General features: G+C 42.1%; 2 protein-coding genes and 1 pseudogene across 7 annotated transcripts; 1 reads left to right on the top strand and 2 right to left on the bottom strand.

The window, feature by feature from the left end:
• Nucleotides 1-24,625: 24,625 nt before the first annotated feature.
• Nucleotides 24,626-98,869, bottom strand: NXPE3 (neurexophilin and PC-esterase domain family member 3). 6 transcript variants are annotated; one of them, XM_070406115.1, is made up of 9 exons: nt 98,786-98,853; nt 98,256-98,322; nt 89,031-89,197; nt 70,230-70,365; nt 69,090-69,378; nt 43,382-44,130; nt 38,866-38,939; nt 28,783-28,989; nt 24,626-26,410 (listed from the first exon to the last, which is right to left on the bottom strand). In XM_070406115.1, the coding sequence occupies exons 5-9, from the start codon at nt 69,180-69,182 to the stop codon at nt 25,860-25,862; spliced, it is 1,674 nt and encodes a 557-aa protein (XP_070262216.1). In that variant the 5' UTR covers nt 69,183-69,378; nt 70,230-70,365; nt 89,031-89,197; nt 98,256-98,322; nt 98,786-98,853; the 3' UTR covers nt 24,626-25,859. The 6 variants fall into 6 exon arrangements, with proteins under 6 accessions (XP_070262216.1, XP_070262217.1, XP_070262219.1 ...); XM_070406116.1 differs by lacking the exon at nt 70,230-70,365; XM_070406118.1 differs by lacking the exons at nt 70,230-70,365; nt 89,031-89,197.
• On the top strand, nt 71,491-72,119 carry LOC139003812 (sterile alpha motif domain-containing protein 12 pseudogene; annotated as a pseudogene).
• Nucleotides 98,870-114,249: 15,380 nt separating the features above from the next.
• Nucleotides 114,250-136,639, bottom strand: CEP97 (centrosomal protein 97). The gene is made up of 11 exons (XM_070406114.1): nt 136,553-136,639; nt 134,135-134,277; nt 133,322-133,480; nt 131,983-132,084; nt 130,331-130,444; nt 129,611-129,777; nt 123,479-123,643; nt 121,779-121,903; nt 120,398-121,166; nt 116,788-116,863; nt 114,250-115,383 (listed from the first exon to the last, which is right to left on the bottom strand). Exons 1-11 carry the CDS (start codon nt 136,593-136,595, stop codon nt 114,679-114,681), a joined length of 2,568 nt encoding a protein of 855 aa, XP_070262215.1. The 5' UTR covers nt 136,596-136,639; the 3' UTR covers nt 114,250-114,678.
• Between the last annotated feature and the right edge of the window lie 7,540 nt (nt 136,640-144,179).

Genomic DNA, 144,179 nt, shown 5'->3' with positions numbered 1-144,179 from the left:
CACCTTCTAAAACCACACTCAAAAACTCAAAATGGATTAAAGACTTAAATGTAAGACTTGAAACCATAAATATCCTAAAAGAAAACATAGGCAGTAAAATCTCAGACATTTCTCATAGTGATATTTTTTCTGATATGTCTCCTCAGACAAGGCAAAGAAAAAAAATAAACAAATGGGACTACATCAAACAAAAACGTTTTTTGAAACCATCAACAAAATAAAAAGGCAACCCAGTGAGGGGGAGAATATACTGGTATTCACCAATGATACATCTGATAAGGGGATAATATTCAAAATTTATAAAAACCTTATGGAACACAACACACACACACACACACACACAACTTAAAAATGGGCACTGGACCTAAATGGACATTTCTCCAAAGAAGACATACAGTAGAACGCCAATAGACATATTAAAAGATGCTCAATGTCACTGATCATCAGAGAAATGCAAATTAAAACCTCACACCTGTCAGAATGGGTATATCAAGAAATCATCAAGTAACAAGTGTTGGCAAGGAGGTGGAGAAAAGGTAACACTCCTGCACTGTTGGTGGGAATGCAGACTGGTGCAGCCACTATGGAAAACAGTATGGAGTTTCCTAAAAATACTAAAAATGGAACTGCCTTCTGACTTAGTAATTCCACTTCTGGGAATATATCTGAAAAAACCTAAAACTCTAATGTGAAAGAATATCTACACCTCTATGTTCATTGCAGTGTTATGTACAATAGCCAAGATTTGGAAGCAGCCCAAGTGCCCATCAATAGATGAGCAGATAAAAAAAGCTGTGGTACATTTACACAATTGAATATTACTCAGCTGTACAATGAAAAAGAAAAAAAGATGGAAATCTTACCTTTTGAGCAGAATGGATGGACCTGGAGAGTTATGTTAAGTGAAATAAGCCAGTCAGAGAAAGGCAAGTACCATATGATTTCACTTATATGTGGAATCTAATGAACAAAATAAACAAACATTCAAAATAGAATCAGACTAGTAGATACAGAGACCAGACTGATGGTTGCGATAGAGGAAGGGGGTGAGGAGGACTTGGTGAAAAAGGTGAAGTGATTAAGTCAGCGGTTCTCAACCTGTGGGTCGCTATCCCTTTGGGGGTCGAACGACCCTTTCACAGAGGTCACCTAAGACCATCGGAAAACACATATATAATTACATATTGTTTTTGTGATTAATCACTATGCTTTAATTATGTTCAATTTGTAACAATAAAAATACATCCTGCATATCAGATATTTACATTACGATTCATAACAGTAGCAAAATTACAGTTATGAAGTAGCAATGAAAATAATTTTATGGTTGGGGGTCACCACAACATGAGGAACTGTATTAAAGGGTCCTGGCATTAGGAAGGTTGAGAACCACTGGATTAAGTAAAAAGCAAACAAACAAAAACAATTTATAAACACAGAAAACAGCATGGTGATTACCAGAGGTAAAAGGGGGGAGGGACAGGTAGAAGAGGTTAAAGGGGGAATAAATGGTGACAGAAGGAGATTTTTGACTTTGGGTGGTGAACACACAATACAATACACAGATGATGTATTATAGAATTATATACTTGAAACCTATATAATTTTATTAACCAATGCCATCCCAATACATTCAATGAAAATTTAAAAAATAAAATAAAAAGAAGCCCTGGCCGGTGTGGCTCAGTTGGTTGGAGCATTGTTCCATACACCAAAAGGTGGTGCATTCAATTCCCAGTCAGAATATATATCTGGATTGTGGGTTCGATTCCACACATGGGAAGCAACCAACCAATGTTTCTCTTTCTCTCTCTCTCTCTCTCTCTCCTCTCTAAAATCAATATTTTATAAAAAGAAAAATGTGTATAACTCAATTAACTAATATTTTCCAAGAGAACAATGCAATGCAAGATGTTCAAAAAATCGCACATTCTTTTCAAGGTACAAGAGAAACCAATGGATATTAATATATGAGCGTAAAAGCAGGTCATTGATATGATTTCAGATTCCATATTGCATTTATCCTTAAGGAACAACCACTGATTTTAACATAATACTAAAGAAAAATATCCACAATTATCTGAAAAGAATATTAAAACAACATTTCTTCCCTTTCCAACTACACATCTGTATAAGGCTAAATTTTCTTCATACACATCAAACAAAACAACATATAGCGACAAATTAAATGTAGAAAGAGATATAAAAATGTGTCTTCCATAAAGTCAGACATTAAGAGATTTGCAAAAATGTAAAATAATACTTTTCTTCTCAACAAATGTGCTTTTTTTTTCCAATTTAGAGAGTATAGTTTTAAAAATAAACTAGTAAAGATTTTTTAAAATTATTGATAGAATGTAGACAATATCAAATCATTTAAACTAATAATTCCAGATTGGACTAATAATTGTTGAACACCTGGTTCTGGGACTTTCCTTTCCCCTTCATCTCAACTCAAACTGTCTGAGACAGGCCTTCATCTCTCACCTGAGCCAAATGATTGCCCACCCGGCCTTGCCCACCTAAAACCATCCTCCAGACTATCATCAGCATGCCCAAGAATTCTCTATTTAGGGATCCTTCGATGGCTCCCTACCGTATTTAGCATCGAGTTCAATCTTAGAATGGCAGCTGACCAAGCCCTGCCTTTCCCACAGGCCTCATCTTCCTCATTGCCTTCAGTGATACCAAACTGAATATAGTTCCCAAAGCTCTGGGACTTCGCTACTGTCTCTGCATTGAATGTGCTTCCCTTCCTGACCTGGTCAACTCATGTTCATCATCGCGAGAACTTGGCTTAACACCCAACACCCCTGAAGCCTACCCTGACCCTCACATCTCCCCACCTTCACTCGCACCCCCAATTTGGCTTAAGGGCCCCTCTTCTGTGTCTCCATGCAGACTTCTAGCATGGCTCTTATCTGTGTTGAAATTATCCACTTGAGTGTCTCTACTACACTATAATCTCCCAGGATCTGTATCCCTGGTAAGTAGCCAAGTACTTGCTACTTAATGCCTATTTAATTGAATGATGGAAACAAATGTAAATGCTTCCAAACTTAGTTTATGTGCCCTACCACACAGAACAGACACTTTGGCCCCTTGAATTAGAATCCCTTCATTCTCAGCACCTGGATTGCTCACCCAACTTTTTTCATATCTCTTATAAAGATTAAAAAATCAGCTATCTTTTGCCCAGGATTATTTGGTTACTATCATGTAAATAATGTAAAATGTTTTCAAGAGCTTTGAAAACAGATATTATGTAATATATTCATTTGTTAGATGCTTTCCCTCCCTGAAAAATAGTAATTTTTTTTTTATCTCTGTAGCAATGTAAAACACTTTTTGAACTCTCAAGAAACATTTAATCTTCTGAGATTTTTTTAGTGCAGAGAAACAAAGGAGACCATATATTTTCAAATTCATTTATTCTTCAATTTGTTAGTAACTTCTAAATGACAGGTATTTTCTAAGCCCTGGGTCACAGCAAAATACCACAGAAACAAAACGCCCTGTCTTCATGGAGCTTATATCCAGAAGTATGAACATTCTGGTCATTTACGCAGATACTATTACTATGACTGAAACACATCTGGTCAGTACTATCAGGAATAATATACTTCCCAAGAATACCTACAGCATCTGGCCTCCCAGGCTCTGGCACAGGCATCTGTATCTAGTAAGAGTCATAACCTACTTCCTTACAAATGCATACACATTATTTTCTATGTGTTAGAATAGAAAGACCAAAAAGTTGTCTTTGGAAATAATTTCCTAGGTCCTGTTTGCAGCAAATTATTAACATCTGAGGAAATTTCTCAAAGCAGGTAAGTAGACCTGACTAGTAGCCTACTCATCATACTGATGAATGAACAAAGGGTTTCCACATCTTGGAATATTTCCCTCAGTGTGGACAGAATAAACTTGAAACACTTCTAAGTACGGTATGTGCCGTATGTACAACCTTACAGATCATGGACTGATTGCGTCAAGGCAAAGGTAATGCTGGAGCTTTCTCTTGCTGAAAGTATCTATAAAGAGGTGCCCTGTGCCTTAGCCAGTTTGGCTCAGTGGATACAGTGTCGGCCTGTGGACCCAAGGGTCCCGGGTTTGATTCTGAGTCAAGGGTATGCACCTCGGTTGCAGGTTCCTCCCTGGCCCGGGTCCTGGGCCCTGTGCAGGAGGCAACCAATCGATGTGTTTCTCTCACATTGATATTTCTCTTGGTCTTTCCCTCTCTCTTCCACTCTCTCTAAAAATCAAAGGGAAAATATACTCAGGTGAGGATTTAAAAAAAAGAGGTGCCATGTACCACTTTGTCCCATAATATTTTCTGAATCCCAATGATGTGCCGGGGGAGGCGCCCACTAGGTAAAGTACTCCCACCGCTTTCCAGTAGGCCCACAAGGCCTGTCTGCTGATGGGTGGGCAGAAGAGGTTCTGTGTACAAGGCAGGGTCACACAGCCGAACATCCCAAATCATATGACATGATGGAGTAACGTTCGATGTTGGTCTGAAGGGCTGCCTAGTGTACCCTGCTCTCTGACAAAACATCCACGTGAAAGTAGTCACTTTCCTAAAATTCACCCTTAAATCGTTCTGAGCTCCCAGAGGTGCTCCCTGGTTTCTGTGTAATGATAAACTTTATCAGTAGAAGACACAGAGAGTAATATGAATGATGTAGGTGAGCTTCATCCAAAAGGGCAGAGCGTTACAAGTTCCGTGGCTGCTTCTGCTTCCTCTGCCTTGTTGACAATGCAGAGGTTTCATTTCCATATACATGAATGAAACCGGCATCATAAACACTGACTGTGGGGATAGCATCAGCTCTTGCCTCCTTTAGAGGACACTAACATCTGAACTGCGTGAAACAGAATGGTGAAGAAAGAAAAGTATCTTCCCCCAACTCCCTTTTTCCTCCCTTTCCTCTACTCCATTCTCTTTTTTGTCACTTTCCCACACAAATCTGCAGATTCCAGACAGTTAAACACAGTCCAAAATGACTCTTCCCTACATAGCCTTCGACAAAAAACTCGCATCCTCTGGGAAGTTAGCTCAGCTTTCAGGAGAAAACTCTGATGAGCTGATTCACATTGTAACGTAGATAAATAACTTCATTACCTTCCATGGGAATATTAGCTTTTTAAGGAAAATAAATTTTTGAAGGCAATAACTCAAGCTCAAAGGACTGAATGTCTCATAGTTGAATTTGGGGATGTGAAGTAATTAAGCAAAGAAGATTTTTGACAGAAAGACCCTTCACTCTTCCTTTGGGTTGGACGTTGGTACATGCATCATTTAGGTATTGATTAAACGTGCTTTTTTTTTTCTAAAAGAAAAAGTTAAGTTTGAAAGGTGGGTTAATTTGAGCAAAACACCTTTTTAACATGGAAATAAGATACTATACTTATAAATGCTCAGTACATAGTTGCTTAATAAACATGATGATTGAGAACAAAAACAAACAACATGATGATTGGACTGACTCATACACTGACTTATCTTTTTTAAAACTTCCAGATTCATAATCTCCTTTCCCCTTCCCCCTTAAATACAGATAACTTATTTTGTCAAATTAGATTAGGGACAAGAATATAATTTCATGCCTTACATGAAGTCATGAATGCATTTTATCAAGAAGGATTTTGCTTCTAAAACTTTTAATTCAGACTTCTAAACTTGAGCTTTGGGGGCTTTGGGTTTTTTGGAGGGAAGGGAAGGTACTTTTTCACATATTCTATGGAGATTTATTTTGAATTTCTATAAACAAGGACAGTAGCATGTGCGAGAGAGAAAGAGCTGAGGAGAAATGAGCTCAGATCGTGTGCAGAACAGACACCCAAAATAATAAAATATGATAGACCCACAATATAACAATATTTTGATATACTGATAAGCTTAATAATAACTACTACTATCCACCATGTACTGAATACTATGTCAGGTACTTTATGTATACTTTATTTCTAATGTAACTGATGGCTGAAAGAATGGTCAAAGATTAAGGTGAAATACACAATTATGAAATATTGCCAACTACAACCAACATTAGCAGACAAAATACAACAAACATGTATATCTATAAAAAGAATTCTGTAATTGAATGGATAATTTAACATTGGAATTAATGAGGAACTGAACTCTCATTTACTAAAAGACTGTAAATTTCACACACTAATGACAATTACTGGTTGAAACAATCACCTCTCCTCCCTCAAAATTGCTTTTGCTTACATTTGCTGAATACTTTAGGCCAGGAGTTGGCTTGCATACCAAATTTGGCCTACTGCATAACCTGTCACCTAAGACTGGTTTTTACATTTTTAAATAGTTATATTTTTAAATGATTATTTAAGTGCCTACATAATATCCTCCATCTTGTCTTAGTCCACAAAACCTACAATGTATTTGGCCGATTACAGAAAAAGTTTGCCAACCCCTGCTTCAAGCAAAAGGCCCTGTGGTGTCACATCTTTGAAGCCTGCAAACTCAGCTCTAGCACTTTCCAGCTATGTGACCTGGGCAAGTCCCCTAACCTCTGAGCCTCAGTTTACTCACATATGAACTGTGATACTAGAATCTAAATCAAGTTGCTAAAATCATATGAGATAATGTACAAGGTACATAAAGTATTTGACATATCTTAGATGCGAAATGTTAGTTCTCTGCCCATTTCCATAAGTTATGATGACCACTGAGTAAATCTCCACCCTCTTTGTATATGTGAGTGGCTGGGAGAAGCAGGGAAGGATGGGTTACATATTGGACAAAAAACCTATCTAGTCGTGAGACAGAATAGTTAGAAGAGAGGAAAATTCCTTGGCAGGTAGAATGGGGAAACTGAGACAGATGGCTGAACAAACTCACCAAGCAGTTTACAGCCAGATAATAAATCGCAAGGTCTTATCTTCCCTAACCAAGGACACTTAGGAGCAAATGGTTTATACTCTCCAGATGGTGCTGGGAGAGACCCACGTCAGTGACATTCTTTGAAGGTTAAGCTGACCAGAGAATGTCCTTGAACCCTCTATCTGTTCATTTTGATGAGTCAGCATATTAAAGGACACACCTGGAAAGCTGATGGATATTCTATTGAGATTTTCCTTGGAGACCTCCCCTAAAATTCCTGGCTTTATAAAAAAGATAAACACTCTCAAGATAAAGGAAGCCAGAGCTCTCTCCTTGGAGCAGGCCCATGCCCCACCTTCTCCCAGGGGTGTACTTTTGCTCTCTTTCTCCTAAACTCTAAGGGTCCTCACAGACTTGCAGCCATGGGAGCAGCAGTTACTGGCAGCTCATCCAGGGCTAACCCCCTGAACCTGTCTCCCAAGCCCCCTTTTCTCTGACTTTCCAGTGAGCCGAAGCAGCCCCTCCTTGGCCCACTCCTGTCACTGTGACTTTTACTTCTCAGTGAGTCCACACAACCCCACTGAGTCTAGCTCACTTCTTTCCTGTAACTTTTCTACGGCGTCAAAGCAGCCCCACTGAGGCTCTCTCCTGTTGCTTCTTCTACCCTAAATCCTTCCTTGTTTCACTAACTGCAGCTTTAATAAACATACTCTCAAAATCACCTGACTCGTGTGGTGAAATCTTTCCTGCAGGAAGTCAAGAACCCACAAACTACCGGCCAGCCTGAGGCACACCTACTCTGGGCATGGTCCCCTTCCGGGGATAGTCATACCTTGCTGTCTGCCTAGCATTTTTCTCTCAGAGCACTTTCACATTTGTGCAAACTGGTTAGGAAGGAGCTCAATGCATTTTTTTAAAAATCATAATTGAAGAATTTGTAAGTCAGAAAACATTATCCTCCAATATAATAAAAAGCTAATATACAAATGGTCATCACACCCTCAGGCCATCACACCTTAATGGCTCAGACACTCAATACGGGGGAGAGAGGAATGGGGACCAGCCAGGCACAAATGAGCTCGCGAGAAAGGAATGGGAACCAGCCAGGCTGCAGCCCAGGAAAGGGACAAGCTGCCCGCCCCAGGGTCCCGGGTGCCAGCGGCTGCATCTGCGCCTGCAGTCTGGGAGAGGGACAAGCCGCCCGCCCTGCAATCCCAGGCGCCAGCGGCTGGAGCTGCGGCCCGGAAAAGGGACAAGCCGCCCACCCCACAGTCCTGGGCACTAGTGCCTGCAGCTGGAGCCTGGGTGAAGCCGCCTGCCCACGGTGCCCTGAGGCTGCAGCCAACCTGGGTGAAGGCAGCCTGGGTCCTGGGTGCCTGTGGCAGGCCAGAGGGAAGCCTGGGTCCCAGGTGCCTGTAACTGGCCTGAGGAGGGAATCCTGGTCCCGGGTGCCGGGTGAGGCAGAGGCAGTTAGGGGCAATCAGGCCAGCAGGGGAGCAGTTAGGAGCCATCAGACAGGCAGGCAGGCGAGCGGTTAGGAGCCAGTGGTCCCAGATTGCAAGAGGCAGTCAGACATCCCCCGAGGGGTCCTGGATTGGAGAGGGTGCAGGCTGGGCTGAGGGACTTCCCCCAGGCCCCTGTGCATGAATTTCGTGCACCAGGCCTCTCTCTAGTAATGAACTAATCCTAAAGATGCACTAAATTGGACATAAGGTTCAGTAACCAGGTTTTCCTGTTAGCAACCTTCCATTTTTCTCTATTTCCAACAAGCATGCTCAGATTTCACCTCTTAACCTCATGCTGGGTTTTACAGACTTGCCCTGTTCCCCTGCAGGGTCCTCTTCCCATCAGCCTGCATCATCCTCTATAGTTTTAAAGTCCCCAGAGTTCTAGCAAACTGTCTGGAGGACCAAAAGAGAAGACAGATAGAAACAAAGGCATCTTTTAGTTTCAGGTGTTCTGTTCACTTGCGCCCTCAGGATCTGTGACCAGTGATTCTCAACCCTTTTCTTTTCCAGGCACAGCTGAGAGGTCTGACACACGTCATCAGTAAGGTGCTCTCTGGCTAGTACAACCTTCATGGTGTTGTGTGGCCCTTGAAAACACTTCCCCAGTGATTTCAATAATCTTTTAAGGAGGAACTCCCCACCTGTTGGAGAATTATTGCTTTTAATTACTTTACCCAGTAATTCTAGTACCATTTATCCACTCAGGCTATCTGAGAAAGAGAGGCTAGATTTCATAAGGTCTTTTCCTGTGAGAAATAGAAACAGATTCAGATTTACCTTTGATTATGATTCCTTAGAATAAAGAGAAAGGGGTGGATTTGCTTTAAATGCCTACCTTATCTATACCTGATTTTATGAGACACCATACAAGAGCCAGCAGTCTTCTTGGAGAAAATTACAGAGAAAGGGGACAGACATGTTTGTATGGACTATTGGACCTAAACAGATACAATGAGATGGGAATCTTTAAAGACGGGTATTGTGAGTAACATGACAGGAATCAAGGACTTTGAAAATAACCTTCTATAAAAATTACCAAAAAAAAATTATATGCAAACAGATAATCTGATAAGAGTAACCAGACTGTTGAAATGCCTGGCTTTTTAAAGAAAGTCACACCTACTTTCTCATAAAGAAATGCTGTTGCAGAGAAGGGACTAGGGTGATCTTGATTTCAGGAAAGCACAATTTAAGGGAAAACAAAACTAAGTTTTTAGGTTGTATGTTTCAAGATTCTCAAGTATGTGTCTGTGTGTTCACTTATCTAAAGGTATTTGTTAAAGAACAACATTCGATTTTAAGAAAAGATAAAAAGGCAATATCCAGCAATCATAAATTAAGTTCTATTGATCATAAAAATTAAACTAACCATAGATTCATTCAACAAAGATTGATTGAGCAGCTACAATGTTCTGCACTCTCTCCCAGGTATTGGGTATACAGTACTGAACAAAAAGGCAGGCTGTGTTGTTGTGAAGCTTACATTCTACTAGGAAAGATAGACAATAATCAAATAGCTATGATGTAATTTCAAGTGGTGATAATGTGCTATGAAAAAACAACAACAACAAAGCAAGGCAAAGGGAGAGAGCCCGGGATGCTATTTTAGCTAGAGAGGTCCTGGAAAACCTCCATACTGTCTTCCAAATTTATGTGACAGCAATGCCTTTTGAGCCCAGAGAATTCCTGCTTCCTGTCTTATTTGAACTCTGAGCAAGCTTTCCTAGTCCCACAGGTCCAACCCCGACCCGTATAGCGACTCCTGATTCCGATCTCCTGCTCTGACCTTGTCTCTGAGTTCTAATTCCATGGTGCCAAGAGGATAACCTACAGGTTGAAAACCAAACTTGCCATATTCTCCCTTTGTTCCTCTACCCCCACCAACACACTATCTTCATTTTCTAAAAATTTCTAGAGGACTTAAAGATTTGACTCTTCCTGCTCCTTTACTCCACTGTAGAAAAGTCCTAACAGTTCCTTCTCCAAAATGCTTCCCACCTCCCTCATAGCCCTCATTTCTACTACCATCACAAGAGCAGCTAGCTGGAAGTTTCAGAGAGCCATGACATTCGTTTTTTCTCCCGCTTGACCATAACTGGACCTTCCGACCTCCCACATGAAAGTTAAATTCCTATGTCTGCTTTTCACATCCTCTAAAATATGTCTGCATCAACTCTCACTGTTATCTACTGAACTGCGACCCTCCCACAAAATTCATAAATTAAAACCCTAACTCCCAGTACCTCAGGATGTGTCTGTATTTGGAGACAGGGCCTGTACAGAGGTAATTAAAGTAAAACGAGGCCATTGGGATGTGCTGTAATGCAATCTGACTGGAGTCCTTAGAAGAGAGTCATCAGAGATGCACATGCAGAGAAAAGGCCGTATGTGGACATGGGAGAAGGCAGCTATCTGCAAGCCAAGGAGGCTTCAGGAGAAACCAACCCTGCTGGCACTTTGATCTTGGACTTCCAGCCTCCAGAACTGTGAGGAAATAAACTTCTGTTACTTAAGCCACCCACTCTGTGCTGTTGTGTTATGGCAGCCCTACCAAATGAATGCCCTATCAGATCATACCTCTACCTCCTACTCAACATGAAGTACTCATGAATTCTGGAAAATAGCACACTAATTCTTGTTCCAAACATTTATCCAAGATGGAATTATTGCCTGTAATATATATATATATATATATATATATATATATATATATATATATATAGTCTTCATCTCTTATATAAAAGCATAGGGCTTTGAAGTCAAACAAACCCAGCTCCATTCACTTAATAGCCATGTGACTTTAATTAACTTCTCTAAGAGTGTTTTCTCACCCATAAAATGGGTGCATAAACTCATTCAGTGAGAATGTGGGTTAAGCCCTGCCAGCGTGGCTCAGTGGTTGAGCACTGACCTATGAACCAGGAGGTCATGGTTCAGTCACAGCTCAATCCCAGTCAGGGCACATGCCCGGATTGTGGGCTCAATCCCCAGTGTAGGGTGTGCAGGAGGCAGCCGATCAATGATTCTCTCTCATCATTGATGTTTCTATCTCTCTCTCTTTCTCTCTCCAAAATCAATTTATATATATATATAATAGAATGTGGGTTAAATGATATTCCTAGAACAACACCTGGTATACTGTATACACTCAATGATGGTAGTTAAAATAATTATCTATGTATCAAAGTGCCCTTTGATATTTGATTGCTAAGCATTCTAGCCTCTTTGGACCACCAGCCCAACTTGAAGAGAAGGTAGAGGAAGGGGAGTGTCATGTTGATGCCACTTGAGAATGCTGGGGTTAAGGTAATAAGCCATGGGAATCCATTCAGGGTTTTTGAACTAAGTAAAGGCATGATCAAAACCTTGCTTTAGGAAGGAAAGTGGTGGCTGTGCGTAGGTGATCTGCAGTAGCTAAGATGACAGGTCATGAGGACTGAACTAGAGCAGGGTCTTATGGAAATATAAAGGAGGGAAGTGTTTAGAGAAATGTTACAAATATACCCTGTATAATCTATAGGATTGGCAACAGACTGAACACAGAAAGAGAGGAGTGTAACTCCAAGGCCTTCAGATCCATAGAGTGGTAACACCATGGGCAGAAATATAAAAGCCAGCTGAAGAAGAGGGGGAGGCACTGTGATGGATTTTAACCTTCACATTCCATTCGCAGGGCTGCTCCTGCCTCTGCACGGCACCCCCTTATCTGCAGTCTGACCAGGGCAGCCTCTGCTAAAACTTCAAGAAGGCATTTCAACTAATTCACATTGAGACACAAACAGTGACCTTTCCCAAAGGCTTGCAATTGAAGAGAGGCCCCCCAGAATGAACCACCATGAAATCTGGATAACTGACAAACAGGTGGAGAGAGCCTGTCCTTTAATATTATCCCCGCACATTCCCCCTCCTGTCTGCTGCCAACATTTCGTCTGGCTAGAATCTGGCACCATCCCCAGATTTTAACATTAATGCTGTGTTAAGAACCTCTTCCCATCCTAACGCTGGGTGCTGTTCCACACCACAGATAAACAAACAAAACCCGTTTCCACTGGCTGTTTAAAATATATGAAACGTCAGCGGAGGACAGCAGGGCTGAGAAGGTCCATGAAATAGCAGCAAGTGCCATCCTTCAGAAGTCCCCGTTCCTCTCTGATGACACTAGAGCTGCCAAGGGTAAATGCAGCCCTGCCTCCCACCCCCAATTAAACCCACCTCCTTTACCCTTGACAGAGGTATAACACAGGAAGGTCTTACAGTCTTCAGAACAGTTTTTCACAGAGTAGAACATAAATAATTCTTTCATCCTCTTCCCCCTTCTTGGCTATCTCGGTTACTTGTTCAACCAAAACTCCCATAGTGACCAGGTGCTTACACTGCAGAGGTGAGGAAGAAGTGGAGGAAAGGAAGAGAAGGGTGACCATCTGAACTCAGACAGCTCTATGCAAGGTGTTCGAGGCTCTTCATTCACATCCGTGGGCCACCTGTGTGGCTCTGACCCTTTTAAACCTCCCGCAAGCCTCTCTAGGTTTCTTTTAACTGTGGGACTGCAGGGCAAGCGGTCCACATTTTCAAAAGGAGCTGATCCATATATTCTAAGTTCATTACCTCAGTGATTCTCAGAGGACTTATTCCCAGCCATGCACTTGTTTGAAAGTGTGCACACGGTAGTATGTGGACACACACGGGGGAGTGTCTCCGGGAGGTTAACCTGTTTTAACAGTCACGGTGCTGAATCATTCAGCAGACTGTTTACTCTAACTTCAGGTCACTTTCTGTCATATTTTCATGGCGTGCACACTTTTTCACGGCAATCTGTCAAACACTCTACAAAAAATGACTTAATAAGTCATGGTGCAGCTGCCCTAGAAAATGGTATGGAAGTTCCTCAAAATATTAAACATAGAATTACTATCTGATCCAGCAATTCCACTTCCAGGCGTACACCTGAAAGAACTGGAAGCAGGGACTCAAACAGATACTGTACACCCATGTCAACAGCAGCACTATTCGTAATAGCCAGAAGGTGAAAGCAGCCCAAGTGTCCATAGAGGGATTAGAGGATAAACAAAATGGGTGTGTACATAGACAATGGGGTATCATTCAGCCTTAAAAAAGGAAGAAATTTCTGTCACATGCATCTGCATGGATGGACCCTGAGGATACTATGCGAGTGGAATAAACCCGTCACAAAAGGACAAATATTGTATGATTCCACGGGTATGAAGTACCTAGAGTCATCAAATTCATAAAGATAGAAAGTAGAAGGTGGTTGCCCAGGGCAGGGAGAGGGAGCAGTGGGGGATGGCTGTTTCATGGGTATGGAGTTTCAGTTTGAGAAGATGAAAAACATCTGGGGATGACTAGCAGTGGCAGCTGCGCAGCATTGTGAGTGTACTTCATGCCACTGAACTGTACACTTAAAAATGGTGAAGATGACACATTTATGCATATTTTATCACAATTTCTTAAAATATTCAACACATAGGAGAAAATGTTTCTGAAAAAAAAAATACATGAAAAAAATCACCCCTCCTTTGGAAGCAAGTATTTTAAAAATCCATAACAACAATGGAGGCATAAAGCAAAACACTAAGACACACAGGCCAGGGGAGAAGCTTTTCGGCCTCAGTCGGGTAAGTTATGTGTAGAGCACTTACAGCTGTGTCTCAACCTGGCTCTCATCCCTCCCCCGAAGGAGACTTTCGGACATTTTGTTTTCCCAATTGCACCCTGATGAAATTTTAAAAAGACAGATACCCTCTATATCAGTGGTTCTCAACCTTCCTAATGCCGCGACCCTTTAATACAGTTCCTCATGTTGTGGTGACCCCCAGTTTCATTGTTACAAATTGAACATAATTACAGCATAGTGATTAATCACAAAAACAATAAGTAATTATGTATGTTTTCCGATAGTCTTAGGCGACTTCGTTCGACCCCCAAAGGGGTCTTGACCCACAGGTTGAGAACCGCTGCTATATATGTTAATGTACTGTAGTCCTTCAGGCAGCCAGGCAGCCGCAAACCATTGTAATATCTAAGATATTTCCAACTAAGAACCAATTTTGCCCTCAGGGACAATAGCACCCTCTTGGACAAGGCATGATTTACAGGATTATCCACTCCGGTGCCACGACAAATAGTAATTTCGACTGAAATAATCAGAGGACTGGGGATGCTCACATACTAATCAATGGTAAAATGTGTCCAAAAGTCTTATACCAATATTAAAAATACCTACACAATGCTAAACATCTAAGCAAAAAGTGAGAACTTTATTTTTAATGTCTTCAAATATCTGGAAATAGCCATTGTGTGAATATAACATCTACGTGATTAACAACATTTTTGAAGTATTTGGTGTCGTGTATCATAGCATCACCATTGCTGTTTAAAATAATCATAACAATTATTTTCCTATATCAGCGATTTTGAAACATTTTCTTTTTTTGTTAATCCTTACCCAAGGGTATTTTTCCATTCATTTTTAGAGATAGTGGAAAGGAGGGGGAGGGACAGAGAGAGAGAAACATCTATGTGAGAGAGACACACTGATTGGTTGCCTCCTGCATGCTCCCCAACCAGGGCTGGGGATCCAGCCTGCAAGTGAGGTACATGCCCTTGACCAGAATCAAACCCAGGACCCTTCAGTCCACAAGCTGACACTCTATCCACTGAGCCAAATCAGCTATGGCAATTTTCAACCTTTTTCATCTCATGGAAACTGATTACTAAAATTCTAGTAATTTTTTTTGCCGATCTGACCAAAAAAAGGTATAATTTTGATTCATCCACACGGGATGACTATTGCTGTGTTGGCTGCTGTCTTTTTTTTTTTTTTTTTAATTTGACAATCTAAGGGAAAAGAGGTCAGTGCCCTGACTAAAATAGTCAGGTATTGCATGTTTTAAAATTTTTTGTTGCCCTACCAGTGTGGTTCAGTGGTTAGAGTGGTGGCCCATGCAACAAACCATCTCAGGTTTGGTTCTCTCTATCTATCTATCTATCTCTCTATCTCTATCTTTATCTCTCCTTCTTTCTCCAGACCTTCAACTCTCTCTAAAAAAAAAATCAATGGAGCCCTAACTGGTTTGGCTCAGTGGATAGAGCATCAGCCTGGGGACTGAAGGGTCCCAAGTTTAATTCTGGTCAAAGGCACATGCCCGGGTTGCAGGTTTGATCCCCAGTAGGGGGCATACAGGAGACAGCCAATCAATGATTCTCTCTCATCATTAAAGATTCTATCTCTCTCTCCCTCTCTGAAGTCAATAAAAGTATATATTTTTAAAAATCAATGGATAAAAATATCCTTGGGTGAGGATTAATAAAAACTTTTTGCAATACACCAGTTGAAAATCACAACCCTACAAGGTCAAATGACATGCAGATTTCATAGAAAAATTACATAATTTTTCTTACTAACTAGAACTTAAGGAGCCTTATAATTTTGCAACTCTAAGGGTGGACTTTAGGTCAACAACATCAGCATCACGTGGGAATCTGCTAACAGTGCAGAATGACAAGCTCCACCCCAGACCTACTGAAACATCTGTAGTTCAACAAGATCTGCAGGTAATTCTGATGCACATTTAAGTTTGAGAAGCACAGCCTTAAAAAACAAATATCTAAGTTATTCCTTAACTCTTCAGAGAATTTTATTTTTTAATCATCCAAGTAGATGTATTACTCCACTAATGGGCCTATGGAAAAGGCAAACTAGAAAAGAATCGTATAAAATAAAAACATTTTTTTAAAAAAAACACCAGATATAAAACACACAAATTTCTATCGGGATGGGGGGAACTGCCTCTGAAAGAAGTTAATTCATATAATTAACTCACTCTGCAATAGCAGGGATGATAGAACAGTGAATGGTTTGCCAAGTGCCCAGAGCTTTTCTCTTCAGAAGCAGCAACAGGGGCCCTTCACCAAGGCGAGACTAGGAATGCTCTTCCAAGCCTTAGCCTTCTGCACAGAAGGAAATGTCCTGAGAGGAGCAAGGTGAACAAGCAGCAGGGTTCCCCTTTACTTATAATCCCAGCTATTGTGTCCAAAACTGGCTTAATAAGACACTGCCACTCCCCAAACATTTGCCCAACCACTCCCATCAATTCCACCATATAGCCTCCCTTTTTGAGGAATGAAAATTTTCCTGTAGTCTTCTTAAATATAAAGGGTTATGTGGGTATCACCTACAACTTCATGGATTAAATCTGAACAGGTGTCAGTGGTAACCAGGTGTGAGCTAGGGAAAGCGAGAGACCCTAGGACAAGCATGTCAAACTCACAGGCCACATGCCTTGTTTAAGCTGCCTGGAGTTTGACATGCTTGCCCTAGGGAGTTCAGAGCCCTGGCTAAAGGCTGACCTCTCCTCATTGTACCTCTGCTGACATACCAGTGGCCTGGTGGTGAGAACACTGGCTGTGGCGACAATCCCTCTCATTCAAATTCAAGCTCTGTCACTTCCTATCTGGGGGACCTTGAACCAACTGACCAATCCCTCTAAGCCTCCAATCCTCACCTGTAAAAGAAGGCTAATTATGTCTACTTTAGATACTATTACGAGGGCTAAATGAGATCTTGCTGGTCAACTCCCAAAATAAGTGTTTAATAAATGTAAATTCCCCATGCACTAACTTCCCCAAGGAGCATAAAATATTTTCATCCACTAAGTCTGGAAGGAAACTGTTTTACCTCACAGATGGTCCCAAATTAAAGGAACAGGAAGTGCTTTCATCAGAAACCACACATGCTAGCTTTAATGGCACCTTCACAAAAACTGTAGGGGTCATGAGGCTCTCTGAGTCCTTTCAAGATTACATAACCCTGAAACTGTCAGTCAGCAGAGAGCTGAATTCCCCTCTAAGATGTATTTTTCATGTGTCCTCTCATGGAAAGTAGTGGAAATTCAAATTGGTTTAAAAGATACTAAATCACACACAAAAAAAATCTTAGTTCACAAGAAATCACAGTAAAATGCCTATAAGTGATTGAGAAGCTCTAAGAATCACAGAAATTTTAGTAACCAACCCACTGCCCATTTTGACATGACTATATCAGCCAAGGCCCAGGTAACATCTGGAAATATCCTCCTTACCCTTGAGAGTTCAGCATTAGGCCAAGAAAGCCAAAAGGTGACGTTCTGCCTCCTGATCTTCCTGTTAACCTGGGGGGGCGGGGGTGGGGTCAAGAGACAGATAGATCAGTATCAGCTATGAGCCTAAAGGAAATGGTTTTCTCAGGAGCAATTCATTCTAAAATCTTTCCCCTTAGTAGCTCTCTGTTGCTCTTTAACCTCTGAGAGGACTTCTTTTGTGTTCTGAGAGCAGGATGGATGGATTTCAGGACAAAATAGAATGAGACAGGTTTGCCTCCATGTCCTCAGAAAAAGCCTGTATCTGGTCAACTAAATTATGCTGCCCACGGTCATCGCTTCCATGCTGCAAAGGATGCCACCAGATGTCTCACATAATGTGTGCCGTGCTCTGATTTCTTACGCTAACTCACCCCAGACGGACTCTTCTATTGGCCCAGGGCTCCTCGCCTGAACCCTGCCCACCTGTGTCCTTAGTCCACACAACATGTTATATTGGAGAGAGATGGTGGATCCTTCACTGTCCTCTGAAGCCACATAAAAAGATGTCAGTGTTATCAGCATATTTAGATGATCTGTGTGGCCAATCCCCTCCTCTATCGGGGATTATTAAGGGCAGTGAAAAAACTTTGGAAAATGTTCTCTCCTTTTATTGTCTGAAAACGTACCATCTAAGAGAAGAAGAAGAAAAAAATCCACCTGACCAGATAATGTATTTCTTCAGATGCCAGATTTAAATTGGGGGAACATATATTACCAAGAGCTTAAAATTTACATATTAAATGTCATCCTCTTTGGGACACCCCCACCCCACAACAGCCAGCTCACTAATCCATCTCACCTAGAAATGTGCTTTTATGTGCATAAAATCCCTTAACATACTTTATACAGATTTTTAAAAATCTGGGGGCCCACCAAGTCATTAAATTTCAGATCTTCCTCATTCTCAGTGAGGTCTTTAGTTGTCTTTAATATTACAGAAGTAATATAAGAATTAATAACGTGATATAAAACATTTCCATCTAGCTCAGCCGGTGTAGCTCAGTGGTTGAGCATCGACCTTGAACCAGAAGGTCACGATTCAATTCCCGGTTGCGGGCTCGATTCCCAGTATGGGGTGTGCAGGAGGCAGCCAATCAATGATGTCGTCTCATCATTGATGTTTCTATCTCTCCCTCTCCCTTCTTCTCTGAAATCAATAAAAATATTTAAAAAATAAAACATTTCCACCTTCTCGGGTATATTTTCCCATAAAGGAATAGTTTTATGCCTACCCTTGGTGAGAAAGTATATTTCTAAACCCACACTCAACTTGGGAGACTCCTGCCTTGGGGTATCACTGTTCTTTCTCACTGACTAGATAAATAGTTACGTTAGATTTATGCTCCTTTCATCACTCTCCCATCCATCTCCTCCAACAGCATCTCAGTCCTTCCTGAGCCTTCAAGGCAAACAGAAATGACTCATAACCATTACCAAATTACAAACACATCCCAGATTTTCTCTCCCCCCAAAAAACTGCCCCCCCAATATTTTGCCCCAAAACAAAGATGCTTATCCAGATATCAAAAAGTGATTCCAAAGGAAAGACTGAAAATGGAAAAAGGAAAAAAAAAAAAAAAGGCTTAGCATTTAAGATTCTTTTCATACTAAATATCAAATAATAAAAATATACCTTTGAAGAGTCAAGCCATACAAATACGTAAAGGCAAATCAATAGTTTCCAGCTGTAATCAGCGATAATAACCCAAGTACGTGAGAGCATGAGAAAGACGACGTTAGTTTCCTTTTGAGGTTACATGATAAGCAGCAGCAGTTAGGCAGCCCTTTTCTCTAAGAACTGGGCGCCAGACCTCATGGCAAGAGGCCAGTCCCTCTCCTGCTCCCCTTTATAGGGCTCTAGAGCTGGTAGGGGTCCTGTGGGAGGTGGGGGGGCGGGGGCGGAGCCGGGGAAGCGCAGGAACTGTTCTCTGAAATACAGAAAACGGGCAAACCCTCCTCTGAAAGGAGCTGCGTGGGCAAAGAGCGGGGGCGAGGGGGCGGGAGGGGCAGCGAGGGCTGGGTTTGTGGATTTTTTCTGCATATTGGAAATTCCCAGGCCGAGAAGGTACCGGCTCGCGTCCCGGACATTCCCCTCGAGGGCGGGCTCCAAGACCTGGCCTGGAACCACGCAGAGGAATCAGAAACAAATCTATCAAAACATTTTTCTTAGGGACGCCTTTTAAAAATATCTCAACGAATTCACTGTCAGGCATCAGCGTTGCCTCATTAGATTCACCTTATTTCAATTTTTTCTGTATGGCCTCTGAATGTGTGTGGGGGGGGGGGGCGGAGGGGGGGGTGGTGACTTTCTACAAGGCTTTTTAAATATGGCAATCAAAAGTATGGCTATCGTGTGCCTTCACTGACAAATGAAAGGACAAGGAATCTGTGACAAATAACGTAGTGGTCCTGTAACATGAAGATCACCTTATTTGGGGGAGGGGGCGGAGGGGGGCAGCAGAGTGGGTGAATTTAAAAAGAATGAACCACAGCACAATACCGAAAGGATTTCTTCTATGACATTTGGTTTCACTGTGGCTTCTTTTCCTCCTGGGACACCTTCTACTGTAATCTCTGTGCTGCTTTCTCCCCAGCTCCCGTCCCCCACCCCCACCGCCACCCCCAAGTGTCACAATTGAAGGAAATAGCTATTACTGAGAGAGGTACAGGGACATAAACATCCAAAGGAAACAACAAAAACAAGCTCTCCACCCCCCACCCCAATAAAAAACACAGGTGCTCAACATTATCTTTGTGGGTCTTGTTAGATTCAGCTTTATAATTAGACAGGAAATGCCTGGTCCTCCATTAGGAATGGGCATTTAGAGTTATATACCAGCGGGTACTTAAAACTTTAGCCCAACACAAGGTCCTTCTTAAAAGAAGCCTAACTTTCTCTCATTTCATGCAGAATACCTAAAAGCAAAATATAATACACTTAAGTGCACACTTTTTTGAAGTTAAAATGTAAGTGGACTTTGAAGAAAAGGTTAGACTGCAGTTGGTGAGGTGCACCTTGTGCTTCTACCTTCTGTATCCTATAAAGCTCTGTCCTCAGAACCATCTTTTCTTCCACTCCCTGCCCCACTGCCCCAAGATTCGTAGGTGCCCCTAGCACTCAGGGACTGTGTCTCATTTCCAAAGAGAAAAAGAGCAACTTGGAGGTTTTATTTATTGCACCCTGAGGGTCAGGCATTCTAAGTGCACCGAGAAGGTACTGCAGACATAAACACTTGGGAGAATAATGCTTAACACAAGAGAATAAATATAGTGAAAGTGGCATAAGTGACTGTTAAAAAGCTGAATCTACCAAGACCCACAAAGATAAAGTTGAGCACCTGTGTTTTTTATTGGGGGGAGTGTGGAGAGCTTGTATTTGTTGTTTGCTTTGGATGTTTATTTCCCTGTACCTCTCTCAGTAATAGCTATTTCCTTCAATAGGGCCCAGAAGCAGACTAATCTCTGGCATATAACATATGAATATGTAAAGGCTCACCATATGTAGTCTTGTCAAGAACCCAAATGTATCTATCTGAATTTTAACACAGTACCTGAAGCCAGGAACTGTCAGTCAATTGGTTTTTAATAAGAAGATGGCTGTTTAGAATGGTAAAATGAATCATATTGGAACACCAAAGGTCTTTTTTATATATTTGCTAAAGAAAGGTTACTCTTAATAGGGTGACATCTTTAAAATATAATTTGCATAGAAGCGTCTTATGGATTTTCCCTTTCACAAGTAGCACCAAATCAATCATTTGAATTCTAGAATATGAGGAGATCCACTAAATGATAGTCATGCTGTCTGGTTCCAAAATAAAAATCCATAATTTAACTCAATTAAATTGTATATAAACCACTGTTTTAATATTTTATTAGAAGCCTCAATGTCCAATCATAATGGCCAACTTGTATAAATAACATCATTAGCTGAACTTTTGGTAAGACTTTTATAATTAAATTATGAAGATTATTTAACATAGAAAAATATTTGTATGGTAAAAAACCAAAAGTTACATATTTTGTGATTACTGCTATGTGGTTTAAAAAAAAAAAACAACTGTAAGAAAATATACCTGAGTGGGGGAAATGGGGGGGGGGGGGGCAATGGGTGGATGAAAACACATATTCAGTACCTTAATCAATAAAGAATAAAAATTCCAAAAAAAGAAAATATACCAAAATGGTAATGGTCATTGCATTCAGATCATAGAATTATGGATTCTATGTGTAGATTTTCTTCCAGATTTTAAAAATTATGATTGTTGTAATGTACCTCGTGAATCACAGAAGGACGCCTCAAGAAGTCGAATTAAAGAGTCACGTTTATTGCAATCCAGGACTATGAGGGGTCATTCCCAAATCTCATAGCAATAAGATGGTGGCAAAACCAGACTTATATAGGCAAAAATCACAAAAGTATTGATTACATCCCAGGGTTTGGAATGAGGCACCTGGCTCTCAAAAAAGCAGATTACAGAAGCAGAATTGAGCATGTTAATTACAGTTTCGGGTCTCGGGGTCACTGAATTGATAGAAACACATTATCTAGAGCCCTCGAGTCTCCCGACCACTGAGTTGTCAGGACAATTTAGAGTAATTGTGCTGTCCTGGTCTCGGGACCACTGAGTCAGCTGGAACGCACCACCTGTGGCCACTAAAACAATTTAGTGTAATTGTGCTGTCCTGTTTCCAGGTACAGAAGAATGTGCTTCGATAACCAGTAAGATCACAATCAATGGGATAGTCATTCAATCAATAAGGCATTCAATCGAATGGGATGATTTATACAATTCAGAAAATCAAAATAACCTGTCCATTGTTAAACAAAGCAAATAGGTACCATACTGCATGATGAAAACAGTCATGAGATTGTAAAGTATACAGCATAGGGAATATAGCCAGTAATACTGTAATAACTGTATGTGGTATCAGATGGGTACTAGACTTATTGGAATGATCACTTTGTGAATTACATAAATGTCTAATCACTATGTTGTATATCTAAAACTAATATAATATTGTATGTCAACTGTAATTGAAAAACAAAAAATTATTTTAAAAAGAGATGTTTCCCTTTATAATGGAAAATATGTATTTAAAACCAATTATATTATTTGGATGGCATGTTAATATTCACAACCATGTGGTACTGGCCTAAAAAGCTTTTCAGAAGAAATTAAAATATATTTAATTGTTCTGGAAAAGATTTAGATAACATTTCAAATTCTACACTTACGCATTTTTTTTTTAATTTCCACACCAGAGACTAGAGAAGAGGGACTGAGAATACTTCAAGAAACTGTGTCATCAAATCTTTAGGACCTTATATCACTAAATAAAAAATAACAGAAACTGGACAAGATCACAAGAAATCATTTGCACAAGTAGCATCACTCCAAAGCCCTAGGGAGACTGTGTTCTCTCTCTCCTTGAAATTCTCCTAGGGAGATGATGACTTGGCCATCTCTAGCAATCCTTGAGAAAATGCTCAGAACTTCTTTCATGAAAAAGAAAATTTCTCTTTACCAAAGTCCAACAAGTTGTAGTTGAAAAGGGTTATGGACTCTCACATGCCTTAGTTCAAATCCCAAACTCCAGTTCTCATCTCTAAAATGAAGTTAATATCACCCACAAGATTAGATCATGGTCAGAATTGTTATGCGTAAAGCCCCTTAAATAACAGACAAGGAACATTATTTCCTTGTTCTATCTTCCCTCTTTCCTTTGTCAGTGTTTCTCAAAGTGTAGCATACCACCACTACATCGGTATTAACTGGGCACTTGTCACCAAAGTTGATTCCATAATTCCCAGGAGGCATAGCCTCTAATTCTGCATTTTTATCAAGTATTCCATGTGATCCTTAGATATTCTAAAACTTAAATACCATTAAAATTAAGCTATTGTAATATATTTAACTACTTGGTCCTCTTCAAACTCAGAAGATAATTTAAAAGTCTTTTCCCGTAGATATATATTTTATAAACTTGAAGGTGGCCCTCAAGGCTAGGAAAGGAAGATCTTAGACTTTCTGTTTTCAGTGTTAAAAAGTTTATTTGACCCAATCTTCTAAGAGTGTATTTTTCCATGCTTTACGCACCTGCTTCAGCTCTTAACACTCCGCAGTTTCTTCCCATGTCCATTTAGGATAACTAGAACTGAACTATAATCTGTTGTGGCTCAAAAAGAAAAGAGTACTTACTAAATGGCCCCAAATTAACTTAAACTCGGTTAAATTTAGTCAAGTACCATTTATTTTAAGATAGCCAGTAAAAACAGCAGCTTTTGACTTCCAAGCATGAGAGAATTATATGTATATTATGCCCAAATCAAGAAAAACCCGTCATAGGATTCAATATCTAACCTTAATTTCTAATTAATTTTGATTTCTAATTTTGGTATCCAATTGAAAATGATATAGGAGGCAGTTAGACAGGCATGAGCAAAGCAGGTCAGGTATAGAAGGTCACCAGGGCAGAAAGCCCGGGTACCTAGCAATGGGCAAAACTGGGAGGACAAGTATTACATGATGGGATTTTGCCCCCAGAGTTCCCTTTCCTCCCCTGGGATATGGATGGTCATGGGGTGTAGTCCCCCTGACCTTTTCATATTTCTGGTCATGTGGTTCAGACCCTCCCTGATCTCTCCTTCCCTGGCACATGGCTAGTCATGTGGTAGACACGTTAGAGGAGGAACAAGGCAGGGCCAGAGAATAGCCTCATAGGCCTCCCATACAAACCCTTGCACGACTACTTCCTTAAGCATTAGGCCCTCAAGACAATGAGCTTCTGACCTGCATCAAATAATCTTAGGAGCAAAGCCACAGAGACAGAGTTTCTGTCAAACTAGAGATAACATGTAGGCCTCAGTTGTGTTTCAGCTCCAGGCCTAGAAAAGCAGCAAAGCCAGGCAGGGGTGATGCCATGGCTGACGTCAGGACCAGCTGCAATGACTAATGACCCCCTGCACTGGCACCAACCCTGACCTTGAAAGGACACATCTGGAAAGCTGATATATATTCTATTGAGATCCTCCCTTGAGCCCTCCAGATTAAAACCCTTGAGACAAAGGATAATTACCCAAATGTGCCTTGGCAGAAGAAAGGTTCCCGCTCCTCCCCCCTCCCCCCACTCCAAGGCATGCCTGTGCCTTTCCCTACCCCCTTCTTTCCCCAGGTGGGCTCTCTTGGGAGCACACCTGAGCCTTTCCCTCCTTCTCCCACGCATATTTTCTTTGCCTTTTTTTTTTCTCCTAAAATCCAAGGGCCCTTCTTTTACCTCTGTAACTTGTTTACTGAGTCCACATAGGCCAGCTGGCTCACTTCTTCTATGACTCACTTATTCAACCCCTGTTACTTTCTAAATAAATTTTTGCTTGTATTTGAGTTTCTTGGGTCTGATTTCTTTCCTTAGCCACACTCAAGGACCAAAGTCTAACATCTGGTACAAAAATACCAACAACAACAACAACAAAAAAAACACACTTGAAATAGATGGAAATACTTTTCACAACTTTATAATAAACAATAGCACTCTATACATAAAAGTCAATTCTTGAAACCCTCAAATTTCAGAACAGAAAAATTCATTTCTGTTTACAGTCTTCACCTTTACAGTTCCAAAAGTAGTTATTTTAGAGTAAGTATTCATAATGTAAAGTTTAGCTGAATTAAATAAGTAACAATCACTCCATGCAAATATCAACTGAACACAAAGATTTTATGCATACTGTTTTCATAGCTCTCTTTTGATTTTTTTCTAGATAAAAGCAGGACATTGTAAATATTTCACTAAAAATTCTGAGCAAGGACACTGGTCATTTCAAGTAATTCAGAAAAAGTAGATTATCAAGAGAAACTCTGAGACAGGGGAGTCTTCAGTGTGTTACAGGAGCCGCTGGTTATAAGCCTGGTTAGTTCGCCCCGTTGAAGATGGACCAACGGCGCTGCTCGTGCTGATGTGCTCAATCTCTTTTGCCGGATAAGCTACAGACACTCCACTGTCCCTTCCATTTAGATCAGAACATTTTTCACACTTTTTAGCACAGTAATCTCTTCTCCCAGGAGAACCTAGTTGAAACACACTTATTTGCATCTTTGGTTAAAAGGGCAATACAGTGTGTGGATGCTGTTAATGGTTCTCCGTAACTAAGTCAAACCTGGAAAATATCCTATACATAGATATAATGTAACCTGTGTTTTCTAAACTCTTCACAAGTCGTTATATAAAGTCCAGCTCTTAAAATTTTTTTTTACACATCAATGATGGCCATATCTCCACAGGGACATCCATTAACTTTCTGTAATGCAGGTGATGGAAAAGGTCACTGAAAGTGATTCCTTCAGTCCTCTTCACGGCAGGCTAGGTCTCCAAGGGGCACACAAAGGACAAGAACATGTCTAGTTGGTTCTTCACAATAACTTCATCCGGATGTAGCTTATGGGGTAGATAATGGGCTAGGGTCATCTCCCAGGCATCAACGAGATATACTCCAATCCCTGAGAACATCTTCCGAAGGACGGTGTCCAGCTGAAAGTTGTACCAGTCACTGCTGAAAAGGCTCGCCTCAGGCCCCAGCTCTTGGACGTTGGCTGTCCGGATAACTACCACGGTCTTAGGGCTTCGATCCAAGAGCTGGACCACTGCTCGACGGATGTTCCTGAGCCGCCGGATATACACTTCCAAGGGGAAGGTGCTGAAATGAGACCACACAGCGATGGCCACCACGGTGTTCTTCCCTCCCACAATACCATTCAGCTCATTGGCCACATAATGGAGCTCACTACTGAAGACCGTGGTGAAGCGGATGGGTGGACCATGGCAGCGGTACTTGAGCAGGATGTTGTGCTTTTGGTCCACCGCAAGGAAGGGACCCACTTTCTTGGGGCTACCCAAGTTAAACTCCACTAAATCTGAAATGAGGAAAACTCAAATTCATAAAAATGTTCAAACCAAGCATATATTTTTTTATTATTCTTTACTTGGTGTGCTTCAGAACAGTTTTTAAAGTAAAAGTACAACAAAAAGGTACAATACAAATGTAAAGGGAATACCTAGTTCACTGCACTTTGGCATTCTTTAACTCAATGGACCTTGATACTAACATAGTTACTATCATTTAAGTCACTCCATAAACATATTACAAATAATATCAGTGATAGATTCTATGCCTATGTCTATAAGTCAAAAGCAAAATAATCAGTTTACCTCTATTAGGTCAAGAAATCTACCTGTTTGCACTGATTGTTGAATATCTAAAAATCAACTTAACATTTACATGTTATTATTCTAACAGATAAATATTTCTTCCAGAGCAAGGGCTATAATTTCTGCTTTTTAAAGAACACATAATAGTAACCAAATACCTCTTATTGTTATAGGCCAAAGAAAGGAGGTAGTCCACCCTACAGATGGACAATCATGTTAATATCTTAGAGAACTTCTATCTCTGTCATAAGAATAACAAAGACTACAACACAAGTTATGATTCCCTTCTGTTCCTCCCCTGGATCTAAGTTGTGTTTCAAAGTCCAGCTCCTCTAAGATCTTCTGAAGAGCCCAGGAATCACTGGTACCTTGTTACTCCTAAAAAACTATACAACTAACCACTTAATATGCCCCATGAGGAAAGAAGGCCTGTCTCATATTCCTAAATATTCTTATAAGTGCCTTACAGAAAACAGACTAAGTAACTTCTGGCAACTCAATTCAATGAACATTTCCTAAGTACCTATTCAGTGAGCCACTACAGGGCTAGAAGCCAGCAATGCTCAGAAGAATTCATAGGCCTCGCCCTCAAGGAGCTTCCAATCAATCTGAAGTACATCAAACTAAAATCCTATACAGTGGGTCCTTGACTTACGAGTGTCCCGACCGACGAGTTTTTTGAAATACGAGCCGTCACTCAGCCGATTTTTTGTTTTGAGTTGCGAGCTAAAATTCGGGTTACGAGCCAGCTTCAGATACCCCACCGCTGGTTGGCGCAGCGAACGTCACAGTGAACGCCACAACATCAGCTCAGCATCACGTATCTCACTCGTTCACTTTTTGATTTGACATACGAGTAATTTGAGTTACAAGCTCCATCACGGAACGAATTAAACTCATAAGTCAAGGCCCCACTGTATAATAAAAGCCCAATATGCTAAGTGTCCGGTCGTCTGTTCAACCAATCAAAGCACAATATGCTAATTATATGCTAAGGCCGCCTAACTGCTCGCTATGATGTGCACTGACCACCAGGGGGCAGATGCTCTGACCAGTAGGTTAGCTTGCTGCTGGGACTGAGCATGGTCCCTCCCCGGCTGGCCAACCTCCCGCATCCCTCCCCGGCCCCGATTGTGCACCAGTGGGGTCCCTTGGCTTGACCTGTGCCCTCTCGCAATCCAGGACCCCTTGGGGGAAGGCAGAGAGAGCTGGTTTCAGCCCAATCCCTCAAGCCAGGCTGAGGGACCCCACAGGCCAGGCCGAGGGCCTCTAGCTGTACTATATTACTCTTGAGGGTTAAAGGTTTCATTCTACCCACTCTGCAGTCCCAGGCTCCTCTTCTAGATTTTTCTACCTAATTCACTACTATTTAGGATTTAACCCCATTTAAATTGAATACTAGTAAAAACTCAATCTACCATCCTTTCTTTAGATTAAGATCAAGCACCATTACAGAGCTTTATCAGGTGAAAATCTCTGCAAAGGGTATGGTAGAAAATGATCAAGACAATGTGATTACTGATATGAAAGGAAATACCAAACTACATCATTAGAATTAAAAATCAAGCAACACATGGAAGGCCTTGCCCGGTCAACATCAAGCCCTCATGCCATACAAATTACTTCCTTTCTTTAGATTTTTAATTTATGCTTTATTGACTAGAACTCAGCTATGTCTGATTCAATAAAAAAAAAATATCAACAAGCAAAACAAAAACTGGAATTAACTTTTCACTCTTTGGGGTCATATCTATTTCCTCCTTTCCTTCTAAAAAATAAATCTGAAGCCCCTTTGAGAAGCAAATGTCATGTCCAGGGTCACACAGCTAATCAGTGGTATAAACTTCAACAAGAACCCATTACTTCCATCAATTCATCACAACCCCAATATTGATAAAAAAAAAACAACAACAAACTATCACACAGCTTTCCAGGGTTAGGATACCTCTTGAGTCTGACAAGAAATAACTGTTGTTTTTTTACTTGATGTTTTTGTTCAGGTACCCAAGTGAGTCTGCATAAAAGCTGATTTCATGCATGTCTAAAAGAGTTATGAAACAGAAAGCAAAGTACCAACCTGGAACAAAGGTAGTTAGGTATTCAAACCACTGCCTGATTGTTGAGTCACCAAATAAATACACCACTTTCCTTTGCAAGCATTCTGTAACATTGTCAGGGTCATTAAACTGGCGTATCTTAAAATTTCTAGGCTTCCACTGATCTTGGTAATAATGCCCCGAAGGAAAAGTTCCTGAGCCTTGAGATAGTTCTAGGTTGTTAGATTCTGAAAAGAAAAAGAAAAAATTGAGATAGATACTCTGAGATTCTCCTCCAATAAACCATAATGTTCCAAGAAACACAATTATGCCCCAATATTTGTTAGCCTGATACCATATGGGTAACATTTCCTGCCATCACATCTCAAAGAAATCCCAAACTTCCCCCTTATTACAAATTGTTCTCTTTTGTACAGAAATAGGAAGATCTGAAATGGCTGTGAGGGTGTTGGTGTACAGAAGGGGAAAGGGGATTTTTCTTTTTTTGAGCATTCTCTCTGTTATGCATGTTTTTATCAAAGCCAAAAATAAAGGCAGGCAAATACCAAGGAAATGTGTAGATATAAGCATTGTCCAGCATATCCCAGGATAGGAGAAGAGCTTCTCATCCAAATTCCTGTGAGGCAAGTAACAATTTAAATTCACATTCTATGTATGCATAGTAATAGTACACTATTTCTCAGTCCATTCAAAGGAAAGTTTTAACCCATGGGTCCTACAATCAAATATTAATTCAGGAAACCACCGGAGAATCAAGCCAATGACATACAGCCTAAATAATTACTCCCCACAATACGAAAGGTTCAGGAGGTCTCTATGCACAATGAACAATATTAAAAGTACATGAGCAGTGAGTATTTATGATTGCAGCCCAGCTACACATGATGACGCAGTGCCAAGACACCTTTCAGAGGAAGAGTCAACATCCTTCTGCCCTAACATCTCCTTTGAAAAATGCCACTGTGGAAACAACAAGCTTTTCTTGCTTCAAAACAGACAGGAACTATTAATATTTCTTACACGTTTACTTTGCACCAGACACTGTTGTAGGCAACTAAATGTATTATCTCACAAGATGCTCATGGTAGGTCCTATTATTATCCCTACCTTTCAGAACAGTTAAGCAACATGACCTAGGCCACAGAGCAGGCAAGTAGCAAAGCCAGGGACAGATGATCCAAGCAGGTGAGCCCCAAAGCCCATGTTCTTAACCATTGTGCTACATCACCTCTCAAAATGTGATGCTTATAGCCCTGGCTCGGTAGCTCGGCTGCTTGGAGTGCCATCCTAAAAGGTTGCGGGTTCAATTCCCGGTCAGGGCACATATCTAGGTTGAGGGTTCAATCCTCAGTCAGGGCATGTACAGTGTTGATCAACGTCTCTCTCTCTCTCTCTCTCTCTCTCTCTCTCTCTCTCTCAATGTTGATCAACGTTTTTCTCTCTCTCTTACTTTCTCTCTTTTTCTCTCTCTCTAAAATCAATGAAACATATTTCCAGTGAGGATTTTTTTTAAAAAAGAGGATGTTTTTAGATGTCAACCATTTTCATTTTGGCCTTTTCCTGAAGGTGTACACATGTTCATTTCTAACACTTATTCAAATATACAATCTTCAAAAAATTACCAATCATTTTATATCACTTCCTTACACACCCCAAGATTCAAACATTGATCATAATCTAATAATTCTAGTCTCATCTGTTAAACCAAAATTCAAAATCCAAATGCTTACAGGACTCAAAAATTTTAGTCCCCTACTTATGACTATTTTCACTAATTTGATTTCTTGATATTATTCATATTACTAAAAATTATTTTGGTTTATTCACTTCAAGAAAGATGCCCTGTTTGACCGATAGTGCATATTTAATCTTTTTTCTAAGGCATCTGCTAATTTTTTTGAGAGAAGAAAGGAGAGAGATACAGAGATAGAGAGAGAAACATAGATGTGAGAGAGAAACATTAATCAGTTGCCTCCTGCACACCCTCCGACCAGGAAAAGAACCACAACCTGGGTATGTGCCCTGACCAAGACTCAAACCTGCCACCTTTTGGTATACAGGACAATAACCCAACCAACTGAGCCACACTGACCAGGGCAATTTAAATTTTTTAATCCTCACCCAAGGACACATTTCCATTAATTTTAGAGAAAGAGAAACATCAATGTGAGAAACATCCATCAGTTGCCTCCCATAGGTGCCCTACTAGGGACTGAACCTACAACCTAGGTATGTGCCCTGATCGGGAATCAAACCCACAATCTTTTGGTGTACTGGAGGATGCTCCAACCAACTGAGCCACACCTTCTAGGGCTGCATCTGCTAATTTTTTGCAGGTTCAGGGCCTAAATTAAAAAGTAAATAGGTTTTCTAAATGTTTTATTTGGCAAATGTCATTATCAAAAACAAATAACAACAAAAGAATATATTCTACCTCTCATTTAGTTGTTATCAGAATTGAGGGGATCAAAACTGCCAATATGCCTGAGAGGTCTGTGAATCATGTGCTGTGGAAGTTTATGTATCAGAATTGAGTTCTCATTCAGTACAATCCATATCAATACAGACAGTGGCAGAAGGCAGAGTGACCAGATACAGCTTGGACCGGGCTCCATCCAGATGGTTCTGCTCACACAGGAAATCTATAATTTCCTGACCCCTTTGTTGCCCTAAGATCTCTTCAAACTGTGGGACTTTGAATGAATGATAAAGCATAGCAATTGCCAGACCTTGGTAGGTACATGGATATTTATTAAATAAATTAGTGGCCGGGTGCATGAAATTCGTACACATTAAAAGGGGATTAATTAGGAGCTCCAGTGGCACAATCGGTTAGCGCGTGGTACTTATAAAAGGGGATTAATTAGAGGAAATATTTTAATATTGCTATTTGCCCTTCCTCTATAATAGAAGTGTCAGAGATGAAAGAAAATTAGTAAAATGTATATGAAAATCTTCCTCCTATCAGAGTCTGGAGCACACCACAGACCCAACAACAAGTCCCCGCCCACCCACGGCACCTCAAAATCACGTGAGACTCAGACCCAGCCGGCCCCACCCCATTGGGCATGATCCAGACCTGGCTGGCCCCACCCCTTGTCAAGCCCCAACGGGCAGGGGGCACAGCCTCAGGTCCCCAGACCCAGTGCCAGGCAGGGGGTGCAGCCTCAGGTCCTCCAACACAACCTCAGGTCCCCCCACCAAGCACCGGGGTGGGGGGCGCAGCCTGAGGTCCCTCGGCCTGACGCCAGGGTGGGCAGCCTGGCACCAAGGCGGGGGCGTGCCTTGAAGTCCCCCATCAAGCCCTGCTGGGCGGGGCACGGCCTGAGGTCCCCCAGCCCAGGCCGGGGCGGGCGGTGCACCTTGAGGTCCCCCGTCAAGCCCTGCCGGGCAGGGAGGGGGGCGCAGTCTGAGGTCACCCGGCCTGGCACGGAGGTGGGGGACGTAGCCTGAGGCCCTCCGGCCTGGCGCCAGGGCGGTGGCGCGGCCTGAGGTCCCCCAGGCTGGGCCGGGGCAGGGGGTGCGCCTTGAGGTCCCCCATCAAGCCCCACCAGGAAGGGGGCATGGCCTGAGGTCTCCCATCAAGCCCTGCCAGGCGGGGGGCACGGCCTGAGGTCCCCTCCTGTGGGCGCAGCCATGTTACGGAAACCCTGCCTCTGCTGTGGGCACCACCATATTTGTGATGGTATGATGGTCAATTTACATATTCCTGCTTTATTAGATAGGATGAAAGGATGGATGAATGAATGAAGGGACAAAGATGAATCAAGTTGATGGCTAAAGAAGAAGCCCTCTTTATTGAAATACATATTTGGCTTATTCAAAAACAATTTCTCAACATGTACCAAGTGTGGCTTTACCCTACTACCACACCTTACTCAAAGCACACCTTATCTGCAGGTCAAGGCTACACAGGCCAGAAAGCACCAGAGCAGACACCCGGGGCCCATGAAAATATTTAGTAGGATAGGAATTAAAAGTGATTTTGGCTCAGCCGGTGAACAAAGACAGTGGTTTGATTCCCAGTCAGGGCACATGCCCAGGTTTCAGGCTCAATCCCCAGTAGGGGACATGTAGGAGACAGCCGATTGATGTGTGTCTCTCTCATCGTGTTTCTATCTCTCTATCCCTCTCCCTTCCTCTAAAATCAATAAAAACATTTTTTATAAAGTGATTTTGAAGTTATAATTTTTACCAAGGTTAACTCAGTACACTCGGCTATTCTGTGTCAAATACATGTTATAAAGAAAAGTGTATATCACACAGAAAACAATTACCATTTCTATTCAAATGTTAATCATACTATCAGTGTTAAGACAAGCAAAGCAAATCAATTACTAAATCTGATTCTTTAAACTTGCAGCTCTAGATAACAGAATGTATTTTTAAGTGAAATGTATGTACCTACATTGCCCTCTTATGGTCAGCTTGGACAACAACATTTCTTGACTGACAGAATTTTAATAAGCAGTCAAAAGTTATTTATAAAGTCAGCGTTTCTTGGAATTCAAAATGCATTTTCACTTAAGATAACTGAGATATGAAAATCTATTAAATCAATAATATAACCCCTAGTGCACTATACATGTGGGATAAAAATAATTTCAAAATAAAACTGAGTTTACATAGAGGTGGTTGCAAAGGCAGAAATAAAGATCTTTATGCAAAACAGAAGGGATAGTTTTGATTATTCACATGTAAGGTCCCTGCTTCTCTAAATGCCTTGGCTTCTCTCTCAAGACCACAGCTTAAATTTTCCTCAAAGGGTGTCATCCCATGTCCTTCATTACCCATAATGAGGGCCATGTGGGCCACAAATGGGACAAAATGAGAGAGAGAAAAACAGAGAGATAAGTTTCCCTAAGTTATCCAGAAAGAGCCGGAGAGAGATACAGTGCAAATTAAAGATGGGGTATATTTATGTGTACATACATCCCTTAATTTTCTGGCCTGGAATTATCTATAGGAGAAAGAACAGTAAAGGCATGCCACAGGGGAGTGCATGGTTCATAACAGGAAAGAAAGCCAAGACAGAGAAGAAACAGTCAAATAACTCCTTGACAAGGGAACACAATGAGCACAGGAATACTTGGGTGCCATCTCAGGGAGAAAAGGAATTAGGACTGTGTGTCAAGCTGTTTAGGTACAAACAGTCAAGTGCAGGGGATATAGAAGGTCCTAGCTACACAGTAGCCATAATAGCTTGAACTTGAATTTACCTTGAATCCCTCTATAAAACCTTGGGAATTTGTGGGGGGTTTTTCTTTATATTTTAGTCCCCTAAAGGCTAATAAGCATTTTATGGAGGAAAGCTAAAAATACGTATAGGAAGAAATATCTGCAGATACAGAGCATGTTGAAAGGGACCTCAGAGAATAGCTAGTCCAAATATCTTTTAAAGGTGAAAAAAGCAAAGGATGAAAGTCAGAGACCACATAGAGACTGGTAGGAAGGTCAGAGGCATGAAAGGGCTGGCCAGGCTCCCACAGACAATAGCTGAAGTTCCAGAGGGATATCTCACCTGTGGGGGATTCCAATGAGAACTCTGGGGTCTAAACCCCAAGCTTGGCCCCACAGCCCAGAGCACCAGAACTGAGAAAGGTGCCCACAAACATCTGGCTGTGAAAAGCAGCAGGGTTGCTATCTGCCAGGGAGAGACTGCTGAAAACGCAGGCACCCTCTCAAGGACCAATGCACAAAATTTAGTGTACAGCCACTCACCTTGAGCTCAGACAGAGAGAGGGTAAAGTGGACTAGAGCTGTGTGAGCAGAAGCAAGGGTTTGGGGCTCTTGGGTTAGAGCTCAGGAGACAGACACTCCAGTTTCCTGTGCTTACTAGTAGTCATTCCCTCATACTCCAGACCCTTCCAGCCAATAGGGTGGGGAGCGGGCCTAAGCCATCAGTCAGACATCCCCCAAGGGCTCCTGGACTGCAAAAGGGCACAGGCCGGGCTGATAGACTAACCTCCCCGCACACCCCCCTCCTGAGTGCACGAATGTCGTGCACCGGGCCTCTAGTATAATACTAAAGGGAACGATCAAATAAGAGAATATAATCCTGGTAAAACATATATGCATCCAATATAGAAGCACCTAAAATATAAGAACACTTCTGGAGGACTTTAAGGGAGAGATCAACAGCAATACAGTCCTAGTAGAGCAGTGGTTCTCAACCTTGGCTGCACATTAGAATCACCTGGGAATCTTTTTAAAATCTTGATTTCTGGGCATCACCCTCCAAAAATTCTGTTTCTTTGTTATGGGGTGGGGCCACAACATCAGTAACAAACAGAATTTCCAGAGGATGAGGCCCAGAAATCAGGATTTTAAGAAGATTCCCAGGTGATTCTAATGCGCAGCCAAGGTTGAGAACCACTGTAGTAAAGGAATTTAACACCCTGCTGACTTCAATGGAGACATCTTACAAACAAAATTTAACAAGCAACAGTGACTCTAAATGACACACTGGATCAGATGGATTTAATTGACATTTATAGAACATTTCACCCCAAATCTGCAGAATATACATTCTTCTCAAGTGCATATAGGTCATTCTCAGAGACAGACCACATGTTAGGACACCAAAAAAGTCTCTACAAGTTCAAGAAGAATGAAATCATATCAAACATCTTCTCAGATCACAATGGAATAAAATTAGAAATCAACTACAGTAAAAACACTCAAAAACAATGAATGGGTTACCAATGAGATAAAGAAAGAAATAAAAAAACTTCCTGGAAACAAATGAAAATGAACATTCATCACAAAATCTCTAGGACACAGCAAAGGCAGCCCTTAAGAGGGAAGTTAATAGTACTACAGGCCTATCCTAAAAAACAAGAAAAACTAATAAAAAACTATTTAACCCTACAACTTAAAGAATTAGAAGGAGAACACCAAGAAAAGCCCAGAGTAAGTATGAGGGAGAAAATAATAAAGACTCGAGCAGAAGTAAATGGCACAGAGGCTGAAAAAACAATACAAAATACAATGAAACCAAGAGCTGGTTCTTTGAAAAGAACAACAAGATTGATGAACCCTTAGCCAGACTCATCAAGAAACAAAGAGGACTCAAATAAATAAAATTAGAAATGAAAGTGATGAAGTAACCACTGACACCACAGAAATACAAAGGATTGTACGAAAATAAATACTATGAACAACTATATGCCAACAAGACAATGTGGATGAAATGGACAAATTGCTAGAAAATTACAATCTCCCAAAACTGAATCAGGAAGAATCAGAAAACCAGAATAGGCCAATAACAACTGGTGAAAGTGAAACAGGAATAAAAAACTCCCAGCAAACAAAAGCCCTGGTTCACGGATTAGTAAAATTAAAACATCCGTACTACCCAAAGCAATCTATAGATTCAATGAAATCCCTATTAAAATAACAACGGCATATTTCAAGAACTACAACAAACACTCCAAAAATGTATATGGAATCAAAAAAGACCCCAAATAGCTGTAGCAATCTTGAGAAAGAAGAACAAAGTTGGAGGGATCTCAAAAACAGATATCAAGTTATACTACAAAGCCAATGCAATCAAAATAGCCTGGTACTGGCACAAGAACAGGCTTATAGGTTAATGGTACAGAACAGAGAACCCAGAAATTGACCAAACACATTACGCTCAATTAATATTTGACAAAGGAGGCAAGAACATACAATGAAGTAAAGACAGTCTCTTCAATAAATTGTGTTGGCAAAATTGGACAGATACATGCAAAAAAAAATGAAACTAGACCACCAACTTACACCATACACAAAAATAAACTAAAAATGGATAAAAGACTTAAATGTAAGTCATGAAACCATAAAAATCCTAGAACAAACCATAGGCAGCAAAATCTCAGACATCTCTCGTAGCAATATGCTTGGGGATACATCTCCTAGGGCAAAGGAAACTAAGGAGAAAATAAACAAATGCAACTACATCAAAATAAAAAGCTTCTGCACAGCAAAAGAAACCATCAACATAATGAAAAGGGAGCCCCACTGTATGGGAGAACATATCTGGCAAGATACATCTGATAAAGGGTTAATATCCAAATATAAAAGGAACACACACAACTTAACAAAAGGAATCCAATCCAATTTAAAAATGGGCATAGGACCTAAATAGTGTGACACTTCTCCAAAGTGGACATACAGATGGCCAAGAGACTATGAAAAAATGCCCAAAATCACTGATCACCAGAGAGATGCAAATTAAAATGTCAATGAGGTAACATCTCACACCTGTCAGAATGGCTATCATCAACAAATCAACAAATGACAAGTGCTGGTGAGGATGTGGAGTAAAGTGAACCCTAGTACACTGCTGGTGGGAATGCAGACAAGTGTAGCCACTGTGGAAAACAGTATGGAGTTTCCTCAAAAAATTAAATATGGAACTCCCAATTTGACCCAGTGATCCCACTTTTAGTAATATAAGCTAAGAAACCCAGAACACCAATCAGAAAAAATGCACCCCTAGGTTCATAGCAGCACAATTTACAATAGCTAAGATCTGGAAACAGCCCAAGTGCCCATCAGTAGATGAGTGAATAAAAAAAGTTGTGATACATTTACACCATGGAATACTGTACAGCAGTAAAAAAAAGAAGGATCTCTTACCCTTTGAGACAGCATGGAGGGACCTGGACAGTATCATGCTAAGTGAAATAAGCCAGTCAGAAAAAGATATGTATCATATGATCTCACTCATATATGGAATCTAATGAACAAAATAAACTAATGAACAAAATAGATCCAGAAACACAGAAGCATGGAAGAGACTAATCCCAGAGAGAAGGCGGGTGTGGGTGGGTGGGTGGGTGGAAGTCAGGCGCGGGTCCCAGTCGCCCCTCGGTGGCAGTCCGCAGGGTGCCTCCTCACATGGGGCGGGGAGAGGTGGGGCACCTCCTCGTGAGCGATTTCAATCGTGCACTGGGCCTCTAGTACATAAATAACAAAATTTCATAGGGGAAAAGAACCCTTCCAAAATATAGGGTTCATAAGTGAAATAATAAAAGAAGAAACGCTTTTTGTGAACTCTTCTAAGACCAGGACAAAAAAAAATACAAGATGGGCCTGAAATATCTTGTTGTACCTGGGAAGGAAATCATCAAAAAACAAACAAAAAAATGATAAGAGCATGTCAAAAGGACACAGAAGCCAAACCAAAAAAGTTCCCGATTGCCAAAATATTTTGAACAAAAAAATATTGAACTGAATTATAACCCAAAGAGTGAAATAAATAATCATGAGTTTATATTGACAAATCAATGGGAAAGAAGGAAAAATACCAATTAACAAATGTCTTAAGAATGAGATATAGCAATCATTAGAACACCACAGAAATAACTGCCACATGCAAGATCTACTGATGAATCTAAAGTCAGTGGGTGAAAGTGTAGGCAGAAACAGAATGTGTATGTAGTCTTTGCATTAGTTTCCTGTGGCTGCTGTAACAAATTACCACGAATTCAGTGGCTTAAAACACCATAAAGTTATTCTCTTTCAGTTTTGGAGGCCAGATATTCAAAATCAGTTACCACTGGGCCAAAACCAAGGTGTCAGCAGAGTCACGCTCTCTCTGGAAGATGTGGCTATTGAGCATGTGTGACTCAGGAATTAATTTTTTTTTAAAGAACTCATGGACATAGACAAGTGTGGTGAGTGTGTGTTGGGGGGAGGCGGAGGAGGGTATAGAGGGGATAAGTGGAAAAAAATAAAATTAAGTAAAAAATTAAATTTAAAAAGAATTAATTTTAAATTTTTATTTAATTTTAATTAATTTACATTTAAATAGCCACATATGGCTAATACCTACCATAATGGACAGAACAGTTCTAAAGGCTCTTAAGAAGCCAAAGAGAGAGGGGAGTAGGGAAAAGACAACTTTTACATAAGCATGAATAGCAAAAGCCAAGATTATGCACATAAGGTCTGATTTACTTGAATCTAACAGCTCTTTCAGTATTTTCTATTGTGCTCAGAAGTAACCATGTCACATTAAAGGGAGGAAAGGGCTTTGTAACATCAGTGAAACTACAGAGCTTCAACCCACTTAGCAAGAAAAGCAACAAATCATAGAGCTCATTCCATTTTACCTTTTATTCTCCTGGGAACTACAGTCACCCAATCAGGTCCGCTGGAGTTGATTGGCATTTTTATATTGACACCACTTTAAGAGGAATAAAAAGAGTACAGACTTAGATTCAGGAATAGTTATTTTCCAATATGTATCTTTATCTACAAATAAAAAAATGGATATGATTTCATAGAGGCTCATTAAGATGAAATAGTCTCATAAATATTAATCAACACAATCATTAGTAACTAGGTCTCCAGAAATAAACAAGTCTTATAATCTGGGTAGGAATTAAATAGATTAATTTTTCACTGCTTAGCTCTTAACCCAAACTTCCAAAATGACAAATTCTGGTCTGAATTGCTTACTACCCTCAGACTCGGAGAAGGCTCACACTGATGAGAATATCTATGTTGTCACTACTTAGTCCCTAGTTCTCAGGCTGCAAGCCTGTGCAGCAGTTCAGTCACATGCCAGATTCCTTCGGCCTTGCCTAGAACTGAGATGAGTCCTACTGTAGGCTCTTGGCCCAGACATGTGCTCATGCAGTACTTTGTTCATCATTACTATGGCTCTTTAGGGTCTGTTCCCCTTACTAAAACATGAACTCTTTGAAGACACGGATTGTGTCTCCCTAACCTTTTGTTTTCAGTACCTACTAGCACAGGCTCTGGACTAGAGTCTGTGCTTAGAAAATATTTGATGGAGGGCTGTGTGAAAAGTGGGAGAGACCAGAGCCCAAAAGAAAAATATTGAAAACCAGGTGAACTCTTCCAGAAACTGGGTCACAATAATTAGGTTTTTTACACTTAAACCAAAAACAAATTTAAAAAAATAAAATGCTGCCTTGACTGGTTTGGCTCAGTGGATAGAGCATCAGCCTGCGGACCGAAGGATCCAGGTTCAATTCTGGTCAAGGGCATGTACCTCGGTTGTGGGCACATCCCCATTGGGGGGTGTGCAGAAGGTAGCTGATCGATGTTTCTCTCTCGTTGATATTTCTAACTCTCTATCTCTCTCCCTTCCTCTCTATAAAAAAATTAATAAAATATATTTAAAATAAAATAAAATGCTAACTTTCCAAACTCTTGATATGGGAACTTGCAGTAATGATTTTTTGTTTTATCAAAAGTCAATTCAAAAGAGATTTGTTGCTTCAATAATGCCTAAACTTTACTATATGCCAGGCACTCCTAGATGTCAGGTATATAATAGTAAACAAACTCCACAGCACCTCCTCCTTTATGGAAATGACATTTAATGGGGGAGAGAGACAAAATAACAATTAAGGAAGTATAGGGGGCTATATTAGAGAATAACAAAATTTCATAAGTTAAATAATTGACACTTAAGAGAGCATACAACTTTTAAAAGGGCACACATAAACTGCGCTCATGAATTTAGAACTTTAAGGGAAGGAAACAAAGAAAACTTTACCTCTGCAATTTTCCTGTAAAAATGTTTAACTCACTCTAGTCATAGAGAAATAAAGCAGCAAATCCAAATTAAGGGACATTCTACAAAATAGTGAGATAAAAATTCTTAACACTCTAAAAAACAAATAAACTGGAGACCTCTTCTGGATTAAAGGAGATTAAAGAGATAATTAAACACATTGTGTATAAACATTGACTCAATTAGTTAAAATAAAAAAGGTAGCTATGAAGCATATTATTGGGACAACTGCAGAAACTTGGATATGGGCTACATATTAAATAATATCATATCAATGATAAATGTCCAAAGTATGATAACTGTGTTATGGTTATATGTTGGAGAAAGTCCATTTCCTAGAGATGCATACTTATGGGGTTCAGTGCCATGATGTTTTCCACTTACTCTCAAATGGTCTGGGTGGAAAAATTATACACAGACACACACATATACACATACATACAGAGGGAAAGAGATGGATAGCATTTGTGGTAAAACATTAACAATGGTGAATCTAAGTTAAAGATATAAGGGTGCTCATTGTTATTATTCTTGCAGAGTTTTTAAAGATTTGAAGTTTTTTTAATACAAAGTAAAAAAGAAAAGAATTATAAATCATGCTAAAATAAAGGGAAGCTTTGTATGTGATAATTTCATTTTTTCAAAAGATTTTCCCTTGTATTAATAGTATCTTCTAAGCAAAGTATTGTTGTTTTTTTCCAAAACCAATACTTTTTTTTCCTTAAGAGTGAAAAACAAGCATTAGATCACCTTATTTATCCATCATTTAAGAACCCTGAGAACAAGATTAAGCTTCTTAATCCTTTCTGAATTAAGCAACATTATGAGCCACCAAGAAAAGAAGTAAAAATGGGTATCAGTTCACCATATTCAGGCCACAAGTTCCAAACAGTATACACAAGATCTTTCAAGTGATCAATTTCAATCTTTCTCTTTCTCTTTCAGTTAGCCTGGTACAAAGTTTCAGAATTTTAACAGAGTAAACAATGCAAAAAATAAAATTGGTATCAGGACTCTGTCAAATATTCGGCTTCTAAAAACTTATGTCACCTCAAATAGTTTTTCCAGCAAAATCCCAGGTAAGTAGAATTTCTCTTTTTTTAATATATTTTTATTTATTTCAGAGAGGAAGGGAGAGGAAGAGAGATAGGAAGATCAATGATGAGAAAGAATCATTGATCAGCTATCTCCTGCACACCCCCACTGGGGTTTGAGCCCTCAACCCAGGCATATGCCCTTGACCGGAATCGAACCCTGGACTCTTCAGTCCACAGGCTGATGCTCTATCCACTGAGCCAAACCCGCTAGGGCAAGTAGAATTTCTTAATAATGCTACTACAAAGTGCCATTAGCCAGCCTCGTCCAGGATTTGCAAGAAAGGGCAGGGACAGATATTATTTTATCCTTCTAGATTCACAGCTGTTTTTGTGTTTGTTTGTTTGTCTTAGTGGTAGGATTTATGTTAGACATATTTTAAATTTGACACAAATTTCATTCTCTAACCTTTCTCTCACCTGGAATCCAAGTAAACTATTAGCTATGCTTTCTCCTCTGTTAGGCCACTAAGTAGACTGACAACACAACTCATAAATGAGCAGTTTTCATTCATAGACAAAAAGTGCACAGAAATAAAATAATTTGTTCATAGTCATCAATAAATAGCATGCCTGAGATCGAACACAGGATTAAAACTAAAGCTAAAGTCCTTTTGCACTTCTCAAAGCCAGTACAATAAATACATTGAGTAGTGCTCCCTCTGCTGGCCTTCTAAAAGCATAGCATGAGTCCATCAACTGTGGGTAAACTGTTAGGAGCAGAGCAGACTCCAGAAGAAGCTCCTGTTACGGTAGGAAATTTTACCACATTAAGTAATGACTGGACATAAAATATATTTTTCAGGGTGACCAATGTAATCAACAAAAATCTCTTTCTACCAAAGAATGTTTAAAAAGTATATGTTTCATTAAAAATTAAAAAAAAAACATTTTGTTCTTTCAAATAATTGTACTTTTGACTATATAGCTTTTATTAACTTTTTATATCTTAGAAATATTTTTTTTTTCAGCATTACATGGAATGTTGAAGAAAACAGAAAGTTTAATTCATACTAACGTGCATTCCATTTTGCACATTAGTACATATATTGATCATTATGCTAAAAGAGTTTTATACTTACGTTCAAGAAGACAAAACTGTTAAGTTAAAATATATAGTTTGCTGTGGTATTTCCTGGCTTCCCATGCTCATCATTAAATTAACCCAGCAATGATGCTATATTCATAGTCTTCTTCCTATTAATAAATGTTTATATGATTTTAACAACTGGTATTTTAGTCTCTTAAAATTATTTTAGTTTAGCTCTGGCCAGTGGCTCAGTTGGTTGGAGCATCATCCCATACAATGAAAGGCTGCGGGTTCGATTCCTGGTCAGGACACATTTCTAAGTTGCAGGTTCGATCCAGGCAGGGGAGCCTGTGGGAGGCAACTGATCAATGTTTCCCTCTCACATTGATGTTTCTCTCTCTTTCTCTCTCTCCCCCCTTCCTCTCTCTAAAAATTAATTTATAAAGAACACATATCCTTGGGTGAAGATTTTTAAAAAGCTTAAAAAAAGTTATTTTAGAGTTATTTTAGTTTACCAGACAATGAAGCTAAAACATTGGCCTGACTATAAGACCTCTTATCAGCCCTGTTCTTGGATGATTTGTATATGTTCTGTTAATTAATGATCTTGCTTATAGAGCTACAGTTGTGCTACATAGTTCTGAAATGAAACACAGATATGAGGGTAAAAAAATGAAAATTCAAGGGTAAAAGGTCTTTAATTTGAACCGAAATAAACGCTAAGCTTCACTTTTAAAAAAACAATCACAAAGCATAAATCTGTGTTTACTTTCTTATTCACCACCTCTCCTGAACTGGGCCAAGTCTAGAGGATGTAAGTAGCACATAATCAAAACAAGCAAGCCTCCCAAGTGTGACAATGTCTCCTAAGTGGGACACAGACAGTGAAAAAAGACTGTTAGATCCTCTCTCCCCACCCCACCCCCACCCCCACCCCCAGGACAAGACGCATGTACCTCTGGAAGAAAGCACTCTCAGCAGCGGTCAGGAGGCCCTTCTGGTAGCCGCCTTTGAAATGGTTGATTCTGCTGCTGCAAGGAAGCTTCTTTGGTTTGAAGCAGAACCAGGGCTCACCCGTGTACAGGTCTGTAAAGTTACACAGGGGCAGGAGCCGAGGCAGACACACGTTGCACTCAGTAGTTTCAGAAATTCTTCCTGAACGAAAGAGACTCTTGAAATAGACCCTGTCTGGTTTCTCTTCCTGTAGGTGCTGAAGAACTCTGATCCCTTCACTGGGGTGGACCAGAGAGACGGACACTGTAACTTTGCCTGGCCAGAGCAAAGTAAAGAAGACCTTGTAAAAGCCATTCTGGTAGTCCACCACTCTGCCCACAGCCCCTGCCTGCAGCTTCGGGGAGTGGATTCTGGCCTGCAGGTAGTCCCCACCATACTTCTTGGGCTGTCTCTGAAAATCCTGTACGTGAACCAGCACCTCTAGCTGGCTTCCCACCTTGAAGAAGTCTGCAGAGTTCAAGATGACAAAGTAGCTGGAAGAAGGGTCACTGCTCTTCACAAAGGGGACAGGGCCCACGTCAGGGATCTGCCCCTGTAAGGCGGTCAGCAAGGAGTCCTCCTCCGCGCGCTCCTGCCTGGAGAGAGCCTGATGTTCGTAGCCGCAGTAAGGGTTCCGGCTAGTCCCTGTCACCTGAGAGGAAACAAACTGTCCACTGCTGTCAATGAATGTGGCAGTCTCACGGTCCAAATACTGAAAAGAAAAACACAGAAAAATCAGAAACCATCGCTGCAATAAATCTCCTATATTCAACCAAATAAATCTCTACTTCCGTTTAAATTTTAATAAACCTACGTGGGATGACACTTTCAAAAAGCAAAGCTCACTAGTTTTACAAGGCTATGTTATTGTAACATAGTGAAATCAAAAAGGAACAGTCATAGAGGGATCCCCACACTTTTGTGCGATTTTACCTCCAAGAGCTCAATCAGGTTCAAAAGTAAATATTGGAGAAAAAATCCCCCCAGTGCTTCCAATAGACGTGACTAGGTATCATTCTGAAATGTACCAGAGCACTCTGTTCTTAACAAGGCCTGACCTCAAGAGAAACTCTTTTACCAGAGGCTAACCCACTGGGGTTTTATCAGAGCCTAACCAAACCAGGATGAGGGACATACCCAACTCCAGACCATTCTAACCAACTTAAGGCGCGGGGGGAGGGCTAAGAAGCACTTTTAAGTTCACAGTCCAGAGGCACAGGCTCACTAACTGACTGAGACTTAATCACAGGATTCGAAAATGCTTCGCCTCCCCCACACCTTACCACCGCTCCACTAAAAGCCTATTTGTAGGAGTTTCCCCAGTACATCCTGTCCAGCTTTCAATAAAAAATTATGAGATATACTAAAAGGCAAAAAAACACAGATTGGAAAGACACATCAAGCATGAGAAACAGAATCAGATACAGAAGGGATGTTGGAATAATCAGATCAGATACTTAAAGCAACAATGATTCATATGCTAAGGCAAGCATGTCAAACTCACAGCCCGTGGGCCGCATGTCTTGTTTATTTGGCCCGTGTTAGCCTTTGAGTTTGACCTGCTTGTGCTAGGGGCTCTAATGGAAAAATCAGACAACATGCAAAAACAGATGGGCAATGTAAAAAGAAAAATGGAAATTCCAAAAAAGAGTAAAAAAGAAATACTAGACAGAGCAGAGAGGATTTTTAGGGCAGGCAAAATACTCTGTATGACATTATAATGATTGACGCATGTCATTATCAGTTGTCCAAACCCACAGAATGTATAATACCAGGAGTGAACTCTAAGGTAAACAATAGACTTTGGATGATTATAATGTATCAATGTAGGTTCATTCTTGGGAAAAAAAAATGATGATAATAATGGGGGAGGCTATACATGTATGGGGGCAGGGAGCATATGGGAAATATCTGTAATCTCTCTGTTGGGTAAACCCTACCAGTTGGCTTTTCCTTTTTTGTAATACAAGAGCCTAACTTCAACTTTAATTGACCAGGCATTTCAAAGAGGCAGCCACTTCAAAGATGGCTATCTAAACACACACACACACACACACACACACACACACACACACACCTAGATAAAGAGCCAGGCAGCTCTGCCTCTCCCCAGCCCCAGTCTTTGATTTAGATAACTGACTATTTGGGCCACTTCTCTTCCTCTTTCCACACTTTAAATTCTCATTCTTATGTTTTGCATTCACCAATAAAAAGTGCTAGACGCCAGGTCCCCACCCTTAACACCAATAAAAGTAGAACTCCAGGCCCACAGTCCCTCTCTTTCTCTACTCACAGCCTCACCGTATGGGGCCTGACATACAATGTATCCCTCTCTTCTGGGACGTATGAGTAATAAACCTTGTCCTTTTTTTCTAAGTTTCATGATGGTTATTGCTGTGTCCTGCAATCATAAGAACGACCAGGGCCAGTCCAGCCACAACACCGATTATCAAAAACTGAGACTGGCACAAAACACTTCCTCTCTATTTTGTTGCAAGCATAAAACTTCCCCAAGATATAATGTCTTTAAAATAAAAAATTAAAAGAAATGCCAGAGCTCAAAAACACTATAAAGGGCTCAGCTGAGGAAAGAACCTCTGAGCTTGAGGCTATGTCCACAGAAACTTCTAAAACTAAAAAGCAAAGAGGAAAAAAGAATAAAAAATGGGAACACAATATTCAAAAGCTGTAGGACAAATCTCCCACACATATACATTTCAAATTGCTGCATAACCTTTTTAGTACTTAACCCATGAAACAGCTGAGTTAAATTGCAAGAGGGGGGAAAAAAGACAAAAAAAAAAACAAAACAAAAAACAAAACAGTAACAACAAAGCAAAACCAAAAATTACTCTCCTCAACAGCTAATATTACCTGTTACAAAACACTTAAGGCCGGGCTCCCCATCCATGTCAAACCACTTCAAAGTACTTTACAAGATAAAAATAATCCCACACAAGCTAAAATTACTCCCAAAATACAAGAGAATTTTTAACGATCTTCTTGGACTCTGTATTATCTTAACTCTCATTTTCTTCCACAAAACTTGTACTTTTGAAATTCAAAATATAATAATAACTGAACACAATTTTTAATACAGGTCTAATGGAATTCTTTGCAAGGCAATACTTCAAAGTTAATGTTCCCTTTCTATTGCAAATGTTCATCTTTATAAATCACTAGAGGCCTGGTGCACAAATTTGTGCATGGGTGGGGTCCCTCGGCATGGCCGGCAATCGGGGCCGATCAGGGCATCTCACCCAGTCCCGATTGGGGCCGATTGGGGCCAATTAGGGCCGGCTGGCTGGGGGGTAAGGGCCACAGGAGGTTGGCCAGCTACGGGGAGGGGCCACAGGAGGTTCTGATCTGGGCGATCGGGGCTGGCCAGCCAGGGTAAGGGACCGTGGGAGGTTGGCCAGCCGCAGGAGGTTGGCCAGCCGCAGGAGGTTGGCCAGCCGCGGGAGGTTGTCTATGCGAGCGCACTGACCACCAGGGGGAAGTTCCTGCATTGAGCATCTGCCCCCAGGTGGTCAGTGCACATCATAGCAACTGGTCAACCAGTCGTTCTGGTCATTCAGTCGTAATGGTCGCTTAGAGTTTTATGTATATAGATTCTTACCTCTTGGGCTATATCAAAACAGGTGATGGACCAGATTTTACACTTACATGCAGATATTTTCAACTGGAAGGATTTCACTATTTAATGCAAATAGGAATGGAAAAAAAAAAAAGCTAGAGTACCAATACTCATATCAAACAAAATAGACTTTTAAACAAAGGTTGTAAGAGACAAAGGACATTTTTTTTTTTACAAAGGACATTTTATAGTGATAAAGAGATCAATCCAACAAGAGGATATAACCCTTATAAACATTTATGTACCCAACATAGGAGCACCTAAATATATAAATTAAAAATTGGACAATAATACAGTTATTGTAGGGAACTTTAACACCCCATTGCTATCAATAGAGAGATCTTCCAGACAGAAAATAAACAAAGAATGAGTGACCTTAAATTACACATTCGACAAGATAAACTTAATTGATATTTTTAGAGCTTTTTAGCCCAAAGCAACAGATATACATTCTTTCCAAGTGCAGAGGGAACATTTTCCAGGATAGACTACGTATTAGGCCACAAAACAAACATCAATACATTTCAAAAGACTGAAATCTTATCAACCATTTTCCCAACCACAATGGTATAAAACTAGAAATCAATTACAAGAAGAAAACTGAAAACACACAAAGACATGGAGACTAAATAACATTTTACTGGACAATGAATGGGTTAACAATAAGATCAAGGAAGAAATCAAAAGATACCTTGAGACAAATGAAAATAAAAACACAACAATCCAAAATCTATGGGACACAGCTAAGCAATCCTAAGAGAAAAATTTATAGCAATACAAGCCTGCCTCAAAAAAAAAAAAAAAACAAGAAAATTTTCAAATAATAACCTAACCTTACACCTAAAGGGATGAGAAAAAGAACAACAAACAAAGCCCAAAGTGAACAGAAGTAAGGAAATAATAAAAATTAGAGCAGAAATAAACAAAATAGTCTAAAAAAATACAAAAGATCAATGAAACCAAGAGCTGGTCAAACAGATTAAAGCTCTTGGGAATCTCACAGGAGGGGTTACCATCTGAATTAGATGTTTCAGTGACGCCAGAAGGCATGGGCTGGGCATTCTGACACCAACAGCAAAAGGAGCAAATGCCCCTTGGATTTTGGTCCCAACTATACAATGGGGCAGAGATCAGTTACACCTCAGAAAGCAGCCATTTACTTTAAGAACATCACTCCCGATTAAGGGGTGGAGAGAAAAATTATTTACAAGACCCACTTCAGCTGTTGTCCCAGCCTATACCCGCAGAAATGGCATGCATATTTGCAACAGCACAGAGCTCTCTCCACAAGTTCCTTGGGCAATGTGTTACATCCCATTCTAGGATCAATTTTTACAAGACCACTGCAGCCCCTACTGTAGAGCCCCCACAAGAGATGCCCCATGAATGAAAGAAGGTATTGTCCCCATGCCCAAAAAAGCATGGTATTTTAAAAGCATAGCTACCTGCCCTTTTGCAATCTTCCACCTTACACAAGTGGGCAAAGGTCACTGCCAAGGCAGTTAGGAAAATAAATTTGGCAGATGCCAGCATGGGGTTCTCTCCCTACCAATGCTTGGGAACTGTTACACGGGATGTTCCACTGATCACATCCATTAGAAAGCTACGGCCTGATGCCTTAACACCAGAGCTGAAAAGGGGCCACGTCCACTACTATTCAGAGCTCCTTGAGACACTGAACCAAGGGAGGGGACACTTGAATGTGGGTTGGCTGGCAACTTCCCCCAGGTTGGATACAGTATTCTTGCCAGTCAATCAGGTACATGGTCCCCGCTGACCCTGCTGGAATCTGAGCCTAGACGTTGTGTATGACTACAATGGGCTGGCTGGGTTTGCTCCATTGGATGAACCACACCACACACAGGCACATGTGGTGGCTCCCATCCATTACTTGTCAAATAACGCACAAGGTTTTAGATACTCAGTGGACAGAAAAAGAAAACAAATCTTTAAAGGCAGGTGCCCCTCTGACTCCCAAAGAAGGTATCTGGATATGTGGCACACATATATGGCCCTATCTCCCTTATGGATAGACTGGTAACTGCACATTGGGCTTCCCTACCTGACCAAAGAAAATTTATGAGATTTTACCAAAAAAAAAAACTTAGCTGCTTTAAAGTCCCAGGGGACTCACAGTCTGTCTTGGAAGGAGTGGCCTGTTTGCATTGTCTCACCCCAATATACCAGTGTTAGTACAAAGCTAGAAATTCAAGCCTTGCCTAAGTTCACAGCAACTGCCTGAAATGGTTCTAGACAGAGCATTTTCTTGCTGAACCAACCAAGAAACAGGGCAAAGGAAAAATGAGGTTTTGCAAAATAGAATGGCTTTACATATTCTCACTATAGCACAAGCAGGACCTGTGCGTTCATTAAACAAGAATGTACCTATATACTTTCTTATGAATCTAACACTACTGACCTCTTATCCCATAGGAAAAATGCTATGAATAAGGCTGATCAGATTTCCTTGGTGGACTCATTTAGTCGCTGGCTTGCTTCTCTCCCTGGGAGATGGGATTTGGCTGCTCTGGGGATTGTCTTATGCCCAGTAGGCTTACTCTGCTCCTATTGCTGCTTGTATTACTGCTGTGCTTTAAGCATGCAGACCACCTCCTGATATCTGGCCCTAGGGACTCCGCGGAAGACAGGCAGATAAGATTGTGTGGGCCGCAAAGATGTCAGAGGTGGAACGATTGATGTCAATGTGAACAAAACTAACTTCATTTCATTTCATTTTTAGAGTTTCATTCTGAGTCCTTTGACCAACTTCACTGTCCTTAGCGAGCTTCCTCACAATATTGTGTGAGTTTAAGGTGAACAGATATTGACTTCATTCTGATTATCCGAGTTCCTTAAAATGCAGCCATAAATATTTTTGTTAGCAATACCCAGGGTCCACAGTTGACATTTGGCATTGGTTAAAAATTGAATGCCCTGACAATCAAAATAAATATCAAACCAGTAACTGGTACCATGTTTTCAGATTTCAGCAGTTTACAAATGAAATGCTTTGCATTCTAAATAAAAATAAATCCTGAATTTATTTGAAGGTACTTTCCCTAATCAGAACCTGTAACTTGAGCTTTCAGGCAAACATCAAGTCTTCTCTCTAGGTTCACAGAACTGGCCACTTTTTTAAAAACTGAAAAATATTTAACATACAATATTGTGTGAGTTTAAGGTGAACAGATATTGATTTGATCCACTTATATGACGGTTATAAACAATCATCTATCACAAGACCACCAGGGGGTACGTCCCCTGGTGCTACTGCATTCTTTGTCTTGTCAGTCATTAGCACCCAAGTTAGTACTATTTTTAAGTACTGTAACAGGGGTCTGCTAGCAGAGAATATCTGCACAGACTGCTGAGTCATTTATTGTGCTCCAACCCAATATAAATGACCCTATCATAGATCCTGTTATATGGACTCCTCTGCTTCGTTTGTAGGTCTTAAGATACCTCCTCCTTATGGTGGCCATCACACCTTTCCCCACCATTGCACAACCCTTGGCTGCCCACCTCCACCCTGCCTCCCAGGCCATCCAGTGTCCTAGCACAATCCGGTGATAAAGAATTACACAAGGAAAAGCAGCTTCCTGTCCTGGACAAACCAAGTTCCTTGTGCCTGATCCTGTCAACCTGGGTGAGTTCATCAGGGTCATCAGCAGCACTTACAGCCTTCTTCCTGATGGTGAAGACACAGCACGGTGCTCATGTCCACACCAATTTCGGAAGTGTGTGAAGGTGAGAAGGATGAGGATGGAGTCCCATGTGTGGTAAGTGCCTTTCAGGAGACATCTGGAACCAGAATATTGATGTGAGACTAGAAAAAGGAAGCTATTCTACAATTTCTGTAAACCCTTACCAAGAAAATAACATGAGATGTAACGGAGGTTGAACAGTTCATCAAACCACAGATCAGTAGTGTTCCTTCCTAGAGTCTTAGAAAATTGTTTTTGTACATCAAGCAGAAAAACTGAGCTTGAAATGAGCACACACAGCTTTGAGAGACTATCTTATTTAACCTGGGTTATCATGTTTTCATATTTCAGCAGTTTACAAATGAAATGCTTTGCATTCTAAGTGGCCAATAAAAGTAAATTCTGAATTTATTTAAAGGTACTTTCCCCAATCAGAACCTGTAACTTGAGCTTTCAGGCAAACATCAAGTCTTCTCTCTAGGTTCACAGAACCGGCCACTTTTTTAAAAATTGACAAATATTTGACATACAATATTGTGTGAGTTTAAGGTGAACAGATATTGACTTCATGCATTTATATGATGAACCCGTCTGACAGTGGGTGTTTGGCTGGAGCCCAGGAGGCCAGGCTGGGCTGCAGTGACTGCAGAGCTGGCTGGGGACAGGCATATGATGGGAAATGATACAGCTTCCAGAAAGGTTAGACATAGAGGAGAGAATAACCCGGCGGGCAGATGAAAGATGTGGGACCAAGTGAAGAACAGGAACATGTTGAGGCATTGCTTCCAGAGAGTCCACTGAGAAGCAGGGCTGCAGTATGGGGCATGGATGGCCTGGGGTCTCTGAGAAGGCAGGGTAACTCCGGATGTGGGAAAGGCATTTCGTACCATGAGGGATCTGGGCTTCTCCAACCCATCCCCTCAGCTTGACCCTGGCATCCACAGTTGGCATATGGCATTGGTCAAAAATTGAATAAATATCATGATTGTCACACAAATACTAATATGCTACCTTAAAACATTCTCCATGCTGTAGATACAACAGAAAAAGTAGTTAAGCCCCTAACAATGTAACTTCAAAATGTCAAAATGAGGATTTAATTTGTGGTGGAATAATAAAATTATGAGTGAACAATAATTTTTATTTAAAATAATAAAAATATGTGTGAATAAGGTGTCTTGCTAGTTCACACTATCTCCACCCCAGTAGGTAACCCACATTCCATGCAGCTCCCTTTCTGTGTTGTTCTAGAGCGGGAGTGCCCAGGGATGTCACCCCTGCCCGTTTAGGCCTGTCCAAAATCTTCCAGGAGCCCCTGCACCTGCCCATACAAGTTCTCCAGAGCAGCAGTCGCCAACCTTTCGGACCTCAGGGACCACCAGTGGTCCTCGGACCACCAGTTAGCAACCGCTGCTCCAGAGCATGGATCTCACCACTGCTATTGGAGGAGGCCTAACAGGAGGCCTGCTATTGTAATGTCTCCCCCTCCTGCTCCAGGGCACAGTGCCTGTCTTTGGCCTGGAGGAGCTCAGCCAGGGACCCCTCTGTGCTCAGGGCTTGGGTTTCCTTCAGACCTTGCTCCCAGTCCCCTGCCTCATCTAGTGGCATGTCCAGGAAGGCCTGGTCCTTATCAAAGGCCCCCCAGGTGATATGCCACTAGGACATTAGGCTCAAGTTGGTCCCAGGAAGTTGGGCAGCAGGAGTCGTCGACTGCCCTCGGTGGGGGGACGTCCAAGTGGGACACTTTGCTCTTAAGGTTCTTAAGTGCACCGGGTCACAGGACCCCGTGAGTGCTGCTCTGCAGGGGCCCTCAACTGGGTTTTGAGTCTATTGAGAGGTCATATGGAGGTGAGCTGAGGTCCAGGGCACTCTTATTGTTTTAAGTGGCTGCAATCTGTGGGACAAAACACCAAGGAGGAATCCAAGGGGCAGCCCTTGAAGGTTCCCAGGTGAACCTGGGCACATGAAGCTTTGACTGCAGTTCTGTGGTTGCCCTGGACTGGGTTGAGTACACTGAGTTCCTGGAGGTGGGCAGGGATCCAGGATACTCTCATTGTTGGTCAGCGGCTGCCCTTTGTGGAAATGGAAGTCCAAGGAGATCTCGGATTTGGGGTCTGGAAGCAGTCCAAGGTTGAGTCGAGTTGCAGGTGTAGTGCCAAGCTACCCTCTGCTGAGTGTGGTGTAAAGGGCAGGGCATTGGGTTGGAGGTCTCAGGGGCCTCTCCTGTTTGGTAAGGATCCACCGGCACTCCTGTATCCGCCCCCTCCGGCTTAATGGGAGTGCCAGGGTAAATAGCCTAGCCAGGCTGGCCGCAGAACGGGATGAAGCTCAGGCTTGGACCAGAGAGGAGCAGGAAGGTGGGCACCAACACGAAGTTATAGCACAAGGGAGTGAGCAAGTGGTATGCCATCCAGGGAGACACATGACAAGGGGGAGATCGAGGTGACCAGCAGGAGGACCTGCAGCGGGCACGCCATCTCTCTGCTCATTATGGCCTTGGACCTTTACCTGGGGCTTTTATAGCCACGACACCCCGAGTCAGAGGGCCTGCTCCACATCCCCTCACGGCCCCCATGCACAGGTGCCGACAGCTTTCACAGGGACCAGTGCCAGGCTTTGCCTGCTGCAGCACCTGAACCCCTCTCTCTCAATGTAGTCTTTTTTTTTTATTGTCTAAAGTTTTACATATGTCTCCTTTTCCCCTAATTGACCACCTCCCCCCCCAGCCCCCCCCCCCCCCCCCCCCGCCAGCCATTCCCAACCCGGGCAAGCCCCCACCGCCCCAGTGTCTGTGTCCACTGGTTATGCTAATATGCATGCATACATATTTGGTTGCTCTCTAACACCCCCCTCCACTACCATTTGTCTCTGGATCTATTCTTGTTCATCAAAATGTAGTCTTTATTTCACAAGTGGAGCATGGAGTAAGAGGGTCCCAGAGCAAGCAAGGGACAGGCTCTTGGTTATGTGGTGAAGGTCCTTAGTCCAGGGGTTTCCATGGTGATACTACAGGCCCCCTGGATCCTGATGTTACAGCTGCTCCCTTTGCTACTCCATGTCACCATGGAGGTTGAGTGCTGGGTAGACAGGCTGCAGGTGGCCGGGCAAGGACAGAGGAGGGGAGACTCCAAGAGGAAGGGTCATCATATTGAAGGTCCAGGGAGTGGGCTGCCCATCTGAGAAGATGGAAGTGCTGCACCTAGACAGCACCCCATCACCCCTCTTAGGCAGTTGTCTGCCTCCTCCCCATCACTGTGGTCTTCATTGAAGATTTTAGTCCCACTCACTGCTGGTACCACTACATCCCTGTCATCATTTTCAATGACTTTCACATCCACAAATGCACATGTGATGGCCACACCCCCTCAGGTGTCGCCTGGAGACTGGAAGCCACAGGAGGGCGATGGAGCAGAAAGATGGCAACAGGGCCCTCCCTAATCACAGATAATCCAGACTTCTTTACATGAGAGAAAACTGCCCAGTCGTTACTATGCTGGCATTTTGTGCTATGAAGACACAATGACTCAAGGCTGCTTCCCCATTCCATAGCCCCCTGGGGAAGGGATCTACTGGACCTGCATCTCCCCATCAGCTTCTTCAGTGCCAGGCATGGGGTTCCTCGCCTGTCTAGAGTCACAACTTCTAAAGGCTATAGCAACTTTTTCATTCCCCAACTGTCCCACCTCCTTCACTCCACTGGGCCTCGGCACGTGCTCCTCCTCATCCTGGAGTGTTGGCCACCTGGCTAGTCCTACCCATCACTGCACTCCCAGTCATTTCCTTTGGGGTGTCCTCCGGAGCCCCCAGGAGGACTTGCCACTTGCTCACTCCCTTGTATGTGTGGGACTGTCTGATGCATGGCTTCTTTCCTCATGACACTGATCAACCTGAAAGCAAGCAGCCCTGTTCAGATTCCCCTCTGTACATCTCTCCACCCCGGCCTCAGCACAGTCCCAGCACACAGAAGGTGCTCACACCTGCAGAGGCGTGGTCTCATGAGTCTTCACGTTTCTGCTTCTGTGGGGTCAAGACCTCAGTCACAAGGTCCTTGCATAGATTTTCCACCCGGGCCTTTTCTCACTATAATTTCTGGCAGGTGACCACTGCAACCTAGAAACTGGGCATGACGAGAGAGCCAGCTCCTGGGGCTATGGGGAGAACCCCATGAAGAGCACATAAAATGCTCGGCTCCCTGCCTGCCACAGGCCACCTTCTCATCTATCACAGCCCCTAACCAGATACACAAGTACTCCAGATCCCCTTTGCCCAGGTCCTTGCTAGCTTGAGGATATTCTTCCACTTTCCATTCACAGAGGTGGCTGATGAAGGAGGTTCCAGGACAATACACAAGCTAGTACAGTATCCAGCAGTGCTGGAAGCAACCCATTGTCTACATTACCAGGAATGTGTAAACAAGGAAGCCAGAAGGCTGATGGACCTTGAGCTTTGGCAAGGGCCAAAGCTATGCACCAATTGTTTAGTCAAGACAATGGTGGCTCAAGCAATTTCCTGACCTAATAGTCTCAAAGTAAATCTTTACTAATATTTACTGACCTTTAAGATAGTCTGTCTGCTACCGGAATTGCTGGCCTGACTAAGGGCAATATGCGTATCTAAAATTGAATAAAAGGCTGGCAGAGCCTGGGCACCAGTGAAGCCTTTCCTCTTGAGAAAGACTCTCCGCCTGGCCCCCTGTAATTTCAAATTCATATTTCTTGTCTAGTCTCTTCATTTGTGCACGGCCCTTCTCCAGGTCCCGAACCCAAGCCACACAGCAGGAAATAGGGAAATACACAGCAACTGTATCCCACCTTCCTGTCTTCTAGATGGAGATACCCTTCTCTTCCTCAAGAAGACACAGGTTAGATCTTGTGGTGCTGGATCCCCAGGGCAAGTGAAGTTATTAGGGGTGATCAGGGTAGATGATAAGAGCCTGAAGGCCCGTGGGGAGGATAGCCTATAGAGAAAGAAGTTCCTGAATGAGACAAACTGTGGGCACAGTCTGAAGAGATGCAGACCCAGGAACACCAGAGGGGTCTGAGCTCTGCCCCAGCTGGCTTGACCACAGCTAGACAATGGGTAGAGAAGACATCAGGGATTGGTGAGTGGACTGTAGGTGCTACTGGTGAAGTGGACCCTAGGAGAGAGATTGGGGGTCACTGGGTAGCACTGGAGGGGTTCAGGTGAGAGCCCTGGGGTTCAATTGGGACTGGCCGAAAGGCAGAAGCGGCATGGGTGGGGGAATCATGGGCCTTCCTATGCTTGGTCCAGTAAGAACTCCTGCTGATCTTTCAAGGCTCAGTGCAAGTAGCCCTCCTCCCTGATCTCCCAAGCATGTCAGTCCAGCTGGGCCTTGCAGGGCCAAGTCACGGCACTCCCTCCACTACTGCAACTCCCTGGGTATATGAGGAGAGGCATGGTCATCATCTCCATTGTCCATCAAACCTCCATGTGGTGGCACTACCATAACCTACACTTTCCATCAACACTTTTACCTTCCCAACTCCCCATTGGGAAGAGTTTGTCAGGTTTTTCCATTTTTCATCAACCCATTTCACCCTTTAAATCAATCAGGAAGAAGTCACTGCGCAATATTCTCCCAACTCTCATCATCCTCCCAACAACTCTCAGAGAGTTACATCATAATCTCCTTTTTCCATCAAGGTACAGCAAATCATAACTGCATTATACCACAATCTAATTCAACCTGCTAACCACACATAGGGCAGGTATATTATCATCTCAATTATACCTCAACCACTTCTTCCACAGAAGCATATGCAAACTTAACGTACTATCAACTCAATTTACTGTCCAGGTCTGGGCTTGGAGGAGCCACTGTAATCTTCATGAGGAGCCACTGTAATCTTCTCATTTTCCATCAATTCAATTCACTCTCACAATAATCTGTGGGAAACAGATTGTCATAATCTCCATTTTCAGTGAACTGGTTTCACCTTCCTAATCACCCCTGAGGAAGGCAGAGCATAATCTCAATTTAAATCAATACTATCCCTCCTCTCAGAGCATAATTTCCATCTTACATCAATTTTCTTCATTTCCAACTACTAATGGGGAAGGTGCTATCACAGTCTCCATTTCCCGAGCGAGGAAAGCAGGCGCTCAGAAGATGAACTCCTTCACACAGGCACCCAGCTGGTAAGTGGAGGCTGCAGAACAAAAACTTGGCATCGGGCTCTGGCAACCATCCTCTACAGCCTGCTGGTGACATGAGTGTTCCATAGCAACCTTAAAAAATGTATATAGATGTGCTGCCAAAAATGCCTAAAAATATCTGAAAAGGAAATTGGAAATTATCTGAGCAGAACCCAGCAGTTGGGGATGGGAGCAGAAATGGGAAGAAACAATTTTAAAGGCCTCATGGCAAAGTGAGGAGCATGCGGAGGAGGGAGCTTCCCAAGGATTTCATCCGGATGCAGCTTCTGATGGGAGAGGCTCATACTTGGATCCCAGCTCATCTGTTGAAGGTGGTTAGCTATGTCCCCATCCACCCCAGACCCTGAAGTTTACCCAAGGAAGACACCTTCCTCAGGAGCCACACTGCTCAAGGGTGGCCATGTTCTTACAAGACCATTCTTTGAAAATTTTGGCATGATCAGCACTCCCTGCATTATAAGCATCCTTTTTGGTCAAATGGATATTCACTGCTGCACAGAAATCTCAGATATTATCCCACTTAACAGTCTAAGCTAGAAATGGGCAACTGAGGGCTTAAGGGACCCAGGGAAACTTCCTCAACACTCCCAGCAAGTGTTCACAAGCTGCAGACATCATCTCTCCTGAGTCTGTGGATTCACTTCTTTGTCTCATGTCAGGGGGCCCAGTGGCTCTCTGCTTCCTGCTCAGACCTGTAATCACTTTTTGCATGCACTGCTTCCCCCTAGTGCTTTATTGAGGATAAGACCATTCTGGCTCAGTGAGAAAGGCTTCTACCCACCCCACTACCCTCTAACCAGACCAACCTCATTGGCACCCAGAAGCTCTGGAGGCCCCTTCACCCGCTTCCATCTTGATCAAGGTCTGCCCTGCCATCCGCCGACCTCCATAACTTGTTCCTCCACTAGTCAATGCCACTGTGTCACCAACCCCATTTTCCTCGGCCTGTCTGGACCCCCCAATGTATATACTGTGGCAGAAAACAGAATGGGCCATTTTCTGTAAAACACCAAATAACTCCAGGAATCCAACAGTAGATTTAGGGAGACAAAACTCAAGGTAAGCATGATCAAATAGGCTAAGACAATGGGGCAGCTCAGAGAGTATCTGTGGTGGAGTGGGTGAAGGTAGAGCCTAGAGTAAGAAGGTCCTGAGGAATGGCAGGATCTCTGACCAAGAGCCAAGCCAGCTGATCTCTGTGCCCCCTCCCCACCAGCCAAGACTAGCAATGAAGAGGGTCTTCCTTCAAGTGGGCCATGGGAAGCTGGGGCTGGAAAACAGTGAGAATACAACAGCTGGGGACCTGTGGGGCTAACCTACACCATTCCCCACCCCCACACCATGCAAGGAGGAGGAGTTACATCCTTAAGCCAAGAGCAGGTTGACATAGTAAAGAACTTATTATCTATAAAAAGTAATTTTTTGAAAAGAGCTTGGCTGATTGGAGAATGTAGTTGAAGGACAGATTAGTGAGCTGGACAATCACACTGAGAAATATTTCTAGAACCCAATACACAAGGATAAAGAGATAGGTAATAAAAAAGACAAATTTAAGTGGCTCCAGCATCCACACACTAGGCATGATGCATGGTGCTGGGTAGCACAAAGGGGCAGGACCCAAAGGAACAGGATTTTCTGAGATTCCCAAGCCCAGAGAGGCAGGTTGAAAGGATCTGCCAACTGTGCAGGGCTAATTGAAACAGAGCAAAGGGAACAGAAACAAGCTCTCACATGGTGCCAGAAGCCCTCCCTCAAGGAGCTTTGTTAGCTTTTGAAAGGCTCCATCACTCACCTCATTCAGGTCTCTCCTCAGAAAGACCTTCCTGCATAACCCTGACACCTTTCTCTACTGTCTTTCTTTATGGCAGTTGTCACTGCCTGGCATTATATGATTTATTGGTTTGGCTCACTTGTTTGTGCCCCATGGCTTATCATGTTCACAGTCACATGCCTAGCACTACTAGAGCAGTCCCAGCACAAACTAGAAGTCCAATAGATATTTTTTAATAAACAAACAGAGGCTACATATTCATCTAAAAAAGCCATTAGAGACAAAAGCTGCACTACCTACAAATTAGCAACACTGAATATGGCAAAGGAGCAATATTTCCAAGTGCTGAAGGAAAAGATCATGAGCTAGAATTTTATACCCAGCCAAATGATCATTCAAGAGTAACTGGGAGATAAATCTATTTCCTGACATACAAGGATTTCAAAAGTTTATATTCATGGTTTCTACAAGAACTGTTAAAGGATACACTCAGAAGAAGAAAACTGAATCTGGGATGCAAGAAGCAATGGTGAACAAAGGAACTACTAACGTTTACAATTAAGTTTAAGGGCACATTAGTAAGGTACATGAGTTTAATAATAAGGATTTTTTTAAACAATGATTTGTAACTTTAATAATCATGATTTCATTTTAATAATGATAATAGTTTTAAATGACATCAACCTGGATGAGGCATGTGAGCTAAGGTCATTGGGGGCAACCTCTCTTTAGCACAGAAAAAGCTTAACAGCAGTGTATCTTATTTAACATCCCCTACAGTGGCAAGTGCTCATCCTCAGATTTCTACACATGACATAATGCAGACTGGGGGCCTTGGTAATCTCCAGCAGCACAAACGGAGAGCTGTGGAGGAAGGTGGGTGAGCTGAAAAAGCACCAAACCAGGTGTTGGAAATTGATTGTGTCCTCCAATAAGATATGTTGATATGCTAACCTTTAGGATCTCAGAAAGTGACCTTAACTGGAGAGAGAGATCTTGCAGATGTAATTAGTCAAGATGAGGTCATATTATAATAGGTTGAGTCCTAAATCCAATATGAATGGTGGCCTTATAAGAAGAGGAGAGAATGCCTTGGGCTACCAGAAATGGAAGAGGCACATCCTCCCATAGAGCTTCTAGAGGGAGCCCAGCCGTGCAGACACCTTAAAAAGAACTTATACAACTCAGTAATAACAACAAAATCCAATTTAAAAATGAACAGAGCCCCAAGAACTGGCTGATGGAGTAGCTGTAAATCAGGAGATCCATGATGCCTCTAAGTGCTGGACCTAAGTGATGCCTCCCCCAGGGCTGGTCCTAAATGGACACAGACCTCAGGTCCTTCCCTTCATCTCTTTCCCATTACACATTACCACACGACCTAGCTGCTGCCCCCCGGAGCATGAGCACACAGATCCACAGAATTAGACAGTGATGGAGTAAGACCACTGTAAAACATGGGTAACAAATTGAACCCATATACTAATGCTGGATTGTGACAAAGATGAGCCAAAACCTGAAAATAAGATGGTAAACACACTAAACAAGGTAATAGAAATACAACATAAAGCAAAACCAACAATTCATAAAAATAAAGAGATATTAGATATCAAAACTATAATAGTATAAATGACAACTACTATAGATGGATGGAACTGAAGGGTGATTTATGAGGTGGAAGGTGAGATGAGAGAGGTCCACTGAAAACAGAAAAGAGAGGTCAGCAACATGGCAAATAGAAATACAAGTGTTGACATTTGGATGACGACAAGTCTCTCAATGAGAGAAAAAGAGAAAAATAAATATAAATATTTGAGAAGACAATGAGTAATAAATTTACCAATATTACAGAAAGATGAAAGACCTCAGAATAAAGGGTTGAAGGAGTACCAAACAGGAATGGTAAGAAAAACTCCATACCAAGGCTCATTATAATGAGACAAAGAAATATGCAAAAAGCTCACAGAAAGAACAATTTGCCTGCAACAGAGTAACAATCAGATTGACATCAGACTTTCAGCAGAATTGAAGGGTTCAAAAATAATATAAAATAATGGTTTATAGTAGTGAAGGAAAATAAGCTTGAACCTAGAATGTCTAAGTTGCTGTTCAAGTGAGACGGCAAAGTAGATATTCTTAGGCATACAAAACCTTAGCATACAAAGACCCATATTGAAAACAATCTTGGAGGAAATACTCAAATATGAAGAGAGTCAAATCAAGGACATTACAAGGAATATAGGAATAAAGGTGCTTTGCCAACAAATTCAGAACCATATTAAAGAAAAGGGTGTGTGTGTGCATGTCCAGATTTAAAAATCTAGACCTATCTGTTTGGTGGGAGGAAGTGACAATAAAAAAAAAAAAGGGAAAAGGAACTAAATAGACATTTTTCCAAAGAAGACATCCAAATGGCCAACAGGTATATGAAAAGATACTCAACATCACTAATCCTCAGAGAAATGCAAATCAATTACCACAATGAGATAACACCTCACACTTGTTAGAACAGCTATCATCAAGAAGATAGATGCATCGGTAAGGATGTGGGCAAAAGGGAACCCTTGTACACAGTTGGTGGGAATGTAAATGAGCTCCTATGGAAAACAGTATGGAGGTCCTTCAACAAATCAAAATAGAATTACTACCATATGATCCAGCAATCCCACTTCTGGGTATATATCCAAAAGAAATGAAAAAAACATTTTAAAAAGATACCTGTTCACGCGTTTATTGTAGCATTACTCACAACAGCCAAGATATGGAAACAACCTAGTGTTTACTGATGAATAAAGAAAATGTGGTGTGTGTGTGTGTGTGTGTGTAATGGAATATTATTGGGTCATAAGAGAGAAGGAAATCCTGCAGCTTGTGACAACATGGATGAACCTGGATCGTAAGGGCACTATGCTAAGTGAGATGAATCAGACAGAGAAAGACAAATAATGTATGACATACATATTTGGAATCTAAAAAGGCTGAACTAGTAAAAACTGGGGCTGGAGGGTGGGGGGATTTGGGAGATGTTGATCAACTAGATCAATAAGTCCTGGAGATTTAATGCATAGTGATTACAGTCAACAATACTGTGTTATAACTGCAAAGTTGCTAAGAGACAAGATCTTTAATTGTTCATACCACAGAAAAGAAATAATTTTGTGATATGATAGAGGTGTTAGCTAACATGGTAGTAATCATACTGTAATATATCAATATATCAAATCAACACACTGTACACCTTAAACATACACATTTATATGTCAATTATATCTCAATTTAAAAAAAGAAAAGTAAATTTTGCCTTACCTACTACCTAGGAAATATTCCAGCCTCCCTTTCGTTTTTAGTTGTTATGAGGATATAATCATTGATGTAAACCATTAAGGACCAAACCGTGCACAATGCACTCACACATACCCCGTCTCCTTCCTACCCTGTTCCTCTCTTCTTTTCCCACTCTCACTAGTATTCCTTCGGTATCTCCACTGACCCGTGCAGTCATCCAAGAATCTCCAGACACTTGGTGCTAAGCCACCTGAATTTTACTCACAAATGAAAAGGAATGCAAAAAGGTCAATTTGCTTAATTTTCCTAAAAGACAACTCTATCCCATGCCAGTGATAAGGGCAACTTCAGGGCCTGCGATCTTTTTAGACGCAGAGCCAAGAGGAAACACCAATGGTCCCTCCTGGAGCCACTGTAAGCTGTGGACGAGGCTGTCTGTCCCACATCTGTTTCACTCCTTGCCTACTGAAAAACAGCACTGCCGTTTGCTGACATGTAGCTCTGACTGACTGGTCAAGGGATAATCCCCAATGACTGTTTCAGGAATGGGCATGACACAACTTGAGAATATAAAGATGTTGTTCAAGATTTCTCATGGATGCATGCAGCCCAATCCAGATACCACCAGTGCTCTGCAAATGAAAAGATGCAGGTAATCTCTTAAAGAAGGGTTTTGCGGGAATAAACTGTTTCTTAAGATGGGGATATACAAGAAAGCAGCCACCTCTTAATATAGCTGCATCCTACAATCCAACCACAAGAGAGATAAAAGCCACAGATAAAAACTAACAAAGGAGGGCACAGCTGAGAAACTTATGGAGAAACAGCCTAATCTACGCCCAACTATGCCCAATCTACCTCCTGACTTCCATTCTAAATGAATAACATTTCTCAATATTATACTAGTACTGTTTCTATAATCAGCTATGTTCATAACAGCACAATTCACCATAGCTAAGATTTGGAAACAGCCTAAGTGCTCATCAATAGATGAATGGATTAAAAAACTGTGGTACATCTACACAATGGAATACTATGCTGCGGTAAAAAAGAAGGAACTCTTGCCTTTTGCAACAGCATGGATGGAACTGGAGAGCATTATGCTAAGTGAAATAAGCCAGTCAGAGAAAGAAAAATACCTCATGATTTCACTCATTTGTGGAATATAGAGAACAACGTAGACTGATGAACAGGGACAGATCCAAAGACAGAGAAACAGAGATCAGGCTATTAATCCCCAGAGGGAAAGTAGGGGAGGGAGGGGGCAAGGGGAAGAGATCAACCAAAGGACTTATATGCATGCATATAAGCCAAACCAATGGACATGGACAACAGGGGGATGAGAGCATGAGTGGGGGTGGGGGGGGAGGATGGGGGTTTAATGGCAGGGATGAGGACACATTTGTAATACCTTAACTAATAAAGAATTTTTAAAAAAAGATAGAGAATGTTTAGAATATAGAGAATATTTCTATACATCTACACAATGGCATACTACACTGCAGTAAAAAGAAAGTTCTTACCATTTGCAACAGCATGAATGGAACTGGAGAGCATTATGCTAAGTGAAATAAGCCAGTCAGAGAAAGATAAATATCACATGATCTCATTCATTTGTGGAATATAATGAACAACATAAACTGATGAACAAAAACAGATCCAGAGACAGAGAAGTATCAATCAGACCATCAAACCTCAGAGGAAAGGTAGGGGAGGGTGGGGGTAAGGGGGAGAGATCAACCAAAGAACTTATATGCAAGCATATAGGCCTAACCAATGGATACAGACAACAGGGGGGTGAGGGCATGAGTGGGGGGGATGGGGGTAATATGAGGATAAGGACACCTATGTAATAACTTAATCAATAAAAAAAATTTTTTTAAAAAGAAATATATATATATATATTTAAAATATCAATGAGTAAGGGGAAAAAAACACAAATAAAATACAGGCCATGTTCAATGAGAGCTTATCCCTGAAACACTAGACAATTCTCCCTATAATCTTTTGCTGGATATCCTATCTAATAAAATAGTAATATGCAAATTAACCATCACTCTGCAACAAAGATGGCAGCACCCATAGCGGTGGAAGGGGGGGGACACTGACGGCATTGCCCTGGTGATGCAAGCCCAGCGTCCCACACCACAGCCCCATGGAGGGAGGGGCTTCTGGCCAGAGGCCAGGCGCAGGACGCTGGGCTCGCAGTCACCCCTGGTGACACGAGCCAAGCGTCCTGCATCCTGGCTTCATGGAGGGAGGAACCTCTGGCCACATGGAGGGAGGGGCCAGGGGCCCAGCATCCTGCGCCTCAGCCGCACTGAGGGGGGGCCTCTGGCCAGAGGCCAGGGCGCAGGACGCTGGGCTCGCGGTCGTCCCCGGCTGTGAGCCCAGCATCCTGCACCCGGCCACACGAAGGGAAGGCCTCTGGCCAGAGGCTGGGGCACAGGACGCTGGCGTCATTGCAGGCCAGGCTGAGGGACCCCCCCCGTCCCGAGCACGAATTTCGTGCACCAGGCCTCCAGTCTATAATAATCTACACTAATAAAAGAGAAACATGGTAATTGGCGTACGACCGCTACCCTTCCCATTGGCTAATCAGCGTATCCTTATGCAAATTAACTGTCAGCCAAGATGGCGGCCGGCAGGCATGCACTGAAGCGAGCAGGGAGGCTTGCTTCCTCCAGGGACTGCAAACTCCAACGTTCCCCGCCTCACTTGCCGGACTCTCAACTGCAACTCTAAGCAACTATTACTATGTTGCAAATAAGAAGCTAAACAAAACTGGCTTTCAGTCAGCCCCGGACCACAACATTGTATCCATGTTTTCAGCAGCGAGGCCTCAGAGCTAAAGCTGGCCCAGAATAAAAAAGAAAGAAAGAAAACAAGGAGCAGTTGGGAGCTTTTAGTCAACTGCCAGCGGGAAAACAGCCCTCAGCCCCTCAGCCAGCCTGGCCAGGCACCCCAGTGGGGACCCCCACCCTGATCCAGGACACCCTTCAGGGCAAACCAGCCAGCCCCCACCCGTGCACCAGGCCTCTATCCTATATAGTAAAAGGGTAATATGCCTCCCGGCACCAGGATCAGCGAAGCAGCGAGGCTCCCGGCACCGGGATCAGCATGACAGGGGGCAGCGCCCAAACCCCCTGATCAGCCCTGCTCTGTGCCTGATAGGGGGTAGCTCCCCAATCCCCCGATTGCCCTGCGGCTCTGTGTGTGACAGGGTGCAGCGCACCAACCCCCTGATCGGCCCTGCTCTGTGTGTGACAGGGTAGAGCCATAACCTCTCCATCGGCCCTGCCCTGAGTGTGACAGTGGTGGCGCCCCAACCCCCTGATCGGCCCTGCTCTGTGGGTAATAGAGGGTGGCGCCCCAACCACCCTCCACGGGCCTTGCTCTGTGTGTGACAGGGTAGAGCCATAACCTCCCCATTGGCCCTGCCCTGAGTGTGACAGGGTGCAGCGCCCCAACCCCCTGATCTGCCCTGCTCTGTGTGTGACAGGAGGCGGTGCCCCAGCTCCCCTATCGGCCCTACTCTGTGAGTGACAGGGGGGAGCTCCTCAATCCCCTGATGGGCCCTGCTCTGTGACAGGGGGCATCGCCCCAATCCCCCTGATGGACCCTGCTCTGTTAGTGACAGGGGGCAGCGCCCCAACCCCCTGATCGGCCCTGCTCTGTGAGTGACAGGGGGCATCGCCCCAACCCCCCTGATGGACCCTGCTCTGTTAGTGACAGGGGGCAGCGCCCCAACCCCCTGATCGGCCCTGCTCTGTGAGTGACAGGGAGTGGCACCGCAACCTCCCCATCGACCCTGCCTTGAGTGTAACAGGGGGCGGTGCCCCAACCCCCCAATCAACCCTACCCTGAGCGTGACTGAGGGTGGCATTGCAACCTCCCGATCCGCCCTGCTCTGTGCATGATGGGGCGGCGCCCCAACTCCCCAATCGGCCCTGCTCTGAGCCTGACCAGGGGCTGCCCTTAGGGATTGGGCCTGCCCTCTGCCACCCGGGAGCAGGCCTAAGCCAGCAGGTCATTATCTCCCGAGGGGTCCCAGACTGTGAAAGGGCACAGGCCAGGCTGGGGGACCCCCCCCCCACCCAGTGCACAAATTTTTGTGCACCAGGCCTCTAGTAAAAGCATAATATGCTAATTAGACTGGACGTCCTTTCGGACTAAGCCAGGGCTGCAAACGCCATGGCTGCAAGGTAGGGATCCAGGCAGTTGCCTGCGGCTGTGAGGGTCTACTCTTGCATGAATTTCGTGCATTGGGCCTCTAGTTGGTACATAACCTCCTCCTCATATGATGTAATATTTTTAATTAAAATTTAGTCTGTGGCCCTAGCCAGTTTGGCTCAGTGGATAGAGCATCAGCCTATGGACTGAAGGATCTCAGGTTTGATTCCTGTCAAGGGTACATGCCTGGGCTGTGGGTTCAATTCCCAGTGTGGGGCATGCAGGAGGCAGCCAATCAATGAGTTTCTCACATCATTGATGTTTCTATCTGTCTCTCCCTCTCCCTTCCTCTTTGAAACCAATAAAAATATATTTTAAAACTGAGCCAGTGCTTTTTATAGAATGCTCAGATACTCTAACACAAGAAGAATATTATAATAAGGATCAGAAACATAGAATGGGAAGGGGATAAGGGAGGAGAGACTGCCAAATTTCAGAGCCTTTCCCCCTCCCCTCCACCAAGCTTCTTTATAAAAAATTAATTATAATCACAGTAATATATTGAACAGTTTAAAAGTCATGACAATATCCTCAACCTGGACAAGATGACCTCTTAGGCAAGGGAAAATATTTTATCTCATGACAATATCCTCAACCTGGACAAGATGACCTCTTAGGCAAGAGAAAATATTTTATCTCACTCCACTAAATGAGCTACTTATTATTTTTGGTATCAGAATTGTCCTAATCATTTACTACAGCTGCCTCCCTTCTCCATTGTTGTTCAGTTTGTGCAGATAATTAGAGCTGATAATGTTAGCTGACATGAGGTCCAGGAGTTTCCAAGAACTAACAATAGGAATATTAGGGGAATTTGATAACATTCTTTACTGACTCTAACACTAATGATGTGAAACTCGGGCCTACCCTCTCGAGTTTTTCTTTCTCCCTTTTCCTATGTCTTTACCTACCCTAGAGCTACACAACTCTCTTGGTTCTCTTCTCTTATACTCAGGCTGTTGAATGTGGTAAAAGAAAAAACACACTCGAAAAACCAATGATAGTAACAACACACACTATGCACCATGCCCCTCATCCTACATAGACTTGTATGATCCATTTGTGCTCTAGATCCCATCCTCTCTTTCTCCCCTTGGTCTATTAATCCTTCTCCTCTCCAGCTTCTCTATTATCTCCTTTCCTCAAGATTAAGTCCCTCAGACTTCTACCTCTAGTCAAGACAGAGAAACAGTGAGATTTGCCTCTCCATCTGAGACAAATTTTTTTTAAAAAGAGTATGTATAAAACAATGGTTTTCCTCACATTGGACATCAGACAACAAAAGACAATGATGCCTGAAAGGAAGTGAAGGAGATGATAATTGTAACGGCCGTTTGCTTACAGCCTTGAGAGCGGTTCTAAGCTGCTGCACAAGATGGGGAACCCAGGTGCGGCCTGGTTAACTACTTCAGTTGAGGCAATGGAGCTGAGAGTCTTAAAAGACCAAGCTGATCAGAATCCACAGGACAGTTGCACAGAGAGGAAACTCAAGGGATCTCCAGAGAGTCCCACTCAAGTACTCAGCAGAGTTCTTAAGGGCCTGTGTGTAATTGTAACAGGAACCCAAGTTTGGCTGCCTGCCGCCACAAAAACCAAACTCATGAGACAGATGCTGCTGAAAAAGGAAGTGATTTTATTCAAGTGCCAGTCACCTGAGGAGATGGGACTCTTGTCCCAAAATACATCTCAACATCTCAATGCAGGCAGAGGGTTTTATAAGGAGGGAGAGGCTCACGCATTTGTGGATTATAATGAACAACATAAACCGATGAACAAAAACAGATGTAGAGACAGAGAAGCATCGATCAGATGCTCAAAACTCAGAGGGAAAGCAGGGGAGGGTGGGGGTGAGGGGGAAAGATCAATCAAAGGACTTGTATGCATGCATATAAGCATAAGTGATGGATGTGGACAACAGGGGGTGAGGGTGAGGGCAGGATTGGGGGGAATGTGGGGACATTGGGGGGATAAGGACACATTTGTAATATCTTATTAAATAAAGGGAAAAAATTAAAAAATAAATAAAGTACAGATGAATTTTTAAAAAGTGTATAGGGGGTGGGGAGAGGTAGGAGGGAGTACAGGGGCGATAAATAGTGATGGAAGGAGATTTGACTTGGGGTGGTGGTGAATACACAATACAATATACAGAATTGTACACCTGAAAGCTATATAATTTTATTAACCAATGTCATCCCAATAAATTCAATAAAAAAACTTAATGAGCCAAAAAAAAAAAAAAAAAAGGCAAAACAGAACAAATAAATCAAGGGGAGGGGATTGAAAAGTCCTCTATGTGCAGGCCAGCACAGTCCATTCCAATAAGGACCTCGAATCTGGTCAAGTGATGATCTAGTGTGTGACATCCTGGTCTTCATCATCCTCGTTCTACAACATCCTAATTCTATGGCTGAAGGTCAGCAAATCTCCTGGAACTGGTACAATTGAAGGTCAGAGTCTGCATCTTCAACTAAAAGGTCCCCTCCTTGAAAAGGCTTTCCTCCATCACCCTAACGCTACTCTAGAGTAGTAGCCTGCTTTCCTTTCTTTATAGAATTTTTTATAATTTCTAATTATCCTTTATGATGATTATAATTACTTAGTACTGTTATTTTCCCACATGCGTATTTAGGACATGAGTTCCACAAGTGAAGAAAGCATGTCTGTTGTCTTTGCCACTATACCCTTGGTGACTAGCACACTTTATAACTATTGTGGGCTCTCAAATACTTAATGAATTAATGTAAACAAGAACTGTGACTAGGATAAGTTTCCTGATGATCAACATTTCCCAAGGTAATTACTAGTAGCCCCCAAATCCCATGCTTTGGTTCCCCTTAGTTATAAGTATACTGAGTACTCACCTCTACCTGAGTAACATTGATGACAAGCACCACCACCGTCAACACTGCAAGCAGACAGCAGAAAAGCCGGAGTTTATAGAAACTGATCCACATTATCTGGCTGTGTCTTGATCACCCATGGCTAACACCATGCTACCTTCACTTCTCAAAACTCCATGTCTTTATTTTTCTGAGCTGCAGGTGAGCTTTCAGTTTCATTTGCTTCTTCTCTGCTAGCATCCTTAAGAGTTCTTAGTATAAAGGAGGAGCTGGGATTCACTTAAGCAACACATTTTTCTTCAGAGGACTCCTGCAAACAGGGAAGATCAGAAAACAGGGTAAGAGGAAAGATACCACATTTCCTGTTCTTTAACCTTACGAAAGCCCGAAGTCATGCGGGGAAAGAAAACAGCCAGAGCACAGTAACATCTATTCCATATCCAGACAATTTACTGAAACCCAACCCCAGTCTACTGTGTAAATACAATGATATTGGTCCTACTACCTATTTAGGTCTTACCTTTTAAGAGAGCAAAGAGGAATGTCTTTAAACTCTTAGAAATTGCAAAGTTAAAGTAACTGTTAAATTTCTACAGAAGTCTAAGTTAAAAAAAAAATCACTTCAATTCTATTATAGTGCAAGTCATATAATACTATTGGAGTAATTATATTTAAAAAGCATTAAGAGCCCTAACCGGTTTGGCTCAATGGATAGAGCATCGGCCTGCGGACTCAAGGGTCCCAGGTTCGATTCCGGTCAAGGGCATGTACCTTGGTTGCAGACACATACCCAGTAGGGAGTGACTGATGTTTCTCTCTCATCGATGTTTCTAACTCTCTATCCCTCTCCCTTCTTCTCTGTAAGAAATCAATAAAATATATTTTTAAAAAAGCATTAAGAGGAAACATTTGTGATTTTATGTGGAGTTCTGGAATACTGTGCAAGCCTCCTGACATACTCTAAAAAACAAGAGTGCTGCCCCTCTGTATGGCAGAAATCAGGAAACACCCTTTGGGTCTCCAGCTCCTCCAACACATATGTGTGGTCCCTACGTTCCTTCAGCTGAGTAACAAGCAACAGAAGTAAAGACACCCGCCCTGAAGATACAGGAGAGGAAAGCTAAGCTTGCAGAGGGACAGGACATCCAAATCCTTCATCACATCTGTTAGAGGCAGAGGACTTCAGAGTCTGCCGCTCCGGTTCGCCATGTAATGAATGCAAAATGCTCTCCCCAGTTGCTATTTTGATATAGGTAAGCAGATAAAGTGCTGGCATTTTATTCCCAGTGAGGCTTTCCTGGAGGGCAGGGTGGAGAGGTAAAGGAGAAAAAGGTGAACAATCAGATTGCAGATCTCAGAATACCTCAGCTGCACCATCACTCCCTGCAGCTTTATGTTGGAACTGGTAAGCCCCCTATTTCCTCACTCACCTACGCCTCCTGTGTAATTCATTCCCATACCACAAGGACCATAACAACCCTTCCTCACCCCAGCTTCATAAAGGAGACAAGGCTAAACTATTGCAACACACTCTCCATCCTCAAAATTCCCACAGCACTTACTATTTTCACTTCTCAGCTGATCTTTCTAATTTTATTGTCTATTTTTATTGTATTTCTTGTGTTCCCAATTAGACTATACCATTTATGGCTATATTTTTAAAAAATCAATAAATCGTTAAAAAAAACTTAATGATAACAGTGTATCATACTTTTTGACTCTCTCACAGTACTTAGTTCTTTCCATGATATAAGTTGATTCAATACTCTGTATTGCACACTGTACTAAGTACCAGAAATTCCCCTGGAAAAGCTTATACTTGTATTAGGCAATTAAACAGGAATAAATGCAGCACTCAAAGCCACTTCCAGGGGGATGCCAAATGCTGTGAAAGGCTGCACTTAACCATTTCATAATCCCCCAACACGGCCTCACTCCAAAACCCAGGTACCCACCACGAAGTGCCCCTAAATTTTGGGAAGGAAATGGCTGTGAAACAGGAAAAACGCTGTCACCAGGGCCGCAACTGCGCCTCTGTAGAAACCCTTAAGAAGTTGGCCAAAACAATCAGGTTTCCCTGATGGCCAGAGAGGAAGAAGACCAGAGATGAGACTCCACAGGAATAAGCTGCACCACAGCAGGCATGGCCATGTGCTGTGTGACCACCATCAGAATGGCGGTGTAGTTCAGAGCCAGTCAGCAGCACAGCAGTGGTCAGTGGTGCAGAAGGGTGGCAAGGGCAGCAGACCCCAGATCTAAAGGAACTGCAAGGTCACAGGCAGCAATGCAAATATGCAAGAAGCCCCTCATGGCCAGACTTTTACTGAACATCACAATGGAAGATTATGTCAGGGAAAGATCTGACTTCCTGCTACGAGCAAGTAGAGCATAAAGATAAGAGACACCGGCACGGGGAAGGAGTACCTCGGCCAAGAAAATTATGCATGTGTTAGGGAAGCTGTGAGAGAATGGCTGTGGAAGCTCTCCACTGCGGTTTGAATCCCCAGGGTATTGCTCATCCTGCTCATACTGAAGGTATTAAACTGCAAATTGAAGGCGAAGGTGTTGAGTCTCAACCCATTAAAAACAAACATTTCCAGAAGGTGCTTGACCAAAAAAGAACCCCCAAGCGACTGCAGGCAGAAGCTGAGACGGCTAAGTCATCTACGGTGAAGCTGTCAAAACCAGTGGCTCTGTGGACTCAGCAGCATGTCTGCAAGTGGGTGAAGAAACATTGTCCGAATCAGTATCAGATCTACAGCGAGTCATTCAAACAGCATGACATAACTGGGCGAGCTTTGCTGAGACTTACTGACAAAAAGCTTGAGCGAATGGGGATTGCCCAGGAAAACCTCCGGCAGCACATCTTGCAACAGGTGCTCCAGCTGAAGGTGCGGGAAGAAGTCAGAAACCTACAGTTACTCACACAAGACTCAATCGAGGGTTCTCCATAAACGTGGTGAGCCTTCCAAGCTACTCTCCTGCCAGTGGATATGAACATGACCTGCTCCTCCCAGAGAGACTAACTCATGGCCCTGCCAGACGATCCCTTTGGAGCATTGACAGATTCACCAGATTAACTGCGGGGGAAAGCACCCATCCAGTCAAGCTGATGGGCTTTGGAAAATCTTAGCTTGCCGTGGATTTGAAATCGAGGTGCATTACATGCAGTGCCCACTCGTTGCAAGCGGTCATCGGCAGACGATCAGCTGGAAAATTGCTTCCAGTTTTCATCACCGTGCATCACTCCGGCCCCCTTCGGGGAGCTGTCTGTGCCCCTCCCTGGAAGTCCTGTTTCCGCATGGCAACTACTGGATTCTCTTACTATGTGTGCAGATGGCATGATGTGTTAGACAACAACTACAGCAGTTTTGCAATCTCAAAAAAAAAAGAAAAAGATAAGAGAGACCATTTGTGCTTCTAATTAGATGTAGCCTAAGGAGCACCAAACAGACCTCTCCTTGAGAACACATATACTAAAATGTTGACAGTTGTCACACTTGGGCAGTTTTCGTTTTTCTCCTTCATCTTTATCTTTATGTCCTAATCTTTCACCAAGAACTAAAAAAATCACAAATATTAAAAATAAAGCTGGTTTCTAAAACTAAAGATAAGACAGAAAGAGAAACAAGGCATTAAATGTGATATGGGAAAACAATTCACCTTAAAATAAAAGATTTAAAACTTTAAAACAAAGGCTATATAAGAGACAAAGACGGACATTGTATAATAAGGGGATCAATCCAACAAAAGGCTACAACCTTTATAAACATTTATGCACTCAATATAGGAGCACCTAAACATATGTCAAATCTTGATGGACATGAAGAAACAGATCAACAATAATACAGGTCATAAATATATCAGTGGATATATCTTTCAGACAGAAAATAAGGAAACAGTTTATTTATAAACTAGAGGCCCGGTGCACAATATTCGTGCACTGGGGCGGGGGGGGGGGGGGGAGGGTGGTGTCCCTCAGCCCAGACTGCACCCTCTCCAATCAGGGACCCCTTGGGGGATGTCCGACTGCCGGTTTAGGCTTGATCCCTGTGGGATCGGGCCTAAACCGGCAGTCGGACATCTCTATCACAATCCAGGACTGCTGGCTCCCAACTGCTCACCTGCCTGCCTGCCTGACTGCCCCAACTGCTTTTGCCTGCCAGTCTGATCACCCCCTAACCACTCCCCTGCCAGTCCGATCGACACCTAACTGCTCCCCTGCCGGCCTGATTGCCCCCAACTACCCTCCCCTGCCAGCCCGATCGCCCCCAACTGCCCTCCCCTGCCAGCCTTGTCACCCCTAACTTCCCTCCCCTGCCGGCCATCTTGTGGCAGCCATCTTATGCCCACGTGGGGGTGGCCATTTTGTGCGAGGGTGTGATGGTCAGTTTGCATATTACCTCTTTATTATATAGGATTATACAATAGACCAGATGAATTGAATTGACATATTCTGAACATTTCACCCCAAAGTAGCAGAATACACATTCTTTTCGAGTGTACATGAAACATTTTATAGGATAGATCACATGTTAGGACACAAAATTAATGTCAATGGCCTGGCTGGTGTGGCTCAGTGGTTGAACGTCAAACTATGAACCAGGAGGTCACAGTTCGATTCCCAATCAGGGAACATCTCAGGTGGGTTACGGGTTCAATCCCCAGTACATGATTCTCCCTCATCACTGATGTTTCTATCTCTCTCTTCCTCTCCCTTCCTCTCTCTGGAATCAATAAAAACATTTAAAAAGAACTAATCTCAATAAATTTCAAAAGACTGAAATCATGTCAAGCATCTTCTCTGACTACAATGGTATAAAACTACAAATCAATTACAAGGAAAAAAAAACTTGGGCTGAGGGACACATAAAGGCTAGCCCTAACCGGTTTGGCTCAGTGGATAGAGCGTCAGCATGCAGACTAAAGGGTCCCAGGTTCAATTCCGGTCAAGGGCATGTACCTTGGTTACGGGCACATTCCCATTAGGGGGTGTGCAGGAGGCAGCTGATCGATGTTTCTCTCTCATCGATGTTTCTAACTCTCTATCCCTCTCCCTTCCTCTCTGTGAAAAAATCAATAAAATATATTTTAAAAAAACACACAAAGGCTAAATAATGTTACTAAACAATGAATGGATTAACGAAATCAAGGAAAACATAAAAGATACCTTGAGACAAATGAAAATGAAAACACAACAATGCAAAATCATGGACACAGTGAAAGCAGTCCCAAGAGGGAAATTCATACCAATTCAGGTCTACCTCAAGAAACAATAAAACTCTCAAATAAACTACCTAACCTTGTACCTAAGAACCAGATAAAGATACTATAAAGAAAGAAAATTATAGGCCAATAATGAACACAAATGCAAAAATCCTCAACAAAATATTTTAAAAACAAATTCAGCAATACAGTAAAAAGATCATTCACCACGATCAAGTTGGATTTATTCCTGGGATGCAAGATTTGTACAGTATCTGCAAATAAATTAATGTGATACAGCACATAAACAAAATGAAGAATAAAAATTATATGATCATATCAATCAATAAATGCAGAAAAAGCACTTTTAAAAGTGCAGAACCCATTTATGATAAAAATTCTCAACAAAGTGGGACTAGAGGGAACATACCTCAATATAATAAAGGCTATATATGAAAAACAGCTAACATCATACTCAATGGGGAAAACTAGAAGTGTCACTGTTAAGATAAGGAATAAGACAGGAATGTCCATTTTCACCACTCTTATTCAACATAGTACTGGAAGGCCTAGCCATAGCAATCAGATAAGAAGAAGAAATTAAAGGCATCCGAATTGGAAAGAAAGAAGTAAAACTGTCATTATATGTGAAAGACATAACTGTAAATAGAGAATCCTAAATACCCCACCAAAATACTACTGGAACTGATAAATGAATTCAGGAAAGTAACAGGATACAAAAATAAATATTCAGAAATCAGGTGCATTTTTATACACCAACTAGAGGCCCGGTGCATAAATTTGTGAACGGGTGGGGTCCGGCCAGCCCGTCCCAATCAGGGCCAATCAGGCCGGCCCTTCCCCCGATCAGGGTCGGGGGACCGATTGGGGGCGGGGCTGGCTTTGGGGAGGGTGCCACAGGTGGTTGGCAGGCTGGCCCTGCCCCTGATTGAGATAATGGGGGGCTGATTGGGGGCGGGGGAAGGGCCAGCCAGGAGGAGGGGCCTGGAGAAGACCCACTGCACTGGAGCTGAGCATGGGAGCCAGGCTTCTCAGGGAGGATGGCCTCAGCAAGGAAACAGAAACCACCAGAAGACTCTGCAAACAGGCCCTGAGCTCCCTTTGGCCAGGCGGACTCAGAGCTGGTGTCTCTGTGTGCACATTAGACACAGCCTGGCACTCGCCTTTGTTGTTGCTCAAATCCATTGCATCAAAAAACTTGTTCCCCTTCTTCTCTTTGGGCCCTTACAACAAATACAGGCCAATTGGAGGACATAGGCCCCAGAAGCAGAGCCAGGCCCCGAAATCACCTGCAATTTAGGCCTAAGACAACTGGGTAGCAATCTCCACGGAACAGAACATACTGTTTTAGTGTCTTAATTCTCCCCTAAAATGTGCCCAGCTGCTCCTCTTTAGCCGTGATAGACTGAATTAAGGAACCAAAGACCGAGTTTCCTTTGAAGCAGGATCCACCAGGAGCCAGCAGTTGGCAAGGCCCCTCACAGGCGGCTGTCTTCCCCCCAAGCTCAGTGTGCTCTGAGCCGGTACGTTTCTGGTGGTGCCGGGTCCTGGGCTGCTGGTCCTGCTGGTGGGGTGGCAGGTCCACAGGATTTCTCTCTGCCACCATCCTGGCCTCCCAACCAATACCCTCCGGCCCGGTGCGCCAGGTGGCTGTCGCTAGAGCCGGGACTCAGAGAGCGAAGGAGCTGGCCCATGCTGAGAGGGACCTGCAGTGGCCAGGCCATGCCCTCCACCTCACTTCTGTCTCACTCGTGTGGATCAGTCCAAAGCCCGCTGCCTGAGACTGGTGCCATGTGGGGAGGGTCGCAGCAGGGAGAGGGGCGCCCTGACCTGCCAGCCTTGGTGACAATCATCTCAGTGCCCAGCTCATTGAATTCATCCCACAGAGGCTTCATCTCAAGCTGCACGCTCACGCTGGCCACCTTCATGTTCTTCTTTACCAGCGCCTTAGCGGCAGCCACACAACTAGCCCTGGGGCCCTCAGGATCGGCAGTGGCGCTGGTGGCAGCCCCTGCGGCCAGCACATCATAACAACCGGTCGTTCCGCCATAATGGTCACTGGGCTTTTATTATATAGACTAGTGGCCCAGTGCACGAAATTTGTGCATGGCGGGGTGTCCCTCAGCCCGGCCTGCACCCTCTCCAATCTGGGACCCCTCAGGGGATGTCTGACTGCCAGTGGGATCGGGCCTAAACCGGCAGTCGGACATCCTTCTCGTAATTTGGGACTGCTGGCTCCTAACTGCTCACCTGCCTGCCTGCCTGATTGCCCCTAACCACTCTGCCTACTGGCCTGCTCACCCCCAACTGCCCCCCCGCCAGCCTGCTCACCCCCAACTGCCCCCCCCACCAGCTGCTCACCCCCAACTGAGCCCCTGCTGGCCTGATTGCCCCCAACTACCCCACCCGCTGGACTGATCACCCCCAACTGCCCCCCCTGCCGACCTGCTCACCCCCAACTGTGCCCCCTGCCAGCCTGATCACCCCCAATTGCCCTCCTCTCCTGGCCTGATCGCACCTAACCACCTCTGCCTCGGCCCCACCACCATGGCTTGGTCCAGAAGGACGTCCGGAAGGTCTCCTAGAAGGTCTCCCAGCCTAATTAACATATTACCCTTTTATTAATATAGATAATGAACTATCAGAAAGAGAAACTTTAAAAAATTCCCAGTTACAACTGCATCAAAAATAAAGTAACATAACTAAGAGTAAATTTAACCAAGTAGGTAAAAGACCTATAGTAGAAAAATTACAAGACATTGAAGAAGTTACAAATGAATGAAAGCAAATACCATATTCATGGATAAAAACAATTAACATAATTAAAATGCCCCATACCACCAAAAGCAATCTACAGATTCAACAAAAGTCCCATCAAACTACCAATGGAATTTTTCACAGAACTAGAATAAATAATTTAAAAATTTATATGAAACCACAAAAGATCAAGAATAGCCACAGCAATCTTGAGAAACAAGAACAAAGTTGGAGGTATCAAAGAACAAAGTTGGAGGTAAACGCAGTATTCACCTCCTCCCACAACCACATCAAAACTACAACTAAACTACAGAATAACCATCATTCAGACCACCTAAAATCAAGCTGAATGGAAGTTCTACAACTAAAAAATTAAAGAAGCCACATCAAGTCTGGTAGGAGGGACGGAGACATAGATGGGCTGGTCCCACACCCATGTGTGGTGGATAAAAATCAGGGCAGATATGTCAACTGTGTAGATTCCCCCCGAGGAGCATAGGGTCCCAGTCCCACACCAGGCCCCCAGCTAAAGGTTTCAGTGCCAGGAAGAGAAGTCTTCATAACTTCTGGCTGTAAAAACCAGTGTGGATTGGGGAGGGAGGCTGAGGCTGCTGGAGTCCCAGGTAGTTCCTCTTAAAGGGCTCGTGCATGGACTGGCTCAGACTTACTCCCTCTGAGCTCCAGCACAAGGGCAGCAACTTGAGAGGTACCAGACACATACTGAGAGAAACTGAATTGTTTGACATCAGGGCGAGAGCTGGAGGGACAGCTTTCTCCCAGACAGAAATGCTGGCAAAAGCCATTATTCCTTTGATGAGCCATTCCCCCACAGAGCCAGCAGATGGGTGCCATATTTGAGAGCCCATCAATCTAGCTCCTGCTATTTGCCCCACCCTGGTGATACCCAGAGATGCTGCTCCACCCAACTTTTGAGCCCATTCAAGCTGTTTCCAGTGGCTTTACCATAGGAATGGCGTGTCTTGGCTCAGGCTTCAGATTTTCCTAAAAATATCTCAAACAAGCAGCCATCTAGGCTCAATGATTCCCATACCTCTCACTAAGTGGCCCCAGGCCAGACACTAGCAGCAGCCAGCCTTGGTTAACAGCATGGCCTTACCTGGGAACCTCCAAACCCAGCACAAGAAGCAGCCATCTGCAGATCTTGTTGTAGGTTATGCCTTTGTAGCACAGGTGGTGGCTGACCTTAGCCTGCACCTCCCAGGGGGTCTCAGAGCCAGCACACCTAGTGGACAGCTTCAGACCACATCAAAGCACCACCAACCAATCATCTGTACAAGTGACACACTCAAAGGATGGACTCAATGGGTACCAGAGCCCTGCTGAAGAAAGTCCTGCTCTGTGTGGTAGGCCCCTGCACAGCTGATCCACTAAGGTGGTTAAAGGTCAGGGGTCAGTGGTCACAGCCAGTCCTTGCAGCTGATCAGCCTGAGTAAATCCCTCCCATTAACATGCCAACAGCAATCTAGACTCAATTATAACAGAAGGATAGACAAACCACGAGTAGTGTACACCTCAAGTGCCCAGCTGGGGTGGTTAGGGAGGCTGTACCATTAGAGCTACAGGACACTTACTATATTGGGGCACAATATGAAGCAGAGGAGGCATAGCAACTTGACTTAATACATAGAAACAAACACAGGGAGGTGATCAAAATGAGGAGACAAAGAAACATGTTTCAAATGAAAGAACAGGACAAAACTCTAGAAAAAGAACTAAACAAAATGGAGACAATCCACCAGATACAGAGTTCAAAACACTAGTTATAAGGATGCTTGAGGAACTTAATGAGGACCACAACAGCATAAAAAAGAACCAGTCAAAAATGAAGGATGCTCTAACTGAAATAAAGAATAATTTATAGGGAATCAACAGTAAAGCAAATGAAGCTGAGAATCAAACCATCAATTTGGAATATAAGGAAGCAAAAAGCACCCAATCAGAACAGCAAAAAGAAAAAAAGAGTCCTAGCCGGTTAGGCTCTCTGGATAGAGCATCAGTCCGTGGACTGAAGGGTCCCGGGTTCAATTCTGGTAAAGGGCATGTGCCTCAGTTGCAGGCTCAATTCCCGGCCCAGGTCAGGGCGCATGCGGGAGGCAACCAATTGATGTAGCTCTCTCACATCAATGTTTCTCTTTCTCTGTCTCTCTCCCTCCCTTTCACTCTTTCTAAAAATCAATGAGAAAATATCCTCAGGTGAGGATTAATAACAACAACAAGAATCCAAGAAAATGAGAATAGTGTAAGGAACCTCTGAGACAACTTCAAGTGTACCAACATTCGCATCATGGAATGTGAAGAGCCGGAAGGAAAAGAGGCAGAGCGAGAAACTGAAAACTTATTTGAAAAACTAATGACAGAAAACTTCCCTAACTTGGTGAAGGAAATAGATATATAAGTCCAGGAAGCACAGAGTCTCAAACAAGATGAACCCTAAAGATTTGTATTCTTTCCTGACCTATCTTGTCTTTTTCTGACCCTAATTCTCTCTTCCTGCAGAATCAATCTGAGGGAGGAGATAGAAGAAGCAATAAACACTGACCAGTTTTGGCTTTGCCAGGCTGGCCAAGCAGCCTGCCCAGAGAGCGCTGAAAAAGGATGTGTAAGATGGGACCTGTGGTCCTGATGAGTGAGAAAGGACACTTTACCCCATCTTGGAGTCACATAACTGAGTCCTAGGGTCTAATAGGAATGCCATCAGGAAGGGAATGTTCAGCCAGCCCAATAAATAACAAAGCAGCATAGCTACTTAGCACCCACTCATTCAGGAAGGGACATAACTTATCAAGTTCAACTCTGAATTACTCTTACAATAAGCCCTTAAGTGGCTGTTCATGGCTGATTCCACCGAGCCTATGGGCGAATGCCAGGCCAGGGTTAATAGACACTCAACAAAGGACTAAAATGACATGATGGGGCAGGGAAATGTGACTCTAATCAGGCATTTTACACTTGTCACAGTCATGAATGTATAAAGACTTTCAGGTGAGGCACCCTCATGATCAGCTTCAAATAGTTCTTCCAGCCCTCAATGAAATAATAAGATGAAGACAAATCCATTTCTTTGGCCAGATTCTGGCTTTGGCTTTGTGCCTTTCTCACAGAGCCTAGAATAATTCTAAGGCCACTGGCCTACTTTCTCAACTGTCCTCCTGAAGTCCTTTAATACTCAAAGTCCCCAGCTCCCCACTTAAGTACTTTAATAACTGTCCTTTGACGTTCACAGTTCCTGTAGCCTCTTTACTGCTTTGACACTCAGATTATCTGCTGTCTCAGTGGTGACTAGTCTGTCTTCCTGGGACTCTAGACACTTTTCCCTGATTGAAAATATCTCCTTGTTTAAGAAAAATACTAACATTGAGCTCAGTGAAGTAATCTTAGCTTTTTAAATCAGACTTTGCGGTGTAAGGACTGGAGAATTTTGCTTTTTCTAGTCCCATTCAGAAAGTACTCTTGGTTGAATGAGTTTTTCAACTCTGAGCAGCCCAGGGGAAAAGTAAACAAAAAGTGTGGGTAAAGGTCGAACTTTCTCATCAGTTTCTCCGAAAACTGGAAGCCTGCTGTTAAGGACACGAATGAGTATTGGGTTTTATTCAGTTTGTTATCTGACCAGGGTTTGCCTAATGGATGGCATAGGTCCTGGCATGAGGGAACTTATTCTGTATCATACAACTACAATTCTTTGTTGTTCTGCATAGGTGATGGAAACAAACACTAATTTCTAATAAAATTGTTACACTGGAAAGAAAAAAAATAAAAGATGAATCCTAAGAGGCCCACACCAAGACAGATCATAATTAAAATGCAAAAAGTTAAAGACAAAGAGAGAATCTTAAAAGCAGCAAGAGAAAAGCAGTTAGTTACCTACCAGGGAGGTCTCATAAGACTGTCATCTGATTTCTCAACAGAAACTTTGCAGGGCAGAAGGGAATGGCAAGAAATATTCAAAGTGATGAAAAGCACGGTCCTACAACCAAGATTACTCTATCCTGCAAAGCTATCATTTAGAATTAATGGACATATAAAGAGCTTCTCAGATAAGAAAAAGCTAAAGGAGTTTATCACCATCAAACCAGTATTACATGAAATGTTGAAGTGTCTTCTTGAAGAAGATAAAAAAATGTGAATAATACAATGGCAATAAATATATATCTATCAACAATTAAACTACAAACAAAATGAACAAGGAACAGACTCATAGAGAACTTTATGTTGGTCGACAGATAGGGGGAAAGGGGAACAGGAAGAGATTAACCAAAGAACTTATATGCATATATGCATAACCCATGGACACAGACAATAGTATGAGGAAGTCTGCAGGGAGGGGGAGTACAGGGGTAAGGTAGAGGTGGTCAATGGGGGGAAAAAGAGGACATCTGTAATACTTCGAATAATAAAGATAAATCAAAAAAACAAGAAAACAAACAAACAGGATGATACTGGCATAAAACAAAAACATAGATTAATGGAACAGAACAGAGAGCCCAGAAATAAACCCATGACTTCATGGTCAATTTATTAATTTATTAATGACAAAGGAGGCAAAAACATACAATGGAATAGTCTAGTCAATAAGTGATAATGGGGAAAGTGGACAGACATGCAAAAAAAATGAAACTAGACCACCCTCTTACACTATATACAAAAATAAATTTAAAGTGGATTAAAGACTCAAAGCCATAAAACTACTAGAAGAAAACATAAGCAGTAAAATCTTGAACATTTCTCTTAACAATCTGTTTTCTGACATATCTCCTCAGGCAAGGGAAACAAAAAAATAAATAAATAAACAAATAGGACATCAAACTGAAAAGTTTTTAAACAGCAAACTATCAACAAAAAGAAAAGACAACCTACTGAATGGAAGAAGATAGTCACCAATGATACATGTGATAAGGGGTAACATCCAAAATTTATAAAGAACGCATAAAACTAAATACAAAATAAAAATCTAATTAAAAATGGGCAAGGACCTAAACAGATACTTATCCAAAGAGGACATACAGATGGCAACAGACATATGAAAAGAAACTCATTGTTACTAATCACCAGAGAAATGCAAATTAAAACCACAATAAGATATCAGCTCACATCTGCCAGAATGGCTATCATCAATATATATATTTTTTAACATATCTTACCGATTTTTTACAGAGAGGAAGGGAGAGGGATAGAGAGCCAGAAACATCAATGAGAGAGAAACATCAACCAGCTGCCTCCTGCACGCCCCCCACTGGGGATGTGCCCACAACCAAGGTACATGCCCTTGACTGGAATCGAACCCGGGACTCTTCAGTCTGCAGGCCGACGCTCTACCCACTGAGCCAAACCGGCCAGGGCTATCATCAATATATTAACAAACAAGTGTTGATGAGGATGTAGAGAAAATGGAACCCTCCTGCACTATTGGCAGAAGTGCAGACTGGTACAGCCACTATGAACAAAAGTCAGAAAGGTCCTCATAAAATTTAAAGTGGAACTACTTTATGATCCAGCAATGCCATTTCTGAGTATACATCTGAAGAAACCCAAAACACTAAATTGAAATAATATATGTACCCCTATGTTCATTGCAGCATTATTTACAAAGATCAAGATATGGAGGGAAACCAAGATGGCGGCATAGGTAAACACCGGAAATTGCTGCCTGCGACAACAACTTCAAAAATACAACTAAAAGACAAAACAGACATCATCCAGAACTACAGGAAGGCTGGCTGAGTGGAAATTCTACAACTAGAAGGAAAGAGAAAAGCACACTGAGACCCAGAGGAGCTGCGGAAGTAAAAGTGCAGAGGTACAGAGGCTCGAGCAGGCACATGCGCGCGCACGAAAAGGTGCGGGCACCTGAGGGCGCAGCTGTCTTTTTGAATCGGGAGGGAGTCACAAGCCCCCGACTGCTCTGAACTCCAGTTCCGGGAGGTCTCTGGGGACCCAGGACTCTTACAGGGAGAAACTGGACTGTCTGGCAGCAGACAGAACTCAGAACTCGAGGGCAGCTTTCCCTCAGAGGTGCTTGCAGCAATTACCTGGACACTGAGACGCGCGACCCCTTAGGGCAGGGCTGAGGAGCAGCAATAGCTGCTTGCTCCACCCTGTTGCTTACGAGACCCCACCCCACCCAGGCTGCAGCAGAAGCTTTTGCATATGAATGCCCTGGCCCTTTGCAATCTGAAAAGTACCTAACAAACTGCAGCTGGGCCAGACAGACCCAGAACTTCCAAGAGAAGACCCAAGGCCCCACGGCAGCTTGCATTGCTTCACAGCTGGGCCTCATCTGGGCACCTCCAAACCCCCCAAAAAAAGGAAGGGGAATCTGCAGATCTCTTCGTAGCTCCTGCTGGGTAGCCTTAGGCAGAGGCTAAATTAGCACCTCCTTAGAATCAAGAGCCAGTGGTCAGAGTGGGACCATCCAGATTACAACTCCTCAGATCCATAAGGAACACACTCAGGGGGTAGACTCAGTGAGCACCAAAGCCCTACTGAAGCAAGTCTTGCCCCAGAAGGGTGTCTTCAGCACAGAAGTTCTCCCACTGCAGACACAGCTGATTCTCACTGCCAATTGGCCTGGAGGTTAATTCCTCCCAGTGATAACTACAACAACAAGGCTTAACTAAACAAGACTGTGCACACAGCCCACAAAGGGGTCCACCAAGAGTGTCCACCTCAGATAATTGGGGATACTGAGCCACTGGGCACTATAGGACACCTAGCACACAAAGCCACTCTATCAATACAGGGAAGCATAAGAAATGCGGAGACAAAGAAACAGGACACAAATGACAGAAATGGAGGAAAGCAAACGACTGGATATAGAGTTCAAAACCACGTTTATAAGGTTTTGCAAGAATTTTATGGAAATCGCCGATAAATTTAGTGAGACCCTGGAGGATATGAAAAAAGACCAACTAGAAATTAAGCATACACTGACTGAAATAAAGAATAATATACAGAGATCCAACAGCAGACAAGAGGATCCCAAGAATCAAGTCAAAGATTTGAAATATGAAGAAACAAAAAATACCCAACCGGAAAAGCAAAAAGCAAAAAGAATCCAAAAATATGAAGATAGTGTAAGGAGCCTCTGGGACAACTTCAAGCGTACCAACATCAGAATTATAGGGGTGCCAGAAGAAGAGAGAGGGCAAGATATTGAAAACCTATTTGAAGAAATAATGACAGAAAACTTCCCCTACCTGGTGAAAGAAATAGACTTACAAGTCCAGGAAGCGCAGAGAACCCCAAACAAAAGGAATCCAAAGAGGACCACACCAAGACACATCATAATTAAAATGCCAAGAGCAAAAGACAAAGAGAGAATCTTAAAAGCAGCAAGAGAAAAAAGTCAGTTACCTACAAGGGAGTACCCATACGACTGTCAGCTGATTTCTCAACAGAAACTATGCAGGCCGGAAGAGAGTGGCAAGAAATATTCAAAGTGATGAATAGCAGGAACCTACAACCAAGATTACTTTATCCAGCAAAGCTATTATTCAGAAGTGAAGGCCAGATAAAGAGCTTCACAGATAAGAAAAAGCTAAAGGAGTTCATCACCACCAAACCAGTATTATATGAAATGCTGAAAGGTATTCTTTAAGAAGTGGAAGAAGAAAAAGGTAAAGATAAAAATTATGAACAACAAATACACATCTATCAACAAGTGAAGCTAAAAATCAAGCGAATAAATAATCTGATGAACAGTATGAACTGGTGATTATAAAAGAATCAGGGACATAGAAAGGGAATGGACTGACTATTCTTGGTGGGGGAAAGGGTGTGGGGGGTGCGGGAAGAGACTGGACAATAATCGTGCACCTATGGATGAGGACAGTGGGTGGGGAGTGAGGGCAGAGGGTGGGGTGGGAACTGGGTGGAGGGGAGGTATGGTGGGAAAAAAGAGGAACCAATGTAATAATCTGAACAATAAAGATTTAATTAAAAAAAAAAAAGATATGGAAGAAACCCAAGCACCATCAATAGACAAGCAGATAAAAGAGCTGTGGTACAGCTGAAACAGGTTTGGCTCAGTGGATAGAGTGTCAGCTTGCAGACTGAAAGGTCACAGGTTCGATTCCGGTCGAGGGCATGTACCTTGGTTGCGGGCACATCCCCAGTAGGAGATGTGCAGGAGGCAGCTGATCGATGTTTCTCTCTCATCAATGTTTCTAACTCTCTATCTCTCTCCCTTCCTCTCTGTAAAAAATCAATAAAATATTAAAAAAAAAAAGAAATTAAAAAAAAAAAAAAGAGCTGTGGTACATGTATACTATAGACCAGTTGACGGCAAACTGCAGCTCGAGAGCCACATGCGGCTCTTTGGACACTTGAGTGTGGCTCTTCCACAAAATACCGACTTCTGCGCATGGGCCACAAAGTTTCAATCGCCCTGTACGTGCATGCCCACACATGGTATTTTGTGGAAGAGCCACACTCAAGGGGCCAAAGAGCCACATGTGGCTCTCAAGCCGCAGTTTGCCAACCACTGCAATAGACTATTACTTGACCATAAAAAAAAAAAAATCTTACCGTTTGCAACAGTATCAACAGACGCAGGGGGTATTATGCTCAGAGAAATAAGTCAGTAAGAGAAAGACAAATACCATGATTTCACTTATATATTGAATCTAAAGGACAAGACAGACAAAAAAACTAAATAGAAACAGATTCATAGATACAGAAAAACTGATGGTTGGCAGAGAGGAGGGGATTTGGGGGAGTGAGTGAAAAAGGTGAAGAGATTAAGAAGTACAAATTGGCAGTTAAAAGATAATCACAGGCCAGGCCGGACCTGCTGCTGCCTCCTCTACCGCCGTTTTCTCTTCCGCTAGGCCGCCTCCTGGCTCCCCGGCTCCCCGCCTCGCCCACCCCCAAACCGGAGGACGACGCGCCCACCGCTGCCGCCGCTGCCGCCTCTCAGCGCTCCCATGATCGTCCAGTGCCTTTCGGCTGTGCGAGGCCTCCACAGGTACCTCCGGTGCCCCTGGTAACCTTGACCGTGGGCAGGGCGGGGTCTTGTGCCCTGGTCAAGGGGGCGCCCGGCCCAGCGTTTTCCGACCGCACCCCACGACGCTCCTCGGACCCCCCCCCTCCCCGAGACCCACTCGGTCTACCCTGGGGACACCTGGCGCCAGGAGAAATAACATTTGGAGAGAGAACCAAGATGGCGGCATAGGTTAACGCCGGAGTTTGCTGCCTCGAACAACCACTTCAAAAATACAACTAAAAGACGGAACGGACATCACCCAGAACCACAGGAAGGCTGACTAAGGAGAGATTCTACAACTAGAAGGAAAGAGAAGTCCATACCAAGACTCAGAGGAGGCGCAGTGCGGAGGTGAAATACTAAGGTGCGGAGTGCATGTGGAGCGGGCTGGCAGCGGAGGGTGCGGTTGTTGTTTTCAATCGGGAGGGAGTTTCAGACTCTGAGCTCCAGATCCGGGCGAGTCTCTAGGGACCCAGACTCAAACGGGAGAAGTGGGAAGGCAGCATTTCTCTGAGGTTTGCAGCGGTTGCAGAGCCGCTGGGGACGGAACTGAGAGCAGCCATAACTGCTCGCTCCGCCCGCCCGCCCGGTAGATCCCCGGGGACCCGCCCCGCCCAAGCCCTGCACAGAGGCATTTGCCGGATTGCCTCAGGCAAAGGCTAGATTAGCACCACCCTAGAGATTCAGCACAGAAGCTCTCCCACTGCAGACACAGCTGACTCTCATAGCCAGTTAGCCTGGAGGTCAATTCACCCCTAGTATTGCCAACAACAATTAAGGCTTAACTACAACAAGACTGCGCACAAAGACCACAAGGGGGTGCACCAAGAAAGCATAAAAAATGCGGAGACAAAAAAACATGACAGAAATGGAGGATATAGAGCTAAAAAACGCACTTTTGAGGGCTTTCAATAATTTGCTAGAAACTGCCGATAAACTTGATGAGAGCCTCAAGAAATCTAATGAGACCCTCGATGTTGTGATAAAGAACCAACTAGAAATTAAGCATACACTGACTGAAATAAAGAATATTATACAGACACCCAACAGCAGACCAGAGGAACGCAAGAATCAAGTCAAAGATTTGAAATGCGAAGAAGCAAAAAACACCCAACTGGAAAAGCAAAATGAAAAAAGAATCCGAAAATACGAAGACAGTGTAAGGAGCCTCTGGGACAGTTTCAAACGCACCAACATCAGAATTATAGGGGTACCAGAAGATGAGAGACAGCAAGATATTGAAAACCTATTTGAAGAAATAATGACAGAAAACTTCCCCCACCTGGTGAAAGAAATGGACTTACAGGTCCAAGAAGCGCAGAGAACCCCAAACAAAAGGAATCCAAAGAGGACCACACCAAGACACATCATCATTAAAATGCCAAGAGCAAAAGACAAAGAGAGAATCTTAAAAGCAGCAAGAGAAAGAGACTCAATTACCTACAAGGGAATACCCATATGACTGTCAGCTGATTTCTCAACAGAAACTTTGCAGGCCAGAAGGGAATGGCAAGAAATATTCAAAGTGATGAATACCAAGAACCTACAACCAAGATTACTTTATCCAGCAAAGCTATCATTCAGAATTGAAGGTCAGATAAAGAGCTTCACAGATAAGGAAAAGCTAAAGGACTTCATCACCACTAAACCAGTATTATACGAAATGCTGAAAGGTATCCTTTAAGAAGAGGAAGAAGAAAAAGGTAAAGATCCAAATTATGAACAACGAACATGCATCTATCAACAAGTGAATCTAAGAATCAAGTGAATAAATAATCTGATGTACAGAATGAACTGGTGATTATAATGAATCAGGGACATAAAAAGGGAATGGACTGACTATTCTTGGGAGGGAAAGGGGAGTGGGAGATGCGGGAAGAGACTAGACAAAAATCGTGCACCTATGGATGAGGACAGTGGGTGGGGAGTGAGGGCGGAGGGAGGGGCGGGAACTGGGAGGAGGGGAGTTATGGGGGGAAAAAAAGAAGAACAAATGTAATCTGAACAATAAAGATTTAATTAAAAAAAAAGATAATCACAGCAATGTAGAGTACTGCATAGGAAATATAGTCAGTAATATTACAATGACTATGTACAGTGCTAAGCAGCTACTATAAATATCAGGGGAAACTCTTTGTAAACTATATGACTGTTTAACCACTATGCTGTACACCTGAAACTAATATAAAATAATAATGAATGTAAACTGTTATTGAAAAATAAAATTTAAGTCAATAAATAAATAAATATAATGAAAGGTTTCAAAGTGAAAAAAATATGTCACAGGTTTTCGTGATTTTCTTACAAATGTCAAAAGTAGGCACTATAACAAAAAAAAGCTATTTGCAAAGAGAGCAGAAAAATATCCTTTAGTATCTCAAATTGCCTTAGAATTAAGAACAAGAATGCTAGATGGGAATGACTCTAGAACAGTGACGGCAAACCTTTTGAGCTCAGCGTGTCAGTGTTAGGGTTTTGAAAAACCCTAACTTAACTCTGGTGCCGTGTCACATATACAAATGTTTTGATATTTGCAACCATAGTAAAACAAGGACTTATATTTTTGATATTTATTTTATATATTTAAATGCCATTTAACAAAGAAAAATCAACCAAAACAATGAGTTCACTTGTCACCTCTGACACGCGTGTCATAGGTTCGTCATCACTGCTAGAATGAAGTTTCCTAGATCAACCAAAAAATAAAAATATATAATAGCCCTAACCGGTTTGGCTCAGTGGATAGAGCATCAGCCTGTGGACTGAAGGGTCCCAGGTTCAATTCCAGTCAAGGGCATGTACCTTGGTTGCAGGCACATCCCCAGTAGAGGGTGTGCAGGAGGCAGCTGATCGATGTTTCTCTCTCATAGATGTTTCTAACTCTCTATCCCTCTCCCTTCCTCTCTGTAAAAAAATCAATAACATATATTTAAAATATATATATATATATACATATATATATATATCTCATAACTTACCTTTTCTGGAACTTTCCAGTCCCAAAAAAAGATGCTTATTAGAACTAAAAATTAAAATTGACATCTAAATTTCTTTCCAATGTAAAGTCCTGATCTCAAGCAATCATAACAGCAGCCCTTATCTTGCCACATGCTGATTATTTTTCATTTTTATACCATTCTTCTTGCTGCAACAGAGAAAAGCCCATGATGTAGAGGTTAAAGGTATTCAAATGAAGTCAAGAAAAACATATTTGAAATCAAGAGTACAATTTTATAGCAGAGATGTACATAGACTTCAGGACAACATAGTGAGAGGAGTGGAGATAGGAACATTTCCTTTCCTACCAATAAAAAACAGTAACTGGCTATTTATATACATAAATATGGCAAATCACTCACAGAATTGAGCTGAAGGTCAAAACTTTATAAACAGCAATATAAATGAAAAAAATATATAAACCAAAGGTAAAGGCTTCATGTGTCATTTTTCTTAAAGTGTAGAATGTTCACTGCCTTCCACAAACACATCAAAATTACAACTAAAATGCAAAACAATCATCATTCAGAACCACCTGAAATCTGGCTGAATGAAGTCCTACAACTACAGAAGTAAAGAAAAAAGCACATCAAGACTGGTAGGAGGGGCAGAGGAGTCGAATGGGCTGGTCCAATACCCACATGTGGCATTTTTTTTAATCAGAAGGGATATTTAGACTGCAAAGGCCTCCCGCGAGGAGCAAGAGGTCCCAGCCCCACACCAGACCCCCAGCCCTGGGTTCCAGAACTGGGAGGAGAAGTCCCTGTAACATCTGGCTGTAAAAACTAGCAGGAATTGTGGCTGAGTGACACACAGGCTGCTGGAGACCCAGGAAGTTCCAGCAAAGGGCCAGTGCAAAGACTTACTTGGACTCGCTCTCTCTGAGCTTCAGTGCTGGGGCAGTGGGTTGGGGGGATTCAGAGACATAAGGGGAGGAACCAGACTGTCATCGGAGCAACTTGGGGGCAGCTTTCTCCAAGACAGGGGTACTCACAGGTGTCACTGTTCCTATGCTGACACCTTCCCCATCACAGAGCTGACTGGCAGCCATATCTGAGTTTCCATTAGCCTGACTCATACTGTTCACTCAGCCTGATGATTCCCTGAGAGCCCACCCCATCCAATTTGCATTCCCAACCAAGATATTTGCATTGGCTTTTCCACATAAATGGCCTGTCCTGGCTCAGGCTTCAACCTTTCCTAAATTCTCTCAAACAAGCAGCAGTTGGTGTCAGCATGCCCCATTCCTCTCAATAAGAGGCCCAAAACCCAGCAGTAGCAGCAGCTTGCCTTGCTTCACAGCACGCCTCACCTGGGAACTTCTAAGCCCAACACAAGTAGCAGTCATCTGCAGATTGCTCTGTAGCTCCTGCAGGGTGGCCCCAGGCAGTGACTGACTTTGTACCTCCAGGGGGTCCCCAGACTCAGTGCACCCAATTGACAACTTCAGACCATACCAGATTAGAACTTTACATATCCACAAGTGGCACACTCAAGAGGCAGACTTGATGAGCACCAAAGCCTACTAAAGCAAGTCCTGCTGTATAGGGGTGTCTCCTACAAAGCAGCTCTTCCACCGTAGTCGCAGCTGGTCCTCACAGCCAAGAGACCTGGAGGTCAATTCCTCGCAGTGACACCAACAGCAATCAAGGCTCAACTACAACAAAACTGTACACACAGCCCACACAGGGATACACCTAGAGTGCCCAGCTCAGATGACTAGGGAGGCTGAGTCATTGGGCCCTACAGGATACCTACTACACATGGCCACTTTACCAATTCCAGGAGACAAAGCAGCTATACTTAATAAATAGAAACAAACACAGGGAAGCAGACAAAATGTGGAGACAAAGAAACATGTAACAAATTGAAAGAATAGAAGAAATATCCAGAAAAACAACTAAATGAAGTGGGAGCAAGCAAACTACTGGATACAGAGTTCAAAACAATGGTTATAAGGATGTTCAAGGATCTTAATGAGAGCTTGAAGGGACTTAGTGAGAATTTCAAAGACATGAAAAAGGACCAGTCACAACTTAAGTATACATTAAATGAAATAAATAATAATTTACAGGGATTCAACAGTAGAGTAGAGAATTCTGAGGATAAACCAACAATTTGGATTAAAAGGAAGCAAAAAAAAATACCCAATCAGAAGAGAGAAAAAAAGAATTAAAAAATAAGAAGATAGTGTAAGTAAGGAGACTCTGGGACTTCAAGTATTCCAACATTTGCATTATAGGGGTGCCAGAAGGGGAAGAGAGAGAGCAAGATTTTAAAAACCCATATGAAGAAAAAATGACAGAAAACTTCCCCCGTCTGGTAAAAGAAATGAACTTACAAGTCCAGGAAGCAGAGTCTTAAACAAGAGGAATCTAAAGAGGCCCACACCGGAGAGACCAAGATGGCGGCGAAGGTAAACACCGGAGACCGCTGCCGCAAACAACCATTTCAAAAATACAACTAAAAGACGGAACGGACATCACCCAGAACCACAGGAAGGCTGGCTGAAGAGAGACTCTACAACTAGAAGGAAAGAGAACAGCAAACCGAGGCTCAGAGGAGGCGCAGTGTGGAAAATACAAAGGTACCGAGGTGCGCGCGAAAGCGGGCTGGTGGCTGAGGGCGCGGTTGTCGTTTTCGGTCAGGAGTGAGTCTCAGACTCTGGGCTCCAGATCCGGGCGAGTCTCTAGGGACCCAGACTCAAACGGGAGAAGCGGGATCCGGCATCAGTTGGAACCTGAGGGCAGCTTTCTCTCCGAGGTTTGCAGCGGCTGCCGGGGTTCTGAGAAGCAGAGCATCTGGGAACGGGACTGAGAGCGGCCATAACTGCTCCCTCCGCCCGCCCTGTTGAGCCCGCCCCGCCCAAACCCTGAGCACAGCCATTTGCCGATCGCCTCAGGCAAAGGCTGGATTAGCGCCTCCCCAGAAGGCAGACATTTTCTACACAGCTGATTCCTACAGCCAGTCGGCCTGGTGGTCAAATCCCTCTAGTGTTAACTACAACAATTAAGGCTTGGCTAGAACAAGACTGCGCACAAAGACCACAAGGGGGTGCACCAAGAAAGCATAAAAGATGCGGAGACAAAAAAACATGACAGAAATGGAGGATATGGAGCTAAGAATCGCAATTTTGAGGGCTTGCTATAAACTTGTGCAGAGCCTCACGAAAACTAATGAGACCCTCGATGCTACGATAAAGAAATTAGAAAGTAAGCATACACGGACTGAAATAAAGAATATTATACCAAATAGCAGACCAGAGGAGCACAAGAATCAAACCAAAGATTTGACAAAAAACACCCAACTGGAAAAGCAAAATGAAAAAAGAATCCGAAAGTGTGAAGATAGTGTAAGGAGCCTCTGGGACAGCTTCAAGCGCACTAATATCAGAATAATAGGGGTGCCAGAAGATGAGAGACAGCAAGATATTGAAAACCTATTTGAAGAAATAATGGCAGAAAACTTCCCCCACCTGGTGAAAGAAATGGACTTACAGGTCCAAGAAGCGAAGAGAACCCCAAACAAAAGGAATCCAAAGAGGACCACACCAAGACACATCATCATTAAAATGCCAAGAGCAAAAGACAAAGAGAGAATCTTAAAAGCAGCAAGAGAAAGAGACTCAATTACCTACAAGGGAATACCCATACGACTGTCAGCTGATTTCTCAACAGAAACTTTGCAGGCCAGAAGGGAATGGCAAGAAATATTCAAAGTACTGAATACCAAGAACCTACAACCAAGATTACTTTATCCAGCAAAGCTATCATTCAGAATTGAAGGTCAGATAAAGAGCTTCACAGATAAGGAAAAGCTAAAGGACTTCATCACCACTAAACCAGTACTATACGAAATGCTGAAAGGTTTCCTTTAAGAAGAGGAAGAAGAAAAAGGTAAAGATACAAATTGTGAACAACAAACATGCATCTATCAACAAGTGAATCTAAGAATCAAGTGAATAAATAATCTGATGTACAGAATGAACTGGTGATTACAATGAATCAGGGACATAGAAGGGGAATGGACTGACTATTCTTGGGGGTGGGGGAAAGGGGAATGGGAGATGCGGGAAGAGAATGGACAAAAATCGTGCACCTATGGATAAGGACAGTGGGTGGGGAGTGACGGCGGAGGGTGGGGCGGGAACTGGGAGAAGGGGAGTTATGGGAAAAAAAGAGGAACAAATGTAATCAGAACAATAAAGATTTAATTTTAAAAAAAATAAAATAAATAAATAAATAAAAAAATAAAAATAAATAAAAATAAAAAAAATAAAGAGGCCCACACCAAGACACATCATAATTAAAATGCCAAAGGTTAAAGGCAAAGAGAGAATCTTTAAAGCAGCAAGAAAAAGTAGCTAGTTACTTACAAGGGAATGCCCATATGATGGTCAGCTAATTTCTCAACAGAAACTTTGCATGCCAGAAGGGAGTGGCAAGAAATATTTAAAGTGATGAACAGCATGGACCTACCACCAAGATTACTCTACCCAGCAAAGTTATCATTTAGAATTGAAGGTAGATAAAGAAAAAGCTAAAGGAGTTCACCACCACCAAACCAGTATTACATGAAATGTTGAAAGGTATTCTTGAAGAAGATAAAAAATATTAACAATAAAATGGCAATAAATACATAGCTATCAACTGAATCTAAAAATCAAAAGAAATGAACAAGAAATCTAATGAACAAAAATAAACTGATGAATAAAATAGAATAGAACCAGAGGTATAGAAAGATGAAACACACTGACAAATCTCAAAGCGGGTAGGGGGGAGATAACAAGAATTTATATGCATATATGCATTACCTATAGACACAGATGATAGAGCAGTGAAGGCCTGGGGTGGGGTTGAGCCAGGAGAAGGAGGGCAATGGGGGGAAAAAAGAGGTACATCTGTGATACTCTCAACAATGACTTTTTTTTTAAGTGTAGAATAATCATGTAGTTAAATGTTTCACCCTACCACTACAGAAAACAAGAGGCATCTAGACAGATCTAAAAATTATGATTACTCCATGAGGAACCTAAACTTGACCAGTCCTGCTCTTAAATCTTTCTGAAGTGTCAGTCCAAACTTATTCATGTTTCATATTTACCTATATTCTAAAGACAAACAAAAAGTTTACTTGGTCTGCTTTGCCAAATTTTGATTAAGACTACTTACCAGCCAATTGGCCTATTGCAACAAGCCTAGACTGCCATTAGGTACCTGACTTCCTAAACCTATATAATAAAGAGCTAATATGCAAATGTTAGTCACACCCTCACGCCCTCGCGCCAGGGCCAGGGGACCTGAGGCCTGCCCCCCTCCCAGTGCCAGGGCCAGTGGACCTGAGTCTGCACCGGGGGACCTGAGGCCATGCCCCCCGCCCAGCGGGGCTTGACAGGGAACCTGAGGCTGCGCCCCCCCACCCGGTGGGGCTTGACGGGGGACCTGAGGCTGTGGTCCCCATCAGGCTGGGCTTGACGGAGGACCTGAGGCTGCACCCCCCACCCGGCACTAGGCCGGGGGACCTGAGGCTGCGCCCCCCACCCTGCAGGGCTGGATGGGGGTGGGGCCGGCCAGGTCTGGATCTTATGCAATTTCGAGGCATATGTGGAATGGCAGGGACTTGACGCTGGGCCCCGAAGGGTGCCCCAGACGCTGACAGGAGGGAGATTTTCATATACATTTTACTAATTTTCTATCATCTCTGACACTACTATTTTAGAGAAAGGGCAAATAGCAATATTAAAATATTTTCTCTAATTAATTCCCTTTTCATGTGCATGAATTTCGTGCACTGGGCCACTGGTTATATATATAAAAGGCTAATATGCAAAGTGTCCCCACGGGAGTTTGACCGGGAGACCAGGAGTTCTATCGCTCGCTATGATGTGCACTGACCACCAGGGGATGGCATGGAACAAAGGGAGGGCCTGGCTGGCAGCCGGGGAAAGGAGGCCCCGGCCAGCAGCCGGCAGCCAGGGAAGGGGGGCCCCGGCCAGCAGCTGCCAGCAAGGGGAGGCCCTGGCCAGCAGCCAAGGAAGGAAGGCCCCGGCTGGCATCTGGAAGGCCCCGATCAGCCCTGATCGCCAGCCAGGCCTAGGGGTCCTACCAGTGCACAAATTTCATGCACCAGGCCTCTAGTTTATATATATAAAAGGCTAATATGCTAACTGTCCATCAAGGTACTGATGTCACGTAGCAACACCCAGCTTCCTCTCCCTAGCAACAACTAGCCTCCTTGCAGTTTCTTCATCCCAGGAACACAACTTGCTTTATAGCCAGGTGGAAATATTTTATACTTTAACCAAATGTCTGTGAAGCATTTTCCCATGCCTCATCTCATTTGATCCTCACAGAAGTCCTAGAGTAGGTAGATAGGAGATTCAATGAAATCCTATTTTCTTTTAATTGGCCAGAAGACAGAGATTTAGAAAGCTTAGAAATTTAACTCGACTGAAAAGAAGAAATGGTGGACCTTGAAAATGACTTCAGGTTTTCTCACTGTGCAGAATATAGTCAAACACTGATGCAGTTAAATATTTTACCCTTTTTTTTCCCTGCATGATGTACAATAATAATCTGTTGATATTTACTGCTGTGTTGCTGACAATTACCTGAAAGAGAAGTTGGGGTGCTTCACTGGGCTGGAAAAAATTTAGCTAAATCAGAAAGCAGGTCTAATTAAGCAAGTTTATTCTATATCTATAAAAGGCTAAGTTGACTCGTGCATGTGCGATACATATAAAGCTCTCACAGGCACCAATCCCACATGTGTGTTCTGATCTGTCATTGTCAATCGTGAATTTGGTTGACACTTCTATTATAGAGAAAGGGTGAATAGCGATATTAAATTAATTCTTCTAATTAATTTCCTTTCAATGTGCACAAATTCATGCACCGAGCCACTAGTTATCTCATAAGATAATTACAAAGTGATTGCTTACGTCACTTGGAATTACAATTGACAATAGCACAAATGAAATACCTGAGTTTACTACTGGACAGAAAACTAGACAGCAACCTCATCCTCTAGGGAGCTAATGTTCTTAGACAACCATTCCACAAAGAATGCCAACCATATATCCAGTTTCTGGAACAGTTCTCATTCTAAATTTTATGACCTGTAACTAACTGTACCTGTCAGAGCAAGTGTCTGCAATTGCAATTTTAATTTGGAATACATGGACCCCTACATAAAAGACAAAAAGCACAGATTTGCATGGAATAAACCAAAACTTAAATGTTTATATCTCAACTTTTCAAAGAGCAGTTATGTTTCATAAGGTACTGCGTAAGACCTTGAAACTTAACAGGTCGGGGTCTAAAGAAACAGAAACACGCCCTGACCAGTTTGGCTCAGTGGATAGAGCGTCAGCCTGTGGACTCAAGGGTCCCAGGTTCGATTCCAGTCAAGGGCATGTATCTTGGTTACGGGCACGACCCCAGTGGGGAGTGTGCAGGAGGCAGCTGATCGATGTTTCTCTCTCATCAATGTTTCTAACTCTCTATCCCTCTCCCTTCCTCTCTGTAAAAAATCAATAAAATATATTTTTAAAAAAAAAAAGAAAGAAAGAAACAGAAACACATCCAAGACCATGACAATGATGAGTCAACCAAATAAGGTCAATCCTGGGACAAAGATGAAACAGGGACAGAGGTGTGCAGGACTTGTTTTCCCAGATCCAATTTCTCCTTCACACACCCTCACCTCACAGACTTTCATTGGGGGTGGGGCAGGGGGTGGTAGAGAAGTAAACAAATCAGTTAAGTAAGTCACAGAGCAGTAACTGATGTAAGAAAAAACAGGACATGTTGATTGATGGTCTTCAACCTTGCATGCACATTAATCTCATCTTGGAAGCATTTAAAAATACCAATGCCTCGAGGACACAGGACCAAATGTATCAGACACTGCCAGAGGCTAAAGCAAACAGTTAAAATTTGAAGGCCTTTCTAATTGGTGTTTCTAGTTTGAGAAAGATAAATATCACATGATCTCACTCATTTGTGGAATAAAATGAAGAACATAAACTGATGAACAAAAACAGATCCAGAGACAGAGAAGCATCTCTGAAAGGGAAGGTAGGGGAGGGTGGGGGTAAGAGGGAGAGATGAACCAAAGGACTTGTATGCATGCATATAAGCCTAACCAATGGACACAGACACCAAGGGGTGAGGGCATGAATGGGAGGGGGGCAACGGGGGGGATAAGGACACATATGTAATACCTTAATCATTAAAAAAAAAAATTGGAAGACCAATGGATTTTGATATTCAGCAGGGCTGAGTCCTGCTGTAATTGCAAAGGGCTCCAGGAGATTCCGACCTGATAATCTTTACATTGTATACCAAACTTTACCTTTGATCTGCCTGTATGCATTGCTAAAAGGCAAATGTGTATTCAATTGAACAAAAAGCAAAGGGGACCCAGAAGTTGGTGTGTCTCTTCAAGAAAGAGGCTCCACCTGGACCCCAATGCCTTCTAAATTCATATTTCTTGTAGAGCATTTTTATTTATGCTTCGGCCCCTCCTTCAGATCCTGAACCTCGCTGCAAAGCTCATGGCAAGACACAATCTGTGGGGGTAGGGTCCAAGAAACAGCTTTTAATAAAGGTCTGGAGATGATTATAATGGGCAGCCGGTAGCAGAACCACTAGTACAGGGTGGCCAGGGTGTGTTATTTGTAATGCTTGGTCAGGGATGATCTTTCTGAAATGTTTGAATTGAAACTTACATTTTATCCTCAGAACACCCCAATTCCGGGGCACAGGGGACAGATAGCGAAGCCCCCTTTAGAGATCTACCCCTTTGTTTCCATTCTCAGTAACAAATAACAGCACTTTATCAGGCCCAGAGACTGTGAAGATAACAGACATGGAGCGAAGATACTCAACAATCAAAGAGAAGCAGAACCCGACACTATGGAAAAATAGTGCGCTACCACCTCCGCTGTGGAATCAGACAATTTATCGGGGTCGGGGAATCCTGCCAGGTTCAAGCACACCCTGATGTTCCAGATGATAATGAACTACAGTGTGGATGGGGGAGACTCATCAGAGCAATGTGACTCTTAATCTTGAGGAAATGTGACAGCAGTCTTTCTTTAGAGTAAATAATGAAAAGAAATAAAAAGTTTACAAACAGGCAAGTACACATAATTAAAAAACAACAACAACCCTGTCTGAGAATCCCTCTTCCCACCTACTGACCTTGGATGGAGCAGAGATGGGCAACAGGCCACAGGGTCTCCACGTCAAGTCAAACTCGTTCTACCCCCTACGACCGGAACCAGAGGTCAGTAAGGCCAGAACAGCGATGAGACCAGAGATGGGGCTGCAGGGGCGGTGGCCAGGGGTGCCTAGCGCCGGTCCCCAGGTCCGGCTCCGCGGCGCTGCGGCTGCACTGCACATGCCCGCGTTGCAGCGAGTCGGGAAGACGGAGGATGGAGATGCTCGCCCAGCCAGGACCGGCCACGGCTCGATCTACTCCGTCCCAGGCTGCGGCGGCCAGGGATGCAACCCAGCCCCCGCCGAGGGCCGGAGCCTCTCCTCCCAGGCGCCCACGCCCCCAGCCCTGCCTCCTGCGGCTGCACTTCCTCGGCTCTAGGCCGGGGACCCGGACTCCGAGGCGGTGCGCGCGGAGGAAGGACCTTGGAAGCCGAGAGGCGCGCGCGAGGAGCCGGCAATGGACGGCAGAGGCAGGCCGGGCGCCCGCACACAACCCGCAGACCCGCACTCACCTGCGCGATCGCCGGCCGCCGTGCGCTCCCCGGCGCAGGGAGGTGACTGATGCAGAGCCCGGGCACCGCGTCGCGGGCCGCTGGGCCCGGCGGCACGAACACTACGTCTCACCCAACCCCAGGCCACGATTGGTCGCGCTTCGGGAGGGGCGGGCCGAGGACCTGGACCGGCCGCCGCCTGGGGCGCCGAGCGCGGGGACAGGGGGAAGGGGCGGGGCCGGAAGCCCAGGCCCCGAAGTTGTCATCTTAGGGCTCTGCGCGCGCTGGCCCTCCTGCAGCTCTTGCCCCGGGGCCTGGACTCCTCCGGGCCCAGCTCCTCTCTGCCTTAGGACACTCAGGGTTTCCCCTGGAGCATCCGTTTCAAGGCTTTCCTTGTCTGCGAAGTGACCAAACCAGAGACGCCCCTACTTGTGGCGGAATGTGTTATAGTTCCCCGGGTCAAAGAAATACGATTTACTAATTAGGGGCTACACTATCTGTACTTAGAAATAAATGAGATGACAAATGAAAAGTGGCCAACGTGGTGTCCCAAATCTCTTCCTCTTGAATTCCCTATCTCAGCTTATGACATAGCACAACAAATTTTTAAATGTTGCATATATGATAACCTAATTTAGAGAGATGAGAAAAAAATGAGAACATACATAAATGTATGTATGCTATGAGATAAAACCAAAGAAACTGGTCATTTCTGACTTGTCTGAAAAAAAATAGTTTAGTGGTTCTCAACCTGCAGGTCACGACCCCTTTGGTGGTCGAACGACCCTTTCACAGGGGTCGCCTGAGACCATCCTGCATATCAGATATTTACATTACGATTCATAACAGTAGCAACATTACAGTTATGAAGTAGCAACGGAAATAATTTTACGGTTGGGTCACAACATGAGGAACTATATTTAAAGGGCCAGAAGGTTGAGAACCACTGGATGGTAATGTTACGAAACTTTATTTCTTTCAGTAAAGCAAAGCAAAGCATGGTTCCTAAGATTAGATAAGCCAGCAGTTCTCAACCTGTGGGTCGCGAACAATGAAAACATATCCTGCATATCAGATATTTACATTACGATTCATAACAGTAGCAAAATTACAGTTATGAAGTAGCAATGAAAATAATTTTATGGTTGGGGGTCACCACAACATGAGGAACTGTATTAAAGGGTCGCGGCATTAGGAAGGTTGAGAACCAGTTAAAGCAAATTAAACCTGTTTCTGATGCAGCTAACCTGGGGGCTGTTCACCAGCAAATCTGGCTACCTCTCGAATGGCAAAAGCTTGTACAACTGAGTACATGTAAGTTCCTGATTTCGTTCCTTTGCTTCCTCCTTTTGAACAAGAAATTGAAATTAAGGCCCCAAGAACCATCGAAGAAGCATTCAAAATAAGTAACTGTTGTCACATTAGATACTGTTCTATGGGCAGAGCTCAGGAGATTTATCTCAGTGCTGCGGCAGATGCAATGGCGTGAGCACACTCCGCCTGCACAAGCTTCCTCGGCACACCAGGAAGTGGCATCGCCCGCCTGAGCTGACCTCCTAGAGCCCCTACATAGTACCCTGATCTTTCCTACTATTGGTTGCCCTATGGATATTGTAAACTTCTGATTGGTCTGGAATGTTATATATACTGCTGCACTCACACAATAAAGTTGGATCTGCGTCACTGAACCGGTCCCCAGAGTCGGGCATGCTTTGTTAGGACTCCGTTCGGCCTCACCCCCGCGGGACCCCCTGCATCACTGTTCTTAAGTGAACATGGAACATTCTGAAAGATAGGCCACATGGTAGGACACAAAACAAGTTTCTGCAAGTTAAAGAAGATTGGAATCATATCAAACATCTTCTTGGATCTCAATGGCATGGAACCAGAAGTCAACCACTATAAAAAATAAACTCAAAAACATTCAAACACATAGAAGCTAAATAGCATGTTATTAAACAGTGAATGGATCACCAATGAGATCTAGAAAGAAATAAAAATGAAAATGAACACACAACAACCCAAAATCTATGAGATACAGCAAAAGTAGTCCTGAGAGGAAAGTAATGCTATGGTATTACAGGCCTACCTCAAGAAACAAGAAAAAGCTCTAATAAACTATCTAACACCACAACTGAAAGAATTAGAAAGAGAATTGCAAGAAAAGCCCAGAGGAAGTAGAAGGAAGGAAATAATGAAGATCAGAGCAGAAATAAATGACATAGAGACTAAAAAAACAATATAAAGGATCAATGAAACCAAGAGCTTGTTCTTTGAAAATAAAAACAAGATTAATGAACATTTAGCCAGAAAACTTGAATTGGCTGATAACAACTAACGAAATTGAAGCAGTAATCAAAAAAACTCTTAGCAAATAAAAGTCCTGGACCAGATGACTTCACAGGCAAGTTGTACCAAACATTCAAAGCAGAATTAACACCTATTCTCTTCAAACTATTTCAAAAAAGTCAAGCTCTTTTTTTTTACGAGATCAGCATTACCCTAATCCCCAAGCCAGATAAAGACACTATAAATAAAGAAAATTATAGGCCAATATCTCTGATAAACATAGATGCTAAAATCCTCAGCAAAATATCAGATCCAACAATGCATGAGCAACTGGGATTTATTCCATGGATGCAAGGCTGGTACAATAAATGCAAATCAATAAATTTGCTATGTCACATAAACAAAATGAGGGAAAAACTCACAAGTTCATATCAATAGATGCAAAAAAAGCATTTGACAAAATCCAGCACCCATTTTTTATTAAACCTCTCAACAAAGTGGGAATAGAATATACATCAACTTAATAAAAGCCATATATGACAAATCTACAGTCAACATCATAGTCAATGGTCAAAACCTAAAAGCGTTTCCCTTGAGTACAGGGACAAGATAGTCCCAGCCACAGCTCTGAGACAAGAAAACATAAAAGGCATCCAAATTGGAAAGGTGGAAGTTAAACTGTCATTTTTCGTAGTTGACATAATATTGTACATAGAAAACCCTAAAGACTATACCAAAAACTACTAGATTTAATAAATGAATTTGGAAAAGAAGCAGCATACAAAAATTAACAAGAAAATTGATGGAAATATTTATACACCAATAATGAACTCTCAGAAAGAGAAATTTAGAAATCAATACAATATAACACTGCAACAACATCAACAACAACAAAATAAGATACCTAGAGTAAACTTAACTAAGGTAGTAAAAGATCTGTATTCAGAAAGCTATAGTACATTAGAAAAAGAAATAGAAGAAGATACAGACAAGTGGAAGCATATATAGCATTCATGGATAGAGAGAATTAATGTCATTAAGATGTCCATACTACCCAAAGCAATTCTTATTAAAATACCATCAGTAGAGAGAAACCAAGATGGCGGCATAGGTTAACGCTGGAGTTTGCTGCCTCGAACAACCACTTCAAAAATACAAGTAAAAGACGGAACGGACATCATCCAGAACCACAGGAAGGCTGGCTGAATGGAAGTTCTACAACTAGGAGGAACCGAGAATCAGAGGAGGCGCAGTGCTGAAGTAAAATACTAAGGTGCAGAGTGCGCGCAGCGCGGGCTGGTGGCTGAGGGCGCGGTTGTCTGTTTCAATTCGGAGGGAGCCTCAGACTCAGAGCTCCAGATCCGGGCGAGTCTCTAGGGACCCAGACTCAAACGGGAGAAGCAGGACTGTCTGGCTACGGTCCCTCCGAGGTTCGCAGCTGTTGCTGGGACAGAGAGGCAGAGCCCCTGGGGACGGACTGAGAGCAGCCATAACTGCTCCCTCCTCCGCCCTGTTGATCCCGTGGGACCCGCCCCGCCCAAGCCCTGCACAGAGGCATTTGCCGGATAGCCTCAGGCAAAGGCTAGATTAGCACCTCCCTAGAGGACACAAGTTCTTCCACTGCAGACACACCTGATTATCACAGCCAGTCGGCCTGGAAGTCAAATCCCTCTAGTATTAACTACAACAATCAAGGCTTATCTACAACAAGACTGCGCACAAAGACCACTAGGGGGTGTACCAAGAAAGCGTAAAGAATGCGGAGACAAAGAAACAAGACAAAACTATCAAGGGAGGATATTGAGTTCAGAACCACACTTTTGAGGTCTCTCCAGAGGCTTCTAGAGTCTGTCGATAAACTTGATGAGATGTACAGGAAATCTAATGAGACCCTCGATGGTGTGATAAAGGACCATCTAGAAAGTAAGCATACACTGACTGAAATAAAGAATATTATACAGACTCCCAACAGCAGACCAGAGGAGCGCAAGAATCAAGTCAAAGATTTGAAATGCGAAGAAGCGAGAAACACCCAACCAGAAAAGCAAAATGAAAAAAGAACCCAAAAATACGAAGATAGTGTAAGGAGCCTCTGGGACAGCTTCAAACGTACCAACATCAGAATTATAGGGGTACCAGAAGATGAGAGAAAGCAAGATATTGAAAACCTATTTGAAGAAATAATGACAGAAAACTTCCCCCACCTGGTGAAAGAAATAGACTTACAGGTCCAGGAAGCGCAGAGAACCCCAAACAAAAGGAATCCAAAGAGGACCACACCAAGACACATCATCATTAAAATGCCAAGAGCAAAAGACAAAGAGAGAATCTTAAAAGCAGCAAGAGAAAGAAACTCAGTTACCTACAAGGGAATACCCATACGACTGTCAGCTGATTTCTCAACAGAAACTTTGCAGGCCAGAGGGGAGTGGCAAGAAATATTCAAAGTGATGAATACCAAGAACCTACAACCAAGATTACTTTATCCAGCAAAGCTATCATTCAGAATTGAAGGTCAGATAAAGAGCTTCACAGATCAGGAAAAGCTAAAGGAGTTCATCACCACCAAACCAGTATTATATGAAATGCTGAAAGGTATCCTTTAAGAAGAGGAAGAAGAAGAAAAAGGTAAAGATACAAATTATGAACAACAAATATGCATCTATCAACAAATGAATCTAAGAATCAAGTGAATAAATAACCTGATGTACAGAAAGAACTGGTGATTATAATAGAATCAGGGACATAGAAAGGGAATGGACTGACTATTCTTGGGGGGAAAAGGGGTGTGGGAGATGCAGGAAGAGACTGGACAAAAATCGTGCACCTATGGATGAGGACAGTGGGTGGGGAGTGAGGGCGGAGGGTGGGGTGGGAGCTGGAAGGAGGGGAGTTATGGGGGGAAAAAAGAGGAACAAATGTAATAATCTGAACAATAAAGATTTAATAAAAAAATAAAAAAATAAAATAAAATAAAATACCATCAGTATACTTCACATATATAGAACAAATATTCCAAAAATGTATATGCAACCAAAAAGACCCTGACTAGCTGCAGCAATCTTGAGAAAGAAGAACAAAGTTGGAGATATCACAGTATTAGATATCAAACTAGACTACAATGTCTGGTACTGGCACAAGAACGAGAATACAGATCAATGTAACAGAACAGAGATCCCAGAAATCAACCCACATTATTATGGTCAATTAATATTTGACAAACCTGCCCAGGATGCCAGGAGCCAAGCCCTGATGGTCCCTTCCTCAGGAGTGCACCCCAGTCTTAAAGCAGCACTGTTCCCTCATCTCCCCATGGTCTCTCAAGCTGCCAGCTGTGCCGCCCACCTGGGCTTCTACCTGAGACTGGTGGATGCCTCCCTAGGCTGGGCTGTTCCTCCTCCACATGCTGTACACAGCGGTCAGCTCCTGCATGGATGATCCCTCCAAATGTAAAGAACATAAGATTTGCTGCAACACACCAAGAAATGGGGGCTTCTTCATAGTCACAGAATGTTTGGATTCTCTCTTAGCAGCGATGATAGAAATGTGCTTAAGAGATGCATCTTTGACTCAAATCAAATCTTCACCAAACCACATTTTTAAGATTTTTTTGTGATTGTTATAAATATAGTAATCTTCTATGCCTTAAATTAATTAACTGCACACCTGGCAAGTGCATTTGGCACTTAGCATAAAACATTATATTTTATTCTCTTCTTAAATATTCTGTTTTAATTTAAATATTCTAATTAAAAATATATGCAGCTTTGCAGTAAAGATTTTTTAAAATTTTTTAAAGATATTTTATTGATTTTTCACCGAGAGGAAGAGAGAGGGATAGGGAGTTAGAAACATAGATGAGAGAGAAACATCGATTAGCTGCCTCCTGCACACCCCCTGCTGGGGATATGCCCGCAACCAAGGTACATGCCCTTGACCAGAATCGAACCTGTGACCCTTCAGTCCACAGGCCAATGCTCTATCTGAGCCAAACCAGTTAGGGCTGCAGGAAAGGTTTTTTTTTGTTTTTAAAATATATTTTATTGATTTTTTTACAGAGAGGAAGGGAGAGGGATAGAGAGTTAGAAACATCAATGAGAGAGAAACATCGATCAGCTGCCTCCTGCACACCTGCTACTGGGGATGTGCCCGCAACCAAGGTACATGCCCTTGACCAGAATTGAACTTGGATCCTTTGGTCCATAGGCTGACGCTCTATCCACTGAGCCAAACCGGTTAGGGCTGCAGTAAAGGTTTTTAATTGTCCAAAAAGTCACTGAAATTTGGAGGTTTGTACAGCACATAGTATTTGCATATTACCCTTGTATTATATAGGATAGAGGCCTGGTGCATGGGTGGGGGCCGGCTGGTTTGCCCTGAAGTTTATCCCGGATCAGGGTGGGGGTCCCACTGGGGTGCCTGGCCAGCCTGGGTGAGGGGCTGAGGGTCGTTTTCAGGTTGGCCACACTCCCTTCAGGGTGGGGGTCCCCACTGGGGTGCCTGGCCAGCCTGGGTGAGGGGCTGATGGCTGTTTGCAGGCTGGCCAAGACCCCCAGCAGGGACCCTCATCCCATGAGGGTGTGGCCAGCCTGGGTGAGTGGCTGTTGGCTGTTTTCAAGCTGGCCACACCCCCTTCAGGGTGGGGTGTTGAGGGATGTTTAATGAACCAAAGATGCAGAGGTAAGACAAGCACACAGGCGATTGATGCCAGGCTACAGCTCGCTCAGGCATGTAGCAAACTCTGTACCCTCAACCATTGCTTTTATTGGGGTTTCGCACGAGGTTAGTGTGTCAGCAGTTAATCAACAAAATTTTGTTTTGTTCTATATTACAATAGCGCATTGAAGACAACTTGCAGCTGTGCATTCCCTTTCTGCTCTACCCATGACTTTTTAATCTTATCCTTTCTCAGGGAGGTAAATGTTCTGGGAACTGAAGATTGTGTGAAATCTTGACCCAGCATGACTCGCTTGCAAGTCACATGGTTGTTCCTGATAGAACATTCATCTCTTCTTGTCAGGACTTCAGATCCTTGTTTACAAATGTCCAGCTACAGTGGGGGTCCCCACTGGGGTGCCTGGTCATCCTAGATGAGGGGCTGATGGCTGTTTTCAGGCTGGCCACACCCACTTCAGGGTGGGGGTCCTGCTGGGGTGCCTGGCCAGTCTGGGTGAGGGGCTGATGGCTGTTTGCAGGCTGGCCAAGCACCCCAGCGGGGACCCTCACCCCATGAGGGTGTGGCCAACCTGGGTGAGGGGCTAAGGGCTGTTTGCAGGCTGGCCGCAGCCCCTTCAGGGTGGGGGTCCCCACTAGGGTGCCTGGCCAGCCTGGGTAAGGGGCTGAGGGTCGCTTTCAGGCTGGCCAAGCCCCCTGGTGACCCAAACTTCAGCCACTCCTTTTTTTTCTTTTTTTTCCTTTCTTCAGCAGGCATCTGGGATTTATTTATCTTCTATAATTGAAACTTTGTAGCCTTGAGCAGAGCCCAGGGCAGGTGGGAAGCTTGGCTTCCTCCATCGCCAGGGGCAACCCAAGCCTCCTGCTAGCTCCAGCTCCATGGCCGCTGCCATATTTGTGATGGAGTGATGGTTAATTTGCATATTACTCTTTTATTAGATAGGATGGTATTTATGTATCTAAATGTATCAAAACAGAGAAAGTACAGTAAAAAGGTGTAAATGATTAAAAATATGGTACAGCTGTAGAGGGTACTTAGCATAAAGGAGCTTTTAGGATCAGAATTTGCTCTGGGTAAATTAGTGAGTGGTGAGTGAATGTGAATGCCTAGGACATATTGTACACTACTTCAGATTTTATAAAAACTGTACACTTTGCCTTGTCAACATGGGTCAGTGGTTGAGCATTGACCTGTGAACCAGGAGGTCATATTTCCATTCCTGGTCAGGGCATAGGGGCCTGCAGGAAGAAGCTAATCAATGATTCTCTCTCATCATTGATATTTCTATCTTTCTCTCCCTCTCCCTTCCTCTCTGAAATCAATAAAAACATATTAAAAAATCTGTACACTTATGCTGCACTAAATAAAAAAGCACAGAATTAAATCAAGCACAAGAAATATGATTTGATTAAGTCACATGGTAAACATGAGATATATGAGATGCTGCTAGCATAACACAGCATATTGTTTCACAGCGAACTTTTTATAAGTAGAAAGAGTACACTCTAAAATACAATGAAAAGTACAGTTAACTCATAAACCACTAATCTAATGGTTTATCATCAAGTATTATGTACTGTACATAGTTGTATGTGCTATATACTTTTATAGGACTGACAACGCAGTAAGTTTACATGAACATCACCACAAACACATAATGCCTTTACAACAGTTATGTCACTGCAATAGGAATTTTTCATCTCCATTATAATCTTACTAGAGCTGTGGTCGGCAAACTGCGGCTCGAGAGCCACATGCGGCTCCTTGGCCCCTTGAGTGTTGCTCTTCCACAAAATACCACGTGCGGCGCCCGTACAGTGCTACGCGATTGAAACTTCGTGGCCCATGTGCAGAAGTCGGTTTCCGGCCTGGGTGAGTCTATTTTGAAGAAGTACTGTTGATATTTGGCTCTTTTGACTAATGAGTTTGCCGACCACTGTACTAGAGGCCCAGTGCATGAAAATTTGTGCACTCGCGGGGGGGGCCTCAGCCCAGCCTGCGCCTTCTCACAGTCTGGGACCCCTCGAGGGATGTCTGACTGATGACTGATGGCTCCATGGGGGATCGGGCCTAAGCTGGCAGTCAGACATCCCTCTAGCAGCCGGGGAACTCTCAGGGATGTCCAACTAATGGCATAAGCCCTTAGCGCTGCACCACCACGGCACCGGCCAGCCACGAGCCAGCTTCTGGCTGAATAGCATTCCCCCTGTGGAAGCACATTGACCACCAGGGGGCAGCTCCTGTGTTGAGTGTCTGACCCCTGGTGGTCAGTTTGCATCATAGCAACTGGTTGTTTCCAGTTGTTCCACCCTTAGGGTCAATTTGCATATTACCCCTTATTATATAGGATGGGACCCCTGTTGTATATGCCTGCAGTCCATTGTTGACCAAAATGTCATTATGCAGCAGATGACTGTATATGTGTCAGACTTTATCAAACTGTCCACTTCATTTTTTAAAAATATTTTTATTGATTTCAGAGAGGAAGGGAGATGGAGAGAGAAACATCAATGATTAGAATTATTGATTAGCTGCCTCCTGCATGCCTCATATTGGGGATTGAGCTCACAACCCAGGCATGTGACCTGGCCAAGGATAGAACCGTGACCTCCTGGTTCATAGGTTGACACTCAACCACTGAGTCACGCTGGCCGGGCTAAATTGTCCACTTCAAGTAAGTGCAGTTCACAATATATCAATTATATTTCATTAAAAATTTTGTTAAAATTTAAGGTTAGCTATGTCATTTTTTTGTGATTTCCTACTCTAATTATTTGATCAACCAACTATATTAGTCTGCTCAGGCTGCCATAACAAAACACCACCGATTGAGTGGCTAAAACAGAAATGTATTTTCTCATATTTCTGGAAGCTGGAAGTCCAAGATCAAAGTAACAGCAAGGTTGGTTTCTGGTGAGAACTTTCTACATGGGCCTGCAGATGGGTAGGTTTTTTTCCCACTGTATCCTCCAGTGACCTTTCTTTTCTCTGGGTGTGCATGGAGAAAAAAATCGCTTGTATCTCTTCATTTTCTTATAGAAACATGAGAAATACTGGGTTAGGGTCCCATACTTATGACCTCTTTTAACCTTCATTACCTCCTTCAAGCCCTTCTCTCCAAATAGTTACATTGGGGGTTAGAGGGATATGAATTTGGCAGGGAATACAATCAGTCCATTACAGGAACAAACTACAGGTCCTAATTGTGTAAAATAAGAGGGCTTTTACCCAACTTACTCACTTACCCCTAATACTTTTAGCATCTACTGTTTCAACAGCATCCTAGTGTCACCTGTGCTCTCGGAGGGATCACATCTGCTCTTCTCTACCCAGAGTATTCCAGTAACTATCCTAAAAGTAATTAAATCGATACCAAATGAAAGTAAATGAGCATTCCTTCCATCTCACATCCATTATCCATTTTCTTAAGGGTAGGACTATTTTATTGCAAATTCACTTACACGACAACATTACTCAGAACTCTCTTTGGTAGACTTCTGTCTGTAGTTTGTTCTGATTTTTAACTGCTCATTAATTATAAGCACAATGAATAACAACCATTACTAATTATAATAAACAGATAATCACTCAAACAAATGTACAAATTTTTTATTTAGAATTAGAGACTCAAATACAAATTAAATAAGTACAATATATGAAGCCTTCATAAAAACAGACCAAACCCCTTCAACTCATCTACTATTTCTACAACAAAATGAAAACCTAAAAAGAGTCCAAAATCCAAGTATTTTTAAATTATTATTTTCAACATTAAATTACAAAACACTCAAATTAAAATTTAGTATGATTTCTATTCACAAATAAATCACCTCATTTAAAAAAGATAATTATTTCTCTCCAGACTGAGGTCTACTTTACTTGACTTAAAAAAAATCTATCTTTCTATCTATCTATCTATCTATCTATCTATCTATCATCTATCTATCTTATTCGTTTCAGAGAGAAAGGGAGAGTGCGAGAGATAGAAACATCAATGATGAGGATCATTGATTGGCGACCTCCTGCACGCCCTACACTGGGGATAGAGCCTGCAACCTGGGCATGTGCCTGACCAGAAATTGAACTGTGATCTCCTGGTTCAGAAGTTGATGCTCAATCACTGAGCCATGCCGGCTGGGCTGTTTGACTTTTAATTTTAATATGGCACAATAAATTTGATCAGCAAAAGCAGTATCAGTAAAAATGTTTACAATGTTCTTTAGACTCTTTCTGCTTTACTTCATGAATGAGAGGGGTCATATATTTAAAAGTTAAAACATTACAATATAATAGATACCTCGTAATAAGGTGCATGGCAAAATAAAAATATACATTAAACAATAAAATCTTTTAATTTAATTTATGAACAGAAAATTGATCAGACACATTTTATGTCTTCCCTTTTTTCTAGGTCTTAATTCTCCAGAAAAAAAAAAGTTATTATTATTGTTATAAGTCCAGTTCTAAGAATTTGCATCAAAAAAAGGCAGCAAGGGAGATAGTATAATTTTTACATCCATATTGTTTTTGAATATATTTATAAAAATGGAACTAGACTTGTCTTAAGGAGAAAACCAAAAAATAGACTATTATGGTGTTTGTATATTTAAAATAATCCAAAACAAAAGAAAAATCTACACTCAAAGAAGGAATCCTCATCATTCAAAAATATAATTATTTGCATCTATACAAATAATTATGAAGTTTTACTAAAACATGAACATCTGAGCCTTAAACTTACAAAACCAAATTATATCATACTAGAGGCCCGATGCACAAAATTCGTGCAAGAGTAGGCCTTCCTTCCCCTGGCTGCCAGCACCGGCTTCCCTCTGGCACCCAGGACCCTGGCTTCCCTCCAGGAACCCAACTTCCCTCGCAGCCCTGGCTTCATCCGGAAGGTTGTCCAGAATGATGTCTGGAAGGACGTCCAGTCTAATTAGCATATTATGCTTTTATTATTATAGATATGGATCAACTATTATAATTGGAGCTTTCTGCACACCAGGAGAGTTAAAACTTTAGCATCTGTTGTTCTGTAAAACTGAAGATGAAAATATAATCAAACTCAGCATTTCACTAGAAAATTTTATGTCTCAGAAACTTGTTATACTTGTCATCAAATAAATGGACTCCAAGATTCAGCTATTCTTTAAAATGTTTTGTTTCTACTATTGCTCTTTAAAAACTATTTAATCAAATTAAATTTCTTAGAGAAAATTCACTCAGGTTTCTGAATGAATTGTGTTTTTTTAAAAAAACTTTGCCTTGAGGGGTAGAGTCCTAGCTCTCAGAAATTTTTGTTCTCTTTCAAAGAGAATGGAAAATATGTGAGATTTTCCTACTGACTCACTAAATATAAAGATTAATAGTGTATAATAAACTTTGAAACACAATTTTTAAGTTTTTAGTTTATTTACTACTAACTAGCTATAACATCACACAAGTTATTTAACCTCTCTGTGCCTTAATTTCATCTTTACCAAAGACATTAGGATGGATAATCTCTAAGGTTCCTTTCAATTGTCACATGGTATGGTTTTGTGCTTCTGCAGAGGTATCTGCTTAATACATTGACTTTTCCATAAATCAAGAGAACTAATATGAACTAAAATAACACAGCTGAATTAAATTTCTCCTATAAGAAAAAACACAAAGACTGTGTTAAAGGTCAACTTCCCAAACTCTATTAGACCCATTCCCTCTCTGGTCAGACCAATGAACAGCCCACAGAACGAAAAACCAAATATTTTAGTTAAATAAATAATTTTAAATTACATTGTAAGCCTATTAAATATTTTAAATATATTAACTCTATGCCAGTTTTCTAATTTACATTATTTTCATTCTATCTACATTCAAGATAATCTGTAAAGTTAATGTAGGGGGCTACTTAATATTCTTGCACTTTAAAACACTAGTAAAGTTAAATCAGTGGTTCCCAACCTTTTTTGGTCATGCCCCCCAGCTCCCCACCCACACACCTAAGCATCTCTAAAATCCTGATCCGCCCCACCCCCCCGACACATAATTCTTATTATTCAAAACGTGAACTCCTATTCACATGGAGGAAGCCTAAAAGGCCATTAACTTGGTCTAAACCAGCTTCTAAAGAACATGGCTTCCATGAAAAAGAAAAATAAAAAAATAAAAAGGACAGTTGAAGTACTGAGGAAGAAATCACTAAGAAATTGTTTTAAAAAATGATAATATGAAGTGATATGAAAAAATAGCAAAGTTTCAAAACATAATAGAGAATTGAAATGCATAAATATGTCACAATATATATTTATATACTGTATATGAGGCCCCTAGAACCATGAGAAATGCAAAAAATTCACTGTTAATAACTCATTCTTGAATTGCCCCCTTGTGGTTAAATAGAAGGAGTTAAATATAATGAAGAGCAGGATATTAATCACATATGCTATCAATTTTAAATATATTTTTATTGATTTCAGAGAAGAAGGGAGAGGAAGAGAGATAGAAATCTCAATGATGAGAGAGAATCATTGATTCGCTGCCTCCTGTGTACCCTCTTCTAGGGATGGAGCCTGCAGCCCAGGCATGTGTCCTGACTGGGAATTGAACAGTGACCTTTTGGTTCATAGGCCCATACTCAACCACTGAGAACACTGGCTAGGCTATTCTGTCAATTTGAAAATAAAAGTACGCTGAATACTATTTATATGCTAGAAAAATAAAGGAAAGGTAAAAAAGGAAATCTTACTGACAACTGCTCATGCTCAAATGAATATAGTTGTGTTCTGCCATTTCTTAAAAAAAGAGAAGAGGGACAAGATGTCGGCAGTAACCTTAACCTACTTAAGCAATACTGAACCAGGACATTTCAGGAGCTTTAGTGAGAAATTAATGAATCATGAAGCAGCATTTTTTGGAACTAGTGCAGTGCAATTTGACTTTTCTTTGTCTAACAATGGGCAGCAATGAGGCACTTAACTGTAAAATAGAAAAATAGGGACTATTTAAGAAGAAATTAAAAATCATTCATAAAATTAGCATTATTCAAAAAGCAAAAAATTCTATTTTTATTTAACATGCTTTCAACATTACACAAGCTTCACTAGGAAAAATACTTTTGAACATAAGACTGCTGTTCAGTTTATAAGAGATAGAAAATAATTCCTTTTCAAGAGATTCTGGATTTCTGAGAATGAAATTCAAGTCTTCTTAACCTGAGTGCTACATATTTATAAACTGAGAAAAATACATCTTACCCATACTGGAGAAATGTTTCTAACTACCAGCAAAGAATAACATGTGATTCCTGACCTTATTCTTGAAGGATCAGAAGTTTTTATTATATATAACTTTAAAGAAGGGGACCTACGACTGTCACAGAATAAATAGGTATTTAGCACCTAAATTTAGAGAATAAGTATTGCCTTCATTTCAAATAGTTGTATGTCCACAGATTGGGAAAAATCAGATATGAATTGTTTAATTGTATTAGAACATTCTCAAAGATTAAAATACCAAAAAAGTATCCTTGATTTGCATATACATGTACTTGTAATATTCAAACACAATATTATCACTTCTTTCCAGAGTTGCAGATATATATTCTTTTTAACAAGCAAAAATAAGTGAGGTTTATTCTTTTTATTCACTGTTAAACTGTCTTGCAAATGTGGCACCTTTTTCAGAGATTGAGATAGAAAATAATTCTTAAAAAAAAAGTCACCATATTCTACCACTAGTATCATTTTAAATGTTCTTCATTAAGACACAGAAATCAAACGTGAACTAAATGACACAGATCTTCTGCTGAAATACAAATGCAAATATAAAGCAGTATACAAGATGAACAGACATGAATTTCTGGCAATATATTGGCACACGCATACTTATCTGTGAGGTAAAAAAAAGGACTAAATGAGAAGATAACAAATGTTTGTCATGACATTTTTCCAAATGAATAAAGCCTAGTGTATTTGCTTTCTTCATATCTGAGAGAAATATTCTTATATTGCCTCTTTAAATAAGCTTGATTTTAATTTTGGATGGAACATTTGGCTTCATATGTTAAAACTGATACATGATATAAACTAAAGTTTTCCATGAGACAATTTAATCATCCCTACTGAAAAATTCTATAATCTTACCTTCTTCTCCTATTTGCCTATAAGAAAGTTTTCCTTGACTCCTAAGGGAGGAAAAAGGCTTAAAACACAAGGTCTTCCCCGAAGGAGGCTGGCAAATTTCAATACTTCACAATCCTCATATATGTTGTTTACCTTTATTTTAACTAATTGCATTCTTTTTTTTTTTTTTTTTTTTTTTTTTTTTAATATATTTTATTGATTTTTTACAGAGAGGAAAGGAGAGAGATAGAGAGTTAGAAACATCGATGAGAGAGAAACATCGACCAGCTGCCTCCTGCACATCTCCCACTGGGGATGTGCCCGCAACCCAGGTACATGCCCTTGACCGGAATCGAACCCGGGACCTTTCAGTCCGCAGGCCAACGCTCTATCCACTGAGCCAAACCGGTTTCGGCAACTAATTGCATTCTTAACCACACAATTAATTTCCTCACACAGAGGAGTCAAATTCTCTTATTTATAGCTTTAAGGTAAATTTTTCTATCCTACTTAAGATATTCTAATTTGTTTTTGAAAGCAAATGAATACATAAAAAAGCAGAAACACTACTGATGCAATCAGTTAAGAAATAAAGTGCCTATAGCTTCCAATATAAATATTGCTTGATACATTACAGCTAAGTAAAAAAGGCTAACCCAGTCGATATGAAGATTGACTTCAGTATCTAGAATATGGAAAATATGAGACAAGAATATACATTCTATATAAATAATAACAAAAGTGAGGGTATATTCAAATTCCCCTTCAAAAAAAAGAAAGAAAAGCAACTGAAAATATTCCTAAGAAAAATTAAGTAGATTCTGCTTCCTAAGCACCCAGGGATGCTACACAGTAATACCAACATGCAACACCTGAAATGCAGAATCACACTCTGACTGCTGCCCTTCAACTTCTGCATTTAATTTACAATCCTCTGGTGTCTGGCTGATTTCATCTTGCAAAGCAGGAGATATGACATGAGTACCATCTACAGAAGCATTGTCAGACAAGGCATCTAACTTTTCAGGGGATTGAGCTATGTGGAGCGTACTATCTCCTGCCTCTTCAGCAAAATTTGTCCTCTCCTCTGAGTCTTCCAGCTGTTGAACTGAAGTTAAATACTGTTCAAGCAGATTATTATCCTGCTCACTGCTTGAGCTTTCCTTACTCCACTCACCATGTTCTTCGCTAATGTCCGCTACACCTGACTTTCTGCGATGCCTGACTGTGTCAGTGGAATTCCCTGTTATTGAACTTTCAGTGCTTTCTCCGGAACTTTTTTCAAAATCCAAAGAATCCTGCAAACAGTGAACTTCTTCTGTTAGGGAGGAATGAAAACCAGAGTCTGGAAATTCCGGTAAGGATTTCTTTTGAGGAGCTTCATCAGGAGCAACAAACCAGTCCAAATTTTGATCAGAAGAGGGCTCCTGGCTTTGGGGGAATAATGCAGGTTCAGAGGGCACCAGAGTAGTTGATATAGGAGGAGCATCGGTATGCCAGGAACTTAGACGCTGGTCCATAGTCTGTTGCCAAGCTTGCAGAGACCTTACCTATGAACCAAAGGATGTAGTTTCATTATAAAATAAAAGTCATGCCTATTTTATAATTGTCCTTTGAGCTTTATTCCCAACACACATTAAGTTGGTAAATGGAGGCAGCAAAACTGGAGCTAGAAGCATCCTGACTTCCCTTACCCTTTTCAAAGCACCTCTCATCTAAACCAGGCTGGCACAATGGTACACGTCCTTGGCCCAAAGCAATTCTCTTGCTTTTACTGGAAAAACAATCAGAAGTACAACAGCACATGTCTAGCTGACTAAGGGGTCAATATGTACTCAATATACACTGAGGTCCACATAATTAGACAGATTAGAGTCTACTAATATAAGTAGGCTCTCTAATATAAGTAGAGTTTCATTTTAGATATCCATTTGGAATAAGAGTTTAAATATTATCTAACAATATTGTATATACAACTAAAAAATACCCCCAACACCCTGAGTTCTTGGTAATATGACCTTTACATTTTTCAAGTACAATGAAGATGTCAAAATTTTACTATAACATCTACAACAAAAAAAGGTAATATGTAGAATTTTTTAGTTTCCCTTTGACTATCCTCCAAGGTAATCATTGATAGCGGTTTGATATTTATCCTTCCAGACATTTTACTATATATTTTCAAATACAAAGTGAGTTTTAAAAATCAAGTAGAGCATCAAGTTCTGCAATTTGCTGTTTTTCACTGAGCAGCGTTATCTTGGAGATTTTTCCATGTCAGTCCAGTTATTTTTAACTATTCCATAGCATCCCACAGTATCGTTATTATAAAATTTAGTTAAGCACACCCCTAGTAACAGTAATTATAAAACCTTAAAAAGGTTTTTTTGAATTTTACAGTATTAAGACCCTATTACAAGAAATTCTTATATAAAAATATTTCCAAGGAATTATCTTAAAAAATATTTGATGGAATATAATTATAGTAAAATCAACTGTCTGCACTGTCCCTAAAGTGTGCTATTATAAGATTCAAACTTTCTCTCCCAAGAAGTCATGTATCGTTTTAGGACATGCATATTGTAACTATCAAAAATCATGTTAGTCACTTTTCATTCAAATATTACCAAAGGATAAGACAAGATAATTACATAAAACTTCAAATTGGGTTTTTATACCTATGTATTGAAAAGTTATAACAACGTCCCTCAATTTAGTCACTTGCTTCATCTTTATACTTCTTTATCTTCCTGTCAAAATTATAATAATATTTTTCAGATTAAGTAAAATGTAACAAAGACCACGTCCTAGTTCCAAGTTAGTGGCAAAGAGTACAGATTACATCCTTGACCTGGGGAAGGGTGCTTAGTATGCCTAACTGCTCTATGATTACCTAATTAATATACAACTTTTCTTTGTTCACACATTAGGTAAATCAGCAGGAAGGAGTTTACCTGGTTCCAAAGGAATTTGACAGCCTCTTCTTGTACAAAATTTTTAATACGTTCTTCATCTCTTTCTTTTCTTAATCTATAATAATTCAAATTCCATTATTGACACAAGGAAGGGTGCTTTGACTTGCACTTCTTGTAACAACTAATAAGCACATGCACTGCAGACATTAAAAACCAAATAACAGACCTTTTTACTTTTAAAATATCTAAGCTGGAACAAGTTTTAAACTATGACTGAACAAAGAAATCAAATGAGATGGGACTGAAATTCAGATTATATTGGTTCCACAAAGTATTGCCAGTGATGAAAAATACAATATTAAATGGCTCTTTATTTGGCCTCAATTTCCCACCCAAACACAAGAGAGGCATCAGCTGCAGAAAGGAGTTAAGGAATAGGAGAAACACCCTCTAGACTAGCAGGACTAATCCCACCAAACTTCAGTTTGCTCCAGTTCCTCATAAGCTTCTTGCTCTCACCAATAAGCCACCTCCACCTCTTCCCATCACTTCCCCTTACTCATTCAAGTCAGACCCTGGGCTCACTGCCACCCTCTCCATACTTATGCCTATCACACATCTAAGGCTCCCCTAGCTGCCCATTATCTCCCAGACTGTAACCATTATCTTGTTCTGAATCTCTGACCCAATTCCTCACATTCTCTAGCCCCCCAAGCTCTTCTTCTGTGCCATCTGAGACTCCTAAATTGTAAGTAGCCAGCTCCCTTATACAGGATAGTAGGCTTACAGTTGTTCATGAGGAAAATAATACAATAATTAATCAATAATAATACAATAATGAATTCTGTATTTTTGCGTATTCACAATTGTAAGCCTACTTCTGCCCCACCCTGTATAGTCAACCTCTTAGGTGAACTTTTCCTTGACCAAATCAGACACACTTCTGAGGGCACTGTAGCCCTCTCAAGTGGAAGGTATCTTTTTCACTTGTCCATTAGGGTCAGGAGACTACTTCTCACTGATGTGTACAAACTGTTCTTTACCTTCCTCCTTGAGGAACTAAACCTCCCAAACTCTTTTCAAATGTTGATTTCCCATTATCTGCCCCCATTCATTGAAGTCTCAGCACAGTCTTTCTCACTACCCCATTCCCGTCATCATTTGTGGAGACCTCAACATTCCCATGGATGCTCTAAGAATAATCCACCCTCATCACTCCTTCTCATTGTCTCACTAGTCCCAGTCATTTATTTTGACTACACCATTTTAAAAAAATGGTTGAAAGTACCCACACAAACCACTACCTCCCATCTTCCCAGTTCACCTGCTCTTCCACCCCAGTGCAACAATCTAGACATCTAATCTTCACCTAGACCTGGTTCATAGGTGGATGCTCAACCACTGAACCACGCCAGCCGGGCTCTTACCTCGTTTAAATGCCAAGACCCATCATTATAATAATCATCCCCAAATACCTTCGACTCCTTGCCCTTCCCTCTTTCCCCTTCCATACACACCTAGGAAAAATCATTCCTGTATGGACCAAAGTAACCACCCCCATCAGAATAGAACAGCCGAGAACTGATGAAAATCATACAACCTGACCTATTGTTTTAAGTTTTCCTCACACTGTCCAGCAATTCTCCTCCATTCCCCTTATAAGTTCATTTTTAAAACGAATACCTCACACCTCACACCTCTCTCCATAAACCTCCAACACCCTCACTCCTCTCTTCATTTTTAAATGTTGACCACATCTTATACATCACGATTCAAGAAGGAGAGGCATCCATCACACAGGACTTGCCTATTCCTCAGCATCAAACCTATACCGTCTATCTGCTCCAGCCTCGGCCCACTCCCTCTACTTGCACACTGGATCCCTTCCTCTCTAATCTTTTCCAAAACTTCAAGCCTGCATGTCTTTCTTTCCTCTGCACCGTCAGTTCTTCCCTCTCTATCGAATCATTTCCATCAATACATAAACATGCTCTTTATCTCCTATCTTTAATTTTTTCCCCTTAACTCCATATTCTCCTCCAGCTCTTCTCTTCCTCACAGCAACACATCCCAAAAGAGTTAGCTACACTTACTTTTTACCTCTCTTTCACTCTCAACCTATTCCAAACTGCTATCATCCCACAATGCCACCAAAGCTGTTCTTCAGAACCTCACTGGGCAAAAAAGGTTAATTCAGCAGCCTGGGGTGTTCAAACTCTATGTATTCTAAAGACAAAAGCGCCCTTGATTGGCTCCCAGGAGGTAACCTGTAAGCCCTTGGAACCTAAGCCCTTGGAATGTCCCATCTGGTAAGAGTATCTGTATACATAGGTGGGACTTTGAACTAAACCAAATAGTTTATGCTGACGCTGTGCTTTCTAGTGAATAAGTGTTTTGTTTTTTAAGTTTTACTTATTGATTTGAGAGAGAGAGAGAGAAGAGAGAAACATCAGTTTGTTGTTCCACTTACTTATGCACTCACTGGTTGATTCTCATAATGTACCCTGACTGGAGATCGAACTCACAACCTTGGCGTATTGGGACAACACTCTAGTCAACTGAACTACCTGGCCAGGGCTGGTGAGTAAGTGTTTTTGCTCACCCTGTATCAGTCTGAATAGTGAAGGTCAGTCACTGTCTATGTGACTAACCCCTAATAAAAACCCTGGGTATGAAGACTTGAGAGTGACTTCCCTGGTTGGCAGTGCTTCCCAGGTATTGTCACACATCACTGCTGGGAGAGTTAAGCCCTACCTGTACAACTCCACCAGGAGAGGACACCGAGAAGCTGGTGCCAGGTCTCTCCTGGACTCTGCCCCATCCATCTTTCTCCTATGCTGACCTTAATGTGTATCCTATCCTTTCATTATAATAAACCATAATCACGAACAGGATAGCTTTCCAGAGTCCTTTTAGCAAATCACCAAACCTGAAGATCATCTTGGAGCCCCAACACAGCCATCAATAACCCCCGCTTCTCAATCTAATGTACACTTCTCTATCCTCCCTACAGCACCTCTCTTCTCTCCCAACACATTTCCCTGTTGGAGCTGGGACACACTCCAGTGGTTTTTTTCCCACTCTGGCTGTTCCTTCTCAGTCTCATTTACTGCCTTCTCCTCTCCCACCTGATACTATTAATAGATATTGCTGGCTAGAATACTAAGACTCAAAATAAATTTTGAAATCCTAATTTTTCTGAGTTAGCAGTCAATAAAACAAATGAGCCATGGAATTAAGGCATAATTCCTACCATTGCCCCAGTATTTTAATCCCTTTTAAATTCCTGCTCTTTTAATTCTCAGGTCACCTAGTTAGTTCTATGCAGGCTTTCTCATCTTCTCATTTTTATACTTATCCAGTTTTTCTACATTTTCTGTACCTTTTTGTGTTTAGGTTTAGAGATGCCTTATAAGGCATGTATTCACTCAACATTACTGCTATGCTGCTTCTATGTACCGACATGGAGATGCATGTGACAGTGTCTGCCCTCAAGATGCTTTCAGTGTACTGTAGGAGACAAGTTAGCCAAGTGTGCAAGGTGGTATGAATGTGTCCTGAGCACAACACTGATTCAGTGTTCCAAATCAGCTCTAAGAATGACGCCCCTAAACCAACAAAACAGCACCTGACAGGACTTTTGACTCACCTCCTTACTTCATCGGTGAGGCAAACAATGTGCTCCTGCATTCTGCGCAGGCGGATTTCATAGCGCACGCCTTTAGCTTGAGGGCTATAGTTCCTGGCATAAAAGCCCCGCCAACAGGCCTGCAGTGTGGTGGCTGCTTCATTCAGTTTCTGAAGGGCAACTTGATCTCGTCCCAAAGCAACAGAGCTCTGGGGGAAAGCCCCGCAAGGAAGCTCTTCTGAAGCAGTTTCAGATATGGTTTCTTTTCTGTCTGGTTTTGTATGTAAGACACTGTGTCCAACTGGCTCAGGAGAAGATAAAAGGCTGTGCATGTCAACTTTCGAGAGAGCACTGACTACTGCTAGCTCAGGGCAAGGTACCAGCCCATCTTTCTCACTGACCTCTGCACTGACTGCACTTTTCATCATTTGAACAGAATTCTCATTTGTAGCCCACAAAGCTTTTTCCTCTTCTTTACCCAATTCCTGGTCTTCCTGCCCTTTCACAGAGTCATTTGTACCATCTTCTAGGCCCAAGTCAATGCCTTGTAGCCGCAGCTCAACTGTAGGTGATACTGGGGAGAGTCCTGATGCAACCGGCATAAAAGTAGACTCTGAAGAGAGAAGACTACAGTTCAACTTGTCCTCATCTGTCTGTATGTCTTCCAGGTGAAGGTCATTTCGAGAATACTTTGTAGTGTGTAGAGAGGCTGGAAAGTTACTCCTAACGGCATATAATTGATCATCATTACTGCTTATCCCAACCCAAGAATTTACTTGGATGACGGGGTCTAAAAGAATCAACAAAGTATCATTTAAACCACTACATATGTAAAGTTTTTGTTTTTTTAAATTTCAGCTCCATCAAGGTGTAATTGACATACAAAATTGTAAGATATTGTAAGTATATATTGTGGTGATTTAATATATGTATATATTGTGAAAGATTCCTGACATCTGGTTAATTAAAACATCAATCACCTCACATATTATTTGTTTGTGTGAGTTAAGACGTATTTTTTAGTTATATCTTTTTAAGAAAATTTAATCCTTGAAATAGAGTAAAATGCAATAAAATGCCTTCATTGATTCCTCCAATAAGCCTAAAACATCAAACCAAATATTTTTAAGAAAATAAATTCTTTCAATAATTATAAGAATAATCAAAGTATCAGACCAATACAAAAAGTAGCAGTGCTCTGAATTTTTAAAATTAGAAATAAAATATTTATGATATATATATACCTATGTATGAGTGTGTATACATGTATATATAAAATGTAAGATCCAAATGACCACTTAAGTTAAAAACTAATAAAAATTATGAAAATATGCACCTTTTCTGTTTTATGATGCTCAACAGATCAAATAACTTGACGAAAACAGATTAATTACTTTCTTACCGCACTCCTGGACTGTCTGGCAATCTTGAAGGGGGCTTGAATGCTCTGGTGCCTTTGTTTCAGTAGGAGGAAGACAAGACAACTCTTCATTTTGGCTTTGGTTCATTAACTGCCTCTGATGAAACCTAAAAGTCAACAACATCGGATGTGATTTAACAAACACCCAGAAAAGCAAGCTTTTCTGCTTCCTATCAGAAAGGTAGAAGTTTACAATCTTCAAAGTAGATACCTCTAGTCACCACCAAATTACAAAGTCTCATTCGAAAGCACTGGATAGGAAGGGTTAGGGAACTTATTTTTAAATCACACAGACAACTCATATACATACACTTGTACAAACATTTAAGGCAGGATCTCTGATTTAAAAAAAATAAAAGTAACCACTTAATGTTTCTAGCTATATTTCTTTTCTTCTTTTTTGCTCAATCCCCCCCACACCCATCCCTTCCCCCTCTCCCCTCTCCCCTCCCCCTCCAAAGCTGTCTGCCTGCTTTCTTTGCTTGGTAGTTCAGTTAATTCATTAAATTCTACATATGAGTGAAATCATATGATACTTGTCTTTCTCTGACTGGCTTATTTCACTTAGCATAATGTTCTCTAGGTCCATCCATGCTGTTGCAAAGGATAAAATGTTCTTCCTTTTTACGGCATAGTAGTATTACATTGTGTAAATGTACCACAGTTTTTCCATCTACTTGTCTACTAATGGACACTTGGGCTGCTTTAAATCTTGGCTATCTGTACTAATAAAAGGGTAATATGCTAATTAGACCGGGAGACCTTTCGGACATCCTTCCGGACAAGGCCATGGTGGCGGGGCTGAGGCAGAGGAGGTTAGGGGCAATCAGGCCAGGAGGGGAGGGCAGTTGGGGGTGATCAGGCTGGCGGGGGGGGAGGGCAGTTGGGGGCGAGCAGGCAAGCGGGGGGGGGACAGTTGGGGCAAGCAGGCTGGCGGGGAGGGGGGGCAGTTGGGGGTGAGCAGGATGGCAGGCAGAATGGCAGAATGGTTGGGGCAATTGGGCAGACAGGCAGGTGAGCGGTTAAGAGCCAGTGGTCCCGGATTACAAGAGGGATGTCCCAGATTGGAGAGAGTGCAGGCCGGACTGAGGGACAGCGCCCCCCCCCGCGCCACGAATTTTGTGCACCAGGCCACTAGTTGTAAATAATGCTGCAATGAACATACGGGTACATATATTCTTTCAAATTGGTGTTTTGGGTTTCTTTGGATAAATTCCCAGAAGTGGAATCCCTGGGTCATAAGGCCGATCCATTTTTAATTTTTTGAGGTAACTCCATACTGCTTTCCACAGTGGCTGCACCAGTCTGCATTCCCACCAACAGTGCACAAGGGTTTCCTTTTCTCCATATCCTCACTAACACTTGTTGTTAGCTATACTTCTTAATGTATTTAAAAACCCAAAAGGAACAGCTACATTAAAAGAACAGATGCATTTTTTAAAAAATTCCATTCTCCCATACTGCTTGGCTCTCCCCAGGCATGATTAGCAATGCGGCTGCTGTAGAGCAAACTGGACTGCACTGTGTGGTTCAGTTCCCTGCCCGACTGCTGCAGTGACAAGGGGCCAAAACGCTCAGAAATGTGGGCTGTGGCACTGGCCTCAGTCCTACTGACCCCGCAGCAAAGACTCAGAGGTATTTTCACTGTGAATTCATTAGCTGCTATCAACAAGTGGGCTCACCTCTGCTTGCTCAGAATCTTCTCTAGCTTGGCATCCTCTGCTGTTTGAAGACCCAGTGTAGAAGTGAGAGGACAGACCAGAGCTAGATACTGGACAAGCTGGACATGCTGGCCAGGCCGATATGCTCTCCCTTTGCCTTGACTATAGAGCCATTCAGCTTTCAAACTGGAATTGGGGGACATAAAGAGAAGGTGACACCAGGTAGATAGTACTAGTATACAATTTTAAGCAACATGATCTCCCATCTTAATTACCTTTATAGCATTGTTGGATGTTTTTCATAAATAAAACTCACTCAACTTTTAATCGATTCTTCTGATTCACTCCCCTTACTCTTAACATGACTCAAATCTTTTTTCTTGCTTAGGGGCATTTCCATAGATTTGTACTAATGGTTCCAAATATTTCAAAATTATTTTCAAAGAAGCAATACGTATTCCCTCCATTCACTGTTAAACTGAAGTACCCAAATATATTACAGATGACATGTGATAATAGTATTACAGTTATTTTTTGAAGAGCCCTTACCTTTTAGAGATATATACTGAAATATTCACAGATGAAATTATATGTAATCTGAGATCTGCTTAAAAGTAACACAAGAGTGCGTGCACATCCCCAGTGGGAGATGTGCAGGAGGCAGCTGATCGATGTTTCTCTCTCATCGACGTTTCTAACTCTCTATCTCTCTCCCTTCCTCTCTGTAAAAAATCAATAAAATATATAAAAAAAAAAAAAAAAAAAGTAACACAGGAGAAGAGGAATAGGTGAAGTATGTTTAAATGAACAAGGTTGGCCATGAGTTGAAAACCACTGAAGTTTGATATTGGATTTGTGGGAGGTCATTCTATTACTGTTTATTTTTCCACTAGAGTCCCTGTGCACGGATTCGTACATGGGTGGGGTCCCTCCGCCTGGCCAGTGATCAGGGCCAATTGGGGCCCAGCCAGGGGGGGGGACCGCAGGAGGTTGGCCAACCACAGGAGGTTGGCTGTGGGAGCACAGTGACCACCAGGGGGCAGCTCCTGTGTTGAGCATCTGCCCCCTGGTGGTCAGTGTGTCATCATAGCGACTGGTCGACCCGTTGTTCAGTTGACAGGTTGTAAGGGTCACTTAGGCTTTTATATATATAGACACATATTTGAATTGGTTTACTTATTTTTGTTTAACATGCTATTGCCTTAATTTTGCCATTCTTAAACTTGGCCCTCAAATTGAAGTTGAGGTTGGATCATTTTGATATACTTTGTTTCTCTGTTTTTATACAATTAACTAAGCATTGCAGATAGTTTGAAAATCACTTCCAATTCACGACTATTTTCTTGGACCTTCATATCAAGGTATCCACATCATATAAACTGTACTGTCCAAAACTGTCAAGCCACCCAAGGTCTATTATAGACTGAAGAGAAACTGTCCTCTTGATAACTGGTTAAATCCTGCAAAAGAGTCATGGTGCAATACAATATCACAAGTTTAGTTAGCGATCTTCCAGGGTCACAAGAAAGGAAAGACTATTTCCTTCAGTGAGATCCGTCGTATGCCAAGTAGATTAACTCAAGTCAGGTAACCCATTCTTAGTCTAATAAAATGTTTGTTCTATTTCAGGAAAACAGTTAAAATAAAGATCATTCAGAATCTTCATGAAATCTGCTCTAAGTTTCCATAAGTTCTGCCAAGCAAATCCCTTGTTGAAAAGCTCTCCCTCCAAAAAGGTCCACAGCAAATGGCAACTGCCAACTTGAACATAACCAGCAAGCAACACTTCCATGTTGTAGATGGCGTGTAGTCTGGGACGAAGGAGCAACAAAAGTAAAAAGACAAAGAAGGCTCAGGCTCCAGTGCTCCACAGTATAAGTGTGAGAAAAACTATAAACTGTGGAGCATCAGTGAATGTAAAATGTTCTTCTTGCCTTTGCTTTTCATTCATCAAAAACATACCACTATACAAATGTATTAATCCATAAAATTTTCTCCTGGGTAAAAAAACTCCCTGCCAATTAAGATACCATTGCCAACAAAAAGAAAAACAAAATTAACACTCATTCAGCTATAACATGACTTTCAAATCACTGGAATATTATATTTCTCTTGAAATTAAAGGAACAGTTTACATAATATAACAGAAGTAACAACTATTAAAAGAGAAAATTGAAAACAACCTGCTCTTTAAAAAAAAGGGTACTGAATAAAATGATACTGGTATTTGCTTTTAAAATACTCTAACAAGCCATAACCGGTTTGGCTCAGTGGAGAGAGCGTCGGCCTGCGGACTTAAGGGTCCCAGGTTTGATTCCGGTCAAGGGCATGTACCTTGGTTGCGGGCACATCCCCAGTGGGAGGTGTACAGGAGGCAGCTGATCAACGTTTCTCTCTCATTGATGTTTCTAACTCTCTATCCCTCTCCCTTCCTCTCTGTAAAAATCAATAAAATATTAAAAAAATAAATAAATAAAATAAAATATTGTAACAACAAAAGTGGGGGATAGATGAAACAGGATCGGCAAAATGCTGGTAACTCTGGAGGCTGCATGGTGGGTACCGAGATGTTCCTATGTTAGGTACACTCTCTACTTCCCTATATTTTGAATATCTTTTCAAAAAAAAAGAAACATCTCCAAAGTTCTGCTTCCTAACTAGGCTCTGATCTCTAAGCAATAGAAGCGTAGTTGTGTCCTGTAAATAGTAAAACAGATGGAAACAAATTCAGAAAGAAATCCAAATTCTCAGGTGTTATACAAAGGTGCTGGTCTTTCCACAGGTGCCCTTCTCCCACAGAAAGCACTAGCCAAAGCACCACAGGGTGGGTGACTGCTCAGTGACTCTTTCTATGACACACACACTTAAGATGTGGCTACCTGAAGTCATCCAAGAACCTAGGATACTTTTCATGAGGGAGAAAAATTTAATCTGGATGTTTTTAGGAAATAACAGGCTGAGTACATATGAAAACTGAAGTCCTTCTTATCCTCAGGACAATCCCCAAGGTTGACCAGGAGGACGTTTTGAACACTGCGCAGGCTACTCAAAGATTTTTAAGACAATAGTTTTCCCTTAGCCTAATTCCTCCCGCCCCGAATAGCATATTGCCAGAGATACTCTAAAACATGGGAGTACAGTGTAGACTCCAGAGTTGTCTCAGACATCACCTGCAACAGCATTTTCTCACTAGTGTGGCATCAATAACAATCTAGGTTCTTTAGTCTGAATATTTCTATTTACCCATTCTTCTATGGACTGACATTTGGGTCATTTCCCAAATGTTCCAAAGAGCTCCCAATGTTTGAAGCTATTATGAATAGGCTGCTATGAACACGCTTGTACATGTCTTTTGGTAGACAAAGCACCCATTTTTGTAGGATATAGACCAGAAGTTAAATTGTTGGGCTACAGGGAATGTATCTGTATGTTTAGCTTCGGTAAATACTGCCAGTTTTCCAAAGTGATTGAACCACTTACATTCCTAGAACAGTGTATGAGAGTTCCAATTGCTCCACGTACTTACCAACACTTATTTGTGAGTATTGTCCATCTTTTTAATTTCAGCTACTCTGGCGGGAGCTGGTTGATTTAAAGACTCCATAATAACCCGGAAAGATAATAATCTTTCTGGATTATCAAAAAGTCAAAATAGCCCTAGCTGGTTAGGCTCAGTGGTTAGAATGTTGGCTGGTGGACTAAAGGGTCACAGGTTAGATTCTGGTCAAGTGCACGTATGTTGGAGACCGGGTGTAAGCTGACACGGTCCTTGCACCTGAAGGGGCTAGCAAGGCTGGGACCCTTACCCACAGTTTTCCCAGACTTGTTTGGATGGCGGTTATCAGTAGAATGAGAGCAACCTTTGTAGAATGAGAACAGCCTTTCATGGCTTACCAAGAAGTCTGTAACTATTTACTGAGATTTGCTGTACCGAGAATTTGTCCTTCTGCTCTGTCCCTCCCTTAGAGACTAAGAGAAACAAAGAATACACTCCTCTTGACAGACCTCCTATTCAGTGTTTTGTGTATAAAAGGCATTGCGTGGTTAATAAACTTGCTGCAGTTCCTCGATTTGAGCTGTAGTCCTCCCGATCCCGCTCTCCTGTCTTTCTTTCTTTTCTCAATTCCCACCTCCCTACCTCAGCCCGGCTCAACCTGTCAGGCTGGCCCTGACACACGTATCTCGGTTGCAGGCTCAACCTCATGCCCCAGTGAGAGTGTGTGCAGGAGACAACCAATCGATGTCTCTCTCTGTCTCTCCCCCTCCCTTCCACTCTTTCTAAAAAATCAACAGAAAAATATCATCAGGAGAGGATTAACAACAACAAAAAAAGGTCAATACAATGGTTATCTCTAGCAGGGAGGGGAGATTTATGATGGCAGTGGGGCAAAGGAGATCTCTGGAGTGCTGGCTGTTCCATATTCTCAGTGGGGATGATGTGGGTATTTGTAAATATCCTTTTTGAGACTAGACCTGAATTATGAAACTTTGTGTTTTTTTAATCTGGGGAAAAAGAACTCATCTGAGACAGGGTTGTTAGTGTGCTGCCCTCCCCCTCTGCCTCCCTCCAGACTTCAGTGCAGGACCCTCACACAAAGGGAGGCTACCCAAGTGAATGCACTGTTCCCTACTCCCTGGAGTCTCTGAAGTTAAACATTTGTGAAACATTACACAGGAAGTTCAAATTTCCTGAAAGTCACCTATTAAAACCACTTCCACAGTGTAGAAACATAACCTTTGTATTATTATTCACCGACTCAACAAATACTTTGTTTCTTAACACTTGCTTTAGTTCCTTCAAATCACTTCAATCCCTACTCCCTATCCAAAAGTAATGACTTATCATTTATTAAGCACCTAGTGTATGACCAGGTGCTATTTATATCCTTTATCCTCATTACCTTGAAAGTGAGGTAGTATTCCCCACATTTGACAGATGAGAGACTAAGGCTTGGAGAAGCCAAGGGCCCTGCCCAGGCCACACAGCTAATGGGCCGCAGGGAATGATGTGATGAAGCCTTCTCTTGTCTCTCTTCACCAGGACTCATCTCCCTTCCAGGTCTCTCTTTATGCCAGACTCTCATTTCTAACCATCTCTCCATGCTGCCTCCCACATGTGAAAATGTTGTCTACTCCCACAGAAAAATCCAACAACTACTTTCGCTTAAAGAAAGATCTGGAGAAGATAATCCAAGTAAATCCATATTCCAGCTTTAGAACTACCCACAGTTTGAAACAAAATAAGGTTCATGAGTACATGGCCACACCTTTTGGTAGGCAAACTAGACTTGACATATGTCCCCGACCCCGCACCAGCACCACCACTGTGTAGCTCCTGGTTGCTATTCCTCTCTGCCCCTCGCCCGATTCAGCAACTAGACGAAACTGCAGGGAAAAGAAAAGGAAAACCCTGTGATCTGCCACTCATCCCCTCATTAGGAAACCCCTCAAGGGCCTGCTGCCAGTCTCCAGGACAGAAGGGCAAAAAAAGGTGAGGAAGAATGTATGTGCTGAGTCTATAAATGCATGTACATATGCATTGAGAGGAGGAAGTGAAATGAGGCACAGAGATGAGAATAAACTCATTTCAGTTCTCACAATCCCCTCTAACTCCAACCACTTTGCCCACATCCTAGTTCCTTACCTCCCTTAAGCCTCTAATTCCACTGATCATGTGCCACTGTCCAAAAGACCCCACAGGGCAGGGTCCCAACTCCAAGGTGCGAAAGCCATCAACGATCTACAGATGAGGGAGTCCTCATTTCTACTGCTTCACAGGTAGGAAAAGGGGAGGACCAATCAGCATGTCTGCTACCAGCTCCAAATTGGAACTCTGCATACATTTTCCCACAGAGTCTCTGTTATAAAGGGTAGTTGGGTCCTAAGTTATTCTTAATACTGCCTTACATATCTGGTGAATTGCAAGCTTTTGTGGGACTGATCTGAGACCCAACATCTGGAACTGAAATTCTTTTTTAGGAAAAATAGAAAATCCTAAGCGAGCAGCACAGAGTCTGCTATATGACTGCACTAAGGATCTTCATTTCAAATGCACATTTAAAGAAATATTCAGTTTATTAATCTGTCGAAAGCTAGAAATGGTCTTTTTAGTAACTTGCATAGTAAATGTGATGTTAAAAAGGTTATGTTCACCTTTCTTTCTGAGAAATCACATATCCATCCAGGACTCTGAGGTTTAAGCACCAGCTGACGATGTACGGCCGATAGTCGAACCCTGGAATGGAAGGCGTTGCCATCACACAAGGATTGCTCATGATCGACAACTGTTCCAATTCAGTTAAGGATGCCAAAAAAGAGATCTGGAACAAAGGATATGTCTGTTGAACAAATTGGACTATTCAGTGTCAAGCGCAAGGCTTTCGTGATTACACATCTTTGGCAATTTGAGAATGTAACAATTCCCCTCTTGTTCTGAAAAGCGACAAGTAACACTCTTATATTATCCACCGACTTCCAAATTCCAACGATATGGCCATCTGCCCTTGCTGCACAATGTCGCTTAGAAAACATCAGCACTGCTTCCCAGCAAAGACAACTGAAAACCTAATAGCAGCCAGAGGAAGGTGCACAGTGTGCCTTAAGCTCTTTAGTGTAGATGTCCCTCTACCTCCAATCACTTACAAATGGAATAACTGCACATTACATATGAAATTATGCCTTCATGATCCACTGACATTAAGAAAAAAATGGAAGGAAAAATAATGGTCAGCTTGAGCCAGTGTTTCATCTTGATGCAGTTTCTTCCAAGAGGCTCACAGTCCAACAGTGAGCTCACAACTTTCTCCTGTGTTTCTCCTCCTTTCTCACAACTTTGCAGCTTCTTGGTTTCCAGAGAACACCCTCAAATTTTACCTCATTTAAGTCACGAATTCCATTTTCCGCCAAAGAAAGGATAGCAAGACTTCTCGGTAGATAAGCCGGTACCATTCTAAGAGAGGTGATGATGTTTCCATGTAAAAGCAGGGTCTTAAAAGTAAAAACAACATGACTTACAAATGAAAAGATTATAAATGAATGGGTCTATTTTGACAAAAACCAAAATGGTATGTGTGAAAACAGGGACCTATTTTATTATACATCTCATAGCACACAAATCAAAGACTTAATGGTAGAAGAGTCATGGGTTGTCGTCTGGTCCTCTCTCTTTTCTTGTCCACATTCTAAGCCTAAGAAAGTTTACAGACTTGTCCAAGAACACATGCTAGTTGTAGCAACTAGCATTTCATGAAATTTAGTTTATTAAAACTTGAGCAATTTCCAACAAACGGTTCATTACTTTTTAAAACATCAATATAGAGGTTGAGAAAGAAACAGAAAGAAAACACTTCTAAACAACCATGTATAAAGCAAATTTTCCAAAAGAGAAGGAGGAAGGGAGAAAGAAAGGGAGGGAGGAAGAGCGGAAGGGAGGGAGGAGGAGAGGAAGGGAGAAAGGGAGGGAGGGAACACACAATCCATAATTTGCTCTAATTCCCCTGATGATGTGCCAGCGTCCAAAAGACCCCATCAGGCAGGGAACCCAACTCCAAGGTGCAAAAACTATCCATGATCTAGAGATGAGAGAGTCCTCATTCCTACTGCTTCAGGAAAAAGGGAGGACCAATCAGCATGTCTGCTACCAGCTCCAAACTGGAACTCTGCATGCATTTTCCCACAGAGTCTCTGTATTCTCTTGGAAACTAAAAGCTTGATCAAACTAGCATATGCTACTCGCAGATGAAGCTGACTCAAGGTCAGCAACAATGCGGAACCAAAATCTCTCTGAACACCCAGATTCTAATAAGATAATCATGCCTCCATTTCAGGAAAAAAAAAAAAGTTTAATCATCTTCAGTTCATTTGAATTCTCTTAGTATCTGACTAAATCAAATTGTTTAGAATAACTACTTCATGTTCTGCTAAAGATGTGGGGAAAGCTGAGCTAATAGCACTTCTTCTAAAGCTTAATGAGTTCATCTAATATTAATATCCAATGAAGCAAAAATATGGAAAATGCCTACATATGTCTTTTGAAGCTGTGAGTTCAACTGTTACTTATTTGGTTGCATGATACATTTTCCTCCATAAAATGTGCTATATGGTACAGGTTTATTTTTTAAAATTAAAGTGAAGATAATTTTGATAACTTAATAATACCTGTTACTAAAAAACAACAGCAATTCCGAGCGTCAAGAACACAGGCTCATGTTCAGGAATAATTATGCTCAACCTTGCCAATATGCTATGTACTTACTGCAAAGCTGCTAGCAGGCTGGTTAGACATGAAGGGAATTTCATTTTGAAGGATAGTAAATTAAGAATTAACCTTAATTACAATTACCAGTTTTAATTACATCAGTTATAGACACTAAAAACAAAAAGTTTCACACTGTAATAGAATTTTTATTGTAATGAACACAGTCTGTTCTTCATATGTAGCAGGCTGCTTTAAAGTCAAACAGATAACTCTCTATTGGTAATTTTAGTAAAAAATTTCAGAAATGACAGTCAGAACACACACTTACCTTCAGTGATACCAACTTAGATATATCACCTATCTGGGGTAAGTTATTGTCTGATAAATCGAGGTGCTGTAGAGCTGTGCAGCTATTGATTTGCTCCATGGCCTAGCACAAGAAAATTATTATGTCAGTTCACGCAAACAAAATCAAAATAAAGCAACTTCCTTGGTTTCTTGTAGCTGAGTCTCCTGCCTCCTCTGCTTATTTGTTTATTTATTTATTTATTTTTAAAAATATATTTTTTATTGATTTCAGAGAGGAAGGGAGAAGGAGAGATAGAAACATCAATGATGAGAGAGAATCATCGATCAGCTGCCTCCTGCATGCACCCTCCTGGGGATTGAGCCCCCAACCCGGGCACTGGAATCAAACCTGGGACCCTTCAGTCCACAGGCCAATGCTATTTCCACTGAACCAAACCAGCTAGGGCTCCTCTGCTTATTATTGGAAGCAGAGGAGTGGTGCTTAGCAAGAAAAAGAGAAAGCAGTGCTAATGGAATTTGGCAAAATGTTATGGAGCAAGCTTCCACCTTCATTATTGCTCTCAGAGTAGAGGATCATATCATCCCAGATATCCAGAACTTAAAGAAACCATAGTGATGTCACATGATAGCTGGGAGGGCAAGGACTTTACAAGTTAAGAGGGGAGCCAAACTCCCTGGATTCAAATCCTGACTGTAATCCTGGCTGTGTGACCTCAGGCAAGTTACTTCTCTACTCTTTGGTTTCCTCATCGATATAATGGGCATAATGACACTACCTACCTCATAGGCTGTCATGAGACTGAGTTAATACAGTTAAGCTGCTTAGAATAGTACCTAGGCTAAATTAATTGTTCAATAAAAGTCAGCTGTTAATAATATCATTTAACCCAGTCCCCTCATCTAGCATATCAAAAAGTAAGACACAGAGATATTTATTAACTTGCCCAAAATTATAGAGCTCCTAAGTGGTGGAAGCAGGATTAGAATCCAGAACCCCACTTTTAAAACTGTATATTCTCCACTATACCATTAAAAATTTACTTAAAGCTTAATGAAGCGTAATATAGTCTTTATCCTAACATTTCATTCTGTTTGATCCATTTTTCTAAGTATAAAATAGATGCCTTGTTCACATTTAAAAGAATATTCTACTGTGTTATGTGTTTCAAAATGAGATACTTTTAGTTTACGTTAACTGAAATTATCCCTGCAGTGTGAGTGGGCACTTTCATTTTTTTTTTACTCTATTCATTTCTAAACTGCTTGAATTTATTTTTTACAGTGAATACTTTTGTAAATTGAAAAAACCTCAAACATAATTACTTAAAAAAACCACAAAACAAAACAGCCCAGTTCACCTTGAGATTATTTCCTGCCAAGTTCAGCCACTCCAAATGTACTAGTTCCTTTAGCCCTTCCACATAGCCAATGCTATTATGAGGCAAATTTAACACCCGGAGTTGGGTCAGTTTGGCCACGCCCATCATCCGTACCAGCCGATTGTTAGCCACTGACAACTGTGGAAAGGAAACATATCATTACTCTTCGGAATAAAATATGTAGATTATTTTCACATTAGGGTGCTTAAAAAGATTTGTTTATGTGGCCAAACATGTCCAAATATATAAACCCAATCTGTACTTTTCACATATGCTGTTTAGGTATATATTCTAGAGTAACTATTAGTTTGTTGGTGCTGCTGCTGCTACTTCTAAGCAATGGAAAATACACATAACCCTCAGCAATAACATCTCTTCCAATTACTAAAGGGAAAACACTGTCAACACAGCAACTACTTGAGAATACAAGCTCCACAGAATGCAGTCCTTAAACTGTCTCAGTCAAAATCTAGAACAGTGCCAGACATATACGGGGCACCCAATTACATTTGTTGAATGAATGAACCCTTTACCCCTATCATGAGGTAAAAGGCTATCTTAACACAATATTTTGCTAACATAAAATGTTGGCTTTTTAAAAACAAACGCCTCTTTTTCTAGTCCACCCTAAATGTAGCACATAGGTGTTCATCTTCAGGAGAAACTGTCATGTAAAGATTTAGGGCAACATTTACTACTTTCCAAGCCTGCACAGTTACTTTTTGCTTGGTTATTTTATTAGATATAATAAACTGGTTCTAATATAACTATTTCCCCAGATACAATACCTACCTGTATTAATCGACTGCATTTCTCAAGATTTTCCAATTTGATAATCTGATTTTTATCCAAAATCAAAGTATGAATGTCAGCTTCACAGGGTAAGTTTGCACTTAATTTCTGTAGCCCCTTCCCTGACCAATTGACCACTAATCCTAGAAAAGAGAAAGGAAACTATTAGAAAACACAAATATTACCCCTGAGCACAGGGATGGAAAATATATATATATGTATATATATATGCCTAAGCAATCAAACGATGACCGGTCGACCAGTTGTTATGTTGCTCAACACAGGAGCTGCCCCCTGGTGGTCAGTGCACTCCCACAGCCAACCTCCTGCAGTCCCTCCCCACCCCCCATTGGCCCTGATCGAAGGCCAGGCCAAGGGACCCCACCCGTGCATGAATTTGTGCACTGGGTCGCTAGTTATACTAATAAAATCCCATGCAGAGTTACAAAACACTAGAGCACAATAATTATCAAGATTTTAAAATGAAAGCAATAAAGTTTTAAAGGACCACAGATTGAAATTATTCACTTGTTCTCAGAAATATCAAATTACACCAAGATCTGTGTTATTCTACTCAACTTCTATGATGAAATACTTTCGAATTCTTCACATTTAAACATAAACTAGTATTTCCACATTCTGTGGCTAAGTAATGATAGTATTTTTAAGTGGAACTCATCTTTTGCTAGAGATTAACGTGCATACAGTCTAACTACCAGTATATCCTATAGCAGTGATGGCGAATCTATGACATGCGTGTCAGAGGTGACACTTGAACTCATTTTTTTGGTCGATTTTTCTTTGTTAAATGGCATTTAAATATATCAAATAAATATAAAAAAATATAAGTCTTTGTTTTACTATGGTGGCAAATATCAAAAAATTTCTATATGTGACATGGCACCAGAGTTAAGTTAGGGTTTTTCAAAATGCTGACACGCCAAGCTCAAAAGGTTTGCCATCACTGTCCTATAGTGTCCCAAATCAAAGTATATACTTCAGTTAATTTATCCACCAAATGGGAATAATGCCCCTAATTCATTAAATTAAGGGGGGGGGGGATGAAAAGAGAGCACTTAGCCCCATCCCTAGCACACAGCACTCACTAAAGTAATTCGGTACAAAAGACGTTCAAATTCCGGCTCCACTACTTCACCATTGTGGTGTCTTGGGCAAGTTACTGATCTCTTTGGGGCTCACTTTTCTAATCTGTAAGATAGATTTGATAATAATACCTGCCTTATCATGGTGTATACGGAGAAAACAAGATGATGTAAAATACAATAAAAAAGCAATGGAAACGTCTTCTAGCTCACATAAAAGTGCTCTATAAATGTTAATTGTTCCTACTCTAAGTTGCCTTGGGAGGGCTGGGGAGGTGGAGTTTTTGAGAAGCAGATATCAGAGGGAGGCGGGGCCCTGAGAAACTGCCAATTTCACAATTATACCCAAATTAAGACTACGGAGGGAAATAATTATTCGAGAACGCGCTCCTGAAGAGATGCAATGCTTTCCCATTATCTAATGGCTTCTAGCATTTGGGGTTGGGGGCTGGAGGGAGTCATGGGATTTTGAGAATTTGGAGCAAGCTGTGTACTGTGTCCCAGGAAAACGCACAGCTTTTGCACACAATTCCGAGGAGTCCACAGACTGCTTAGAACCATCGATTGCTCCCCTGCCCCCCAAAATATAATGAGCCCCTGTTCTAAGCCGTGGAGGAAGGCTCCACTCCACAGCCGGGCCCTCAAACTGACGGCACAGCCGAGCCTCAGAACTGGAAGAGCTGTAACCAAAACAAAGGAGCTCGGTTCCCGCGGCTCCCGGTCACAGACGCACTCGCGCCCCGCGCCCCGCCGGGCAGCGACCAAACACGGCCCGCGGGTCCCGTCGGCAGAAGCAGGGGTGCAGAACTGTAGGTTCTGGATCACCGCCAGATTTTATCAGAGCCACCGGACACTTCCAAGAAAGGGTTCAACGTCTAGGGAGCTGTGCTCGATAGAGGGTGTCCCGAATGTTCTAGAACCGAGGGAAAGGGGGACAGTAACGTGAGAGCGGGAGATCCTGCAGTTTTCACTTGGGCACCCAGGACTCAAAGTAAACACCCTAGAAAGGTCACCGCAGTCCGAAACCCACCACCCAAGTAGACTAAGGAGCGCGGGATCCGGGATGCCGGCGCGCAATGAGCCTTGGGGGCTGTAGTCCCCCGCCCGGGCCTTGCCTCTGCCTTGCAGAGCTAGGCAGAGCACGGGAACTACAACTCCCAGAGGGCAGCGCGCCTCAGCGATGTCCACAGGCTCCCATCAAAAGAACTGGTCCAGAACTGCACTCCTAAACCCATGCTTCTTTTCTCTACCAGGTAATTATTTACTTCAGTTCCACAGAGTAAGGCTTAGGACTCAGGGGTGAGGATCGCCTTACCTTCTCCAGGAGGCAAAGCCGCGTCCACACGCGCTGCCGCCATACTTCCCGCTTGCTAATAACCTCAAGCAACCGTCCTCCAGCGGCTCCACTTGTAGTCGGGCGGAGGGGCGAGAAACTACAGCTCCCAGAATGCACGGCGCTCAGACGGCCCAATTGGCTGCCTACACCTGATGCTGAAAACCCCGGATTAGAATCTGAGCTGCAGAGAGTTTAGGAACCCTGGTCAACTCCCTTATTCAGGTGAGCAAACTTTATCGTTAGATGATCATTTTACTCCCTTTTGTAGGTATTTGCGAAATTTGACACTTTTACTGTCGGGCTGATTAGATGATCTCTACTTAATGCAGACCAAATTTGAGAGCTCATTTGCCAGGAGTCTTTTATTGGCTCTCCTTTTTGGACAATTCTGTATAAATGGAAAGTTTCCAACTCTGCTCTGGGTATGTGTTGGACTATCTTGTTGAGACCATCAAAATGGATACATTTTATCTGAAAATTTAGTGAAAGCATGCTGCGATAGAAACTTTTCTCCAAGGTAGCAGGGTAATGAATGAGCTGGGAGAGGGATCCTGGAAGCCCTGGAGGGTACTTGAGGAGCACAGGTTCGTACAAGTTTACAGCAATAGCGGAACCAGAATTTTTTGTCTGGTTCATCTGACCTGGGATCCTGAGGAAAGGGACAAAGGATTTATTTAGTGAGGTTAGCTAAGTATAGTCATGGCTCTTAAAAAGAGAATCGCTGGATGTTCCTGGGCACAGTCCTACATGCCCAGGTGAAATCAGATATTACGGCTTTTGCATCTAAAATCATATCATTACTCTTTAACTGAATTGCCTCATCTTGTATATATGTTACACAAGCTCACATTCGTTTGGAAGCTACTTCTAACCGATACCATGGACAACTCAACAAGGTAGCATTTTGGGCAGGCCCGAGTCCACAAGACAGTCTGTCCTTCCTATCAGCACAGTATACCTGCTCTATGTGGCAGCTGATCACCCAGACTCATCTCCCCCATCAGTCATCTGCCCACTCCTACTGGCAGGGTCTAAGTAAAACAACACCTTTTATCGTGTTAATCCCCTTCTCACAGACTTCTCTCTTGAAATGGAGCTTTCAAGGGCCACCAGAATCTGGCCTCACCCTACTTGCCACCATTCATTTCACTAGTTTCTACTTAGTGTTTCTGAGTTAGGGATTGAAAAATGAAACATGCTTTAGAAAGGTTAAGCTGCTCGTATAACAAGGGTGAATTGAAAAATAGAATAGTGGCAGGAAGGAGACTATTGTATAGTGGATGGTAACCTTTAACAGAGCAGTTTCAGGAGAGTATTATATACAAGATTAGATAACACAAAGTTAAGAGACTAGGTGGAAAGGAAACAGCATTTGTGGATAGCTAACCTTTTCTCAACAAAACAAAGGAAGTTCTCTAATCAGGATGAGAAGTTATATTTGAAAGAAGTAAGTACAATGAAGTGTGGTTTGTTTTGCTATCAAATCCAATGGCAACGCATTATATTTTTTAGGCAATGAACCTCTATCTGTGCGACAAGAATACAATATATGTTGACATTACAAGATCAAGAAGTTTTCACAGTATCCCCAAATCAAAGAAAACTGTCAGAAAAATTAACTGGAATAGCTCATCATAGTGAAATTTCTTCACAAAAAAGAAGAAAATGGAAGGAAGGAAGGAAGAAAATAAATGAGGCTGCAGCCATAGTAAGTTTCCAAGTGGCTTGTTAGCCATGCAGTATTGTTATTTACTTATGGCACGTGGATTAAATGATAATTCATTGTAGCAGCTGAAGAAATGTAGAGTAATCAGAAAAAATAAACCTGATTAAGACCATTAGCCTTTGGGTGAGAACAGCTGCTTGAAGTGTTGAGGCCACTGGGAACAACAATAGTCAATTTAAATTATTTAGTGAAGGCAGGTTATTTTGAGTGGTTTTTTGGGTTCTTAATAAGTTGACAGGTGTTACTGATAATGCTCATTTGTACTTGTTTATTCAAAGAGTCAATGTTTGGAGTGACTGAATATTTAGCTCCTGTGAATTGGCTGTTGGCAACCAGTGAAAATATTTTAAAAAGAATTTGAGAAAACTCTAATTAAAACACCTAAGGTGAAGTCAGCTATAATGTGTTACAATTTATGTAAGCAGAAAGAGGCTTACTTTGACAGGTTTCCACTTGTGAAAATGTAAGGAGTTTAAATCCTATGGTTATGACATTATTGTGTTATATTATCAATTAACATGTATTTTGTGGAAAACATTTTAATTTTCCATGAATCACTGAACCAGTAGTTTCAACAATAAACTTCATTTGCTCTCATGGGCTTAACTGTTGTCATTACACATTATTTTGTCACAATCAGCAGCTAAATATCCTGACTTGTCCTACCACACAGCATTTGATGACTTACCAGTGGTAACATTTTCTTGTGAGTTTTGTTTTTTAGCTCAGAGCCAGGATTGAAATTTTTTTCTAAATGAGAAGAACCTCCTTTAACCACTATTATGGAACACTAACTGGGTGGCTTTAGAATTCATTTTTTGCTCATTGTGATCATTCAATGATATTTCTTAATGAATTCAACTAAACTTGTAAGACAACACAGCCCTTACATGCAAAACTTACTCTGTGGTAAAGGCATTTTGACAATAAAAGCAAGATCTCCATTCCCACACAGATTTGAAGTTTTATTTTTCATGCTCAAACTACAGTTTTAGCAGTATATTATAGAGACCTCAATGCAAATGCAAAAAAAAATTTATATTTCAAGACCCATTTACTTGTGCCATTGAGCAGCTTCACTTAACTTTAAATGAGAAATGATTGTATCTCCCACGCTAAAAGAAAAATGTCCAGATAATCTAATCCTATCTAATAAAAGAGTAATATGCAAATTGACCATCACTCCAACACAAGATGGCCACCCCCATGTGGACACAAGATGGCTGGCAGGGGAGGGCAGTTGGGGGCAATCAGGCCTGCAGGGGAGGGCAGTTGGGGGCAATTTGGCCAGCAGAGGAGCAGTTAGGCGTTGATCAGGCTGGCAGGGGAGTAGTTAGGGGGTGATCAGGCTGGCAGGCAGAAGCAGTTAGGTGCAATCAGGCAGGCAGGCAGGCGAGCGGTTGGGAGCCAGCAGTCCTGGATTGTGAGAGGGATGTCTGCCCGTTTAGGATCGGGCCTAAACAGGCAGTCAGACATCCCTCGAGGGGTCCCAGATTGGAGAATGTGCAGGCTGGGCTGTGGGACACACTCCCCCTGCACGAATTTCATGCACCAGGCCTCTATAATTGCCTTCGAAGAGATTAATATGCTCAATTTAAGTCACATGCCCTTGGATTGATCTCAGTATTGGGCAGTGTTTATCTGGGTGAAAAGACTAAATTTGGGTAAAAGATTAAATGTTTAAAATCTCATTACAGATCAGGATTATCAGATGAACATTTTCAATTGATTTTGATGATATCATTGAGCCCTAGTTAACCCCTTGAGTGCCGGGGAGCACGATCGTGCTCCTCCTGTCTTTCACCAAAAGTGCTGGGAGCACTAGCAAAGCTTCGAAACAGTGTCCAGTTCTAAGTCTGCTTTTATTGGTGATGATGATATTGTTAAATATGTCAATGTAGTAAAGGTTTCCTTAAGTTTTTGAATATGTAACTTTATTTACTTGCAATTCATAATTTTTTTTTCCTAAACTGCTGTAAAATCAGCAAAAATGCCTTGGCAATTTTAGCATAGTTCCTAGGATATTGGTTGGCACTCAAAGGGTTAAGAGAAATGTTATCCATCTTTCCAAAAAAGAATTTCATTCTCTTTAGTAGACCTGTTCTACAAAAACTTGTGCTCAATATTATTATGTTTTACATTTCATCACTGAAAATTTGGAAATCAATTTTCTCTCTTGCCTTATAAATACCTACATAATCAATTTTTGCTTCTTAGCACACAAAGCCTAAAATATGTAATATTTGCAAACCTCTGTTCTGGAGGAAGTAAAATCTGAGTGGGAAGCGAGTCAGGGGAAGGGAAGAAAGACTTCCAACCAAAGAAGATGGCTTGGACATATGAGTGAGAACCAATAGGATGTGTGAAAACTAGTTAAGTTAGCAACACCAAGTCATAGAAACATGCTTCCTCTGCTCACCTTTCTGAACCACCAGCAATTCCAGTTTCTTCCAGAAGGTGGCTCCCTTCATTTCCCAAAAATTTCTTATGAAATTTCTAACACACAGAAATATTACAGTAAACACCCACAGACTCTTAGATTCTCTTATCAGCATTTAGTTATGCTTGTTTTATCCCTTATCTATCTATCCTTTCACCCATCTTGCTTTCTGATGTATCAGAACTCCTCCCCCCATATACTTAGCAAGTATTTCATTAACTAGTATTCAGTATTTACTCACAATTTCCATTTATTTATTATTTATTTATTGGGGTGACCCTGGTTAACAACATTATACAGGTTTCAGGTGCACAATTCTACAACACACCATCTGTACACTGTATTGTGTGTTCACCATCCCATGTCAAGTCTCTGTCCATCACCACACTTTCCTTTCTTTTAAAGTAAGATATACATACAGTGAAATGCTCAAATCTTGTATCAACATTTTCTGAATTTTGACATATTGTGAAGTTAACCCTAAACCCATCAAAATACAGAACATTACCATTAACACAGAAAGTTCCCGTATACCCCTCCCCATTCGATCCTTCCTCTCCCTCCCAGAAGCAACCACTGTCCTGATTTTCCTTTTTTCACCACAGATTAGTTTTGCATGGCGTAGAACTTCATATATACAAAGTGATACAATACATACTTTTTAAAAAGTCTTCTTTCACTTAGCATAATGGTTTTGGAACTCAAGTTGACATGTAAAATCAATACTTTATTCCATTTTATTTCTGAGTAGTAGTCCATTGTATAAGTATGAATATTACAGTTTTCTCTTCTAATCACCCATGGATGGGGCACCTAGACTGTTTCCTAGACTGTTTCCTGTGGGTATTATGAATAAAGATGCTATATACATTCCTGTATGAAGTTTTCTTTTATTTTGCTTTAATCTTTTACATTACAAAATACTACAGGTGGTGCTTACTTTTCCTTTATTTCAGGAATGAATTGTGTACTTAAATCTTTCACCCAAAGCAGATTATCGTTGTTTGAAACTTTTGACCGTGGAAAAGTAATTAAAAGGGTACTTCTCAATATAGAGACAATTCCCCTACCCAACACCCAGCTTCAACCATTATCCGCTGCTGGTCAATCACTTTTCATCCAGGCCCTTACCTACTGGTCCCTCCCTCATATTATTTTAAGGTAAATCCCAGCCACCCTGCTGTTTCATCTGTAAATATTTAGTATGTATCTGGTAAGGAAAACTATTACAAATTAAACATAATGACAGTTCAATGATAACACCTAAAGGATTAACAATACATGTTAATATTGTCAAAAATCCAGTTTGTATTCAAATTACTTCATTGCCTGTCCAGCTGATTTGTTCAAATCGGGCCTCAAATAAGATCCATACATTGTAATTGGTTGAGGAGGCGCCTGAATTTCTTTTCATCTATAGGCAGAGTCAGTTGTACAACTAGTCTCTTCACACAGAGCCCCGCTCAGGAGCACCCCATCCTTGGGGCTTAATGCTCTGCAGTCGCTGTCTTGAAAGTCTTAATAACTGTACCTTTGAATTTGTGTTTTGTATGTGCACATGCTTGGGACTGGGAGCCTCAGCTGCCATGTGGACCCACTTCCTGGGGCCTCCTCACTTTCTAGGGACAGGTCCTAGAGTCAGGGGTTCCACAGTCCACTGATGCCAGCCTCCACCTCTCCCTGCCCTCTCTCCAGAGCTGGCAGCCCCACCCTGCCTTCCACCCACAGCTTGATCCCCAGGTACATAATGCATCCCAGGGCATTGCTGGCTCACTGCAGGCTGGGCCAGGAGGACAGGGGAGGGAGATGGCTGGCCCCACTTCGTTGCCTTTACTTGCAAATGAAAGGTTGAGAAGCAGATTGCAGAAGAAAGAAAACAGCTTAATATTTTAGTACCTGTTCCTGCTCTTTGCTAAAAAGACCCCACACTGGGGTTTCTAAAAATTACACTGAGCCCTAAAAATTAGTTATGCAGCTAGTCCTGTCCACAGGTACTTACTCTCTCAATCTCTCTCTCTTTTCCTCCCTCCCTCTCTCTCTCCATTTACATGCTATTGAAGAAATTAAGTTACCCTGTAGATGCCGATTGCACCCCTGTGGAGTCATTTCACTTGTCCCTCTGTCCTCTATATTTCATATAATTGGTAGGTAGATATGAAGACTTAATTAGATGTATAGTTTATAAAAGAATGCTTTACAATATTTAATTTTAAGAATACTTCATGATTTTTAATTTTAATAATGCTTTATAATTGTAAAGAAAGCTGTACAACTATTAAACCTGTCATTTCCTTACCTAGTTACTGGGCATCGCTCTCAAAGGCCTCCTTGCAGTCACGGCCTGAGTCTTGGGGTTGACCAGCCTGCTGGGACCTCAGGTGGTAGAGTGAAAAGGCAAGACCCCGCCTGCACCTGAGGGGAGAGAGTTAATGGAAGAAACCACTCAGAATGCACGTACTGGTTTCCAGGGGTGGTGCACAGAGATGCGCGGCCCAGAGCCCTCGTCAAGCAGGGCTTGCTGCCCATCAGGCCCCGTGGCCAGCAGCAGCTCCAGCTGTCACAGGGTCTGGCTCGGCTGCTGAGAGCCACTCCCTTAGGTCATGACTCGGGCCAGCACCTCTGGTGACTGAGCCCTGGGTGTACCGAGGTCGATCATTTGGCCCAAAGTTACTGACAGGCAGCAACTGTTCCAGAGCTCCTGGCCGGCTGGCTGGGGTTCTGTTGGACCAACAAAGTATTTCCTTCTGCCTGATACTGTTTCCTTCCCCTTTCACAGGACGGACCCCTAGTAAATACCTTGCACCCTAAATCCGGTCTCAGTAGATGCTTCCAGAGTAGCCAGCCTGTGGCACAAGGTGATGTTTTTCCACGTGTTCTACTATCTATTCCTATAGGTTCATGACTCCAAAATATAACCTGTTCCCAACACCCTTCTGATCTTGTTTAACTTCCACCACACGGCTCCACCTTAACGTCCTGTGGCATCTTAAACTGAGTCTTGCCACAACTGACCCTTTCCCTTACAAACATGCTCCTTCCTTCCCATTTTCACAACTGCCTCACCTGCTGCGTTACCCATTGCTATGTTAACAAATTATTCCCAAAACATAGTGGTTTAAAAACAATACACAGTTACGATCTCACAGGTTCTATGGGTTCAGAATTGGAGAGGGTTTGTCTGGGTGGGAATTGGTGCAGCAAGGAACAGTTCTGCCCCAGAGCCTCTGGAGGGAGCACAGAGACCTGGATTTCAGTCCAGTGATACCAATGTAGACCTCTGGCCTCCAGAATTAAAAAAAAAAAAAATTACATTTCCAATGCTCCCCCAGGTCCTGTAACTAGTCTAGGATCCCTCAGGTGATCTAATTAGTCCACTGTTTTCTTAGCATAAAATAAGGGAAGAAATCACAAAGGAAAAGATAGATTTGATTTCAAAAAGT

This window comes from Myotis yumanensis, unplaced genomic scaffold (genome assembly GCF_028538775.1).
Source record: "Myotis yumanensis isolate MYYU_CA2020_CCGP unplaced genomic scaffold, mMyoYum1.0.hap1 SCAF_2, whole genome shotgun sequence".
Lineage (NCBI taxonomy): Eukaryota > Metazoa > Chordata > Mammalia > Chiroptera > Vespertilionidae > Myotis > Myotis yumanensis.
This window is presented reverse-complemented; position numbering and strand designations above follow the sequence as displayed.

Excerpts from the sequence above, each read along its gene's own strand:
- NXPE3 (XM_070406117.1), bottom strand. The coding sequence starts at position 69,182 with ATGTGGATCAGTTTCTATAAACTCCGGCTTTTCTGCTGTCTGCTTGCA. Across the intron at positions 28,990-38,865 it reads AGTTCCCAGGAGAATAAAAG|AATCTAACAACCTAGAACTA; the intron begins GTAAAATGGAAT and ends TTTTCTTTTCAG. Across the intron at positions 26,411-28,782 it reads CCTAACTACCTTTGTTCCAG|ATTTAGTGGAGTTTAACTTG; the intron begins GTTGGTACTTTG and ends TCCTCATTTCAG.
- CEP97 (XM_070406114.1), bottom strand. The coding sequence starts at position 136,595 with ATGGCGGCAGCGCGTGTGGACGCGGCTTTGCCTCCTGGAGAAG. Across the intron at positions 134,278-136,552 it reads GGCTTTGCCTCCTGGAGAAG|GATTAGTGGTCAATTGGTCA; the intron begins GTAAGGCGATCC and ends TCTCTTTTCTAG. Across the intron at positions 121,904-123,478 it reads AAGATTCTGAGCAAGCAGAG|GTTTCATCAGAGGCAGTTAA; the intron begins GTGAGCCCACTT and ends GTTGACTTTTAG.